At 43.2% G+C, this 137,799-nt stretch overlaps 10 protein-coding genes across 10 annotated transcripts in view; 8 read left to right on the top strand and 2 right to left on the bottom strand.

Annotated features, from left to right (window-relative positions):
- The window catches only part of LOC306743398 (myelin transcription factor 1-like), a gene marked incomplete at both ends in the record, with an annotated part of 134,798 nt that extends 119,155 nt beyond the window's left edge, over positions 1 to 15,643 (bottom strand). The window contains 2 exon segments of the mRNA XM_079225901.1: positions 15,539 to 15,592; positions 15,595 to 15,643. Of these exon segments, the coding sequence (XP_079082027.1) occupies positions 15,539 to 15,592; positions 15,595 to 15,643 (103 nt within the window).
- A 4,581-nt stretch (positions 15,644 to 20,224) lies between these two features.
- On the top strand, positions 20,225 to 30,778 carry tbc1d22b (TBC1 domain family, member 22B; the record flags this gene model as incomplete). Its single annotated transcript, XM_079225563.1, has 14 exons — positions 20,225 to 20,280; positions 23,288 to 23,344; positions 23,681 to 23,870; positions 23,965 to 24,124; positions 25,055 to 25,222; positions 25,307 to 25,377; positions 25,558 to 25,686; positions 26,228 to 26,293; positions 28,358 to 28,472; positions 28,687 to 28,793; positions 28,908 to 28,983; positions 29,572 to 29,699; positions 29,830 to 29,925; positions 30,650 to 30,778. 14 exons carry the CDS (start codon positions 20,225 to 20,227, stop codon positions 30,776 to 30,778), a joined length of 1,548 nt encoding a protein of 515 aa, XP_079081689.1.
- A 2,696-nt stretch (positions 30,779 to 33,474) lies between these two features.
- LOC306743120 (uncharacterized protein) lies at positions 33,475 to 35,511 on the top strand (the record flags this gene model as incomplete). Its single annotated transcript, XM_079225603.1, has 1 exon — positions 33,475 to 35,511. One exon carries the CDS (start codon positions 33,475 to 33,477, stop codon positions 34,912 to 34,914), a length of 1,440 nt encoding a protein of 479 aa, XP_079081729.1. The 3' UTR covers positions 34,915 to 35,511.
- Positions 35,512 to 36,922: 1,411 nt separating this feature from the next.
- snrpg (small nuclear ribonucleoprotein polypeptide G) lies at positions 36,923 to 39,746 on the top strand. Its single transcript, XM_079226353.1, has 4 exons — positions 36,923 to 37,057; positions 37,216 to 37,238; positions 37,601 to 37,725; positions 39,517 to 39,746. Exons 1-4 carry the CDS (start codon positions 37,026 to 37,028, stop codon positions 39,565 to 39,567), a joined length of 231 nt encoding a protein of 76 aa, XP_079082479.1. The 5' UTR covers positions 36,923 to 37,025; the 3' UTR covers positions 39,568 to 39,746.
- A 1,827-nt stretch (positions 39,747 to 41,573) lies between these two features.
- plpbp (pyridoxal phosphate binding protein) lies at positions 41,574 to 49,477 on the top strand. The gene is made up of 8 exons (XM_079226012.1): positions 41,574 to 41,687; positions 44,258 to 44,365; positions 44,474 to 44,509; positions 44,599 to 44,674; positions 46,701 to 46,841; positions 46,923 to 47,065; positions 47,610 to 47,708; positions 48,181 to 49,477. Exons 1-8 carry the CDS (start codon positions 41,598 to 41,600, stop codon positions 48,358 to 48,360), a joined length of 873 nt encoding a protein of 290 aa, XP_079082138.1. The 5' UTR covers positions 41,574 to 41,597; the 3' UTR covers positions 48,361 to 49,477.
- Positions 49,478 to 51,342: 1,865 nt separating this feature from the next.
- Positions 51,343 to 63,655, bottom strand: tmed4 (transmembrane p24 trafficking protein 4; the record flags this gene model as incomplete). The annotated part of the gene is made up of 5 exons (XM_079225572.1): positions 63,514 to 63,655; positions 60,369 to 60,469; positions 60,155 to 60,280; positions 55,332 to 55,478; positions 51,343 to 51,492 (listed from the first exon to the last, which is right to left on the bottom strand). The coding sequence occupies exons 1-5, from the start codon at positions 63,650 to 63,652 to the stop codon at positions 51,343 to 51,345; spliced, it is 663 nt and encodes a 220-aa protein (XP_079081698.1). The 5' UTR covers positions 63,653 to 63,655.
- Positions 63,656 to 65,094: 1,439 nt separating this feature from the next.
- ikbkg (inhibitor of nuclear factor kappa B kinase regulatory subunit gamma) lies at positions 65,095 to 88,163 on the top strand (the record flags this gene model as incomplete). Its single annotated transcript, XM_079225779.1, has 14 exons — positions 65,095 to 65,233; positions 65,488 to 65,759; positions 69,416 to 69,490; positions 69,583 to 69,681; positions 70,191 to 70,370; positions 71,018 to 71,079; positions 73,617 to 73,719; positions 74,783 to 74,898; positions 74,995 to 75,147; positions 75,388 to 75,460; positions 75,552 to 75,686; positions 85,088 to 85,224; positions 85,602 to 85,678; positions 87,141 to 88,163. The coding sequence occupies 14 exons, from the start codon at positions 65,095 to 65,097 to the stop codon at positions 87,311 to 87,313; spliced, it is 1,794 nt and encodes a 597-aa protein (XP_079081905.1). The 3' UTR covers positions 87,314 to 88,163.
- A 970-nt stretch (positions 88,164 to 89,133) lies between these two features.
- On the top strand, positions 89,134 to 96,237 carry sephs3 (selenophosphate synthetase 3). Its single transcript, XM_079226573.1, has 8 exons — positions 89,134 to 89,438; positions 89,950 to 90,053; positions 90,719 to 90,826; positions 91,050 to 91,204; positions 92,562 to 92,652; positions 92,783 to 92,882; positions 93,003 to 93,215; positions 95,238 to 96,237. Exons 1-8 carry the CDS (start codon positions 89,168 to 89,170, stop codon positions 95,477 to 95,479), a joined length of 1,284 nt encoding a protein of 427 aa, XP_079082699.1. The 5' UTR covers positions 89,134 to 89,167; the 3' UTR covers positions 95,480 to 96,237.
- Positions 96,238 to 96,937: 700 nt separating this feature from the next.
- Positions 96,938 to 117,967, top strand: ap4b1 (adaptor related protein complex 4 subunit beta 1). The gene is made up of 13 exons (XM_079226252.1): positions 96,938 to 97,128; positions 97,665 to 97,889; positions 97,972 to 98,102; positions 99,921 to 100,068; positions 103,905 to 104,190; positions 106,199 to 106,297; positions 109,706 to 109,817; positions 110,119 to 110,202; positions 110,307 to 110,410; positions 110,783 to 110,990; positions 111,415 to 111,729; positions 116,260 to 116,394; positions 116,632 to 117,967. The coding sequence occupies exons 1-13, from the start codon at positions 97,016 to 97,018 to the stop codon at positions 117,084 to 117,086; spliced, it is 2,415 nt and encodes an 804-aa protein (XP_079082378.1). The 5' UTR covers positions 96,938 to 97,015; the 3' UTR covers positions 117,087 to 117,967.
- Positions 117,968 to 124,272: 6,305 nt separating this feature from the next.
- LOC306743399 (alpha-1,3-mannosyl-glycoprotein 4-beta-N-acetylglucosaminyltransferase C-like) lies at positions 124,273 to 128,507 on the top strand (the record flags this gene model as incomplete). Its single annotated transcript, XM_079225902.1, has 2 exons — positions 124,273 to 124,328; positions 127,667 to 128,507. The coding sequence occupies 2 exons, from the start codon at positions 124,273 to 124,275 to the stop codon at positions 128,505 to 128,507; spliced, it is 897 nt and encodes a 298-aa protein (XP_079082028.1).
- Between the last annotated feature and the right edge of the window lie 9,292 nt (positions 128,508 to 137,799).

Below are 137,799 nucleotides of genomic sequence, written 5' to 3' on the forward strand. Positions count from 1 at the left end.
GGAATTTGTTGCACAGACTGAAGTATCAGAGTCTCCTCAGGAAGAACAGTGAGCCGTGTCTCATCTGTGTTAGGAGTCAAGTCCATTTTGTATTGATTTGAACCCCAAGACACTTGTGTCCACCCTCTCTACCTCCTCTCCCTGGACGATCACCGGGACAGAGGCCTCCTGTTCTTTCGTAGTCCACCTCCAGCCCTTTGGTCTTGCTGATACTGAGCTTCGGGTGATATGATGTTGTTGCACCAAGTGATGAAGCAAGTACAGTGAAGCCATGTGGACGTAGAGGGAGGGCACAGTGGGAAGTACTGGAATTAAAGGAGTTGCTTTGATGAGCAGCGCAGCAACACATGGTTCATGACTCAGAATGTCCTAAGGTGATGACCAAAGGCCTGAACTTACAAGACATGGGGCTGATGTCATAGTCACCTGACTTGTTTGTGTCAGCAAGAGTGATGCAGGATGTCCAAATCGGGAATAATAATAATAATAATAATAATAATAGGTGCTGCACAATGCTTTGTTGCTCTGAGAAGATTAACAGATATTTTCCATCTGAAGAACTTCTACTTGAGAACAACAACTAGTCCCCAAAACAGAGAGGAGCTGAAGCATAGTTCAACCCTCGAAAAGAGATGCTGTCGCTCACTTTGGAGATTTTTGGACTTTTAGCCCTGTTCTTCATATCCAAGGAGGTTGTGAGCAGAGCAGCAATAAGGACATAAGATAGGACAGAATATTATGTATGATTGCATTTATAGCATCTGATTGACATACTTAAATTAAAATAAAGTAATCTGCAGTTTAAACAAATGTTTCTTTGTATTCCTTCTAATCTATTGAGGTTTTTCTTAAAGGGTCAAGTAGCTCTCCTCCATGATTGTGTGGTCCAGTCAGATTCATTAATTAATCTCTTATCGGTTGGTCCAGACTCAAAAAGTTACTTTTCCAAAACGGCAGAAGTATACTTCTCTGCCGGCCTAAATCACAAAGTTTAAATTTAATTTTGTGTATTTTTATAATTAAAGGTTATAGCTATTTTATTAATATAAATGTTTTTCACAAATACACTACATGTACTATATACGGCATTGGTAAGCTACACTTCTTAGCGTGTAAATAATCGAGGAGTTACGGTCATTTTAGTTGTTGCATCCTGTTTGCATGTTACTTCTTGTCGCCGGCGACTAGAAGGGTTCAACAGCAGCGTAGCTACAAAATCCACGGCCCGCCACTGCCTACATCATTCATCGGACCCACAACAACGGTACTATTTTGGAAGGGAGCTTTCTTCTATAAGTGTTTTCACCAAGTATCTTTGACCTCAAGTGGAACGGCAGCGGGGGGCTTCAGGGGGACGAAGGTCATATCTCCATCGCACCACTCTATTTTGATTAGAAAGCTGTTCTACACCGTATTACACCATAATATACTAATTTGACCACTTTAATGTAAGGACTAGACTGAACTCTTTTTTTAAATCATATTTTTTTAAGTGTACAGCATGGCAGTATCATTGTCTTGAAGGAAAGGTATGTGGCATAAATGATGAGTAAACCCTGGATATGCCTGCTCGGCCCTGCAGTTGCAACAAGGCTAATTAGTCCTTGAGGGAGAAAATCCCATTTTGAGGAGAAAATGAATGATGCTAACACAATGCAGTGATAACAGGGAGGGAAAAGCTAGAGTGAAATGATCAAAACAACAAAAGATTGATGCAACAGCAGTTAATGCACTTCAGAGAGCGAAAGAAAATCCAGTTATTTACAGTAACTGCAAAGTCCTCTTCATCTGCTCCATGTGTCTGCAGACAGACATCTTTACGTCAGAGAGAACCAGATGCAGAGAAACTAGAGAGGGAATCAATACCTGGAGAGGGGCTGACTCACACACACACACACACACACACACACTGAGACACACACACACACACACACACACACAAACACACACTGAGACACACACACACACACACACTCATACACACAGATACATAGACACACACACAAGACACATACACACACACTAACACACACAGAGACACACACACAGACAGACACACTCACACACACTCACACAGACAGACACACACACACAGACTCACTCACACACACACACACACACGCACACACACACACATTTATTAAAAGCGTACTACCCAGAAGTTGTCATTATTCAGGAATATGAATGGTGAGTGCAGAGACTTGATGAGCCAGACAGGTTGCTGGAAGTGAGCCGTCTTCACTTCTGCCTGTGGACCTGAACGGACCCCCATATGTGATCCAGTCCTTTGGTGATTAAAGCAGGACCAGAAGAACCAGGAACCAGAGCGGCAACAAAAAGAAGCCGAGGTGTGTGTGTCTGGGTAAAGAAGTACTCTCCACTTCTGAGAACTGATGCTTTTGCAGCATCCCCGGTAACCTCTCTATCATCACACACACCTAAGCCACGCCCCCTTGCGACCAGAGATCCTCACAGGACTCTGATTGGTCCGTTCTCCGGCTTACGGAACACAAACACATTACTTGCATCCTGATCAGATGAATTTCTGTTTCATATGTGATCTATTCTAGACATTGCAAGAACCCAGCTGCAGTGCAAGATATAAACACCTATATTTCACAGGTGTGCATATGTTTGTGTATGTGCAAAAACATTTAAAAAGAAAATATATTTATTCATATTCATCCATGAATCAATCAGAAACCTTTAGCAACAAGAGAGCTGCAGAGCCCCAGTCCTCTGGAGCTTGTATCAAACTACACCCTGAGCCCGCCCACTTTCTAGTGGCCCAATCAAATGAGAAGGATTTGATTTCAATCTCTCTCGTAACTGGACACCACTCAAATATTCCATTGGACTGTGAGGCTCTAACTTCCGTTTCATTGGGACTTTAAATGGATGAATGCAGCGCGATGGTCTAACACAAATGAGCATGAAGACAAATGCAGACAAACTTTTTAAAATCCATATAAGACCCTCACAATGTTTCTGTAGGTTTGACAACACGATCCAAGTTGTTTTATTTGGCTCACTGAGGCCTCTGTGTATTATCATATGTGATAATGGGATTCATTGCTTCCCCTCCCTCTTCTCCCTCTTCTCCTCTCCCTTCTCGTGTCCTGCACGCCATCCATTTGAAAAGGAAGGCATCACATTTAAATTACGCAAGCAGTTTACTGTAAGAGTCCACCAGGGAAATCGAAGAAGAGACAGAAAGAGAAAAGGGGAGAAGGAGGGGGGATGTAAAACAGAGTTATGGGAAATCGTGTAGGATGGAAGGCAAAGTGCACAGAAAGATGTGAAGATAGAGACAGGATGGTGGGAAGACGTGGAAGAGAGGGAGGCCTGGAAGCTCCCTGTCTGTCCTTTGTCCTTGATCTGTGTGCTTTGTTGTTGCAACTGGAGAACCCATTTGCAATCTCTCTCTCTCTCTCTCTCTCTCTCTCTCTCTCAACCATGCTGACCACCGACCTGACTGACCTCCTCTGCACTGATGGGTGACAAACAAGCCCAGGCAATCCCGCAATGCTCTTTGTCATTCCTGCAGCAGAGGACTGGTACGTTTGACTATTTGCATGCAAATAGAGCCCCGCCCCCTCTCCATGCCACACACATACACACACACATACATACACACACACACACACATACACACACACACGCACACGCACACACGTACACACACATACCTTCCATCACCCTCCTCTCTACGCTCATTCATTTTGTCCGGAATTGTGTTCACGTTATTTCAGAGGAGTACTTACTGAAGTGTGTGTTGTTGGGGGCCACATTATACAGCACTGCATGATATGCCAACCCATAGTCACTGCATTTAAGATATGTATAACCATACTTTCAGTGGCTTTGGAGAGTATTCCATTGTGCATGGAAAGTACTTTTGTGGTATAGATGTAATTCTAAATGGATCAAATTGACTTCTATATAACCCCTAATGGAAAAGCAATGGCAGTTTTGTATAATTGCAAATTTATCAAATAGCAAAAATGTAATATTCACATTAATTCGGTGGTTTGTAGTCGAGGTCGTCTGAAATGTGGGACCCGACCCAAAACAGACCCGGAATATAATTAGACCCGATCCAGTGTGGACGACCCCATAGACCCTGATAGAGATTGAGCATCAACACCTACAGCCTCCTGATGCACTGTCAATAAACACGCAGAAATATATAACACGTCGTTAAAGTGAAGTCACAAAACAAAATTCATTCGGTTTTTATTGTTCAAATACTAGTCTATAGAAATGATTTCCAATATAACATCTGGTAATCAAATTCCAAAAAGTAATTTAATAACATAAATGAAGATAAACAGCTAGCCCATTGACATTGATGAACAGCGTTACTTGAAACGGTTACAGTGGCATAAAGAAGGGGTCTATTTCTTGCCAGATAACTGCCACAACTTACCTCCTGTTACCATTTCAATCATCATCTGATAACACATTCTCACCAATAAAGTTGTCGCCTTACGATACAGCTGAAACGGTTGCATCAGGTACAAAAAAATAGTTTATTATTATCATATTATCATATCATTCATCAGATCATTTACACTGCACAGGAACGACAACACTTGTCAATCACTTGATCCGTATCCTGCCGGATCCGCCTACTGCTCATGTGCAGTACTACACACAGTGGCGGGCCGTGGATTTTCTACCTGCGCGAACTGTTCGCGGCGCGCTGGCCAGAAGCAGACAGACAAGGCAGGAGGAACAGACAAGACAGGAGCTGGTCAATGAGAAAATAAGATAATAGGGAAAAATAGTTATTATACATGTAGTGTATTTGTGAAAAACAATTAAATTATAAAATAGATATAACTTTTAAAATTTAAAAATGTGATAATGCTACATTGCTAACAACAAATCTATGTTGAAATTAGCCACCGGAGAGCTAGTTAAAGTTAGCTGATAGCAGCTAGGCGGAGCTAACAACAATTAACAACTAATTGTTGGTTTTGATGCAAATAACCACTATACATAATAGTGATAATAAAGTAAAGGATAACATTCATAATTATTGACAGTTAATACTGACTTCCGGAACGTTTTGTGACGTTTTGTGACGGTTCCGGGGGGATGGTGGAAAAAGTGAGTCTGTATCGGTCAATGACATGACATGCATATTTTTGTGTCCGAATCCATTGTTTCCTTTAATTAATGTTTGATCAATTCATGACATATATAATTTAATTATATAAAACCTCTTCAGTTTAAATATATTTTCAGTTTCAGTATTCATAATAACATATATGTAAGACATTTCACGATATGAATCGTTATCTGACGCTTAAGATTATTTATTCCATTTTTCAAATGTGTAACAGTGTTAAGTTAAAAATATTATACACGTTCAAACCATTTTCATGATAATATTGAATATTATTTAACTATTTAAGATGCCACTGTCAAGTCAAGAGAAATCAGCGCTACACAGGGAGATAACATTGTCAGGCGGCACAACTGATAAACGTCAGGTGAGGCAGTCAGATACAACTGTAATTTAAAGCAATAAATAATAGGTTAAAGTGAATAAATGGTTGCTGAATATGATGTCAAGAACTATTGTATTGAATGTATTCATTGCTATATTTGTATTATTATGCTTCTCTATTTAATTGTAAAGTGGTTGTGTCACTTGACAAGTTTTAGCCTGTAAAGTTAAAAAATACAAAACAAAAACAACAACTGAGACTTGTTTAAGCACAATGTTCCAGATCCAAAAATATCCATTACATCAATTTTGAATTTTCCTTAAAAATTTACCTTTTTAGAAGCCTTATTCGTCATTGACCCGTATATTTGTGTTTAACGCCCTGGTAGATATAGATAGAAAAAAGTGGTATTGCACCGTCTCCCCTCATCAGCACCCTTTTCTCCTTTATGTTTTCCTCTTATGCACAGATGACTGTTGTATTGCAGATATAAAAATGACCACATCAAAAGGGGGTCCCTTCTCAGTCAGTCAGTCAGTAATGCAAAAATACGTATAAACAAATGTTTCCACATGTCACTGTATCAGTGTGCTGTCAATATTCTCATCCAACTCTCCGGGAGAAAGTGAATGCATATTTTTACAAGTGTCAAACTATTCCAGTAAAGCTGCTGAAATATCTACACATGCAGATAGAAACACCAGTAAGCGGGTTCCTCTTCACTGAGGACTCCTTCCTCGCCTGCGCCTCAAACATTACTGGAGCACAAACCGGCCATTGTGCCAGACGGGCCGCCATGACTCTCTCTCTCTCTCTCTCTCTCTCTCTCTCTCTCTCTCTCTCTCTCTCTCTCTCTCTCTCTCTCTCTCTCTCTCTCTCTCTCTCTCTCTCTCTCTCTCTCTCTCTCATACAGTCACACAGCTTCCTCTCCCTGTGAATGAAAGAGGAAGTGCAGAGGAGACTGAAGTGTAAAGAGTCCTCTGTCTCCTCCGTCTCACTCAGACAGGAGTGACTCCACAGCCGACAACAACAACAACAACAACAACAACAACAGTGACAAGCGGTGCTGCCGAATTATTCATGAGGGCTGAAGAACGCAACCGCAAAGGAGCTCAGTGTCTACAAAACGACTCAGTCGGCAGCCTGTGTGTTTTCAAAGTCATCCGTTCATGAGTTACAACCCCAAACTTACAGCCTCCAAGAGGAGATTTCCCTCTCAATGGCGCCCACCTGGTCTGAGAAAGGAAGGCAGCTAACTAAAGATCCCAGTATCAAAGTGCCTATTCTCCAACTTGGTTGAAAAGTTTGCAGTTCGTCACAAGTAAGGCTCTGTTTCAAAACAAGACAACGTTGTGTGACACCTGAGCGCACACAAAGCCGCAGTTAAAGCTGCGAGCTGCTGGAGACGCGCTTCACATCCGCAACGAGGACATCAACACATTTTGTCTCAAGTCTTTGCCTGAGACTCGGAAAGTTCGGCAACAACACTTTTTTCCCAGAAACAGCATTTCACAAAGAGACTGCTCCTACAAACACCCATTATGTCTCTCATTTATAGACAACTGGATGTCCTTGTTACTGCTCTCGTTTTGCTTCAGTCATTTATATTTGTTTGTTAAAGAATGGCTTCTGTGTGTAGCTGACTGGGATTTTAAAAGCAGGCTCTCTATTGCTGGCACTTTAGAAAAATAAGTTTGTTTTGCATAAACACCTTTAAACCTAAACTGTCCCCACTGCAAACTATCTAATATGTATATTATATATATAATCTTAATATTATCAGTCAAGTCATTACTTGTGTTTAAATGCGAACTGTTGCAGACAGTAACTCGCCCATATATTCATCAAAATATATATTCATGGTTCCTAGAGGATGAATCCTTGAAGAAACTATCATATTTGCAAAATAAAGATAAAGTTAAGGGACAGACTCAAACTGTTGTGTAATTCTGCTTCAGCAAGGAAACTGTTCTGGAGCTGAACTGGAAGATTTAATCTATTTCTTCTTTACAGTGAAAAATATGTTTTCTTACTGTGCTGTTTTTTTATCTTCCTTTATTTGGCCATAATACTCCATTCATTTAGTCAACAAGTTTTTCTCAAAAGAACTTAGAGCTCCTCTGCCAAGTCATCATGAGTAACATTAAGCAAACTGACTTTTTACCAAGTTAGCTAGCTAGCAAACAATGTGGTACTTTTCTTAAGGAATTTAGGTTGACTCACGGCCCCGACAGCAAGTACATTTACATCTTTAGGCATTATATTTTGGGTAAGCTAGCATTAGAGTGACAAGTGACTTCAACCAGAAAGTGAAAGTTTCTATTTCAAGTACTAGCTTTAGTGGTCTGTGGACGTTGCCTTTAGTGCCATCATGAGGTTGATGTTTGTGGTTTTGAGTTATTGAAATGTCTCAACAACTATTGGAAATTAATTACTTTGTGTTCATTGCTAATATTAGCATGCTACTGCTTGAAACTACTATGGTGCACGTGGTAAACATACATGCCTGCTAAAAATTAGCATGTTAGCACTGTGAGCATGTTAGCATGCTGATGTTAGCATTAAGCTTAAAGCCTAGTTTATTGTTTTCTTCACTCAGTGAAGCTGGCACAAGGCCAGAGGAGGACGTAACCACAGCCAGCGCTAGTTGTCTGATATAAGCAGTTTACATGTCTAAGGATTCAACAAAGAAGGACCATTTGTTTTGAGATGCTTTTGAAACAGGTCTTAAAAATCTTCATTTGAGTAAATATTTTGCTGCCAAATCAAATAGTTTACAAGATATTCAACCCCGTTTCCTTATAATGCATCTCATCTTTAACTTCTTTCTTTATAGATCTTGACCAAAGGTAATAATAGAGGCCATGAATATGAGATATGACTTTACAGATAATGACATGCCCTCCTCGGCATTGTGGAGGTTGGATTATGACGCTGTTACACCTCCAGTCTATGTTCCTATCTCTGGGTTACACTCGCTGTCTTTTCCATTCTTCACAGTTGGTTTCGTTTGTCCGCCCTCTAGGGTTTCGGGGAGTAATGCAACGCAGAGAGCAGAACCGGCTCCGGTCATCCTCTTCCAGCAGCTTTGTCCAACTCACACGCTCAGTGTCAGCTTAACTTCTGCTGAACTTGGAATTTGTTTTGGACCGTGGTCTCCGTCCCACATCTTTTATGTTGGAATCACATCAGTAAGATGTTTATCATGGGGAACGTGGCCAGGAGGAACTATAACAACGACCAAAAACAGATTCCATGTACATTGGTATGTGAGTATTGTCTTACGATAGACTTTAAACATCGAGAGAGTCCGTCCAGAGCTCAAACTGAGCGTGTTCCTGTGGACGGAAGCACCGGGGTTCAGGGGCTGCATATCTTTGAATCCCTGCCACGGAGCACTGTGCCGGGGGCAGGACTCCCCTGAAGCTCCCTGGAGGCCCCACAGGGTTGGCTCTGATGAATGTGGGTCACAGGGAGCTCCCTCTGTAAGTGTGTGTACGACAGTGTGTGTGTGTGTGTGTGTGTGTGTGTGTGTGTGTGTTTGAGACAGTCCCCACTCAGACAGCCTTTGGGGTAATAATGAGGAATGGACTTATTTCTCAAAGCAGGCAGCGGAGCGTAAAGAGGACACACACAAACACCAGACCACACATGCGCATGAAACAGGCAGTCACACAGACACGTGCACATGTGTAACAGTGTATTAATATACATCCATAACAAAAAAAGAGAGAAAAACTGAATCAGAATTCTCAAATGTGAAAATGGAAAACACTCTTTGGGAAAGGAAGCTGTTCCACTGCATATTGTGCAACAGCAACAGAGACCTGCTGAGCCTGCAGCACACTTCACCGTGCTCCTGCGTCCTGCCTCGTGGACCTGGGACTGAGCATGAATACTGCATGCTTCCCTGAAAGCACAGGGCCCTGTGGAAGTAGCAGGCGGAGTGTGTGGGTTCCTCTGCGGGTCACTGTGCCACAGTGTCTCCGCTCTATATTTACTCCAGGGGAACCTGACTGTGTGTGTGTGTGTGTGTGTGGATCGGGTGAGAGAGTCGGTGGAAGACTGTTTATGTTTGTATGCAGGAGGTGATGTGTGTATGAGCGTGTGTATGCGCATATTTATGTGTTCATGTGAGGATCTGCGTGTGCGTATGTTTATGTGAATATGGGGGTGTGGAATCACACGAGCATGGAAAGTGTTTGTGTGCACATGAAGGTGAACGTGCATGCAAGCACTTATAGATGTGTTTTATGGTTGTTTTATGAACCTGGGGATTCAGCTCTGTGTGTGTGTGTGTGTGTGTGTGTGTGTGTGTGTGTGTGTGTGTGTGCGTGTGTGTGTGTGTGTTGGAGGTGAAATAATACTCCTTTCCTGGTAACGTCACATGTTTGCCTGCACGGACAAATGCTCAGACTGCATGGAGAATGTATTCAGTGTACCAGAAGAATCATGATGTCTCACACTGGGCAAGGGTGGGGGAAGGGTGTGTGTGTGTGTGTGTGTACATGTGATGAAGACAAAGATGACCAAACACTAGCTACAGACAATATGTGTGCCACATTTCCCATTTCCCTGTTGTTAAGGGAGGCTGCAGCTCTTTCAGTGATAATAGCAGGGAACGCAGACAATGGCGAAGGTGATTCAATAAACAACCCAGATGCTTCATTCTGAAACAGAAGACACATACACACACATATTCATGGGCACACACACACATGCAATATAGGTGCACAATGAAAACCTCCTTTGCAGAACTTGACATATGGCGCATACAATTTCCCTCTCAATTTCAGATCCAACTCCCACAGACATACAGTACTTGCACGCTGGCAAATTGCCCCCCACCTCCTCCTCGTCCACCTCCTCCTCTTTCCCCATCTCCCCATCACCCCGCCCCCACCTCCTCCCAATTCACTCCTCTTTCTGAAAGTCATCTGCTCACTAAGCAGTAAGCAACATCGCGGACCGCTTGCAGAAATGAGAGTATACAAATGATTTGTGGCACAGGCGTCCCCACTGGCGCCGGCCTAGATGGCTGAAAGGAGGAGGGTGGGGGTCCGCCGGGGGGTGGGGGAATGTCACTTTCACCTTGTGTTTCTCTAGCAGGCCCATGATGATAATTTTTTCCCATTTTCATTGCAAATTTGTTTCGGGAAAGGGCTAGCGAGGAAAGAGAGAGAGGGGGGACATGAGGGAGAGATGGAGGCGGAGAGAGAGAAAGAAGGAAGAGGGGGTAAACAAGAGAGTAAGGGGAGGAGGGCCAATATAAGGGGTATGGAGCAAAGAGGAGAGAGGTGGGGGGCGCATCTGCACGGTGACCTTTTTCTGATCCAATCTCACTGATGAATCCTAATGAAGGATTTAATAAAATCACAGTTTACAATCTGTCTCTACATCAAAGCGTGCAATCCAATTCAAAACAGAGGCCCATCTACATTTCCAATATTGTTGCAAACCCATCAACCCCACCAGGCCCACCCCTGAAAAATAAGTGGGCACACATCTGTGAGTGTGTGTGTGTGTGTGTGTGTGTGTGTGTGTGTGTGTGTGTGTGTGTGTGTGTGTGTGTGTGAGAACTGGAGAGAGAGGGAAATTGGCCAGGCTGGAGAGTGAGCGGCTGGCACATTTGTTCCAGCTGTAGCTAATGTCACAACTCGTCATATTCATTTGGCTTCTAATGAGCAGAAAGTCAACAAGGTGCAGCAGACGTGCTCACGACTAAACAAGCAGAGAGAGGAGAGAAGAGAAAGAAAGACAGAGGAAACGATATGAGAGGGAGCATCACATGCTCAACCATTTCCAACTTGATCATGTTCACGGCAGTGAGTCTCTCTATCTCTCTCTCTATCTCTCTTCATACACATCGTCATAAGAAATGAAAAGGGCACACCTGTTACACTGTCAGTAAGCTGTGAGTCTGCAGAGTAAACAAGACAGATGGCTGGATCAATGCAACCGCTGGAGAGGAGAGGAGAGGAGAGGAGAGGAGAGGAGAGGAGAGGAGAGGGATGACGGAAAGAAAAAACGCTGAAAGCACACAGTGTAAAAGTCAGTAAATACTCTGCAACAGTGTCATCTGCTGGTGAGAAGTTACAACAACAACACACAGCGTTTAGCAGGGACACACAGCAGAAGCAAACTAACAATTCTACCAAACATGTTAAAAGTATCATAATCTAGCTGATGTAGAATAGGTCTCCAGCATTACACTATGAAGTTGTCAAGTTCACAGCAAAATATTAACAATAACAGATTTTCACAAGAGGTATCACCGGGTAGGCGATACGGCCAAAAATCTTCTATGACGGTATGTAATTTGATATCACTAAGTCACTCTACAGACATTGTTCTGTAGTCAGTGAAGAAAAGCTTTAAAAGAGCCACATCGGACTTCATCCCATTTGTTTATTTTCTGCGATAAAAACTAAACCAACACTTGAGTTTCAAAACAAAAGACTAAAAAAAGGTCAAACATAAATTCTTTCAAAATGAAAGCTTTCAGGATCCTGAGAACAATTATTACAACGGGTGGAGATAAATACCAGTCTGACTTCAGTCAATACAACAAAAACACCTCACGAATGGGTCTTTTGGAGGATACCCAAAGAAAACAAAAGGATTTGCTCATCCTTCATTTCAAAAGTAATCGGCAGTGTAAAAACATCACTGATGAGTTCTTCCTCCTCTTGCTCTGTATCTGGCTTCACTCTCCCCGTCTGCCCACATCACCCTGGAAGGCAGCCAACCATACAGTCTGTGAACACAGTGTCAGACTTTAGGATAACAAGCTTTTCCTTTGCAAGCAGTATCTGTGTAATCCATCTCATTACATAAACATTACAAAAAACACATAAATCAGTGCATTTCCTGAATGCCGATGTCGTTTCACAAAGTATGAATTACCTCACAGCTAGCTGACTTTTACTTTACTCATAGCTCTTCTACTCTTACTTGGTTTCAGTTTGTATCTCCCGATAGAACAACACCATCAGCCTGCAGGCATGTTTAAAAAAACTGTGTTTTGCTAACATTGGTAGAGGAGTCACCCCCTGGTGGTCAGGAGAGAGAATGCAGCTTTAACACATGAAGCATAGACTTCTATACAACCAGAGGAGTCACCCCCTGGTGGTCAGGAGAGAGAATGCAGCTTTAACACATGAAGCATAGACTTCTATACAACCAGAGGAGTCACCCCCTGGTGGTCAGGAGAGAGAATGCAGCTTTAACACATGAAGCATAGACTTCTATACAACCAGAGGAGTCACCCCCTGGTGGTCAGGAGAGAGAATGCAGCTTTAACACATGAAGCATAGACTTCTATACAACCAGAGGAGTCACCCCCTGGTGGTCAGGAGAGAGAATGCAGCTTTAACACATGAAGCATAGACTTCTATACAACCAGAGGAGTCACCCCCTGGTGGTCAGGAGAGAGAATGCAGCTTTAACACATGAAGCATAGACTTCTATACAACCAGAGGAGTCACCCCCTGGTGGTCAGGAGAGAGAATGCAGCTTTAACACATGAAGCATAGACTTCTATACAACCAGAGGAGTCACCCCCTGGTGGTCAGGAGATAGATGCAGCTTTCAGACCAGAGGTTGCCACCTGCTGCTAGAGGCCCTCGCTACATCACTGGTCAAACACTCAAGACAAGTAAACCTTTGCTATGTTATTCCCTGTCTCAAATTACAGCTGTTAACACCGTCCTGACCAACGGCGTCGTCGTAGAAGCATAGCACCCCCCTCTGGCTCCTCTGGCTCCTCTGGCTCCTCTGGCTCCTCTGGCTCCTCCTCAGGCAAACACTGTTGGTGTCTGTTGGACCATTTGTGTAGTTTGTGTTGGCACCATCAATAAGCTACCGGCTCAGGAGTTGCCATGTTGAGAGCCATTGAGAGGAAATAGAAATGCTCCCAATCTTGTGCCTTTAAAGCCGTCATAAATCTGGCTAGCTTGATCCCATAAGACAGAGAACATGCTCCATCGCCGGATATAGAACACACAACCAATCAGAATCAGAAGCAGGATCCTCTTCATTTGCCAGGAATGCTTGCATATACAAGGAATGAATGTACTTACACATAAATGAACTGTCACTGTTGAGATATTGTATTGATCCCCGCAGTCCCAGTACCTCAGGGTGTATCATGGAATAATTGGTTCTTTGGTTGTGGAGGAACTCACAACATCCGCCCCGACTAGAGCCTCCCTCCTACATCTGCACAGTGTGTTCATGGAAAACAGAACTCCACCTGCACTGGCTCCACAGCCACTCTACCAACTCCACGTTAAAGATCAGTGGTCTCTGAGGAATAGGTGCATTGGTTGGATATGTGATCTTGTGTCTGACTGCTGCCTGCATCTGAACAGCTGTGATTTCTCTCTGACCAGACTTCAAATTGCAATTACCTTCTGTATCGACGACACATGTTAATGAGAGTGTTTGTGCCAGAATCCCATCTACAGGAACTGCACTGTGAGCATATACGCTTTAATACGGAGGTTTAGATGAGGGCTATGGGGCGGAATAGTGTGTGTGTGTGTGTGTGTGTGTGTGTGTGCGTGCGTGTGTGTCCAGAAGGCCTGAGTTGATCAGAGTGAGGAGCGACAGCTGTGCTACAAATCAGAGCCCATTTACTGGTGACAGAGTCATTAAAGCCGGCTCATCACATAAAACACAATGCACTTGGTCAAATACCATTCACTCTATTCACGCTCATAACTCAGCCTACTGGGCACACACACACACACACACCAACTCACACACCCAATCTCTCCCAAAGCTAAACCAAGTATGTCGATTGGAATGACTATAGGGGGTGGTCTCCTGTGTGTGTGTGTGTGTGTGTGTGTGTGTGTGTGTGTGTGTGTGTGTGTGTGCGTGCGTGTGTCGTTTGTGAATCCATAATAAGTAGGGTGATAACGACACTGAGGTAAAGATGGTACTCGCTAAAAGCACAGCAGCAGTAACACTGCCTCGCTTTGTCCCAGGGTTGTTTTATGATAAGTGCAGACCACAAAACACGCACTATATCTCTTCTTCTTCTTCCCCTCAGAGTTCTACGCCGTGTTAAAACGTGCTATCTGAGCGTTAGCGTGCAACAGGAAGCAGCACTCGTGACAGTGACCTTTGACCTCCCCACGCTAACACATTCACCCTTGAGTTCAAGTGGACTTCTGTGCTACATTTGAAGAGGCGTTCCTAAGAAACCGCGTTCCCCAGATGAGACGAACAGACTGACGGACAACGTCGCTGGAGAGCCATGAAAACATTTATATGGAGTATACTTTAGTTTATTCACAAATATGTCTTTCTATCCACCATGACAGTATAAATAAAGATCTGCACACTGTGGCTCCCTTAATTTACTAGCGCATTTACAAGTGACGTTTCCAGCAAATGCTCTTTTTCCCTCAGTCTCTTCATCTTCTCTCCATTTTCTTCTTGTTTTTGTCTTTTCGATCATTTGTACAGCACTTTGAACTGCATTTGATTTGTGTGAAAGGTAACATATTAATACAACTCGATTCATTGTTTGAACTAGACCTAGTAGTCACCAATAAGGAGGACCAAATATTGAGTGAAGGCGTCCAGATGAATTTCACTGTGCCACTCCCATAGTGAGACCAGGCCCTGAATCTGTTTTTTGTGGAAGTATTTGGCACAACTCCTCAAACTTGTCTCCATAATGTTGCAGGTTATCGATCCCCTTACAAGATGAGCCTGACCCACCATGAGTTTACTAGTCCAGTATGCAGTACAGCATGTGAGCTCATCTACACACACAGTGTCATCGAGGTATAGATCTTGAAAGCATTCAACAGCTGCACTCTGCAGTCTTTGTCTGGTCGTCGTACACGAACAGCAGTTTCCTGTTCCCAGAAAGCTCACCACACCGTGTAACTAGTGGGGAAATCTACAAGTGCTTGATGAAGCGTAGGAATCCTTACACCGTACTCTACATATGGTGTTGTATGAAGGTCCAAAAGGTAAGAGGAGAGGAGTAAACACACACACACACACACACACACACACACACACACACACACACACACACAGTGAGATGTGTGTCTTACCTTTCTCAGAGAATTCCCCTTCCTTCATGGCCTGTTGAGAGCGAGGGAGCACAGTGTTGATGACCCATTGACCTTGAGATGAAGAGTCCGGCTGTACATCACCATGTGCCTGAAGGGCAAACTCAGAAAAATCAAGTTTTGTTGTATAGTCCACAGTGTAGACATGTTATTGACCGCCTAAATGACATTTCTCTAGTTGTGTCATTATAGTAAGTCCTCAGCTTGGAAAACATATGTTGTTGTTTTTGATTTATACACAATGTTTTCACGTGAATAATGTAACTTTCACGGGGAACAAAGGAAGAAGCCTTCAGGAGAGCAACAGAGGAGGATCCCTCTCCCCGGATGGACAGAAGCAATAGATGTCATGTGACCAGAACGAACAACGTAACAGAGTTACAACACATTACATGAATATGACAGAAATTATTCATATAATGAGGAGTAGGCATGATGAAAAAGTTACAGCTACCAAAAATAACAGCAACAGTGGATATATTAGAATCATAATGATGATAATAGCAGGCGATGTCGGGCAGGACCAGGGTCCAGATAAAGCCAGGACCAGGGTCCAGATAAAGCCAGGACCAGGGTCCAGATAAAGCCAGGACCAGGGTCCAGATAAAACCAGGACCAGGGTCCAGATAAAACCAGGACCAGGGTCCAGATAAAGCCAGGACCAGGGTCCAGATAAAACCAGGACCAGGGTCCAGATAAAGCCAGGACCAGAGTCCAGATAAAGCCAGGACCAGGGTCCAGATAAAGCCAGGACCAGGGTCCAGATAAAGCCAGGACCAGGGTCCAGATAAAGCCAGGATCCATACATTACATACAAATGTTAACTAAAGGTTTATAACACAATATAATGCATTGACATGTGTAAGTGTTTATTAATGCATCTGTAAACAGATCTCGCTCCCCATGACTGTATTCCACAGATACTGAAGGACAATAAAGTAAAAGACAGTTGTAATGTGAGTAATGTAACATGTCTTCATAGGAGAAGTTATAACTCTTGACAAATGATGTACATTAATGCACAATTAAAAATGTCCTTGTATCTGCTTATGATTTCCTTATAGTGTGTTCAAAACATTGACTAAATATCTTAAGGGACTTCAAGTAAAGCGTTACAGAAGTATAGTGTTTACATAAGTGACGTGAAGAAAACACACTTACCTCTTCTGACAAAAGCTTTGAATAAAGTCCTGCTTTAAAGTTAAAAAATGATCTGTGCAACTTTTCTTCAAAGACTTTTTTCCTCTTTTAGCTGGAAGTCATAAAAAAGTTCCTCTTTTCTCAAAGAATGACACTTCAGGAAGAGAAAACAAATCACAATGCTATCCTTCAGGGTGAGAGGGCGAGAGAGACACACCGAACTACAGCCGGGGGCCTAAACCCCACTGAGCATGAGCCACACAAAGCACATCGTACATTCATTTAGACAAATATAAGTTATCATCTGTCTTCTGACATAGACCTAGCAATAAAGGGTTTAGGGTTCAAAGTAAAAAAAATAAAAAGCACAGCACAGACTTAGTTTATAGCAAAAGAAGAAATGTCACCCATCTAAAATAAATGTATGGCAGGAAAAAGTTCAAAGTAAACTAAGCCAACTGTTGGGCCTCGGGCGACTCCAGCAGTCCCACACAGTTCTGCATTGTCCCGCCGTGTGACTCCATTGGTGTGTCTCCTCTCACTCCACTGAGGGCCCCAGGGCGCCGGTCAAACCAAAAGCAACACGCTGGCACAAAGTCACAAGGCAAAGGTTCAGAATCTCTCTCTCAAAGAGAAGTCCTTACAAATGGATAATCCCAGAGATGTGTGAATGAGCTATCCTGCACTCACAAGGCAGTATATCCACTGCCTGTAAAAACAGTTGTACAGCAAGTAACCCAAATATAAACTCCCACCTGGATGTTGTCGGTTGCAGTCTGTTGGCCGCTGCCGGTGAGGACAGGTGGGAGCGACAGGGATTTCCATAAACAAACAGTCAGGAGAGCACCTGCAAGTCAAATGCACGCCAGCTCGGAAAGGAAACTCGGCCGAGCCTCCAAATCCTCCATTTGCCTGCATTTGAATAAGACAAAGGGACTTCTACATATTCTGTGCAGGTCAGTGGGGCCCTGAATCTCATGAACAATGATGGAAATAAAATGACTTTGTTGGTCAACAAATGATGATTCAGTTGTTTTGGTTTCACTGGCTTCACATCCTCCAGGCCACACACGGCCGTGAGGCTGTCGGCTGCCTGTCTGAACTCACTTTAAACATTTACAGTAAACAGGAGGCCGTTCAACTGGTTTCATTTCCACCAAAGATTCGCCATTGTAGAAGAAAATGTCTTTGTCTGCCCTCGTGTGGACAGAGGATCTAGATGCAGCATATAATAAGAAACAGGGGTTCGAATGGAGAGGAATGGTGTGTATAGCTTATTAATAACTACCAAATGAACACGGTCAGGCAGTACCGTGCTTAAATCATCTATCTGGCTGATTAGCCCGCTGGATGTCTGGGTTTCTCCAGTGAAGTGGTGGAATGAGCTCCTCATTGGCATCAGGACAGCAAAAGTCTCTACATTTTCCGTCGCAAACTAAAAACACATCTTTTTCCACTACACCTTGAATAAGGAAGGCAGCACCGTAGTAGCACTTTAGTAGCACTTAAATGCAGTGTTGGGGGTAACGAGTTACAAAGTAACGGATTACAGTAACGTAATTACTTTTATAGGTAACGAAGTAAAGTCACGCATTACACTCAAAATATTGTAACTACACTACTTTACTAGACCTCAGTAACGCGCGTTCCTGCGTTACTCAAGACATGTGTACCAGTCCGAAAAGTTCTCTTTTAGCGGCGCGCGAGTCACACGACACTTCCTGATGAACAGCCAATCACAGAACTCCATCTGAGTGATCTGAGTGACGTAGCTGCTGGTGCGTAGAGGGAGGGAAGCGGGGAATGGAGGAGACGGAGACGGAGAGCCCGGATCCACCTGGGAGGTTCTCTCCAGGTTCCCTAGGATTAAGGATATTGCAAAGCAATACAACACTCAATACCATCAAGTGCACCTGTCTGTAATGACGTGGAGCTTCTAATGAGGACAAGACACGTCTGTATGAACGGAATCCCTCTACTGGTGAACTGCAGTATTACAACTGTTAAAGCATTGAGAACGCGCTCTTGCACCAGACATGTATATATTTTCCACACGTAACATCAATATTAGTTAGCGTCAACAAGCACGTATCACTGTACTTCATGCCTTCAAAGTAAAAGCACTTCCTGTTTACATGCTCTTCACAATAAGAGTAAATCATGTAATAAAACAAGTTACAACACTGTGGAAAGGCTTTCAGCCTGGGCAGTATTGTTCTGACCCCAAGGAGGAACAGGCTGTCGGATAAAAGATAAAGAGGCTTTTACTCATGCGATACAATCGCTATTTTGAAGGGTTAGGGAATAGAGAAAAATGATAAACTTCATAGGATATAGTGCACTTTCTGTTTATTTAGGCAATGATGAAGTGGATTTTCTGTTTATTTAATTGCATTTTCAGTTTCTATTTTTTGGGTTAAGTGCATTTCTGTTTCTATTTTATGGGGGAAAGTGCCATTCATTTTTCTATTTTTCTTAAACCACTACAATGATTCCTATAACAAGCTGGTTTTGTTCTTAAACATTTGGTTTAGTGGGGTCTCATGTTTCCAAAAGCCTGTTTTCAATGTGTTATGCTGTTTGACCTGAATGTCCCCACCATACACAGCCTCTTGGATCCTGTTGTTTGTGGATTCTAAAGTGAGGCATATTTCTTTGGTCAGACAGTGTGAACAGGGTTAATGTTCGTTCAAGTTAATGGCTGAGTTTTATATGCCATTTTGTTTTACATGTTTACAATTACAATACACTATGTGGAAAGGCTAAGAGATGCCCTTTATTGAACATTGAAAATAAAGTGATGAAAGGGCCATGATGTTTGTCCATGTATCTTTGCGGTTAATTTGGACATTTGCTTAAAAAAATGGAAAGTAAAGTAACTAGTAGTGAAGTTACTTTTCAAATGCAGTACCTAGTAAAGTAATAATAATATAATGTAATGTAATAGCTATCAAAATACAGTGGCTGCAGATAACAGTTATTTTTAATAAACAAATAGTTTTCAGATATTTTTTCGATTAATCATCAATTAATCCCAAACTTTCCAGGAGGTTTAACCCATGTTTAACCCATGTTTAACCCATGTTGGCCTGTCGTGGGAGTGGCACCACGTGACAACATGTCCGCGCGCTCTCCCATTGACCGGAAGCTTCCTCACAACAACAACACAGGTCCCTCCCGGCCAGCAAGCGTCCCGCGTAGCTTCGCCCCAACCAGCAAGCGTCCCTGACGTCACGGCATGTCCTCATCCTATTGGCCGCTCTCGCTGCACCTGCTCGACTCACCCGCCAATCACGCGCTTCGGTCGGTGTGCTCCAAGATGGCGGCTTCCAGTGCTCCGTTTCAGACATCATAGCATATGGAAGCCAAATAGCAAAACTGCCGGTCGTCTGAACTTCCGAACAGTCCCACCAGAAGAGGCCCACCGGGCTGAAGGGCTCCAGAGAAACGCGGAAACGGGTTCCCGATGGTTTATTGGCGCGGGGAGCCGGTGTCGGTGTCGGTCTGAGGGGGTTGTGTTATCCGAGTATGGCCACCGAGAACAGGATACATTTTTGGAGGAGAAACGCAAAGGTTCCCGGAAGGTGGGTTTCTGTTCCTCTCCTTTAACCTCCTAAACGAAGCGGACTCCCGTTCCGCCTGCGCTCCTGTTCCATGTTGAAAGAACATGCACGGTCACTCACTATTATGTAACACAACTCGCTAATGTCACATTGTTGCTTGAATGAACTCATGATTAAGTGGGCTTTATATGGGGAGGCGAACGGGTCGTTTAGCCGGCCGTGACGTGTCCAGCGTCACTGTAAGTGTCTCTAGGAGGGCCATGAGGGGACATTACTGCAGGACTGCCTCCATGGAGGGAGACCACCTTTGCTGGTCCTCTCACGCCGAGCAGTGGAGGGGTCGCGCCCGCCACCTGCCCCGGTCTGTGGGACAGGGTGCCTCGATGTCAGCTAGCCTTTAGGAGAGGGAGCCGGCTCTGCCTCCTCAAATCTCTTCTTTAGGCATCTCAGCGGGGTTTGATGAGTCATAGGGGAAGAAGTTAAATGAAACACATCCTCTTTTTGTGGCAGTTTGATGAGATGACCACAAGAACAGTGATTGACCAGGTCCTAGTTTGCCTTTGTTTTACAGGGGACGCGTATTACAATGTACAGACTACTGTGTGGTATGGGGACACGATAACAGTACCTTCTGGAGTGGGAGGAATCATGTGGACCACGTGTTTTATTTAGGTCCCAGCTTGTAGAGCTTGTTCAATCACCATGGTGATGGGTTGTCGTGGACACGGAGGACCTGCAGGTGTCCTTCTCACCCTGCACACTTGTGGAAAAGGAAATATTTACAGATATTCATACATATGTTTATTTACAGTATCTGTATGCTATAGACTCTGAGTGTGCAGTGTGTTTGGGTAATCCTAGAGGAGAGGCTCTCTAAGGACACACACACACACACACACACACACACACAGATCTCTCTCTAACTGTTGTGGGTGGAAAGCTGTAAAAACAGGAAAGTGAGCCGCAGGTCCCGCTCCCTGCCCTCGAGCCTGTCCTGATAAAACAAGTCTGAGGCCGATAAACCAGAGAATCTGCAGGCCCAGTTCTCAGCCACCAGGCTTTCTGTCAGTTTGTTCATGCAAACGAGGTGAAATAGGTTGACATGGGTTAGCTAGGCATGGGGAGCCACATTTGAGAGTCCTCAATACTCATATTTGTTGCTCTGTGACTTTCACACAAAAGCCTCTGAGCTACTTTGAATGTAGTGCTTATCAATAGTGAAATTTCTGCAACCCGGACAGACAGCATTTTGGATGAACCGTCATATTAGACTTGGTGTTCGACCACCACTCTGGTGAAAGAGAAAGAAACATTATTAACAAATTCCTTTGTTCCCCAATCTGTGATCAGAATCCTGATCTAAAAGAAGACCTCAGTCACTTCCCCAAAAGCTTCCCTCGGTCAACAAACAGTCAAATAATAATGAATTGTTTACGACACTAACTAATATCTGATTTATGATGAAGACACAGATATGCCCGTTTGCCTTAAATCCCACGCTATGTCATAACAATTATAACTGAAGTTTGACTGCTTATGCATTAAAATCCCTTTTTAGAAAAGCCTAAACGTTTGCTTAGGGTGGAGGAGGCGGCTTTCTACAAAAATAAATGAGTGTAGAGGGTCTGGCCCAGATCCCTTCCTGGGACTCGTGGCTGTCTGCTTTGGTTCGTTTAGATAGAAGCTGAGCTGAGGAAGAAGATTCTCTCATCCGTTGAACATAATGGCCACCACAGGGTGGAGAGGAACACGGGCTGTGCCAGCTGTCCCCTCGTTCGGTTCCACACACACTGCAGACAGTACAATCCAAATGAGACGGGGTTAGTTATTTAATCAAAAGGAAGAACTGAGCGAAGGCAGAATGGCTCTATGCTTCACAAAATATTCCTCACTGGGTTTCAAGCTTCACTAAATCATCCAAAACACTGGCACGTCACAGAGACACGTCCCAAATGAAAACACTGTTTCAGCGATCCTCCAAAACCGGACTTGAAGCAGTCCATCAACCTCAAACTGATGTGTCCATTCTCAGATAGCATCACTCTCCCAGCAGGAGACCCTTGTGGTCTGAGCTCCACCCAGAAGTCCCTCAGCCTCCTCCAGGCTGCAGCAGACCTCAGCACGGGGTGAAGCCTCACAATGTAACACCTGCATAATGTATTCATGAAGTAATACAAGCTCATATTATAATAATTAGGGCATAATGTAATAATAGTTTGTGAATAATATAGAAAGTTATTACATAAAGATCAAATTATGACATTGAAACTAAGCAAAACATTTGTATATAATATATTAAGATACATATATAAATGCAAAGTACTATCCTTGTCTTCTTAAATCATAGAAACCCTTCAGTTTATATGTTAAATGTATAACTTTATTTGCATAGCATAAAAAAATATTCTTACTACATGAAAACGACTCTTAAGTTATGCGCTTGTGGTGTTCTTACATTATGTGCAAAATTCTGACATTATGAGCTTTTGCTTACATCTATATGATTACATTAAAGAAAACACTTGCATATAGAAACATTTTGGATATCTATAAGTGAATGAGAAGATGTACTTCAAAATCTTTCTTACGAAAACAATACATATAAAATTACATTTATTTGACCCCCCTATGACCTCAATATGTCAAACCGAGACTACTTAATGATTTGTTTCTTTTCACATTACCTCTGTATTGCACAGATTCTCTTTTTATAAATATGTAATGCAAAAAATACCCCATTAATTTGTATCACATACAATATATTGAGTTGTCCTTTGTTGTCTGTATTGATTTGTGCTCACATGCTTGACAACGACCTTGTAGGTCAAAACATTGCATCAATACACTGATATTTATTTCCATATATACATTATACATGCACTAGGAGACCAGGGCAAGCTATTCACAAAGAGCATTATTCAATGGATGAGTAGATCAGCTGACTATTAGCATTAGCTGGGTGAAAGACTGGGAGGCTACATGTGTGTCTATTCAGAGGTGACAGCGCTTCACATGTCATCTCCTACAGCGTACAGCCAGTTTATGGAGCGCAGCATCCTCCTCTCGACCCACGGTTGCGACGCACGTAAGTGCTGAACCTCACCGGACTGCATGGCGTCACGTTACCCACACGGATGCATTTTATTTGTGTCTGTTATTTGTGTCTCCCATTTTCAAGCTTGTTTTGCAGCTCATTGTTCCATGCTTCAAGTGCTTGAACTTGTGTGGATTGCATGCACCAGTATGTGCTAGTTTGACTTGCATTGTTCAACCTATTTGATTTTTATTGGATTTGCTGTTTAGGTTTTTTGAGTTCCTTTGGGTGATATCGTCTCTTAAATCTCTGCCTATATATGAATGAGACCCTTTTCTGCCTGTCTCTCTTTCTTTCTGTTTGATCTCTCAATCTGTCCCTCTGCAGGTATCCCAAAGACACAAAGCCCAAGTTCAACAATCTCAAGTCTAAAAAGGCCTCTAGCTTCCACGAGTTCGCCCGCAGTACCAATGACGCCTGGGACATCGACGAAGAGGAGGACGAGGATTTCCTCGGGACCCCAGCCCAAACTTCATCCCTTCCATCAGGCCTCCACTCTTCGTCACCACAGGACCAGGTAGCTACAAGTAATCCCGTTTGTCCCTGAGCCGTTCTTGGGCATTACGTCGGTGTGACTTAAGGAGATGTTCTGATGGGTTTCCTCTCTGCAGCAGCAGAATCAGGTCGGGGACGCAGAAACCAGGCTGTCCCACAGTCCCGGGACAGAGCATCAAGACCTCCAGGATGTGTGGGAGGAGGACGAGGAGTGCGAGCACGTCAACGGGAAGGTTGTCAAGTCTAGCAGTGACCTCCACCTCGACACGTCCTCAGGTATGTGGGCAATACACTGCAGAGCTCCATTTCGCATTAAGAGCTTATCGGGGGATTCCTAGTGAAGCTCCTTACAGACGTTGACATTGCAGGTGGGATTATATCCGGCCTGTAGCATGCGCCCGGCTCAACATTTCAGTGCTGAGAAAGTTTCTCCAAATGCTCTGATCACCAATGTGTTTCTAGTGACAGACAATGAATAACTAACATGAACACCTACATTCATGTAATGTGCTGTAACTCCGTTACGTTATTCATTTGGTCACATGACATCTATTCTTCTGTCCATCCTGAGAGGGATCCTCCTCTGTTGCTCTCCTGAAGGGTTCTTCCTGTTTTCCCTGTGAAAGGGTTTTTTCTATCTTTATTTAGGGAGTTTTTCCTGATCCGATGTGAGGTCCTGGGACAGGATCTCATGTGTACAGATTGTAAAGCCCTCTGAGGCAAATTCTAATTAGTGATTTTGGGCTATACAAAACAAACTGAATTGAATTGAATCACAGTACTGTTCACTAATAGTGTATCTTTAAGCAGGGTTCCTACACATCCTGGGAAACAGTTTTCCAGTCAATACAAACACCTAGTAAATGAGAGAAGAAGTCAAATGTCTTGGAAGATCTTCTGTCCTAGATATTCTCCAAAAAACTACTAGTTTATGGATCAAAACTCCCCAAAACAGATAGCATTACCATCTGAAAGGTATGTCCAGGATCATATTAACATGGAGATGGAAGTCTATGAAGTATTTTAAATATGCTGCTCTCTGTTATGTGGTGTACTGTATGTATACACACATTTTATTTTGGCCTCACTCTGTGTTAAGTTGAACATCATGTCTCATTTGGTTGCATTTACTGGTTGTGGACTGTCTCACAAGTTGTTATGACTATATTATTAGATGTTGTGTTTTCTCTTGTGTACACTCTACAGTTCGCTCCACACTGCAGAAGCAGCAGTCTCTCCCAGTTCGCCCCATCATCCCGCTGGTGGCCCGCATGTCGGACCAGAATGCGTCGGGAGCCCCGCCCATGACAGTGAGGGAGAAGAGCCGGCTGGACAAATTCAAGCAGCTACTGGCTAGTCCCAACACGAACCTGGGTAGGAGAGCTAGATAAGAGGGCATATTGGCTCCAGGCCAACACTCCACATCCACTGTCTTTATCTTGCTCTGTGCTCTTACAGAGGAACTGCGGAAGCACAGCTGGTCAGGCATACCAAGAGAAGTCCGGCCAATCACGTGGAGGCTTCTCTCTGTGAGTGTCGTGACCTTCCTGTATTTTGGCTTGTTGCACAGCATTTGGTCTCAAGGCCTGTTCCAGAGTCCAAGTTACATTCTTCCTCATGTCTGTGTGAGCCTGTTGCATTCTTTTGTAGGAAATGTTCCCATAATAGCAAAAGCCTTATCTTATCTGAAGCCCCTCCTCCTCTGACAGGGCTACCTGCCAGCCAACAAGGAGCGCAGAGAGCTGGTGCTGAAGAGGAAGCGAGAAGAATACTTTGGCTTCATCGAGCAGTATTACCATTCCAGAACCGACGAGCACTATAAAGACACGTACAGACAGGTAATACTACAGTAATACTACTACTGCGGATGTCCAGTCAGTGTGGATGGTGACTGTAGTGGAATTCCTCAGTGTGGTACATTGACCCCAAAAGAGTTCTGCTGCAAAATCTTTGGTACTTCCTGGATCCAGCGCCTTCATTTGGGTGCCAGTGAGTAGTTGGAGGTAGGAGGAACTGCAGGCTGTTTCCGATGGATTCCTCGGCTCCTCGCCTGGGGAGCTATAAGGCAAGCTGTAGATGCTGCTCAAAACAGAACTTTCTGAACCTGTTGTAAGTTCCATTGTGTAAATAAAGTTCAAAACAAGTGTTCTCTTTGCTTATATTGCAAATTGCTTTGACTCAGATATTCAGCCGTATCAATTGGAGCCAGCGACTACGAGAGAGAATATGGTCCGAGTATAATAAAGCACAGAGGAGTGTATTGCATTTACCATCGACAATGATTGGACTTACACATAAAAAGTGGCAAATGTTACCTTTAACAAATGGATCTGCTTTGATTTAGTGAAGTAACACCTCCATCATGTTTCTTCCTGTCAGATCCACATCGACATTCCAAGAACCAACCCTCTGATTCCCTTGTTCCAGCAGCCCGTCGTACAAGAGGTAAGAGCCGAATGCTAAAGAGCGCATCGTGGGTTTGTAGAGCAGGAGGCTGCTTCATGAAGGGGGAGCCAGTCGGCCCACTTTTATCGTCACACAAGCAGTGCAGAGGAATGTCGACGGATCAATAGAATCATGACTCTCGTATCAGAGAAAAGCACCATGTGTCCAAACGGGTTGAAATAAGGTTTCAATAGTTTACCATACCAACAACCTCATGAATGGTGACTTGTGGCTGTAGTTTCTTTAACACTCTTACTCTGTCGACTTTGTGAGTGTTAAGTCTGCTTAGACCCAATGAGATGATGATGATGATGATGAGTGGAAATAAAAGGTTTAATCTCTGTCGTCTTTTATTAGAGAAGAAAGATCCACGCACTTTTCTTTCGGTTCATAGGTCAGACGTCCCTTTCTGACCATTTGTGTAGTTTTCAAGCCTTGATTTTAGGTGTCATTGCTTTGTAATTCTGAAATCCTTCACACATGCTCATCGTGGATTAGAAACCTGCGTTAAATGGAAACCAGCTGTGTGAGTGGTGTTGGGGTCCTAAACACAGAGCCAGACTCGGTAGGCGTAGTACCGGGGTGCAGGCCTCAGGCCTTCATTGTAAAAAACACACCTTTGCTTTGACTCAAGCCAAGCAGAGACCAATGAGATCGGACCCTCTTTCGGTCCAGGTGGATGTGTATCACAGCCTCCCAGGAGCACACTGGCTGCAAACAGGAACTCACTTGTCCTTAAATGTGGCACTGTGATGGTTTTGTGTCCATGGAGCAGAAACCTGGGACTGGGTTTAATCACAGCCTCATTAGGGCAGTTTTGTTTTATGCATGTGAAGATGTTGTAACTCATAACGCAGACGATGGGTTATTAAATTAAATACCGGTTGTATACATTTGCATATACAATAGATGCATTAATCTCAAGACATTGATTTCCACTATGCCCGGCCTGAAGCACAATTCATACCGCACATATTTTTGCACTTAATCTATTTCACTCAGCCGTTATGAGTTTCAGTTCAAGATCTCTGAACACAAAATGTTGTGAAAATCTCTCACTGCACACAAATTCAAAACAACTTTCAGATTACAATATACATCACACTCTAGGTTTATCACAACATCAAGACATTTAAACCTGCAAGTGAGTCGGGATTTAGGGAACTGTATTATCAGAAATGGAATATGATATTCATAACTATGTTTTTATTTGTGTTATATCACCTGAAACTAAGAATATTCTTCCCCATGAGCTTAGAATGAGTTCTTCATCTCTCCATGTGATCCTCTGATTCTGCATTCATATGCAGAGGATGTAGCTGTTTATCATTTGTTTGTTGTGAACAATCCACTCGTACTCCAGTCTCACTGTAAGCCGTGAGCAGCTGCACTGGAAGATGAATGTGATTATGAAATGACTGTTACAGGGACAGTTTTGCCAGAGCTTCGAGTAATAATGAGATGACGAAGAACGGAGCGAGGTCAGATTCATAAAGTCCAGAAAATAGCAGAAACGGTTGTTGTTCTGTCAGAATTCGAGTCAGCTGTTGGAGCATTGGTTCTAACTAGCAGACATTATGATGCTGTAAACGGTTTTAATTAAATGTGTAAAGCGTGATGACTCGGCATAACGACAACATGTGCACCCATGTCTACTGTAAAAGAGTCGACTGGACTGGATACTTCCAATTTGACAGTTTAAAAGATGTCATTTGTGGAAATGTAGGATCCATTTGTTTTTGGACCTTGACCCATATTAGAAATTTAACTTCCTTGTTATCTCTGACTTATGCAGCTTCAACACTAAATGGAGTAATCTTTAATAATATGTACAGTAATGCTTCAAGGCAAATAACATCAGACACTCCTAGCTAACATTCATACACTGATGGAGGAGCTACCATGAAGGTACCTCATACATCATAGGAACAACTACGGGTGCAATTTGGGGTTAAGTGTCTTGTCCAAGGACACATGGACTAGCGGAGCCAGGGATCAAACCGCCGGACGACCCTGATCCACAGTCATTAATCAACTGTTTTGTTGCTCTCTTTCTTTCCACAGGTGTTTGAGCGGATCCTTTTTATCTGGGCCATCCGTCACCCAGCCAGCGGTTACGTCCAGGGAATCAATGATCTGGTCACGCCCTTCTTTGTGGTCTTCCTCTCTGAGTTTGTCAGTAAGTTGCTCTTGTAAAATGTCCCGCATAAAGACCTGTTCTATTGACACTGGACCAAAGTGACTCATGTCAGCCTTTGTTTTCGCCTTTCACACTTTTTGGTCTGTTTCATGTACCTGTTGTTGCTCGGGCTGATGCTACGTCACATCCCAGGTCTGAATAGGAGTGTGAGTCAGGCCATTTCTGTTTCATTCAGTGCTATGTGTTGCTCCAGCAGAGGATGTGGAGAACTTTGAGGTGGCAGCGCTGCCTCTGGACACCCAGAGGAACATCGAAGCTGACAGCTTCTGGTGCATGAGCAAGCTGCTGGATGGAATACAGGTTTGGTCGCACACACACACATACAGACTCTCACTCCCACATACCACACCACACCACACACCCCTCAATGAACACTAGTTTAAAGCTGCAAAAATGTTTACTGAATCCTTTCAGGACAACTACACCTTTGCTCAGCCTGGAATCCAGAACAAAGTGAAAGCTCTGGAGGAGCTGGTCAGAAGGATAGATGGTAAGTGGACTCTTGTCAGTGAGTCAGGAATGTTGTGTGTCACGCCGCTCTCATGCTGCGTTCACACCAAACGCGGCGCGAATTATTGCGCCGCGTTTGGGGGTGTGGCTTATCTCCGTTACTTGTCTCCGTAAAAAGAGCTTTCATTTCCGCTATCGACCAATAAATAACCATTATTTCTGCGTTATACTTGTTGTGGAAGTTCCAAACACGTCGGGACATGAAACGGCGTCATGTTTGGGTTCATAACATCATCCATAGCCGCACACAGCTCGGTGAATTACCAATTACACAATTTTTTCCGAATTCGTCCTGTGTCAAACGTGCTATTCGCGCCGCCTCAAATGCGTCATTTGCGCCGCCCGCTTTTTCGCAACCTATCGCGTCTGTGCATTGACTTTGCATGTGATCAACACGGCAAATTCGCGCCGCGTTTGGTGTGAACGCAGCATTAGGGCTTGTTTAAAATGTATGCATGTAGAAAGTGATAGAAGGCTACAGGTACAAGCTATTATTGTGTGTGTGTGTGTGTGTGTGTGTGTGTGTGTGTGTTTGTGTGTGTGTCTCTCTCTCTCCCTCCCCCCACAGAGGACATTCACAATCACTTCAAGAGGTATGAGGTGGAGTATCTGCAGTTTGCGTTCCGGTGGATGAACAATCTGCTCATGAGGGAGCTGCCGCTTCGCTGCACTATTCGTCTCTGGGACACCTACCAGGTAGAGCGGAGTACACCACCTTCCCAATAGAAAGTAACCCAATACAACAGCAGCACAAACTGCTGCCTGAAAAAGCTCCTTTAGAATTCTCTTGTTCATCCACTCAATCATACAGTATTTGTTTCTGCAGGCTGAAGCGGAGGGTTTCTCCCACTTCCATCTGTATGTCTGTTCTGCTTTCCTCATCGAGTGGCGCAAAGAAATCCTCTCCATGGTTGACTTTCAGGTACGAATCTGTCCTCTTTGTAGTCACGCACACTTCACTGAGAACGTAACCACTAAATATTGATTGAAGTACTAACGGATGGTAACAAGACTCACTGTAAAGACAGGTTCATGTAAGCAAAGAAAAAGGATGTGATAAATTCGATATTAAAAGCAAAATTACAAATTACAATTATTGATTTCAGATTTACAAAATGTAAATGCCCCTTTTTAGTGGTTAGATTTGAAACTAGAGATTGAGACACAAACTCATGTTTACAATGTTTACTGAGGGAATAGATCAAGAGAAGTAGAGTCATTTATATAGACTTCTATACAACCAGAGGAGTCGCCCCCTGGTGGTCAGTGTAGAGAATGCAGCTTTAACACATGAAACATATACTTCTATACAACCAGAGGAGTCGCCCCCTGGTGGTCAGGAGAGAGAATGCAGCTTTAACACATGAAGCATAGACTTCTATACAACCAGAGGAGTCGCCCCCTGGTGGTCAGTGTAGATAATGCAGCTTTAACACATGAAGCATAGACTTCTATACAACCAGAGGAGTCGCCCCCTGGTGGTCAGTGTAGAGAATGCAGCTTTAACACATGAAACATAGACTTCTATACAACCAGAGGAGTCGCCCCCTGATGGTCGCTAGAGAGAATGCAGGTTAAACAACTGTTATCAACCACTGCCTTACAAAATAGTTTCCATGTAAATGGAGATGTCTGTTTCTCTTCAGGGCCTCCTCATGCTACTGCAGAACCTTCCCACAATCCATTGGGGCAACGAAGAAGTGGGTCTCCTGCTGGCTGAAGCTTATAGACTGAAGTACATGTTCGCAGACGCACCCAGCCACTACAAGAGATAGGCCCGAGGCGCAGTCCCCACTAAGACCAGACCAGACTGTGACTGGATGGACCCCCAGTGTTCAGACACTCCAGGTGTCCATGTGTTGACTTTGAGGTGACCTGGAAGAGACTGACAAAGCCACAAAACTTCTCTTGTGAAAATGAAGTCCAGCGACTGTCACATTGGATTTGGGTTAATGGCGCTCCCACAGAGCTCAGTGAATATGACACTATTTGCAGTGGATGGACTGCACTGTATCAATGGTCTGTAACGGTATCATAACCACAGAGATGCCACCTTGGTTTACTTCTACTGGTTTGGGTCATGCAACATTAATTGTCTCATGTGAAACGTACACTCAGAAGAACACGCTGTGATACCAAGGGGATGATGCTTTTAGTGAAAGATTGTATCCACAGATTCTATTTTCTTGTTTTGAAGATATGTTTTGGTATTTGTTTTAAAACTCCTATATGTAAACTGGGCAAATACTTTATTTTCTCTTTTAATATCTATTTAGTCTGACACTGTCAAGCTGTTATGAATATGATGGACCGTCTCTTATGTTTTGGTTCAGGGTTACCAAATTTGCACTGTACAATCAACTTATAAAAGTCCTTATTTGGGACCAGTACAGATATTCTAAATTGTATTAGGTATTAGACCTAAGAGTAGCAAATATTAAATACTATGTTTTACTTCAAGTTGGGTTTGGTTTTACAAGTGGAGAAACTGATTCTGTATCAGTTGGCCTTGGTTATCATAATTCAGCGTCTTCAACCACCATGAGGCTTTTGGGTATAATATTTATATCACCAGTGGTACAATTAGAATTTGACTGCCTCTAAATAGACAAGGAACGATGGAGACCTTCTGGTTAATGTAGCTTTGAAATTCCTTGCTGAATTATTTTATGTTGGAAGTGACTGAGATAGTTGAAAATTGTATTTTATTTTTGACAGAATACATTTTTAGTTTGAAATTGTGGCACAAACTGAGATCAGTAACAACTGGTCTGTTTTCACCTGAGCCTTTTCAAACTCCTTTCTTATTGCATAAAGATGTAAATGGTGGTATAATCCTCAAGTATCTCATTAGATACCTGTGGTTACGGTAAAACCTGCATATACATAGAGGTAGTCCACAATGTTTGAGATCCTCAGTTGAGGGTAACTTTAGTAATTGTTTATGGGGTTGGAGATATGTTTTTGAATGGAGGAGATGCCTTGTGGAAGCTCGTTCAGTACTGAAGGCGTCCCATGAGACATCCTGTGACACAGTGCAGCTCACATTATATGAAGATGCCTTTGTGCTGAGCATCTGTAATGTCCTCCTGTCTTTTAGAGTGTACAGTAACGCAGACAAATGCTTTGTTATCAGTAATGCTTGTGTTTTATATTTGTCTACGGTTCGGGTTAGGTTAGGCCAGATACAAATCTGTGGCCATTCTTGGTGTGGGGTGTGAATATGTGTGTTACTATCTACCTTCATTACCAGTGATACTTATATCACAACGTATGTTCCAGAGATATGACAATCATTATCCTGAGCTACTATGATTTCTCCTCCATAAGTTTTTTTTCTTGTCATTTTCAAAGCACATGCTTTGTGAACTGTAGTCACGTTTAACATCTAGATTTCCTGTGCACTTGATTCCTGGAGATTGTATTCTACAACAAATTGAATAGCACGAGTCTTAATTCATATTCAGGAATTATTGATTCTGTTTTATAATATCTAATTATTGATATTATTGGTCTCCTGTGGTCACCACGGTACTGAGTCTGTGAAAGGGATCCTTTTATTGCTGGAAAAACCTAACACTGTTGTCTACTTATTTATGGTTTATTTATGACCAGTTTTTGCTTACAGCCAGCTATAATCTTGTGTTCATCAACCTTGTTTGACCCAAAACATGTTGAATGTTTTTGTGTGTTGTTGTTGAATGTATGCCTTTAGCCTTAAAGTAGTTTGTTTTTTCATTCAGGAGCACCAACTGATTGTTCACTCCATGCTGTTGTTATCTGAAGGTCATGCTGTCCTCACCACGTGATGTTGAACTCAATAAAGCCTTGGTTTCTCAGCTGTAATATGACACCTCTGCGCTGGGCTGTGAATGAAGACATAAAACAGCGACAGTGAGCTGCTGGGCTCACTTTGTCTTCATGTTGTGTTCGTTCCTGTCGACGCGCCAACGGGGTCTTAACATGGTCACGTGACACGCCGGAAGTGATGCTGACAACTCCGAGAAGCGCCGTGAACGAAGCATAAACTTCGTTTTCACTTTTGCAGCCATGGCGGCGTTGTTTTCGGCTCCGAAACCTGAGGCTAACGCGACGTGCGACACGAGCGTAACCCGTGGGCCCGCTTCAGAGTGAGGTCCGGGTCGGATTTTTCTGCGTTCATGACTTGTTAGTGCAGCTCGCAACAAGCTAACGTCCGCAAACACGACGCAGCCCAGTGAGTAGCCTCGCTTCTTCCCTCCGGGGTCCTCTCGCTGCCATGTTGGGAGGCGACGGAGCTTCTGTGTTTCTCCTGTGAGCAGCTAGCCGCGAGTTAGCGGGTAAGAGAGGCGAGCTAACCGCTAGCCCGCCGACAGTTGGCGAAAGTTAGCTGCTGAATCCCGTCGCCTTGTGTTGTGGCTCTTGTTTATATGTGACTTCCAAGCTAATGACTCACACGTGTACTGTCTCCTGCAGAGACGCTCGGTGGAGGATGGATGGTGTCAGCTGGAGCACCACCAGGGCCCAGGAGTCGTTCAGCCGCTCCAAGACGGCCGCAGACACGCTGTCGAGGCTGGCCAGCTTCATTGCACGGGCTGACCCCAAACAGCCCGCACAGAGCCAGACACCACAACCGCCCCACCTGGACACGCATGTGTGTCCAGAATGTGGTAAGGGCTTCCCTTATGCCACAGATCTGTTGCGTCACCAGGAAGTGAAACACGCATTACCCAAGCCTCATAGGTGTCGGTCCTGTGGGCAGGGGTTCTCCCTGAAGTCGTCCCTACAACTACACAAGTGCAAGTCTGACTCTTCCCCGTGTGAGCGTTGTCCTGGAGAGTCACATCGTGGTTCTCCGTGCCCCTCATGCACGACCTCAGATCCCGGTGCCCTTTGTGGGAGAGGCTTCAGCCAGAAGCAGTCTCTGCTGCACCATCAGCACGCTGGTTGTAGTGGACCACCATCCCCGTCAGATATAGTTGATGCAAGTAGCCTTCCAGATGATTCTCCGCCAGTTTCTGAGGGAGATTCGACCCGCTCGGATTGCTCCGACACCCCAGAGCCCAGCAGCAGAGCTGTCGCTGTGTGCCGGGTCTGTTCCACAACGTTCCGCACAGAGGCTGGGCTGCAACGCCACAAGCGGACTCACCATGCAGAACGGGGGCAGAAGACCAAAGGAGAAAGTACTAGTAGGGAAGCCAAGAAAGGGCGGAATACCAAGGTGAACAGAGATCTAATTAAAATGCCAAAATCCAAAACAAAGCTTCTGGACTGTCGCTCTTGTGACATGGTTTTCAGGAGCACCTCTAAGCTGTACATGCACAGAAAAGAGAAGCACAGCAGAGAGAAAAACATTCTGAGAGAACCATGGCCGGTCGTAATCAAGCGCAGGAGAGTAAGCACGTATCCATGTCAGGTCTGCAGCAAAGTCTTCTTGCATCATTTGTCACTTCGGGCACATTACAGACAGCACACCGCCTCAACCTTCACCAAAGACTCAGAGTTATCAGGAAATGGATCAAATAAAGTCAAACCCATCATAGCCGAAGACCAGCCTGTGAAGGCTGGTCCAGGGAGGCCCAGGAAAGTGGCCCGAGTAGAGGAGGAGGAGACGGAGGAGGAGGATGAACTGGAGAGGGAGTTCCCATGCCCCTCCTGTGCGGAGGTTTTCTCTCTGCGGGCGCAGCTCCGGGAGCACGTGGAGCTCCACCAGTCCTCCGTGAAGAGGAGACAGTGCAGCGTGTGCACAAGCGAGATGGACACCTGTAAATGGCCGAGCTCGAAGAGGCAGAGGCTGTACCACTGTGTGCCTTGCCAGCAGGGTTTTTCAGCACTGGACTCTTTCCTAGAACACTGTCAGGAGCACCTGCGAGTCAGGGTGGAGGAGGACAGCATCACAGAGGGCTACACCCACCAGGCCAGCAAAGCCTGAGATCCAGTTTTAATGTCGTCAGCGATTGCCTTTTTGCCTTGAGGAGTTAGAAAATTATGAGATCTCTTATGATGCTCATGTTGATTTACCAGTTCACTGACCTGCGCAGATGCTTTGAGGTTCTCCATCCCAACATAACATGGTTTGAATAGAATGACTTGTTAAAGGACCATACCTGGCTTTTTGCATGTTTTATTTAGGCGTTTCACTATAAAACACAAAGTTCACTGCCAACCATATTCTAAAACATACCATAGTTATTTTAAGATATTCAACAGTGTTCTAGATTCTTTGCATTACAGCTGTAAATCAGCTGGTGTGAAATCATTACAGTGACCATTTAGGCAGAGGCTGCCTTTCAAAAAAGACCATGTGTAAGAATCCAGTAATGAACACTTTAAAATCAATCTCAGCTTTATTACAGCAAAGATTTGTTTGAGTAAACATAAACCAAAGATTCACTGTGGTGGATCACGCATTCTGGTGTCCCTGCCAGTTGTTTTTCATACTTGAAATGCATTGAAACCTTTAACAGCCTTACAAGTAGATAAAAAACATGCAAAAATACCAGTCTAGTTCTTTCATAGAAATCGAACATCCACGCCACGGTTTGTACACATCAGGACCTGTTTTCCCAAACACGTCTTGAGGCTAGGATGGTCTTAGCCTGAAGGCGCTGTTTGGGAAACCAGGCCGTCTGCCGTCATGGTACGTTCTAGCACAGTACCGCCAGAGTTATCGTTTGTCAGAGTCTATATTTACACCAGATATCTGGAGTGCTTTTGCTAAGTAAGGTCACATGTCTTCTGCTGTATTTTAGTTATTTTTCTTACACATTTGGCAATAATTAGTCACAGATTGGTGGGAACTCTGGCATGCCATTGTTGCGTGTTGTCAGGGTATTAGAAAGTGTGCTGCTTTGGTACAAGACTGCAAAGTGTTAGCACTTGCTGCCCCAAGGTGTGAATGAAATCACAAAGTATGACATGTTGACGTGTTTTGTGCTGTTTCAGGGCTCCAACATGTGGTAGTTATCGTCATAGAGGGATCAAACTTTGAATGGCTGTCGTGGGTGTTCTATCCAGTACGTCTTCATTAGGCCGGGATGAGATTACCCAGCTATGCAAGCAGACAGCCTGCTGGCAGCCCTTCAGTTTGTCTGGGAGGCTTGAAAGGTGAGCTTTGGTAAATTAACAAGGTTCAACATGAGGTTGTTTTGGGGTTATTTTTTCAGGATTTTCCATTAATGTTGTCAAAGTTCTACTGTGAAAAAGTAAACGATGATTTAATAGGTTTGATGCCTCCCTTTTTCTTTTTTCAAGGTATTTCTTAAATTAGTTTCTGGCTCTTTATAGATAAACATAATTAAAACAATTCTCATTAAATGTTTTGTCTGGATTCTTGAAACTGATTTTGGGAATAGTTTTTTTCACACGACATCAAGTATTTGTGTCCATTTTTTTTCAAACAAATGTTAAGCTGTAAAATACACTGACACATAAACTGTAGGCTTTCTCTGTGTTGCAAACATATTTTTGTATTAAATTGTTTGATCTGCCTGCCTAGAATATCTACAGTATTAAAGGGAGTCAAATCTTTAATTTTCTAGAAAATGTGTTTGGTTAAAAAAGAAAATCAGCTATGTAGATGATACCGTAGTTTGTTATTGATTTATATTTCATGTCCTTGTGGTCCCCTTAAGTATTCAAAGTACTTTAAGTATTTACCCTGATGCATTAACCTTAGGGCCAGGAAAAGTACCGCAATATCTGAAAGAAACAGGATTGAGTGGAAGGATTTAGGGCACCGGGGATAGATAACTCTGTCCACACTCCAATGCAGTAGGTAGCGGTAATGCACCTTTTGTTGGATGTCATCCGCCATAAAACAAGAAGAAGAAGAAGCCTTTCCACTGAACCAGATACACCGGTGGCCGACAGGGCCACCTCCTGGCCTCGTGGGGGCGCTGTGCAGAAAGAGCAGCAAGACCATGGCCGCTATGGGGGTTTGCTGGTGAACTTCCGGTCCTGCCGTGCACGTTTATCTTCCGTGGGTTTTGCGAGGCGGCAAACATCTGAGCAACTGTGTCGGCTTCAAGTAACTAAGACAAAATGAGCAAAGCACATCCACCGGAGTTGAAGAAGTAAGTTGTCGAGCTGGTTTAAATAAAGCTGTGCTGTGTATTTCAATCCTGCTTTTTGTTGTAGAAAACACAGCAGCGCCATTGTTCTTATCGGAAACGAGCTAACGTTAGCTAGCCTCTGTCTCTGAGCTGTACTCTAACGCTGTGGTTTCCTCTAGGTTCATGGACAAGAAGCTGTCACGTGAGTAGAACCGGGCCGACGTCCAGGCCTTCTGTTTGTTTCTGTCTCTACGGCTTCCTGCAGCTTCATGCCGCTTGTTAAAGGCGAGCTGTGCTAAATGCAGTAGTGGGGTGCTCCAGAAATGTATTCTCATAATGTTTTTAACGTCATGTTCTACAGACTAAAGGAGGCATTTTCCCGCTAAAATCACATACATATTTAATGTATTTTCAATGAAAAGTAAAGTATATCGTAATTGCAAAAATAATCACTGTTAAGCTATTTGTTCAGCCCTACAGGGGTTAACAGTTTGAACTGGATCAGGGAATATCAGTGTTTGAGAAAGAACAGCGATGAACCGGGGACTTCTTGTGTCCTTTCAGTGAAGCTGAATGGAGGCAGACACGTGCAGGGCATCCTGCGGGGGTTCGACCCCTTCATGAACCTGGTGGTGGACGACTCTCTGGAGATGGGCCCAGGAGGACAGCAGAACACCATTGGCATGGTGGTCAGTACCTTGACTGGTTTCTTTTCTTATATAAATAGTTATAAATAGTTGACTGTGTCCAAAATCACATGTCGTGCTGTGTAATACACTAACCTCTGCCATTTAATGTGGTGGTCCACATTCTAAGCTAAACACCACAATGATTTTTACAGTATGTGTCACTATAGAGTGAAGCATTTGCTGTCAGTCAAGGCCTGTTTGGGTCCTAATTACAAAAAAAAATGGCTGCAGTGAACACCAGAGACACTCACTGCCTTCTCAATCACCTCACCCAGCACATCTTGACCCCCTACAGATAGCCCTCTCTATTGATAGCTGCCAGTTTCAAGCAGTTTCAGCTCATGCGGCTACAGAGAGAGACGGTGGCCTTTGTTAACTAAGAAATAATAATCAATGGGTTAAATGATTGTTCCCTGCTCCTGACTCGGCGTAAGATTTACACCCTGTCTTAGCAAGAAGAAGGCTTCAGCAGAAATGCTGCCACAGGCCTAACTGTTGCATGGCTTTAGAGCAGGGGTGTCCAAACTACGGGTCAACTGCGGCCCCTTTTTTATTGGCCCGCAGCAGATTCTAAAAATATAATGGAGAGAAAGTCAAGCAAACAGCAACTAGCCTGCTTGCTCAACAATCGTATTTTTGCCGTCCGAACAAAACACAAGAAAATGCCCCACTAACAGCTACGAGATCGCTCAGCTCACAGCGCGGCACTGAAACCTCTCAGACGAGACTTCATAACACAGAGCACGAAGACTTGTCTGCTAGCTTAAAGTGGAGCTGAACACGGACCTCCTCGCTCGCTCTGAGGTGTGCTGCTGCTCCAGTGCAACTCAGAGCTGCAGTGGTTTTATTCCCTCAGTCTGACCTCAGGGAATAAAACTACTGCAGCGCTGAGCTGACCAGTTTTTGAAAGAGAAGGACCGCTTCATGAGCTGAGTGACACCAGACCTTTTCTCTAGTTGATCTTATCATCTCACACTGAACAAGAGCCTGCAAGGCAAAGAGCAGGTACCAAACCTCACGGACACATGAACACTTTCTGTGTGACGCTCCGTCTCCGAGACACAACTACGTAACATCAACGCTGCGCTCTTCCCCACGCTGTCTGAAATCAAAGTAGCGTTTCCAGAGGTCAACCTTTCTGCTAAAATGGGGAAATGTGTCTGTCATCACATCTCATGACAGAACTCAGTCTGCGCTTCCAAGATCTTTCTGCATTGTGAAATAAATGAAGTTGTTCTCGACTCCCTTCCTGATGATGCAGAAGAAGTGAAGAGGGCCTGAACTAGAACTGATGGAGATGCAGTGATGAATCTCTGAAGAACCAGCTTCAGCTTCTCTCCCTACCGGTTTCCTCTGTGATTATTTTTTTTTAATATAGATATAAAAAAGCATAATTGACCTCATTTGATTAATTTTGCGATATACCTCACCTGAGTGGCCCAGACCTTTCCTATATTTTTCTGTTTGTGACCCTCGGTGAAAAAAGTTGGGACACCCCTGCTTTAAAGCAATGGGTACGACCACCTTAGCTGAAGACTGTAAGCTGTTGGTACAACCAGCCCCAGGGGGGCTTTGAATCAAAGGGCATCGGTTCCTTCAGGTGAGACGGGGGGAAAAGGAGGCTGAAACTCCTCCCATGTGAACGTTAACGATGAGCCAGCATGCCCAGTCGGGCCGGGTGATACCAGGGGGCTGTTCTCTGTGGCTTGTAAAGGTGATCTAAATGTAACAGTGAAACCTGCAAGAAGTCTTCAGTGCAGTGTGTTAATACCTCTGGTCTCTTTGTCATAGGTGATCAGGGGAAACAGCATCATCATGTTGGAGGCCTTGGAGAGAGTATGACAGCAGACGGCTGCACACAATGATCCACACCTTCTTTTTTTACTTTCTGTTATCCTTTCACAAAGGGGTAAACCTTTAATGTCTCTGAATTGTAACATGTCTATCTGATCAGTGTCAGTGATGTTTTGTTTGGACATATTTTTGAATTTTGTAATCTTGTGAATAAATCACTTTCATTGCATTGTTTCACTGTCCAGTGTATAACAGGTTACTGCCTGAAGTCTCTGACATGTCTGCATGTGTTGGTGGAGCACCTTGTTTCAGAACAAATAATAGAGTTGAGTGTTAGGTATGGTATGAAATGTCAACAGAGTTGAATTTTGGAATCATAGATCATACATAATGAATAAATGTACAAAATATCATGTACTTATGAGATACATGGAGGCATTACTGCATACTGATTTAGTTTAAACGTGCGATGATACATTTTTCAACCGTCGGATAAAATGCCGAACCATTTCTACAGTGTACTCTATCTACTCTTATAATTCATAATAGTTACCTTGGGTTGCGATGGGAGATATTACAAACTAATAACCAGGACTTCTTCAGAGCAATATTTGAGGCATCAATGTGACGCTGTATTTCATTTGCTGGGTTAGCCAATAACAAATATGCCCATCTGGAAATTCTATTCTGTTTTTCAGAAAATGTACCATATACCTTTATCATTGTAAAATCACATAAACATTGATTGAGGATTTAATCCATATCCCCACTCCTTCCTACTGCGTTGACTAGGTTGTCTCTGAGTTGATGCATCTGTTTGAACATGCTGTGAGGAAACACTCCAATGTGCTGTCAAAGAATGTTTACACTTCCAGAACCCTCGTCTCAAAGTCAGTGGGGCTTTAATACAAATATAGCAGCATTTGATAAACAATTCTATTTTTTTAATTATTTTTTTTACAAACTGGCATTTAAACAAGTATTCAACGTATATCAACATAATCCAGTAATTGTCACCTCCTTTAAAGAGTCCTTTATTTCCTTTTATTGTGAAAGGTTTATATCCACACTTCAAGCTGAAAGTAGACACACTTGTGAAAACAAGTTCAACCTAATGTTTAGTTCTGCTTTAGTGTCTCCAAATGGAAGGCTCGTTCCCACCTTTGTTCAGTTGTCATTAGTGAAGCAAGTTCAGGTTGAACGTTGGACCTCTAGACTTCTTCTCATGTACCGCTAACGACCACATGATGTGAGTTCAACTGATCCAACCAAAGAGAGGAAAAGACCCTCCATTATAATGTTAGTAGAACCTCTGGACAATATGAACCCCAATGCATGCTGGGATGTGTGCTCCCCAGCTAACATGCTTTCTGAATAACTTGTTTGATGAGTTCAGAGGTCAAAGTTCTGAAATGGTTCCAAAGTAAAAAGTATTTTCTCACTTTGTTCTGAGAAAAGTATATGATGCAGGAAATTGTGTTTACATCATATCAATATCACGGAATTTGTTTCATTCAAATTTGTATGGTCTCAAAGGATCTTGTGGCTGCAGAGATTAACTTTATTGAGAAGAGCAGGAGTTGGTGGTGGACATGGAGGATGAGGATGATGAAGAAGCATCAAAATTAGAAGGGAACATTCATTCATTATGTTAATACACTTCTAAAACCTCAAAATATGTTTTTATTTTTTGAAGTTCATGTTCACAAAATGTAAATGACAATGCAACTGAAATTGAAATAGCAAAAGATCAAAGTGAAATGCTCACAGTGCCTTTCACTTTGAGCATTTCACTTTGATCTTTTGCTATTTCTATTTCAGTTTCATGATAAATGCTTTGCCATGTCTGATCAGTAATCAGGGGAACAGAGGAGCAGACATGCTTCGGCATATTTAGATCCTTTACTTATTGTAGATAGCAACTTCCAGTAGAGTAGAAGAAGGACTGAAGCAGGACCAGCAGAGGGCGCTCTATCTGAAGGGCGCACTTCCTCCTCAGGTGGACTTTTATTTTGAAAGGCCATTGTCGTCACCGCGGACACGTTCCTTTACGTTTTGTGTCGTAGCCGTTTGACCGTATGTGGAAAGTAGCAATGTCGGAGGAGGTTGGGAAGGCGCTACAGACGGTAGTGGAGCGGGTGAACCAGGCGGCGGCACGGCGGCCCAAGGTAACTGCCGCCCGGGGGCCTCTGCTCCGTCGCTCCGCGCTCGCGCTGCGGCAGCACGACTCGTTACGTAAGGCTGCCGAGCACCTCGCGCTCTGGAGGGCTCGCGCAGCTCTTCCGTAACAGCGCGCATGGTTACTGGTGGAGCTCCATGGTTACTGGTGGAGCTCCATGGTTACTGGTGGAGCTCCATGGTTACTGGTGGAGCTCCATGGTTACTGGTGGAGCTCCATGGTTACTGGTGGAGCTCCATGGTTACTGGTGGAGCTCCATGGTTACTGGTGGAGCTTATGCTTACTGGTGGAGCTCCATGGTTACTGGTGGCAGCTCATGGTTACTGGTGGAGCTCCATGGTTACTGGTGGAGCTCCATGGTTACTGGTGGCAGCTCATGGTTACTGGTGGAGATCCATGGTTACTGGTGGCAGCTCCATAGTTACTGGTGGAGATCCATGGTTACTGGTGGCAGCTCATGGTTACTGGTGGAGCTCCATGGTTACTGGTGGAGCTCCATGGTTACTGGTGGAGATCCATGGTTACTGGTGGCAGCTCATGGTTACTGGTGGAGCTCCATGGTTACTGGTGGAGCTCCATGGTTACTGGTGGAGCTCCATGGTTACTGGTGGAGCTCCATGGTTACTGGTGGAGCTCCATGGTTACTGGTGGCAGCTCATGGTTACTGGTGGAGCTCCATGGTTACTGGTGGAGCTCCATGGTTACTGGTGGCAGCTCATGGTTACTGGTGGAGCTCCATGGTTACTGGTGGCAGCTCCATGGTTACTGGTGGAGATCCATGGTTACTGGTGGCAGCTCATGGTTACTGGTGGAGCTCATGGTTACTGGTGGAGCTCCATGGTTACTGGTGGAGATCCATGGTTACTGGTGGCAGCTCATGGTTACTGGTGGAGCTCCATGGTTACTGGTGGAGCTCCATGGTTACTGGTGGAGCTCCATGGTTACTGGTGGAGCTCCATGGTTACTGGTGGAGCTTATGGTTACTGGTGGAGCTCCATGGTTACTGGTGGCAGCTCATGGTTACTGGTGGAGCTCCATGGTTACTGGTGGCAGCTCATGGTTACTGGTGGCAGCTCCATGGTTACTGGTGGAGATCCATGGTTACTGGTGGCAGCTCATGGTTACTGGTGGAGCTCATGGTTACTGGTGGAGCTCCATGGTTACTGGTGGAGATCCATGGTTACTGGTGGCAGCTCATGGTTACTGGTGGAGCTCCATGGTTACTGGTGGCAGCTCATGGTTACTGGTGGAGCTCCATGGTTACTGGTGGAGCTCCATGGTTACTGGTGGAGCTCCATGGTTACTGGTGGCAGCTCATGGTTACTGGTGGCAGCTCATGGTTACTGGTGGCAGCTCATGGTTACTGGTGGAGCTCCATGGTTACTGGTGGAGCTCCATGGTTACTGGTGGCAGCTCATGGTTACTGGTGGCAGCTCATGGTTACTGGTGGAGCTCATGGTTACTGGTGGAGCTCCATGGTTACTGGTGGAGCTCCATGGTTACTGGTGGAGCTCCATGGTTACTGGTGGCAGCTCATGGTTACTGGTGGAGCTCATGGTTACTGGTGGAGCTCCATGGTTACTGGTGGAGATCCATGGTTACTGGTGGCAGCTCATGGTTACTGGTGGCAGCTCATGGTTACTGGTGGAGCTCCATGGTTACTGGTGGCAGCTCATGGTTACTGGTGGAGCTCCATGGTTACTGGTGGCAGCTCATGGTTACTGGTGGAGCTCATGGTTACTGGTGGAGCTCCATGGTTACTGGTGGAGCTCCATGGTTACTGGTGGAGCTCCATGGTTACTGGTGGCAGCTCATGGTTACTGGTGGCAGCTCATGGTTACTGGTGGAGCTCCATGGTTACTGGTGGAGCTCCATGGTTACTGGTGGAGCTCCATGGTTACTGGTGGCAGCTCATGGTTACTGGTGGCAGCTCATGGTTACTGGTGGAGCTCATGGTTACTGGTGGAGCTCCATGCGTGAGGACAGGATGTGACTTCCTCCAGCTGCCTGTATCAGGCCAGTGTGTGTGCAGACCACCACAGCTCTGTGGAAGATCACATGCTCACGATGCTCCCTTAGAGGAGCATCACGGTTGATATCTAGGTCAACGCATGTGGGAGAATGCTCAGCATCTTCCCAGCACCGCCCAGAGGCCTCTGCGTGGGTTTGCTCAGAATCAGAATCAGAACCATTTATTGCCTTGTATGTTTTCACATGCAAGGAATTTGTCCTGGCGGGAGGTACATAACATTGAACATTTAACAATAAACAGAGTGCAATAAGTGGGAGCATGAATACTTACACTTGAATCTACAGTAGAATATAACGTGCATGGAATGCAAGTGTATGATAAAGTGGCAAATGTATTTAAATATGAGGTGTGGAGGGATGTGCAGGGGAGTGACCCAGTCAGTCAGTGGGTTTGCTACTAATGATCTCAAGAATGTGTAGAGCCGGCTGCATGACGTGGACCAGCCAGAAACCAGTAGTTCCACCAGTGTTCCCAGGACCCTGAGCGCATGCTGCATCACACACTGAGCTTGTGCCGTCCTCCCTCAGGCGCTGCCCGCCGTGCCGCCCCGCCTCGTCGCCGTCAGCAAGACCAAGCCCCCCGAGATGGTGGTGGAGGCCTACCGGCAAGGGCAGCGCGACTTTGGAGAGAACTATGTGAGTGTGAAGCTGCTGGCGGGGATCACTCCAAACTCCCCCATGGCACAGGGGAATTAAAGTGTGAATTACGTAGAAAATGAACCTCGTTCTTTATTTCCACTCCAGGTCAACGAACTGGTGGACAAAGCTTCAGATCCTCTGGTAAGGTTACATATGTCAAGTAGAATGGACCTTTTTCTCCACTGCAGTCTGTGACAGATTCATACAGCGTTTCTTTTGTCCCCTTCAAGATTCTAGACTCGTGTCCAGACATCAAATGGCACTTTATCGGCCATCTGCAGAAGAATAACGTCAACAAGCTTCTGGGTGAGTGTGCGTCTCCTCTCTGCTCCGCTGCTTGTTAACCTGTTGAAAACTGTCCAACCCCACCCAGGGTGTCAAACTCCTCTTCCCCCGGGCCACGTCAGCATCATGGGCGTCCTCAAAGTAACACTATAAATGTAACTACTACCGAACATATTGTTAAATAACTGTCTTTGTATTTGATTATTGTTGATTCAAGTGTACAAATATTGTACATGCATTTATATAAATGTACAAATATGTGTAAGCAAATTTCTCTGTTACTATGACATACATCCATTTAATTTAGGGTTAAGAAACCCACATTACTCCAACTAAACCTTTTAAGCCCCAAGGCATTTTTTAGGATTCTGCTCGAAATAACAAACCCAAACTAAAAAGGGTGTATCTCTGCAACCACAAGGGCTATTTGAATAATTCTGGTGTTATAATAAAGGCAACCCTTGTGAGCTTTTGGTCAGATGTGTAAATATTAGTATATATGTTGCTGGCTAAGAGTAAATAAAGATTGAAACACAGAACAAATAGAAGTTCCAGGTCCGCCTATAGAAAAAAGCACTTTCAGGATGATTATCTCCTTGAAATGATGCTTCACTAAGAAGAAGAAGAAGAAGAAGAAGAAGAAGAAGCCCTGAGGCTCTCCCACATCATAGCACAATATAGGAACAGTCTCTCTGCACTGTTTTCACTTGAAAAAGTGAAGCAGAACAAAGTCAGATTGGGTGAAGTACAGAGAGAATTCAGGCGAGGTTTCCAAAATTTGCATTTCGGCACATTTGCGCATATTTTCGCGCATCTGTGACATTTTAATTTTTTCATGTAGCAAACCTTATATTTCACTTTCATATGACTTATCGTGTTCAATAAACTTGTATCAGTGTGTATTTACTGGGGGAAATGCATTTTCTCATAGCACCAAGCTACGGGCTGCTAGTTCCGGAAACATGCAGAGTGGGCTGACTCGTGACAAAATTATAACTATTTTATTTTAATAATTATTTTAGTTGGTGTTTGAGTCGTGTTGAAATGGCTGACTAATTATTGTAGCCCATGGTCTCTTGTTTAATTTGATGTGTAGCATCAATATATTTGTTCATGATTATTGTAATGTTTTACACAGTTTAATTAAAATTTAAAAAAAGGACCTATATAGGTCCATTCGGGGCTTGAAATAACAAAGACAAAGCATGTTATTAACTTTGTTCAAAGTCTGAAAAACTGGTCCAACAAATAATTGAGAGCAAATAAAGACATGCATGTGGTCTGGGGCAGTGGTTGAACTGGTCTGGGGCAGTGGTTGAACTGGTCTGGCTGCTGATCCACCATCACCCTGAATGACCCGCTAAGATCCAATGCGAGGAACATTTTCAACTTCTCAATTTGATTTAATGACAATATGGTGCAGTTTGAACCTGAGAAAGTACACAATATCACAGTATGCAACACAAAAAGCCCAAAAGACACAAAGTAATAAACACACACAATCATTTTATAACTTCAGCCTTTTTTAACAGACTCAGTGCTTTCATGCACAAACATTTAAAAAAGGTTGGGAATTGGGCCTTGAGTTTGACCTGTGCCTTAGGGCGTCTAGACCTCTTTTCCCCTGGGTTTGAGTTTTCGTAGGAACCCCAAATTGATTCCAATACTTGTGTTTATTGTATGTATTTCAGCAAGCAAAGTCTTGGGGAAAAAATTATATCTGCAAAAAAAATCACTTTTAAAAGATATTTTGATCATAACTATAAACATCCAGCATGAGTATGAGCGAGGTTTATCAAAAAGGACTCCTCGAGAGCTCCCGAGTAAAAAAAAAAAAAAAGGTATTGTTGGGTGCCGTAACAACAACCCACAGACTAATAGTGCACCTTTTTAGAAAGATTAAGACCTAAAGCATCGACATCTGCAACAATAAAACATCCAGGAAAGCATTGGCTTGTTAGGAAGCCATTTCAGGCCTTCTGCAGTGGGCGTCTCCTCCCGCTCCGCTGCTTCAGCTCGGCACTGAGCCTCTGCTTCTGTTCCTCAGGCGTGCCCAACCTGTTCCTCGTGGAGACGGTCGACTCGGCCAAACTGGCCGACAAGGTCAACAGCTCGTGGCAGCGTGCCAGAGGAGCCGGCACGCAGAGGTTAAAGGTCATGGTGCAGCTCAACACCAGCGGAGAGCAGAGTGAGCGCTGATCCCCCGGCTTTGTACCTTCCGCCTGTCCCAAAGGAACCGGCGCCCGCTCACGTGTCACGTGTGTTGTAGGTAAACACGGGCTGCCGCCGGAGCAGACGGTGGACACGGTGAGGCACATCCGGTCCCAGTGCTCCGCCCTGCACTTCTCAGGACTCATGACCATCGGGCGCTATGGCTACGACCTCGCCCTGGGCCCCAACCCAGACTTCCAGGTATTGTGAGAAGATGGCGTGCACGTTGTGTGTTTTTAATTACAAGTAAACTATATATTAGAGCAGTGCTATAGCTTAAACAGCAATTTAAAATGTGAGAGTTATGATCTGGTTTAAGGATTTAAAGTGGAAAATAATATTAATATATACGTTTGTGGCCACCAGAGCAACTTGTCAAAGAGAGGCACACAGGTCCACATATAATACCAAACCCTTCCCCAATATTTAGATTTAATTTAACATATGATACAAATGTGTTCTTTCTTAACTGACTTTCAACTCGTGTCAAACACTGTACGTACAAAACTATCACACAAACACGTAAATCTAATTTGAAAACTGTTAAACAGAAATAGGAAAAAACATTCTAAAAATATGTGCATCTGGAAGTATCTCCCAAAGCAGAGTAGAAAAATCGACCCGACAGAAACATCAGTATTAGTGTTCCTATCGGCTTATCAAGAAAAAGAAATGGTAAATTAAGTTGGAGGTCGTTAAGAAACAGAGTTTTTTTTAAACTTTAAAATGCCCACGTGTGTCTTAGATGCTGCTGAGTCGGAGGCAGGAGGTGTGCGACGGCCTGAAGCTGCCTCTGGAGGAGGTGGAGCTCAGCATGGGCATGTCCACGGACTTTGAACACGCGGTGAGTATCAGCATTTAGTAGCTCTATTTCGCATAAATATGGAAGTCAGGATGAAAATGTCTTTCCCCACAGCGCTGTGGGCCAGACGTGTTGTTTTTAAATATGCTCTATAGATCAGATCATCTTGAAACCTGAGTTGCACATGCTCAGTGCTGACCGGACCCTCATGAGTCGGTAAAGATAAAGTCTACGAGCTGAAGCCAGCAGGTCACGTCCCTGGAAACAGACATTCAGTTGGTGGCGTTGGGGAGGATGTACCCAAACAAGCCTAGTGGTTATTGCATAACTAATAAATGAAACGACTTGTATAGGGCAAGTTAATATTGACTTTGGCTAATACCTAAGAAACATGAATAAATATTCAGCTAAGGAAAAGGAATGGAGGAGGCTCACTATCGTACTCAATGAGACTGTCTAATGTATTAACGGAAGCTCTTCCCTGCTCCTCCGTTCCTGTACTCGCGTATTGAAGATCGAGGTGGGCGCCACCAACGTGCGCGTGGGCAGCGTCATATTCGGCAACAGGGAGTACCCCAACAGTGCAGCCAACACCCCGAACCCCAGCCCGGCACCCAGCCCCGAGAAAACCAGCAACAAGGTGTCCGAAGAGGCCGCCAAGAAGATGCAGCACCTCACGGTGTCTGAACACTAAGAGAGCGTGTCCCTTCCTCGGAAACGAGCTTCATGAAAAAGAAAACGCTCTCACGTGCAAACTGAATAGAGCAGGGAAGCAGATCATCTCCACAGAGCCATGTGGGGCTAGGATTGCACAATTGTTGCATCATTTGAAAGTGTGATTGCCTAATCCTCTTCACTTTTGTTCTGTGCCCTTCTTGCTCTTTTAAGCATCAACAAGTGGCATTCAGTGCAGACGTAGTTGTACCTTTTTTAAAAGTAGTGTGTTACTAACCTTTAGCGCTCCGACTTCCTCCCCATGGAACGCTCTCCTACAACATCGCCGGCTACAAGGCCGCTGTACGACCACGGGACTGGGCGACGGGGGAAACGGTTTCACGGGAGTTACCAGATAGATTTGTTGTGCTGACGTGACATTTTCTACCTTTCCAACCCCAACGTGTGACAGCGCCGTTGTGTCCCAGAGATCAGGAAACCACCTTTTTGTTGTACAGATGAAACTGAAGACTTGATTTAATAAATGATTTATCCCTTTATAAGGACATGATATTGTTTCTTATGTCGTGTCAGATCTCTATTCTTGATGTGAACAAGAGTAAAGCTGAAGAAAAGGTGTCCATGTTGAGGTGCGGGGCGGTGAACCTATGCCACGTTGGTTCTCACGCTGCAGCTCGCATGGCACTGCTTTCTCAAACCATGTCACAAGGTCGCTGGTTCTTCTGTCTCCGTGAGAAGTGCTTTTCACAGGTTTGTACGGTCATGGAAAACCTGGAAAAGTCCTTGAAAAAAAATTCAATCCCAAAAGGTTTGGAAAAGTCATGGAAATTTGTTATATTCATATGTTCATGAATTTCGTTTACGCAGAGTTTGAAATTATAATATGCTTTTAAAAGAAAGACTCTTAGAATATAAGCAGGCATACGCTCTCATTCTCATTGTTAGTTTAAATACATTCTCACTTTTTCATGTTTACACCGAGATTTCACAAAATGTTTGGTCATGGAAATCCATTGTTCAACATGTGTATGAACCCTGTTTTAATGTCAGTGATGTTTAGAAAGAGATGGACTGAGGTGTGTCACTGAGGCGCTTCAGCACCGTTTGGTTTGGAATCTGAAGCCAAACAATAAATGGTTTTGTTGAAAGGTTCTGCACTGGCCGTGTATTTCTTGTAATGGGCTAAAGTGGCACAAATGACAGTAGTTTGTCCAAAATGTCTTTATTAAGCACATGGAGGTGACATCTGGACCACAATGAAAATAAGTGAGTCTTAGAGTGATAATTTAACAACTTGGAAAAATGACGTAATGCCTGAAAAACCCACCCACTCACTATATTCCCTTCCAATGACTCATTGTGAATCTGAATTAGCAGAATTTTCAAAAGTATCAAAGTGCTGTCCGGCGTTGATAAATGGAACCCAAAAGAGTTCTCGATAAAGACGGTAAACTTGTTTAAGCTCTGCAATAAAACACAACGGCTCAATAAATACGTTCTATTTGAGGAAACAAAACCTGGGGACACAACTGGAAACACGGCAGACAGTCAATCGGTAAAAGGCATTAGAAAACAGTCAAAAGAGTTATTTACAACAGGGACTAAGACAGACTATCTACACACACAGTTCTGCAACTCAAGCTAGAAACTATATACAGTCAGCAGGAGGAAGGAAGCACTTCACTATGCATTTACAAGCATTTCATGAACAGGAGCTAGAAGGACACTGTTTATTAATGTCAACCATTAGAACTGCTCCTTTGAGCATTTGTGACTGATGTGTAAAGAATGAGTGACAAATCAAACGTGAAGTATTTCATTATAATGAGTGTATTAACTATGTTTTGCTGTATTCATTAAAGAATGTACTTAAATCTTCTTCGGCCCATTCCATGAGCGGCTGAGACTGAAAGCTCTGGAAGAAAAGCTAGTAAGTGGACCTTAAGTCCAGAACTCTGTCAAACTGCTGGTTCTGAAATGAAGAATGAACCGTGAAGCTCAGCACGTCTTCATGAGATTAGAACTCATTTCGAAACAATCGGTGGATCTTTATAAAAAGTGAATACATGTTTCATTACACTTCAGATTTGTTACACTGTGTTATTAATGACTAATTCATCATTTAAGGTTATAATGGTTCACAAATATATTAACACTTTAAAAATGTCTTCAACGCTGATCACAACTGTATTACTGTGTGTAATAAACCGTTTATTAAGGGTCCATAGTATGCATGCTAAATATGAGCGTTTAAGTAAAGTGTTATCAAATTGACATGTATGGAATCAAGGCCAGTATAATATTTGCTCGATGAACACAGAGCCTTCAGTCAACAGATGGATCAGCCTCTCTCATAAGGTGAGAAACCAAATATAGAATATCTATATCTATAGCAGCATCGAACATCCATTCTGTGAAGTCTGAGGACGACAAATTCCAACTATATCTACATATATTATGGAACATTTTTAACAATTTGGGTGGCAGGAGTGAAGTTGAGATAGTTGAACAACAATTCTATAAAAAAAAGGCTCTACAAGATGATGTTTTTCCCAAATGATGAAAAGATGTTTAGGCTGATACATGCTTTCATGCATTTTCAGATAATACGTCTGAAAATGCATGAAAGTATGTATCAGTAAAGCACTGGGTCACTACGGTAACAACTTAACACCCAGCAGTCATTCACTGCTGTCTCACCTACAAACAATCAGTTCACTAAAGTCTGCTTCTTCTTGAGCAGAGGACGGAACACGTGTGCAGTGTTGTCAGGAGAACGACAAACACAGCGGAAACAAAAAGGCTATTGGAATGTTGTGCCACAGTGTTGTGTAATAATAATAGCATAAAACGTGTGTGAGGTAAAAGTCATGACTGGGTTGATCTGTGCCTGTGTGGATTTGCTCGTACCATCTAGTGCTGACATCAGGAGCGTCTCTCCGTCCCGGTCCGTGGACTCGCGTTGTCGTCGTTCCCCAACGGGGCTGCCACCAGATACACGTTACACCAGCTTCTTGGCCTCAAAGAAGCTTTTCAGGTGCTTCATCTGCCAAATGCCGGTGATGAGGAGGATGAGTGTCTGAGCGATGGACCACCAGAGCACACGCTGGTTGGTGCTCTCGCTCGTCGTGCGGAACCGCTCCTCGCGATACTGCAGAAGACGCCAAGGAAGTGACAGGAGACGTCATCAGCATCTCACGTCACCTCATTTCACCTCATGTCATTTCACCTCATGTCACCTCATCTCATCTCACCTCACGTCATCTCACCTCATGTCACCTCATGTCACCTCACCTCATGTCACCTCACCTCATCTCACCTCATGTCACCTCACCTCACCTCATCTCACCTCATGTCACCTCACCTCATTTCACGTCACCTCATGTCACCTCATGTCACCTCATCTCATGTCACCTCATCTCATCTCACCTCATCTCATGTCACCTCATCTCACGTCACCTCATTTCATTTCACCTCATGTCACCTCATCTCATCTCACCTCACCTCATCTCACCTCATGTCACCTCACCTCACCTCATCTCACCTCACGTCACCTCATCTCACCTCATGTCACCTCACCTCATTTCACGTCACCTCATGTCACCTCATGTCACGTCACCTCATGTCACCTCATCTCATGTCACCTCATCTCATGTCACCTCATCTCATGTCATCTCACCTCATGTCACCTCATCTCATGTCATCTCACCTCATGTCACCTCGCCTCACCTCCTCTCACCTCACCTCATCTCATGTCACCTCACCTCCTCTCACTTCATCTCACCTCACCTCATGTCACCTCGCCTCACCTCACTTCATGTCACCTCACCTCATCTCATCTCACCTCACGTCATTTCACGTCACCTCACCTCATATCACCTCACCTCATGTCACCTCGCCTCACCTCCTCTCACCTCACCTCATCTCATGTCACCTCACCTCCTCTCACTTCATCTCACCTCACCTCATGTCACCTCACCTCATGTCACCTCGCCTCACCTCACTTCATGTCACCTCACCTCATCTCATCTCACCTCACGTCACCTCACCTCACGTCACCTCACATCATGTCACCTCACCTCATGTCATCTCACCTCATGTCATCTCACCTCATGTCACCTCACCTCATCTCATGTCACCTCATCTCACCTCATGTCACCTCATCTCATCTCGCCTCATGTCACCTCACCTCATGTCACCTCACCTCATGTCACCTCACCTCATTCATCTCACCTCATGTCATCTCACCTCATGTCACCTCACCTCATGTCACCTCATCTCATGTCATCTCACCTCATGTCACCTCACCTCATGTCACCTCACCTCATGTCACCTCACGTCACCTCACCTCATCTCATATCATCTCACCTCATGTCACCTCACGTCACGTCACGTCACCTCATCTCACCTCACCTCCTCTCACCTCACCTCATCTCATGTCACCTCACCTCCTCTCACCTCATCTCATGTCACCTCATGTCACCTCGCCTCACCTCACTTCATGTCACCTCACCTCACCTCATCTCATCTCACCTCACGTCACCTCACATAATGTCACCTCACCTCATGTCATCTCACCTCATGTCATCTCACCTCATGTCACCTCACCTCATCTCATGTCACCTCATCTCACGTCACCTCATCTCACCTCATCTCATCTCGCCTCATGTCACCTCACCTCATCTCACCTCATGTCATCTCACCTCATGTCACCTCATCTCATCTCACCTCATGTCACCTCATCTCATGTCACCTCATCTCATGTCACCTCATCTCACCTCATGTCACCTCATCTCATGTCACCTCACCTCATTTCACGTCACCTCATCTCACCTCATGTCACCTCACCTCATGTCACCTCACCTCATGTCATCTCACCTCATGTCACCTCATCTCATGTCACCTCATCTCATGTCATCTCACCTCATGTCACCTCACCTCATGTCATCTCACCTCATGTCACCTCATCTCATGTCACCTCATCTCATGTCACCTCATCTCATGTCATCTCACCTCATGTCACCTCATCTCATGTCACCTCATCTCATGTCACCTCATCTCATGTCACCTAATCTCATGTCATCTCACCTCATGTCACCTCACCTCATGTCACCTCACCTCACGTCATTTCACGTCACCTCACCTCATATCACCTCACCTCATGTCACCTCGCCTCACCTCCTCTCACCTCACTTCATCTCATGTCACCTCACCTCCTCTCACCTCATCTCACCTCACCTCATGTCACCTCATGTCACCTCGCCTCACCTCACTTCATGTCACCTCACCTCATCTCATCTCACCTCACGTCACCTCACCTCACGTCACCTCATGTCACCTCACCTCATGTCACCTCACCTCATGTCATCTCACCTCATGTCACCTCACCTCATGTCACCTCATCTCATGTCATGTCATCTCACCTCATCTCACCTCACGTCACCTCACCTCATGTCACCTCACCTCATGTCACCTCACCTCATGTCACCTCACGTCACCTCACGTCACCTCATCTCATGTCATCTCACCTCATGTCACCTCACGTCACCTCATCTCACCTCACCTCCTCTCACCTCACCTCATCTCATGTCACCTCACCTCCTCTCACCTCATCTCATGTCACCTCATGTCACCTCGCCTCACCTCACTTCATGTCACCTCACCTCATCTCATCTCACGTCACCTCACCTCATCTCATCTCACGTCACCTCACCTCATCTCACCTCATGTCACCTCACCTCATGTCACCTCATCTCATGTCACCTCATGTCACCTCACCTCATGTCACCTCACCTCATCTCATGTCACCTCACCTCATCTCACCTCATGCCACCTCATCTCATCTCATGCCACCTCATCTCATCTCACCTCACGTCACCTCATCTCACCTCACCTCACGTCATGTCACCTCATATCATGTCACGTCATGTCACGTCATCTCATGTCACCTCATCTCATGTCACCTAACCTCATCTCACGTCACGTCACCTCACACGTTACCGAATCTCATCTCATCTCACCTCATGTCACCTCACCTCACCTCATCTCACGTCACCTCGTCACCAAACCTCATCTCACGTCACGTCACCTCACACGTTACCGAATCTCATCTCATCTCACCTCATGTCACCTCACCTCACCTCATCTCACGTCACCTCGTCACCAAACCTCATCTCACGTCACGTCACCTCACACGTTACCGAGGATGGCTGCCTTTTCCAGATACTCTGAGCTAAATAATCAAGTTCCCAGAGGAAAGTTAAGGGACAGACTCCTAAACCAAAAGACAGTCTTTTATATCTTTACAGTGAAAAAAGTATTTGTCTCATTGTGCTGTTAAATCAGACACGTTCATCTCAAAGGAGGAGAAATTAGATCTTTTCTGCTGAGTCATCATTCAATTCAATTCAGTTTATTTTATATAGCCCAACATCACAAATACAAGTTTGCCTCGGAGGGCTTTACAATCTGTCCACATGACATCCCTATCCCGGGACCTCACATCGGATCAGGAAAAACTCCCCCAATAAAGATAGTAAAAACCCTTTCACAGGGAAGAAACCTGAGGGAGAGCAACAGAGGAGGATCCCTCTCCCCGGATGGACAGAAGCAATAGATGTCATGTGACCAGAATGAATAACGTAACTGAGTTACAGCACATTCAATGAATGTGACAGAAACTATTCATATAATGAGTAGTAGGTATGAGTAGCGTAAGGCTAACGTGTGGTTAGCAGCCCCCTCTTGATGCTACTTCCTCGGTCCTGACTGCACACGCATGCATTCATTTTCATTTGGGTAAGCAAGCATCACATTCATTCAACTCTATTTGATTTGGGTTTAAACTTGGATTTAGGAAACAGAGATTCATTTTAATGTTGCAACAGGATCAATCTGGACTCACATTAAAGCGTGTCTTGTTGAGCTCTGCTTAGAACTAATCCTAAATTAAATGAACCCTCATTGGTGTACTTGTATTTGTTGACTGACCCTCTGGTAGTTCTGCTCCTTCTGGATCTGCTCCACTTGGTCCAGCAGCTGTCGCACTCGCAGCTGCAGCTCTGTGAGTTTGTCCTTAGCGGCAATTTCAGGGTAGTTGTTGGTGTGTTCTCCGACTTGAATATCCAGATGCACTCTCTGCAACATTGAAAAACACATGAATGGAAATCAACAGGAACAGAAACTAGAAAATTTCACAAGAAATTTTGAAAGTGTGGCTACTACTGCCGTAAGACGTCGCAATATATATACATTACCGGTAGTGAGATGTGTTATTGAGGTACATTATATATATATGTATATATATATATATATATATATATATATATATATATATATATATATATATATATATATATATGCCAACATTAGCTATGAGGGCTTGATGGTGTAAATATGAATAGGACAGCACTTTGCTGCAACATATCACGTGATTACATATGAATACCAGCCCCTATTGTCCTTGATCTCTAAAGAATCAATAACTCCTTGACTTAATAATATTTTTTTTTTTTGCATAAATATGATCAAGAGTCTGAGTGCACGCGACAGTATTACCACGTGCACTGCCGTTCGCGCGTATGTGTGGATTGGATATATATATATATATATATATATATATATATATATATATATATATATATATATATATATATATATATATATATATATATGCCAACATTAGCTGTGAGGGCTTGATGGTGTAAATAACGCTGTGGGAGAAGATACGCGCCAAAGTTTTTGTGGGACTATGATTATTATTATTATTAAGCCCGAGCAATACTATGAAGTGCGCTTTGCTGCAGGGGTCTATGACCCTGCAGCTGAAGCCACACTTAATAATAATAAGTTGAATAAAGAAGACAATAACAATAGTTGGACTGCTGAAGCATTCCAACTAATAACTTGAACTAGAAATTGCATTTCCTGCTGAAAATGCGTTGGAATGCAAAAAGCTGAAGCTTAAAGCTTAAATATGTGAAAATATGGCAGAATATAGCTGAAAATAGCTAAATATAGCTGAACATAGCTGAATACAGCTGAATTTAGCTGAAAATAGCTGAAAAGTGTTGAAGCCCAAAAGCGTTGAACTGAACTGCTGAACATCCTTAATGTTTAAATGGAAAAGTTGGAAGCAAAACTGCAACATCTAAATAATCCAAGAGATAAATTAAAAGTAGTAGTTGTATTAGTATAAATAACAGTAGCATGAGTGAAAGCAGTAGTTGTAGTCGCAGAAGTAGTAGTTATAGTATATACTACTGTATAAATAACAGTAGTATGAGTAGAAGTAGTGGTTGTAGTAGTATTTGAAATTACAGTAGTAGTAGTAGTTGAAGAACGGTAGTATGAGTAGTAGTAGTTGAAGTAGTAGTAGTAGTTGAAATAACAGTAGTATGAGTAGAAGTAGTAGTAGTTGAAGTAGTAGTAGTAGCAGTTGAAATAACAGTAGTATGAGTAGAAGTAGAAGTAGTAGAAGTAACAGTAGAAGTAGTAGTTGAAGTAACAGTAGTAGTTGAAGTAGTAGTTGAAATAACAGTAGTAGTAGTAGTAGTATTCATAGTAGTAGCAGTAGAAGTAGTCATATTAATAGCTGTAGTAGTAATTAGTAATAGTTATAGCAGTAGTAGTATTAGTAGCAGGAGTAGCAGTAGTAGTAATAGTCCAAATATTAGCAGCAGTAGTCAAAGTATTAGTCTGCACATTAAGTATTTAATACAAAAATCCTCATTTGAGCTTCATGTTATGATACAGTTAATTCATGGGGCTTTTATTTTGAAAGGGACGACAGACAGACAGACAGACAGACAGACAGGAGGCTTTACAATGCCTTTGACTGAATATCTGCATGAATATCTTTCTGGAGTTGAAATAGCTCCACTGAGGCTCACGTTCACACACACACACACACACGACTAGGGATGGGTATCGTTTGGGTTTTTTTTTTTTTTTCGATACCGGTGCTAAACCGATACTTTTAAAACGATACCGGTGCCTAAACGGTGCCTGAACCGATACTTTTTTATTGCCAAGGCAATTTTTTTCTTCAAATTGAACAATATTATTAACTGTTTTAAGTATACTATAGATATAAATAAATAAGTACATACAAAACACACTTCAAACTACAGCTTCAAACCTTTTAACTTAACGTGGCCTGATGGGACCGTGTGCAACAGAACTCAGACTCTGTTGGATTCTACAAACTGCTGCTTTATGGACTACACGTCATCATTAATATCAACTGGAGAGATTTGTTCCATCAAGCCGAGGACGGACGTTCAAAAGCTCGTGCTCGTGTCTCCAGCGATCTCTGTGTGCGCGCACTGTGTGTGTGAGCGCTGGAAGCCCCGCCCCCTCGAGCCCCGCCCCCTCGAGCCCCGCTCTGCATGCAGGCAGACAGAGAGCAGAGCAGCAGTGTGCTCTGATCCGCTATTTTAATAATCGTTTTTAGCGTGCGGGCACCGCGCTACCTTTTTAGTATCTATATACCGTGCAACTTTACAGAGTAGTGTAAAAAAAAAAAAGTATTTAAATCGGCTCAGGCACCGGAAGGAAGCACCGAAATCTGAGTTGCTTTTCGGTCCAGTAGGTACCGGACGTGTTCTCGGTACCCAACCCTACACACCACAGTGCGCGCGACCGTACACACGCGGACATAGACACACAGTCAGTGAGCATAGCAAACTTCATGCTAGTGATCAAATTCCCTTCCTCTCCACCGACAGCCTGCAGCTGTTTTCTCTGTGTGTGTGTGTGTGTGTGTGTCCCCACAATGATGATGGTGATTAGTTCAAACTGAAAACACCTGTGACATGAATGAGAGACTGAGTTGTTTGATCCCCATAGGTTTCAGTGCATTATTTGTTTCCATAAAAAGCTTTATATCTCAAGAACTTCAAAGGCAAGACACCAAAATAATAATTTTTTCTGAGAGATAAGACTCTTGCGAACGCGTCGATGTTGTTTGTGGGTCTCTAGGCTACACGATGTGTCTCTAGTCGCAATTTATAAATCAGGTACGGTCGTCAGAGAAAGACATTTTTGAGGCAGATTTAACATGGGAGGGAATGGAAGAAGAAGGAGGCCACCTCTCACATATCGTCTGATTTCAACACGTCTGAATCTGTTGGATTCAAATCGACCCAAGTTTACAAAGTAAGACAAGATTTCCTACGTTTTGATGTATAAATTATGCCCAAAGACTTAGTATTGTGGAGGAGATGGCAAAAAGTAAAAATAAAATCTAACTAATCCTCCAGGGGAACTACACTCAAGCTGTGACATCACGCGCTCTAAGCGGCGCAATACACACCCATGTTAAAAGGCAGAAATGGTCGGAAAAAAGCATGAAATGAAAACGCTGACAGTTAAAAAACTATAAAAGATATCAGAAATCTGATTATATAGAATAATAGCTGAAGGTTCTGTCAACATTTTACCAGTTTAAATGGTGTCTTTAGCTGAACGTATGCAGAACCTGTCAGCGTTTGAAGTTGAAGAGGATTTGAGGATTTTCCCCCATCCGCTCCCATTCATTTTAATTTTCATAAAAAGCTTAATAATTTAAAGAGTTTAATAGTTAAAAATATGAAGAGATCATTACAACTAATAAAGAAGAGGATAACATTAGTTGGACTGCTGAAGCATTCCAACTAATTAAGCCCGAGCAATACTATGAAGTGCGCTTTGCTGCAGGGGTCTATGACCCTGCAGCTGAAGCCACACTTAATGAATGGATCTCCACTGGTGTTCCATGAACACCATTTTTGGTATTGCCCCAAGCATTCAGACTTCTCTGGAGATAATGTAATGTTGGGTATTATTATTCGTGTTTGTTTCACTTCCTGTATTTTTGGAGATATGCCAAAAGGTTATTGCAAAGTTATGATAAATGCCTCCTTAAAACCTTTTTGGCTGCAAATACTGGCTTCAGAAGCAGAAATGTCTGTAGATGTGTATCTGTCTGATCAGCTGATGACCCATCCTAGCCCTCGGGTTCGTGGCTGATCCTTGACATTATGGACCGACCCGACCAATTATCTGGAAACCTTTCCATCAGGAGTATTTGGCTACTTGGTTAGTAGATGTGACATAACGGCCTCCACAATAGTATTTGCACTATTACGGTTCTGGGTGTTTCTTTCATTCCATTTAAAACACATTTAACAGGTGTTTATCACTTTGCATGATTAGACCATAGCCCCATACTTTATACTACAACTGTGCTATACTCTGGTTTGCTCTGACATCAACACTGCATTTATTATTACTATTCTTGCATTTTTGCACACATCATAGATCCCATTTTCAGCATTATTATTTGTATTGTTGTTATATATTGTGGTATACATAATTTACATATTTCTATTCAGATTTTTCCATATATATTGTTCTTGTACTGTAAAATAATGCATGTTTTTACATACTTATAATTTATTTGTGATATACATTTCTGTTTTAGAATAGGAGCAACTGTAACAAAACCCAATTACCCCTGTGGATCGACAAAGCATTTCTGATTCTGATGTATTAATAGTGTCCTTGTCGGAGAGAGGGAAGTTCATCCTAAAGCTTGTCACTGTATTTAAAACCTAGTATACTAAAAGAAGGCGGCTTTATTCAGTTGTGAGTGTACCCCTTGATCCCTCACTGGTACATTAAGTCAACTGACCTCAGAGCATAGCTGTGCCTACTCAGAAGATCTCATCTCAGCCAGAATAACTGGAAACACCTGTGTTGGGTGCCGGATTATAAAGAAAAAGGCTACTTACTAGCTTACTACCACATCAAAGCAGTGACTATGTTCATACCAGTTGTCCTCCTGCAAACAGAGCCATCTTGGTGGAGTTGGAGTGCAAACAAATCTGATGTTCTCCAGGAGTGTGGGAGGTGAAGGTAAACCGTCCATCTGACCCATATTGACGAGAGAGGATTATCTGGGAGGGTTGTAAAAGATAGTGTTTTAGATTCTGTTTATGTATGTGGGTATGTTTTCTGTCCTTACCTTCGGTTTCCTGTCCTTACCTTTGTCTCTGGATCCTTGATCTCCACATGCATCCCAAGGCCAGGCGTGGCTGGCAGAAAGGAACTAGTCTGTTTGTCCCACAGTTGAGTCCTGTACTTTCCTGTCAGACAGACAAAGCAACATTTAAACATTGAACAAAACATTGAACATTGAAATTAGTGTTTGGTAGATTATTTCTCTGTAACAATGCTTCTTGGCAATAACTTTTATACCGTTGGAAAGCCCGTTTACTTTCTTTAACACGGTGCCCCATTTGTGAGAAACATGCGTTTCTGGGATGAGAGCACAGATGAGTATGTGGGCTGCGCCCATGACAAATGTGCCAAACCTTCTCTGCCCATGCCAAACAGCTGATTCTGCTGTTGCTATTGACTCTTGTTTGGTGGATTGATGATTACAGTCTATCAGTAACCAGGAAAAAACAAGACATATTGGCAATTTTACAATGTATTGATTTAATAAACAGTCAGTAGCCTCAGTATCATGTGAAGAACCATCCACAGCCACAACAGCCTGGCTCCGCCTACTCATGGTCACCAGTCTGGTGAACACTGCTGTGGGACGGTCTTCCACTCCTCAATCAGGATCTGTTTCAAGTCAGCAGCTGGTGGTGTTGGTCACTCTAGTGTGAACGGCACCGCCAAGCTGATCAACCATGTTCAGCTGGTTGAGGTCAGGACTGCTGGAGGCCGTTCCAGTCTCTCCTCCCAGACTCTGCAGGTCTCTGATGAACCCGCTCTGTGGGGGCGAGCGCTCACATCTTGGAGGATGGAGTTCAGTCCCAGACTGGGAGCAATGGGATTGCTGCTGGTTGCAGAAACTCATCTCGATATCTCTGCATTGAGATTGTCTCCAATGAAGCACCTGTGTGGTCCAGAAGCTCAAAACAAGAGTCAATAGCAACAGCTGAATCAGCTGTACAACCCAGTGGTGTCCCTATACCAGGGTTTATCTCATAGTAAACTACACCAAGGAGTTTATCTCATAGTAAACTACACCAAGGAGTTTATCTCATAGTAAACTACACCAAGGTTTATCTCATAGTAAACTATACCAAGGAGTTTATCTCATAGTAAACTACACCAAGGAGTTTATCTCATAGTAAACTATACCAAGGAGTTTATCTCATAGTAAACTATACCAAGGAGTTTATCTCATAGTAAACTACACCAAGGAGTTTATCTCATAGTAAACTATACCAAGGAGTTTATCTCATAGTAAACTACACCAAGGAGTTTATCTCATATAAACTATACCAAGGAGTTTATCTCATAGTAAACTATACCAAGGAGTTTATCTCATAGTAAACTATACCAAGGAGTTTATCTCATAGTAAACTATACCAAGGAGTTTATCTCATAGTAAACTACACCAAGGAGTTTATCTCATAGTAAACTACACCAAGGAGTTTATCTCATATAAACTATACCAAGGAGTTTATCTCATAGTAAACTATACCAAGGAGATTATCTCATAGTAAACTACACCAAGGAGTTTATCTCATAGTAAACTATACCGAGGAGTTTATCTCATAGTAAACTACACCAAGGAGTTTATCTCATATAAACTATACCAAGGAGATTATCTCATAGTAAACTACACCAAAGAGTTTATCTCATAGTAAACTATACCAAGGAGTTTATCTCATATAAACTATACCAAGGAGATTATCTCATAGTAAACTACACCAAGGAGTTTATCTCATAGTAAACTATACCAAGGAGTTTATCTCATATAAACTATACCAAGGAGATTATCTCATAGTAAACTACACCAAAGAGTTTATCTCATAGTAAACTATACCAAGGAGTTTATCTCATATAAACTACACCAAGGAGTACCATCATACAATATTTATCATTCGATAATTGTACTTGATGTACTTGAAATGTGTTTTTATTTTAGTTTTTTTTACTATTGAATGGTATATTTGACACTGAACTTGTTCATCTTTATCTCAGTGATAATTAGTTAATTAATTAGTGTCTAAATTAGCATAAAATATCACTGGTTTGTAAAAACTAGACAGACAACAAAATGTAAATTTTGATCAAAATCTGATTCCCTTCTGCTCAAAATAAAACAAGTAAACAACTCAAAAGTTGACACTGTCAGGTTCGTTCTCCATGCATTGGATTTGGGAGTGACGTGGATATCAAAGCTAGTTTATCCGTCTTTCCTTTACAAGCAGGAAAGTATTTCTCTCTCCTTATTTGAGAAAAGTTCATATTTGTGTTCACTATGACCCTGACATTCTGTCTCTTCTGTTATCATATACTGAATGAATGCAAAACTACAGAGCAAAATCACACTCTTTCTGATTGAACCAATCTATGAACTGTCTGAAACAATGGATATCCGGCGCCCCAAATGGGCCCCAAAAGGGCCCCAAAAAAAATTGCCGGTTCTCTAGGGGCTAAGCCCCCTTTCCTTGAATCTTAGAAACGCCCCTGATACAACCCACATACTCATCTTAGCTGCTCATCCCACAAATGGGGCACCGTGTTAAAGGGGAATGAACAGACTGCTTTCCAACAGTATAAAAGTTACTGCCAATGAGCATTGTTACAATAGAGAAATAATCTACCAAACACTAATTTCCGAACTTTTTGTTTAATGTACATACATATACACACACACACACACACACACACACACACACACACACACACACATATATATATATATATATATATATATATATATATATATATATATATATATATATATATATATATATATATATATATATATATCTCACAATGATGAGATATTATCTCATAAGGACCAGCTCTCAGAAAGCCTGAGAGCTGGTCCTCTCCGCTGGGCATAGAGGAGGATGCAGCCTCACTGCTCTGCTCCAGTGGAGGTATGGAGGCGATGGTTCCCGGTGGGTTCATTACAGAGGCGCAGTAGTTGGACATGTTCCTCTGCAGTACCTCGAGCAGGCTGAGTCCGCTACAGATCTCATTGGGGCAAAATGACATATTTGATTGTGAATGTAAAACATCCACTGTGGTGTGAAAGGGGTCCTCTATCGCTGACTGAGGGGCCACAGCAGCCAGGACCCGGCAGTGAGGACTACACTACGGGTCTGCTGTCTGCTGCCATGTTCGATGCAGCAGCGTTGCTGCAGCCGCTTACCGATCACCATGGTCTCGTCCGGAATCTCTTCAATAAAGCATTTCTTCTCCGTCTCTCCGATGTGGAAGTAGAGCGCGTGGCTCGGGTGAATCCACGCTAACAGGACCAGAACCCCAGCAGCCGGGGCGGAGAGCATCATGGAGCTCCTCGCGCATCAGCACAGGAAGCTGTGAGGCTGCAGCCCGCTGACGTCATCGACCACTGCGGAACAAGGAAGGGGATTTCCAGCCGGGGGTCTGAGCCCTGAGTACTGCCTCTCAGGCAGCACTCCCTTCTTAACTGTAGACCCTCCACACACCCAAAGAGACAGGCAAGTGTATTCTGGCACCGATGATTTGAATGAACGAGCTAAGGACAGTGCGTTCATAGTGTTAAGATAAGGTCACACGTTTAGGCTACTGCTGAACAACTGTGAGAGAGATAAATAGCAAATGAAACTCAAGAAAAGAGTAAGTTGTCAATGGCACTGTTGTATAGGCATAGTTTGTGTCATGAAGGTTTAAAATAAAATGCCACTACATTGAAGAAAGGAAAGCTGTTGTTTGTCGCTTGAACGGAAGTGTTGCCTGAGAGGCCTCGCTCAGGGCACTTAACCCTCTCGTGCTCCTGAGCTAACAACAGTCGCCTCTGCTTTGACAGATAACCTCAACCAGCTCAACCCAACAGATACCCCCCCACACACACACACACACACACACACAGGATAACGCTACAGAACGGGGCCAAATGACTTCCGGAAGACACGCACTTCGTTGATGTGGGTCGTTGTTTGTGTCAACACGCGCCTCGCAGACCGGGCGAGCTCACGAGCTAACGTTCCGGCAAGCTATCGATCTAGCATCGGCCAGCCAGCTAACGGGCTCACGGCACACACCGGACAGCTCACCGGACAGCTCTCTGACACGTTGGCCTGCTCGCCTGTCATTCCGGACGCCAGCAGTGAGAAAGAGGAGCGGGTAAGAGGAGATCCACCTGTACCTGTCACCCGATAGGACCCGTCTTGGTGCGGGGAGGGAACCCACATCGTTGTAGACTGTCACAAACATGGGATACACCTGGGAGTAATGATATGCACGCGGTAATAACACCAGATGAACTACACTTCTGTTCACATGGTGGCTAAAACAATATGTCCAAGGTGTTCCTCGTGGTATTGCGAATGACGTCATGTTTTCCTCCTGTTCGCGTGATACGGCACATGGAGGAGACACCGCGTCCTACCAGCAGGCCACGGCCTCCTCAGGCCTGGACCAGGTCAGGACGCGAGATCAAAGTGAAAGGGAAACCTCAGGTCTGCCATGTGTCAGGACATGACGTCACTGCGGGTTCAGGTCCAACTCTGTTTCCGTCCCGTTCTCGTGACGGTTATGTTCTGGTTAGTGTGCGCAGAGATAACGGACCAGGGTTAGTTTGATGTTCAGCTTCTCAGGAAACGACTGGCTAGGGTTAAGGGTTAAGGGTCAAGGGTTAAGTGAATGCACATCGACCTGAAACACAACACAGGCGTTGTTATTTATGCAATGATCTTCCACAGATAGCAGTTTAATGTGTGTGTGTGTGTGTGTGTGTGTGTGTGTAGGGATGGTGCAGCCCCAACCTGATGGCCCAATGCAGTGGGAGATGTCAGGAGAAGAGAGTGGCGGGACCCTCAGGGTCCCACCAGAGCTGGCGTCCAATGAAGTGGTGACCAGGTTGCTGGGTGACAACCAGCAGCTCAGAGGTAGGATGCTTTCCCATGATTAAATAAGAATTGAATGGTAATTAAAAGAAATATAATATATAATATATAAAAGCAATATATTTACTGGCATATCATTTTACCAAAAGGTGGGTACAGAACATACATGGCAATCCTGGTTCAACTCAAAGTGCTGTATAAATATGCATTTTGTTCTCCCTGTTGTTGACATCGTTTCTCTGGGTGCGACTATCACTCTCCTCCTCTCCTTTTACCTTCATCCTTCGTTCCTCCAGAGGCCTTGCGGCGGAGCAACATAGCCTTACGTCAGCGCTGTGAGGAGATGGAGGGATGGCAGCAGAGGACGAGAGATGAACGGGAGTTTCTCAGCTGTCGCTTCCAGGAGGCCAGGGCCCTGGTGGAGAGACTGGCCCAGGAAAACCAGTCCTTACAGGGCTTGGTGAACGGACCAGCCTCGACCCTCTCCTCCAACCACTGCTGCAGCTCCAGCCAGACTGAAGACCTGCAGGGGCGCCCGGCGAGGAGCAGGCCGCTGGATGGACCACAGGTCAGCTCGCCGAGATTCACACCTCTCCTTCCTCAGTCACACATCGTCAGGGGATTTTACATTTGAACCAATTAGTTTCACTGCAGCATAGCTTCCACTGTTCTATTTCATAATATAACCATGTTGGTATGTGGATGCAGTAGGGCTGCAACTAACGATTATTATTCAAATAATCGTTAGTTGCAGAAAGTACACAAACCGGTTGCTCCTTGAACGTCCCTGAGCTGTTAAAGTAACAATAAAACATACACATGCTTTACAGCTGCCAAATATATAGGCTTTTCTTAAATGAAGTGCACAAAAAGATGTATGTTTTTGTTCAAAGGGACCTGAGCTGTCAGAACAATAAATAATTTATAAAAAATAAAGAAATACAAATCAGAAAACTTAACAGAATTTGTTTGGACGTCAGAACTTGTTCTCTACACTACGCTCACAGACGCACACACGCTCACAGACGCACACACGCTCACAGACGCACACGCTCACAGACGCACACGCTCACAGACGCACACGCTCACAGACGCACACGCTCACAGACGCACACGCTCACAGACGCACACGCTCACAGACGCACACGCGCTCACAGACGCGCACACGCTCACAGACGCGCACACGCTCACAGACGCGCACACGCTCACAGACGCACACGCTCACAGACGCACACACGCTCACAGACGCACACGCTCACAGACGCACACGCTCACAGACGCACACGCTCACAGACGCACACGCTCACAGACGCACACGCTCACAGACGCACACGCGCTCACAGACGCACACGCTCACAGACGCACACGCTCACAGACGCACACGCTCACAGACGCACACGCGCTCACAGACGCGCACACGCTCACAGACGCACACGCTCACAGACGCACACGCTCACAGACGCACGCGCTCACAGACGCACGCGCTCACAGACGCGCACACGCTCACAGACGCGCACACGCTCACAGACGCACACACGCTCACAGACGCACACGCTCACAGACGCACGCGCTCACAGACGCACACGCGCTCACAGACGCACACACGCTCACAGACGCACACACGCTCACAAACGCACAGACGCACACACGCTCACAGACGCACACACGCTCACAGACGCACAGACGCACACACGCTCACAGACGCACACGCTCACAGACGCACACACGCTCACAGACGCACACGCTCACAGACGCACGCGCTCACAGACGCACGCGCTCACAGACGCACACGCGCTCACAGACGCACACGCTCACAGACGCACGCGCTCACAGACGCACACACGCTCACAGACGCACAGACGCACACACACTCACAGACGCACACGCGCTCACAGACGCACGCGCTCACAGACGCACACACACTCACAGACGCACACACGCTCACAGACGCACACGCTCACAGACGCACACGCTCACAGACGCACGCGCTCACAGACGCACACGCGCTCACAGACGCACACACGCTCACAGACGCACACACGCTCACAGACGCACAGACGCACACACGCTCACAGACGCACACACGCTCACAGACGCACACACGCTCACAGACGCACAGACGCACACACGCTCACAGACGCACACACGCTCACAGACGCACACACGCTCACAGACGCACACGCTCACAGACGCACGCGCTCACAGACGCACACGCGCTCACAGACGCACACACGCTCACAGACGCACACACGCTCACAGACGCACAGACGCACACACGCTCACAGACGCACACACGCTCACAGACGCACACACGCTCACAGACGCACGCGCTCACAGACGCACACACGCTCACAGACGCACACACGCTCACAGACGCACACGCTCACAGACGCACAGACGCACACACTCACACACGCTCACAGACGCACACACGCTCACAGACGCACACGCGCTCACAGACGCACACACGCTCACAGACGCACACGCTCACAGACGCACAGACGCACACACTCACACACGCTCACAGACGCACACACGCTCACAGACGCACACGCTCACAGACGCACACACGCTCACAGACGCACACGCTCACAGACGCACAGACGCACACACTCACACACGCTCACAGACGCACACACGCTCACAGACGCACACACGCTCACAGACGCACACACGCTCACAGACGCACACGCTCACAGACGCACAGACTCACAGACGCACACGCTCACAGACGCACACGCTCACAGACGCACACGCTCACAGACGCACACGCTCACAGACGCACAGACTCACAGACGCACACACTCACACTCTCACAGACGCACACACTCACAGACGCACACACTCACAGACGCACACACTCACAGACGCACAGACGCACACACTCACACACGCTCACAGACGCACACACGCTCACAGACGCACACACGCTCACAGACGCACACACGCTCACAGACGCACACGCTCACAGACGCACAGACGCACACACTCACACACGCTCACAGACGCACACACGCTCACAGACGCACACACGCTCACAGACGCACACACGCTCACAGACGCACAGACTCACAGACGCACACGCTCACAGACGCACACGCTCACAGACGCACAGACTCACAGACGCACACACTCACAGACGCACACACTCACAGACGCACACACTCACAGACGCACACACTCACAGACGCACACACTCACAGACGCACAGACTCACACACTCACAGACGCACACACTCACAGACTCACAGACGCACAGACGCACAGACGCACACGCTCACAGACGCACACGCTCACAGACGCACACGCTCACAGACTCACAGACGCACACACTCACAGACTCACAGACGCACAGACGCACACGCTCACAGACGCACACGCTCACAGACGCACACGCTCACAGACGCACACGCTCACAGACGCACACGCTCACAGACGCACACGCTCACAGAGTGAAGGGTTATTGCACAGGCTACTGAACATGTTGCCAGATGGCTTTTCACTCTTCTCCACGCTGGAGCACGTTGATCATCAGGAACAAAAACTGTGTAACCACTCAATGTGTCAACGGATAACTTACAGACTGCCTAAAACAAAGTTATCAATTAGATATCGAACCTCAATTCCAAGCAACAATGACTCTGCATGTCATGAAGCCACATAATACGGGACTTTCTGTACCTCAGAGGCTATATTTACACATTGCTTCTTTTGAAGTATTTTAAAACGAAGAAACGTGGTTTCAATAAGTCGTTATCTAACCCAACAGCGCGGCTCAAACATGGGGATGAATGAATAGTTAGCGAGCTAACGACAACAGTTAGCCTAGCTGCTAAGTTATTGTAGCAAGCATTGACATACGAAAGAATACAACGGGCTGCACCAGAACCTTCTGTCCGCTCTGCGCTGATCCGCGCTCAACTCAACTGTTTATCTCAAATCATCAAACATCTCTGCGACTTATGAGTGGCGTAATAGTCGCGCGACACAACGAATCGATAATGAAATTCGTTGCCAACTCTTTTAATAATCAAATTGATCGATTTTTATCGATTCGTTGTTGCAGCCCTAGTATGCAGATTAATTCACCTCTTTTTCACTGCTTTCTTTTATTGCTCTTGATATTTACATTAGCTGTGTGCTCATATTCCATAGAGGAATGAATTTATATTTAATGATGTTGTTTTTTGCTGTTCCTGTCGGTATTGGAACCCCTCGTTTCAGACACTAGATCAGCGGGAGAAGAAAAGAGTTGAAGAGGCGGATCGACACACACAGACCACGCCGCCTCGCAGCCTGGTGAGACGTGTGGCGCTGCTGGCGCCGTGCTGTGATTTCACTTTCGACGTATTGGTCTGTTTTTCATCTAACTGGTATGTCCGTGTGTCTAGGGAGACGCCAGTGTGCGTAGCTCCTTGAGTAGCGCCCTCCCCTCTCCCTCCACCTCCCTATCAGACGTATGGGGGGAGGTGGGCAGGGAAAATGGCCAGGTGAGCTTCCCAACTTTACCACAATCAAATCCATGACACTTACTCTGGGGCTGCTTCACTGGTTAGAAATCCTGACTTCATATTTGGAAAAATAACATTGAATGACCTGTGAGGTTCTAACTGTAGATACAAAACCTGGCACTAATCACCATGCAGCATTAAAACATATGTTATGATAAACCAGCATGTTATGCGAAACAGTTTTTTTGTTTTGTTTTTTTTACATATAATTCAACAATATAATTCTTGAGATCATCCATGTTTTGTCCTTGTATTTTTGAGCAAGAGCACTGGATTGAATGGTAGCATTAACACACAGCGCCAATGCATCCCTATTTAAAATCCCTCTATGTCTCTGTTTGCGTTCTCTCACATCTTGGTGTAGTGCTACTGTTTGCTTTGTATCAGTCCTCTGGCTCAGGGTGAACGTGTCTGTCTCTGTCCAAGCCCCTGCTGTCATCAATTTCTCCCTGCATCCACGGTTCTCTCGCTTTCATTTCTCTTCGCAGCCTTTGGAAAGTGCAAACGAGTTCCTCCACCTGCTGAAGAGCCAAAAAGAAAAGCTGGAGGAAGGGCTGAGAGAGCTTAAGAGGAAGAATGACGAGCTGGAGAGGGAGAGGGACGAGGGAGAGAAAGAGAGAGAGAGAATGCGGCGCTGCATTGACCAGCTACGGGCCAAACTGGCACAGGTACCACCGGGATGCAAGCACGTTTAAGTTCTGCCTCAGGAACCACTGCAGCAAATACGTTCTACAGATGAGCAGGATAGAATTCATGAGAGGACATCAATAACAACAGACAAACCTGGGGATTGTCCCAGAAAACATCAATCCAGATTATGTTCACTGCTCCACCTGCTGTCAAACAGCCAACAGGAGCTGAAGCCGTTATATCATCTATGATCTCTTCAATGCCACCAGGAGTTGCTGATCTCGTGCTGCGCCAGTCAGTCAGTCAGTTAGTTAGTGTTATAGTTTGACTTGGGTGTTTTAAAGGGTTAGTTCAGATTCACCAAAGTCCCACAATAACACAATCAAACTAACCAATCAAGGCAGCGATAGACCAGCAACTCCTGTGACTATGACCAAGTGGTCCTTTTCACAAGGTTCTTTGTATGTTCAACTATGAGACTAACAATTGTTATTTATTCATACAGCGCTTTTTAAAAGAAAGTAGCAAAGTTCTTGATATGGTTGAATCATTAAAACAGTTCAGGACTGGAATGAGGCAGACGGTCAGAAACAGCACGATGTCTTCATGTACAATAGCGATGATATGGACCAACAACCCGCTGCCTTCCCTCTGATCTCATCCACGTGTATGCATACTTTTACAGGCAAGCAGCGCTACTGAGGAGGTTGTTCAGCACCGCTCTGAGGCACAGCACTCCTCTGACTGGTATGTCACGTTTCCCCTCCCGCTACAAAATACTTTAGTGCAATGTTTGAAACTCTAAATGGACTTTCTGTGTTTAACTAGTGGTCATTGGAAGCTTTTGCACATAACGATAGTGTATAGCTGCAGACAAGAATGAATGGCATAAGGACACTAGCATGCTGTTTTTATTTACTTCCTCCTAATACATTTGAGATGTCTTCCTCCTCCTCCCTCTCTTTCTGTTCCCTTCTCCAGCTCTAGCCTGGCTAAACTCACAGAGCAGCTTCAGGCCACACAGGGCAGGTGAGCCCACAGCTCTGTGTGGCTTTCTTTTTCTCACTGTGTGCATGCCTTCTCTCTACAGTTCGGTCTCTTCACCGCTGTGTGATGTTACTTGTGCCACCTGCCAGTCCCTTGTTTTCAAGCTCAGTTTGTTTCCTGTATGTTTCTTTTGTATCTGTTGTTTACGTCCAAATAAGGCATGCTTTAGTTTTGTTTCACATCATTTTAGATTGTCATGTTGTATTATTTTTATATATATATATATATATATATATATATATATATATATATATATATATATATATATATATATATATATATAATGTATTATTCATTCAGTGATCAAAGCATTTTCATTATCTTCAAAAGTGTCGTTCCTGTCTTTCATTAGATGGTTAAAAGTTGCCTTTTGTTTACTTACTTTTTAACATTCTACTTACAAACCCAACTGGAGTTGGGGTGATTGTGGCGCGGTGGTGAGTAGGTTTGTCCTCCAATCAGAGGATCGGCGGTTCAATCGGTGGTTCGATCCCCGGCTCCGCTAGTCCATGTCGATGTGTCCTTGGGCAATACACCCCAAATTGCTCCCGTAGCTGTGTCTGCAGTGTGTGGATGAGTCAGCTAAATGTAATGTAAAAAATAGTTTCCAAAATATTGTAGAGTGGGATGATTTGAGTGCAGTATTTATTTGGGCCTTTACTGACCAATATTGCAATTCCGATCTAGGTTACAACATTTTTTTTTTTATATTTGAGAGGCCTGTATTTCAATTCATCCATCCATCCACCTAGTCCGGGGTCGGGTCGTGGTGATGCAGGCTTCCCTCTCACCCGCAACATTTTCCAGCTCATTCTGGGGGATCCTGAGGCGTTCAGGCCAGCCGGGAGATATAATCCCTCCATCTTGTTCTGGGTCTTCCCCGGGGTCTCCTACCAGTTGGACGTGCCTGGAAAACCTTCAGTGGGAGGCGTCCAGGAGGCATCCTGACTAGACGCCTAAACCACCTCAGCTGACTCCTTTCAACACAAAGGAGCAGCGACTCGACTCCAAGCTCCCTCCTGATGTCCGAGCTCCTTACCCTATCTCTAAGGCTGAGCCCTACAGAGGAAACTCATATCCCACTAGTACTCATTACCCCACTAGTGGTAACTCTAGTCGGTAATATGGTACTATAAGTTCTCTAGTGGGGTAATATGGTACTATACGTTCTCTAGTGGGTAATATGGTACTATGAGCTCTCTAGTGGGTAATATGGTACTATGAGCTCTCTAGTGGGTAATATGGTACTATGATCACTCTAGTGGGGTAATATGGTACTATGAGCTCTCTAGTGGGGTAATATGGTACTATGAGCTCTCTAGTGGGGTAATATGGTACTATGATCACTCTAGTGGGTAATATGGTACTATGAGCTCTCTAGTGGGGTAATATGGTACTATACGTTCTCTAGTGGGTAATATGGTACTATGAGCTCTCTAGTGGGTAATATGGTACTATGAGCTCTCTAGTGGGTAATATGGTACTATGAGCTCTCTAGTGGGGTAATATGGTACTATACGTTCTCTAGTGGGTAATATGGTACTATGAGCTCTCTAGTGGGTAATATGGTACTATGAGCTCTCTAGTGGGTAATATGGTACTATGATCACTCTAGTGGGGTAATATGGTACTATGAGCTCTCTAGTGGGGTAATATGGTACTATGAGCTCTCTAGTGGGGTAATATGGTACTATGATCACTCTAGTGGGGTAATATGGTACTATGAGCTCTCTAGTGGGGTAATATGGTACTATGAGCTCTCTAGTGGGGTAATATGGTACTATGAACTCTCTAGTGGGGTAATATGGTACTATGAGCTCCTTAAGATATGATGGTGCATCACCAATTAAGGTTTTGTAGGTGAGGAGAAGGATTTTAAATGTGATTCTTCATTTTACACAGAGCCGGTGCAGAGATGCTAATGAATGCCTACATTGTATTAACCCTCACTAGGGACATGGTTGGCTTAATTCTTAATTAATTTCGGTTGTGTTCATGCATATGTATAAATGTTTCCATGGAAATCCATTAAAACCACAATGTTGGGTTCCACGAACATTACAGAATATAATTACAAAATATAAATCAGAGCCCTGGCTTCAAAATGGTATTGTTAACTATTCTCCACCAGATTTAATCATTTTCTCATGTTTGTCATATATATATATATATATATATATATATATATATATATTGGTGTTTACCCCTGTTTAGTTATGGATCTGTTGTGTCTGTAGGTATCGTGAGTTGGAGGAGAAGCTTGATTACCTGCAGAAGAGTTCAGCTCAGCGGGACAGAACTGAAGCTCTGCTCAAACAGAAGGACAAGGACTGTGCCCAGGTATGAACATTACATTTAGCTGACACTTTTATCCAAAGCGACTTCGTGCATTCAACCATTTAAGAAAGCCAAACTACAAAGTGCTATAAGTAAGTGCCATCTAAGTGCTACTAACGTGCTACTTAGATGTAGAGACTTTCTGCTGGAGCCAGGACACAAACAGTCGTGACTGCAGAGCGGAGTGAACGGGCTGGGGTGTGAGGTGTTACCATGTCCTGGGTGTAGACTGACCCAATCTGTTCGTAGCACGGTACGCAAGTACCAATGTTACAGTCGTCAAGGCGCGAGATGACCGAGCTTGTTCCAGAACCTGTGCCGCCTTCTGAGTCAGACCTTCTGAGCATGGACCTACAGGATGTAGTGTAGCATGGACCTACAGGATGTAGTGTAGCATGGCCCTACAGGATGTAGTGTAGCATGGACCTACAGGATGTAGTGTAGCATGGCCCTACAGGATGTAGTGTAGCATGGACCTACAGGATGTAGTGTAGCATGGCCCTACAGGATGTAGTGTAGCATGGACCTACAGGATGTAGTGTAGCATGGCCCTACAGGATGTAGTGTAGCATGGCCCTACAGGATGTAGTGTAGCATGGACCTACAGGATGTAGTGTAGCATGGACCTACAGGATGTAGTGTAGCATGGACCTACAGGATGTAGTGTAGCATGGACCTACAGGATGTAGTGTAGCATGGCCCTACAGGATGTAGTGTAGCATGGACCTACAGGATGTAGTGTAGCATGGCCCTACAGGATGTAGTGTAGCATGGACCTACAGGATGTAGTGTAGCATGGCCCTACAGGATGTAGTGTAGCATGGACCTACAGGATGTAGTGTAGCATGGACCTACAGGAGTGTGTTGTTGCAGTAATGTTGGCAGTCAAGGAGAGTTGACTGTCGAGTGTCACACCGAGATTCCTAGCAGTTGTAAACAGCTTTGGGTTTTATTCCACAATCCAAAATGTTTATTTCTCCCTACCACTAGATGATGGCGCTTTAGCAAGCATCCTTAAATTTGTAACTGCAACCCCGATAACTTAAAGCTTTTCATATTTTTACAGCTGGCCAAGGACTGCGAGGCTCTGAAAGCTCAAGCAACTTCCCTTTTAGGAGAGCTGAACGAGAGACAGAGCTGCCTGGAGAAAAGCGAGCATGAACGCAAAGTGTTGGATGAAAAGTAAGCTGTCATGTCAGCATAGGTGAATATAGAAGGTTCTCTGTGTTCACCTGTAGGTGTGCATGTGTGCTGACGTTGTTTCCTCTCTACTGTCAGGCTGTGCTGTAAGATGAAGGCCCTGCAGGTAGCAGAGCGGGAACTGGAGCAGCAGAGGAAGCAGCATCATGTGGCCATGGACAAGCTGCTGCTGCAGACCCAGAGCATGGAGCAGGCCCTGAAGACAGAGAGACACGTGGTCACAGAGGAGAAGTGGGTCCAACAGACAAATGAGTCAGATCATTATTATGTTCAAGCCTTCAGGGTGTCTGTAACAATGCAACACAGTTATGATGCTCAATTTACGTTCTAGAAATGTGATGTTGAATGCTTCACTGTGGTAATAAATACGTCTTGGTTTAGTTAAATTCTTCAATACTGTTAGCACCACAACATTGGATATTTGATAACAATACTGTATTGAAAAAAGTTGTTTCCTTTTTTACCACTCAGGAAAAAACTGACCCAGTTGCAACATGCCTACACGTGTCTCTTTAGAGACTATGACTCTAAACTGAAGAGTGAGGTAAAAACCCATCCAAACATTTTTGCTATTATTTAGCTTCTGGATTCATGTAGTCCCATCCGTCTGTGTTTCATGTGTGTTTGTCTTCCAGGGAGGAGATCTGTGCAGCCGCCTGGAGGAGGCGGAGCGAGCGTTGGCCCTGAAGCAGGACCTGATTGATAAACTGAAGGAGGAGGTGGAGCAACAGAGAGGCTCGCTGGAGACTGTTCCGGTCCTCACTGCACAGGTACAGTCACACAGCTGCTGAGTACACCTGCAACCCACTCACCTGCTTCGTTGAGACTTCAGTGTGTCGTCACAGACGGTGTAGTTTGGGGCCTTTTTCTGGTTTTACCTGCGACGTTCAGCTGTAAACAGCCACCTATCTGCTAGACGGCTATCACACCGTATGTTTTGGTGGCACCAGTAAATATCGTTTTGAGTGAATTGCGAAAACATTGCAACTAAAAGATATCACCATGGAACTTACACAGGTGACTACTGACATTAGGCCTTAATTTTTTGAATATGTATATGTAAAGGAGGCATTATCTGTGCTCATTTGCATACATACCCAGAACAGAAATGTGAACATTGAAGCCAGGTTCAAACTTCTTTATATATATTTATTTTGATTTTACAACTTTACAAGAGAAAACTTGTAAGCGAAAGATGGAACATGTAGGGGAACCGAGGCCAAGCCTGCCCCTCAGCAGTGGCGTACAACGCCAGTGTTTCCCCTACCGTTATATTAGGGGGGCGGGCGCCCCCCTGAAGAACCCCTCCGCCCCCCTGTAATTTTCTCAATAGCTCCAGATCACAAGTCGTCATTTAAGTTTCTGTTTCCTATAGAACGGGTCTGCACCTTGTTCTGTTATTAAACAAACTAAACGGCCGTATTTTATTGATCTTATCCACACGACAGCTTGTCATTTCTGTCTCTTCTGTCTCTACATGTTAATACTTCTCCTCTGCTCTCTGTATCGCGCACGGCGGAGTTCCGCCACGATGCGCACAGACACGTGCGCACACACACACACACACACACACACACACACACACACAGGTGAGCACTGAACACAGACACAGCAGCGGACAGAGCGTGTCGATAAATATGTCGCGTGAAAAGCAGAGCGCTATATCTGCGTTTTAAACGCTCCCAGGGTGAAGATGCAACAGCAGCTCTCTGAACCCAGAGCAGCTCTCTGAACCCGGAGCAGCTCTCTGAACCCGGAGCAGCTCTCTGAACCCGGAGCAGCTCTCTGAACCCGGAGCAGCTCTCTGAACCCAGAGCAGCTCTCTGAACCCGGAGCAGCTCTCTGAACCCGGAGCGGCTCTCTGAACCCGGAGCGGCTCTCTGAACCCGGAGCGGCTCTCTGAACACAGAGCAGCTCTCTGAACCCAGAGCGGCTCTCTGAACCCGGAGCGGCTCTCTGAACCCGGAGCGGCTCTCTGAACCCGGAGCAGCTCTCTGAACACAGAGCGGCTCTCTGAACACGGAGCGGCTCTCTGAACCCGGAGCGGCTCTCTGAACCCGGAGCAGCTCTCTGAACCCAGAGCAGCTCTCTGAACCCAGAGCAGCTCTCTGAACACAGAGCAGCTCTCTGAACCCAGAGCAGCTCTCTGAACCCGGAGCAGCTCTCTGAACCCGGAGCGGCTCTCTGAACCCAGAGCAGCTCTCTGAACACAGAGCAGCTCTCTGAACCCAGAGCAGCTCTCTGAACCCGGAGCAGCTCTCCTGCTCCAGGTGAAAGAGACAAAGTGCTCGTGTCTTCTACCAACAATGAGCTGCTGGCTTCACATATTACAAAAGTACAAAGTACACAGGCATAAAACTAAGTCGTTAATAAATACATGGACAGATGCCTGTACTTTCGGGTAAATGGTTACATTGCGCCGTTAACAGGTTTCCCATGCGCGACGCAGCGATGTTTGGCTCTTTGCCAGAAGTCTCCGGGAGGTCCTTTCTGCTGCCGTGCGTCTCAAAACAGAAAACAAATCTCAGCTCAACATTGAGCATGAATTCAAATCAAATCTACAACCCTGTTTTATAAAGATGTGTCGAGGAAAGCAGCTCACTGCTCCACTAATACTGATACAACCTGATGCTCACATATCTGCACTCATTCTGTTTTGTTTGGCAAAAAAATTAAATAGCATATTGTTTTCCATAATGAGCTATTTAGTAGTAGCTAAATATTTAGTTATTTTTTGCACAGATATAACTTTATTTTCATTGTTCTAAGTGATTGCAATTTAAAAAAAAATAAAAAATTGGCTGAAGGAACAATCTGATTTACTTGAAAGTGATTGCAATTTTCTTTATTCTGTTATTTATAAAAGCACAGATGGAGTCAAAATGAAGTGATTTACAGAAAAAGTTTGAGAACCACAGCTTTAAGTGTTTGTGTCGGAGTCGGGGGGGGGGGGGGCTGAAGCTGTAAACCTAGGGGAAACACTGAATGCAGTCTATGTAGTATTTCAAATTGTCTTTCTGTATCTGTGCTACAGCTCAGAATGTTAAGTGTGTTATCCATAATTGATGTCCTCTATCTCTATCTATCCCAAAGATTTTTGCTCTTCTTCTGATAGTGTAGGTAATTTAATTTTAGAAAAGAATTTGTCAAGTTCCTCTTCAGTGTTGTTATTATCATTGTTATATCATGCTTTCTAAAATGATACAAAAACAGAGTTGATATTTTTCTTATCGAAATGTGTTTTCCCTCCTGGATCTCTGATTGCTGCTAAGTTGTAATTTTGTTTCTGGTTAAGTAGGCGGGCCAAATATTTACTAGCTTTGTTTTCATATTCATACAGTCGTTGCTTTTGATAGAATAAGGATCAAGATGCTTTCTCATTCAGAATTGAATTTAGTGCCGCCCTGATACTTTGCACTTTAATGAGATTAGTTTTGGTCAGCTAGACTTATGCGTCAGCCGTCTGTAAGGCTTTTTTCCAGTGTGACTTACAGTGCATCCAGAAAGTATTCACAGCGCTTCACTTTTACCTCATTTTGTTATGTTACAGCCTTATTCCAAAATGGTTTAAATTCATTTTTTCCTCAACATTCTACACACAACACACCATAATGAAAAAGGGTTTTGGGAATTTTTTTGCAAATCTATTAAAAATAAATAACGAAAATATAACATGTACATAAATATTCACAGCCTTTGCCATGACAATCAAAAATGTAGCTCAGGTGCATCCTGTTTCCACTGTTCATCCTCGAGATGTTTCTACAACTTGAACTTACCTTGGAGTGTTACAATAGCCAGCATCATTTTATTTATGTGTCCATCCAGGCAAATTGGTGGAGCCAAATGTTATTTAAAAAAAACATATATTATGTGATTTCTCTGTCATCGTCCAAAATAATGTTAAGTGTATGGGTATATTTCCAAGTAAGCCACTGATACGTGCGATGCATTGAGTCGCCAGTGGGCCGGTCTGACAGTAACCCCCGGGTCACGTTTCCCCCCAGTCCGCCCCTGCCTGCAGTGAAGCATGGTGGTGGCAGCATCCTGCTGTTGGGATGTTTTTCAGCGGGAGGAACTGGGAGACTAGTCAGGATCGAGGGAAAGATGAATGCAGCAATGTACAGAGACATCCTCGATGAAAACCTGCTCCAGAGCGCTCTGGACCTCAGACTGGGGCGACGGTTCATCTTCCAACAGGACAACGACCTGAAGCACACAGCCAAGACAACAAAGGAGTGTCTTCGAGAAAACTCGGTGAATGTCCTTCATGGCCCAGCCAGAGCCCTGACTTGAACCCGATTGAATATCTCTGGAGAGATCTGAAAATGGCTGTGCACCGACGCTCCCCATCCAACCTGATGGAATTTGAGAGGTTCTGCAAGAAGAATGGGAGAAACTGCCCAAAAATAGGTTTGCCAAGCTTGTAGCATCACACTCAAGAAGACTTGAGGCTGTAATTGCTATTGAAGCAAAGTATTGAGCAAAGGCTGTGAATACTTATGTATGTGTTGTATTTTTGTTCATTATTTTTAATAGATTTGCAAAAATTTCCCAAAACCCTTTTTCACTTTGTCATTATGGGGTGTTGTGTGTAGAATCTTGAGGAAAAAAATGAATTTAATCCATTTTGGAATAAGGCTGTAAAATTACAAAATGTGGAAAAATTGAAGCGCTGTGAATACTTTCCGGATGCACTATATATGAGATAGTGAATCCTCTAATATAGGCTTTTGCAGATTCTCAGAAAATAAATCTAACTCAGCCTCCATCTTTTTTTAATTTTATTCCTTGTCAGTGAGGAGATATGATGGGAAGCGCCATCTCTGTGTGCTAGAAATAGCTTCACTCAGTCATTTCCAGGTATACTGGGGCATGATCACTGATATGTATAGATTCTATACTGCATGATTTTACTTCATCTGCGGCGGGGCAAAACATTCTCTCACTGATGGGTTTAGGTTCCTCCATACATGTATCAGATTTATGTCGTAACGTGAAGCGCCTGCGCCTGTTCTTCTATTTGTGTCTGCTGGAGACCTGTCTAATTTGTTATCAAGGCAACAATTAAAGTCACCACCTAGGACTGTAAAAGGAGATCTGTGTTCCTCTATTTCTGCTGCTAATGTAGTCCAAAATGACGGGGCTGGCGAATTAGGTGCGTAAATATTAATCAAAGTGACCGGTGTGCCATACGTTGTGCCGTGAACAAGGATGTATCTGCCCTCAGAGTCGCTTCTACATGTACAGAGTACGAATGGGGTAGCTTTCTGTATTAAGATAGCGGCTCCTCTGCTATCGGAGGAAAAGGATGAGTAGTAAGCCTGGCCTACCCAGTCTCGCTTAAGTTTAATGTGCTCCTTATCCACCAAGTGAGTTTCTTGTCAGAAAGCTATTTGTATCTTGTCTTTTTTGAGGAAGCTTAATATTTTCTTCCGCTTAATTGGATGATGGATCCCCTTTACATTAAATGTACAAAGTTTGATGCTATTTATCCCTGACATTTCCTACTTCGTTCTTTGCCACAGAGCGATGCTGTCCTCTTAGAGACCTCCTGGAGGCCCTCTGAAGATGTGTTAACTGACCTTTGCTGACCTAGTTCAGATGGATATTCCTTTCCGGTGGTGTGGTACAGAACATAACATTTACGAACACGGAATGAAAAACACAAACTCAAAAACATGAATTGAAACTTGAACTTATTGAAAGGGCACATGTGATGCCTCCTGCTCACTATCAATTTCCCTGACATCAAAACAAACTAGTAGGATAGAGCAGAGATTCCCAGACTCCCTTTTATAAAGAAGCAGTTTTCAGGTATAGCAATAACCTTGAAGTTTCTTTACATTCTTAATCAAGCTTGATCAATCGGTGCAGTCACAATATATGATGTATAATAACTTTGGGTTCCTTTTCTAAAACAGTAATATACATAAGCAGACCACCTTGTTCCACTGAGTTTCAACATGGAGCGGAAAAAAAGAAAAGAAAGGTGTTGCGCACTTGAACTATGCAGACGCCGGGTGGCTGCATTTGTTGTGTCTGTTAACTTTCTTTGTGGGTTATTTCATCAGCACGACAGCGCGAGTATACAGTATATACTGCCCACTTATTTCCAGATTGCATTGCATTTGTCCATTATATTTAGTCTTTCTTCCTCTCCTCCACATACCTCTGTGCCTCATCCGCGGATCTGAAGTTTCGGACTCCCCTGTCATGTGTAACGCACAGCACGGCTGGATACATCATCTGTGTTGTTAGTGGCCACAGTGCTGAAACCTAGGGTTGTTCTTATTTGTCTCTATTATTGATGTGTAATCAATAGGAGTAGTAGGCTCCTCTGGCATTACGGAGGGCCTTCTTATATGTTCTCAGACTATCCGCCAAACCAACCGGGACTCCTCCAGACCGTTGGAACGCCATATGCCCTCAAGCTTCCTGATGCTTGCTTCAATATGCGGGTCTGAGGGTTGTACCATGGAGCGAGCCTCCTTTGCTTCATGATGCTCTTTCTTAGAGGGTCTATCGAGTCCAGTGTCACTCTCAGTGAGCCGGTAGCACCATCGACGAGCTGATCAATTGAATCCAACAATGAGATAAATGCAGCACTATGGCTGTCATTGCCGACATCCACATGAATATTAAAATTGCCTACAATAATAATCCTATCAGTTTTAAGAGCTTGATAGAAACTCAGAATACAGACCAGGTACCCGGTACACTATAACAAATACAGTCGGCTGTACTGTTTTCCAGGTTGGATGGGAAAGACTAAGAACAAGGCTTTCAAATGAGTTGTAGTTTAATTTAAGTTTAGGACCCATTAACAGACCCGAGTCAAAGATGGCAGCTACTCCACCTCCTCGGCCGGTGCCTCGAGGAATGTGAGTATTAACATGAGGAGTAGATTCATTGAGGCTGACATATTCCTCATGTCTCAGCCAGGTTTCAGTTTCATTTTTGTTTGCAGAACGGAGGTTGAATGAGGAGGTCTGGGGGTGAGCAGTTCTTTTAGGTATTGGGGGGCATGTCCGTGAATGCACTGATGAGTGAGGAGGGAGAGCTTATACTCAATTCTGTGCGGGATGGGGAGCCAGTGTAGTGATTTCAGAACGGGGGTGATGTGGTCGTATTTGCGGACTCTTAGCAGGATCCTGGCAGCGCTGTTTTGAATATGTTGTAGTCTCTGCATGTTCCTGTGAGAGATTCCGGTGAGGAGAGCATTACAGTAATCCAGCCTGGACGATACAAAGGCGTGGACAAGTGTCTCTGCATCTGTCAGGGTGAGTGTTGGACGGAGTTTGGCGATGTTTCTGAGGTGATTGAAAGCTGTCTTGCAGAGGTGTTTGATGTGGGTGTCAAAAGTGAGATTGGGGTCCATTTTAACTCCAAGGTTGGTGACAGATGTGGAGAGAGGGACGTTTTGATCCGAGAAGGTGATACAGGTGATGGTGGAAGAGTGGAGCTGATGTGGTGTGCCAACTAGGATGGCTTCTGTTTTTGAACTGTTTAGCTGAAGAAAATTGAGTTTCATCCACGTCTCTATGTCCTCCAGGCAGGTGGTGAGTGTGGACATAGAGTAGGAATCAGAAGAAGTGGGGGTTGTCCTCATATAGAGCTGTGTGTCATCAGCATAGCAGTGATAGGATACCCCATGCCTGCTGATTATATTACCCAGGGGAAGCAGATAGAGGTTGAAGAGAGTGGGGCCCAGCACTGAGCCCTGGGGCACACCACAGGTGAAGTTGTGGGTGTATGATTTTGCTTTTCCCAGGGTAACGTATTCCGTTCTGTCGGATAGATATGAGGTGAACCAGTTATGTATTTTATCAGAGAGTCCAATAGTGTATTTCAGACAATGAAGGAGGATGTTGTGGTCAATTGTATCAAAAGCAGCTGTTAGGTCAAGGAGGATGAGTAGAGATGGGGAACCTGTATCTGCTGCCATCATGAGGTCATTTGTGACCCTGACCAAGGCTGTTTCAGTGCTATGGCCAGGGCGGAAACCAGACTGAAACTTCTCAAAAAGGTTATTGTCTTTGAGGTGATCGTGAAGTTGTGCTGCAACTGCCTTTTCCAGAACTTTGGACAGAAATGGAAGATTTGAAATGGGCCTGTAGTTGGAGAAAACTTCTGGATCCAGGGTGGGTTTTTTCAGTAGTGGTCTGATGACAGCAGTTTTTAACGCAGATGGAATATGGCCGGCCAGGAGGGAGTGGTTTATGATCATGGTGATTAGTGGAGAGATGGCAGAGGTGATTGTTTTTAACAGAGCTGATGGGAAAGGATCCAGAGCACAGGTGGTTGGCTTTGTGTTTTTGATCATATCCTCCACTTCCTCCTGTGTGACATTTGAGAAGGAGCAAAGAGGCTGCACAAACTCAGATAGTGGGTCGGTGGTTGTAAGAGGCAGGACAGCAGTGGCGGAGAGGTGTGAGCGGATGTTTTCAACTTTTTGTCGGAAAAAAGTGATGTGCATATTGCACCTATCCTCAGTGGCCTCAGGATGGACAAGTGAAAGTGGTTTGAGAAGATGATTTACAGTAGAGAAAAGTTGTTTAGAGTTACCAGGGCTGTTGTTGATAATGGTGGAATAAAACTTGGACTGTGCATCTCTCAGAGCTTCTGCATAGGCCTTCCTGTGTTCTCTATATGCCTGTTTGTGAACAGTCAGTCCAGAAGCCTTGAGCCGCCGCTCGATGACAATAACAAGATAATGAGAAAACAACCTTTCAAACTATTGTATTTGACAGACAACCGTGGATCCCATCGCAAAAATAACGCAATCATGAGAAGCACAAGACTTCTGAGAACGTTTCCGTCTACTTAAATATTTGTAAGCATTTAGAAATGAGAGCGTAACTTCAGTTTATAAAGTGCTCACGTTTCCGTCATGAGAGAAAATTATGGTCCGATTTAACATGGAGGTTGATGGAGCAGTTGGCCGGTCTTCATGTCGCTTTCAGGCTTGCTGACAAAACAGTATACATTTGTTGGATTCCACGACGCATGTGTACCACAAGCACAATATTTCCGACGTTTTCATATATAAATTATGCCTCAAAAGTCAATATTGTGGAGTGAATAGAAAAATACAAATACAGGGGTTAGTATAAAGCTCCTCCGTGCTCTAGCGATGAGATCACAGCTCTAACCTGCCCCATACACACCCATTGTAAACTCTGAAATGGTTCCCACATTTTCCTAAACTTGAACAATAATTACATAAAAACTATCAAAAAATGCCCAATTAGGCAAATAAACTTCAGACTTTTGTCAACGTTTTAAACTTCAAATAATTTCTCTACCTTAAATTATGGCGAGTCACTGTGGGTACAAAGATGAGTGTTTTTTTGCCCTCTTCACGGCGAAACCCCATTCAAGTCATTGGGACAATTTCTCTGCGTTTTTTCGGGAAAACGGCAGGTCGAATCTCTAGAAAGGTCATAGCACACGATTCCCGATCAGGCCGCACGTTTTGATGTATTTTGACGCATGTGCTGGCAACGCTGCGGGAGGAGATACGCGCCAAGGTTTTTGTGGGACTATGATTAATATTATTATTATTATTAAGCCCGCAGGAGAACATGAAGTGCGCTTGCTGCAGGGGTTTATGACCCCTTGCAGCTGAGCCACACTTAATGACCAAAAATGTACAGAATTGTATTGTGGGTTCATGCAGTTATGCAAGGTACGCCAATATTGTAAATAGAAAGTATACTCTGTATATTTATACATTCATAATGCTATATATATATATATGTGTGTGTGTGTGTGTGTGTGTATGTATGTATGTGTGTATATATATATATATATATATATATATATATATATATATATATATATATATATATATATAATCTATCTCTCGGATCACAACTTACATAACACCTTTCAAAACAGAGTTTACAAAGTTCTCCACAGAAGCAAAGCACAGACGAAGCCAAAACAAGAAGAGCACAAAATGCAGAAAGCAGAACGTCAATACAGACAAGCATAAAGAAAACATTGAGATTTAGAGAAAGTGAATTATACACTTGAAGTAAACACTTGGAAACCTGTCCGATGAGTCACGCCCACATTTTAACGCGCTTATAAAGCACAGGTACATTGAACTGGAACTAAATCTCTGTGTCTCCCGCCCTCTCTTGCTGTCTTTGTGTTCGCTCAGGCTGAGATCTACAAGGCAGATTTCCTAGCAGAGCGAGAAGCCAGAGAGAAGCTGAACCAGAAGAAGGAGGAGCTGCAGGATCAGCTGACTCAGGCCGTGGCTGAGATTGACAGGCTCAAACAGGCAGCTACATCAAAGTAAAAGAAAAACGAAACAAAGTTATCTGCAAAAAGCGCAAAGCAGGTTCTTTGCATTGTGCTAATTATTTGCATCGTGAATGTGAGCATGTGGATGTTTATGCAAAGGTCAGCCAGCTGATAGCTCCGCCTTTGTTGATGTCATTTCTGATGTGTGCTGAATTCCTCCCATACCTTCCAATCAGCATTTCGAGGTGACTTTAGCTTTACTGCGGCTATCATCTAAGACTGTTGGCACATCCTCAGACTGACCCTTCATATCTGAAGTCAGAGTTGTAGCTAGAACATTCTTCTGCATATGAAGAAATATTGATATTTCTGGACATTCTTTAAAGTGTGATGACACATGCCAGTTGTATTGTCCACCACTGTTTCAGGGAACGTATGGAGAAAATGAAGCTGAGACATTTGGAAGACTTCCCGACACGGGCTCCACACATTCCCCCTCCGCAAGGTACATGACCACCAGCACATCCAAATAACACGCACATACATGTCAAGTCTTTGTATATTTGTTTGTGTGTTTTATTCAGACAATCATTACAATACAAGAAGTAAAGCCACAATTTTATATACAAAAACAGAAAGACTGAAAAGGTATAGGTAGAAGCATAATGCTTATATATTCCTATCCTAAATTATTATCAATTAAATCAGATAATTAATTTGATATAAAGGAAAAAAAGAAAAAGAAATGAATAACTTAACCCTGGTGTTGATCTTTATGAGGTTATTTTCTATAACTCTACTTTTACTTTTGATTTAATGGCCGCGGGTAAGACACGATCATGGATGTGGCAACGAAGATTGCCTATTCGAGCGAGAGCTCTTCAAAGACGGCTGTTCCGTGCGCATCTGGAGAAGTCTGACTGCAGTAACCCTCAAAAGTTGTTTTATAAACAATCCTTTTGAAAAACAGAAATGAGTTGACCATTCTTACGTTCATGTTAGCGTTGTTACATAACTGAATTCCTACAATAGAAATACATCTTCTTTTAACCCTTTTTTAGCTTTTTGTACATTCTTACAAACATCTCTCAAATCATATTTACACTCATGTATTGAAAACAACCTGTGTACACAGTATTTGTACACAGTATGTGTACACAGTCTGGCAGTGACTTTGCTTTAGCTCTGCACATTGTCTGCATTATTTTACAATATACCAATCATTAAAGTTCATAACATGCGATCTGACAAACAATGGATTTGTGTGCTCATAGCTCATCTTTCATGCATGCATTGTAATATGTCAGGAAATCCTTTTCAAGCAAATGTTTCCAACATGTTTTGTTAATAGATTATTTAGTTAAACATGATTGTACTGATGATTGTGAGCTCTACTTTCACTACTGCAAAAAACTAAGATGAGGACTCGCGGGTGGACACGTGAACATTTTGAAGTATAACTGCATTGTATCTTAATTGATATAAGCTGACTACAAATGACAGCCATATTTGTAGTTTTGACAACCAAAAGGTGATGCCCACAAGTTGGTGTTGAGCCCCAATCCTTTTGTTTGGGTGAATTCTTTATTGAATACATTTACTGATTTGAAAAAACTGATTCAGCTTATTAATTGAGTTTTTCTGTTTTTTTGTGGCCTTCTTTTTTTTAGTTTGGGGGAAAAATAGTTTTTTTGTATACAGATATTTGTATTAATTATCCCAAAAGTGTGTTGTAATTTATTTATTTTAATACATACAGGTAAATTGATGTACTGGTACTTCTCACCACTGAGTCTTGTGAACTGGCTGTTATGCAGCTTATCAACAAAACCCATGCTTATTCAAGAAAATGTCTCTTTCTGGTTGACTGTCGACAAAAAAAGGGAAATGGAATTATTCAATGGATTCCTCAAGGTGTTTATTTCTGGTAGGAAATTTTTTTAACATGCTTTCTTTCCCCACTGCAGCTTTCAACACGGTGCCCCCTGCCCCCTCGTTCAGAAACCAGGGGTTGGTACCAGTCGGGGATCAAGGGGCAGCCGGAGCGGAGGAGCTGCCAGATTTATGTTGTCCTAAGTGCCACTACCAGGCTCCCGATATGGACACGCTGCAGATACACGTCATGGACTGTATACAGTAACAAGAGCATAGTTCAGCACGCCAACGTACACACACACACATATATATATATATATATATATACATACATACTGTAGCTCTTACCATTTTAAAAATCACATATGTTGGAATGAAGACGAGCAACAATCAGATGTGAATATGAACAGAGAAAAGAATGACAGATAATCAGCATCAGATGTGCTCCGTGGATTCTAAATCTGCTGTAGCTTTTCCGTTTCTGCACCCGTCCTTTTTTCGTCATGCTTATTCCTTTGTATCCCCCCATGCCATGCCTGTTACATGGCACATTGATCTACATGTCCATCCGTATGTGTTTATGATCCCTGATGTATCGTTCCAACTTCATACTGTGGAATAAGTGTGTTTGAACGCATCATCCGTGTTATACACATTAATAATCCTTGGGCATAAGGTGAAATAAGTGACCATTCAGAACGGTCATTTCCCCTCCAGATGAGAGAACACATGACAATGTGAATAACCTAGTGAGCTTTAGATAATATAGAATATTCAAATATGTTTTGGTCATACATGTTGCTGTCTACATTGCCTCAAAACATGTATTATTATGTATTTGAGATGGATTTACTCTTACTGAAAAAAAGTAGACATTCTCTGTGTTCTGTACCTGTCTAGACCACCTCTTTATCTCTGATCCAGACCTGACCTTTGACCCAACATGGCTCTGTTTGTGCCCCTTGTTCTGTCTTATCTTTACCTGTGCCACTTAGCTATTTATCTAGCACAATGAGGGGCTTTTCAACTTTGTGTGAATATTGTCAGTAATTATAGATAATTTGGTGCAAACAATCTTGTTTCAAAACTGGTGAAGATTTACGAAATAAAATAATAAGGAATCAGTTTTGTCGTGGACACAATGTGCCAAATACCCGGTGGTCCAAGAAGGGGGACAAGGTCCTGCTTTAATCAGGTTCTCAAGGGCCCCACTGGATCCAGGTTCTCAAGGGCCCCACTGGATCCAGGTTCTCAAGGGACCCACTGGATCCAGGTTCTCAAGGGCCCCACTGGATCCAGGTTCTCAAGGGACCCACTGGATCCAGGTTCTCAAGGGCCCCACTGGATCTCAAGGCCCCCACTGGATCCAATGTGTGCACAGATTGGTTCAGATCCACAAAGAAGACGTGAGGACAGGCTCGCTTCGCCTCTGGCTGGCTGTCATGTAACGTTACAGCAAGTTGGACAATAACTGTGGTTTTAGAGACGCCCTCTACATGCTGCAGTTAAGTCTCTCGGGGTCTGAAAGGCAATCAAGCGGTTGGGCTGCTCCCTCTGGGCGTTTAGACGATTTGGTGAAAATCATAATTGTTCTATAGAAACTAATTATATAAACTTCACCTCAACGGCAATTTTGTATATAGTTCTCAAGTGAATATTCCAGAACACCGTATAAATGTCAAAGGTATAATGTACTGTGAGCGAGGGCAGGGCCGACGTAATGTTAACGACCGTTAATAGTCGTTAACAGCGAGACACAGAAAGGCACCGGAAATGATCACGGCCGCCTTCAAAGTAAGACGTTTACGCCGATATCTCATGACGACTGTGCCGTCACTATGGCTTTAAATAGCCCTCTCCTAATGTAGTAAGTCAGCTCCACAGTAAAATGAATTATATGGTATACATGTGCCGTATAGGATCCATGAGACCTACATGTAAGCACTCTATTGATCCTACATTGTGAAGGTTCTGACAGGAAGTCGCATTGGTCCGATTTAAAGTGACACTCGTCTCTTGATTCAACCAGAGCTCGCGGACACACGCTCATTCATCCTCGCGTCTTTAGTTGCCGGTGTACGCGGCTGGCGTTGTGTGTTTGAAGAGGTCTTTAGCCAGCATGTCAGGCTCAACTTCCCCGCCTCCCTCGGCAGAGGCTGTGGCAACCGAGGGGTGTTTCCCCCCCGGATACAAGCCTTTCAAACCCGAGGAACACGGCCTGGAGCGCGGGTTCCGTCTCACAGCCTTCTCGGACCTGAAAGGATGAGGCTGCAAGGTCCCGCAGGAGGCTCTGCTCAAACTCCTGGCGGGACTGGAGGCGGACCGGGCCGACGGGACGGGGAAGGCCGGAGACCAAGCATCAGAGTTCGGCCAACAATTGCCTCGCCTCGGTAAGATACACATTCTGAATTAGCAGAGCTAGCTTTCATACCAGGAACCCTGGTGGTTACCGTCCGTAATGTAGCCTAACTGTTGCTAACCGAGTTAGCGCGTGTTCGGTCATATGACAGATGGCAGCTATTGGCTTTCACAGTCTGTTAGCATATAACTTAAATACAGTCGTGAGATTTTAACGAGCTACACCGTAAACCATGAAATAGTAATCTAGCTAGCAATCGAGCTGAGAGGACACAAGTTCCGCGAGTTGTCAAATAAGCAGAAGATGAGTCAGCAGAAAGACGTTGAGTGCAAAGGTCCACATTGACGTGTGTGTGTGTGTGTGTGTGTGTGTGTGTGTGTGTGTGTGTGTGTGTGTGTGTGTGTACACACACGAAAACTCCAATTTCATATACAGTCATGTAAACTAAAGAATACTACCTTCAGTATTCTCACGCTGAACAAACATCATAACTCATTACTAACAATGATAGTTGGCATTTCATTGCCCACCCTTGTTTCCAGGTGTGGGGATGGACTGCTGTGTGATTCCACTGAGGCATGGAGGGCTCTCATTGGTCCAGACCACGGACTTCTTCTACCCTCTGGTGGAGGATCCCTACATGATGGTGAGTTTCTGCTGTGTTCTCCTCATGTGTCACCCCATCCAGGAAGTAGATCTGTCCAAGCACTGTGGCACCCTAACCAGGAACTAGATCTGTCCAAGCACTGTGGCACCCTAACCAGGAACTAGATCTGTCCAAGCACTGTGGCACCCTAACCAGGAACTAGATCTGTCCAAGCACACTTGTATTTGTGGGGACATACTCTGCGTCCACAAAATTGTTGCAGCTTTACTATTTTGTGTTTTTCTTTATGGCCTTCCCCCCCTCGCCCTAAAAGCACTGCACTCTTTGGCAATGTCTGTTGAATATGTACAGTATAGCGCCAGTAAACTGCTGCACAATGTGCACCGCATTTGTGCGTAAATCATCTGCACTTTGAGTTTGCTTTACCGTTAGCAATATGTATTTTAATGTTTTCATGCCTCTGCGCGTTGCCCCGCCGTGGCTGAAGGCACGATGTTCAGGCTTGTCTGTATGTCCCGTTCTCGTGAACGCAATATCGCAGCAACACCGGAAGGGATATTTTTAAATGTAGCACTGCTGGACTCGAGGATGAACTGATTAGAATTTGAAGGTTAAAGGTCATGTTCACTGTGACCCACCCCCCAGTGGTATCTTATGAACACCTTGCCTGTTTTGACTGGTTTTCTGCACTCCGTCTGTCTCAGGGCAGGATAGCGTGCGCTAACGTCCTCAGTGATCTCTACGCCATGGGCATCACGGAGTGTGACAACATGCTGATGCTACTGAGTGTCAGCCAGAAGATGAACGACAAGGTAGCGTTGTGTGTTCCTGGGTGGACACCAAGGTGTTGACTTTGCTTTTATTCATTGATTTTGTGTCTACTCTACTCGTTTGTACACTTTTCAATGAGTGCATTATATAATTGGAAGGGACTTTTGACTTGTGGATTCTACACATGTATGTGTTGGTTTCTTTAAGGTTAACAGGGTGTCCTAGCATGATTCATGACCGTCTGTGTGTGCATGTATGACACAGGACCGTGAGCGGGTGATGCCGCTGATGATCCAAGGGTTTCGTGATGCAGCAGAGGAGGGCGGGACTTCTGTGACCGGTGGCCAGACCGTGATCAATCCCTGGATCATCGTGGGAGGAGTAGCATCTGTCGTCTGCCAGCCTAATGAGTTCATCATGTGAGTCAGACAAACGGTTTGGACTGTTGGAAATATAATTCATTTTGAATATGTCACTTTGGGCCCCTTAGAAATTATACTCACTATTTGTTGATTATTCTATAATTACATTTTTGTTAGTTGCAGCCCTAAAATACACCACCCAACAACATAAACCCAGGGGGCTAGGGTTCATTATCAGAAGCTGGTCAATCACAATAAAGCATTTTGGGTCGATCTTTCTGTTTGCAGGTTGTCTGTCAATACAACACTAATCATTTTCATTGTTTGAAGGAAGCCTGTTTTTACAACTAGCATGTCATTGATCATTCCTGTGAAAACCTTTGAAAACTATGACTGTCAAGGTCATTGTGGGGTAAAAACGCAGCTTGCCGTGTATTATTCCAGCAGTGGATGATCAAATTATACTTTGTAACTGGATTCAGCAAAAAGGAAATTCTTGTGATTTTTTTTGCCCAGAATCAACACATTATCATAAGATTTTTTCATTTACTTGAATCTGAAGGAATACATTCCAGGGTTCTTACGGTCATGGAAAACCTGGAAGTCATGGAATTTTAAAATGGTTATTTCCAGGCCTGGAAAAGTCCTTGAAAAAAAAAATCTATATAAATGTTTATTCTTTGAGTCAAACTATTGTCTCATTCATTTGTGTCATTTAAGGCAGTGATTTTCAACCACTGTGCCGTGAGAGATCGTCAGGTGTGCTGTGGGAAAATGTGACATTAATAATCATTACCTACATATATGCTGTATTATGCTACAATGTGACATTAATAATCATTACCTACATATATGCTGTATTATGCTACAATGTGACATTAATAATCATTACCTACATATATGCTGTATTATGCTACAATGTGACATTAATAATCATTACCTACATATATGCTGTATTATGCTACAATGTGACATTTTGTAACTTTTTTTGGTTGTTGGTGTGCCGTGGGATTTTTTTTTTTTATTGTAGAAAATGTGCCGCGGCTCAAAAGGTTGAAAAACACTGATTTAAGGTTTACTGTATGCTTTGGAATTCTCATTGTTTGTTTAAATACTACATTTTCTAATTTTTTCATGTTTACACTGAGATTTCACAATGTTTGGTCATGGACATTTGGTGAAAAGTCATGGAAATCCATTGGTCTAAATGTGTATGAACTCTGATATTCAGAACAAATATTTTAGTATATTATAGAATCCCCCTCTCACCCTGCATTTCCATTCTGTGTGTCTACTATCACGCTGTAATGGTGGCAAAATGCCCAAAAAACATCTCAAAGAAAAGCTCTTACTGCACCTCTTTATTAATCGGGGCTCAAAGTTCATGTGCAATGTTCTCCATCTGGTTCCTCAGGCCGGATGGGGCTGTACCGGGGGACGTCCTGGTTCTAACCAAGCCTCTGGGGACGCAGGTGGCTGTGAACGCTCACCAGTGGCTGGATCAGGTCAGCCACGACTCCACTCGCAAGAACTGTACTGTGCTCTATTGTTTCTACTTTTAGTTGGGTTGTCATTATATTGACGTCTTTCTTTGCTCACTCCTCGCCTTCGGTCTCTGTTTTTACATCTCACCAGACCGAAAGGTGGAACAAGATCAAGTTAGTCGTCACAAAAGAGGAAGTCAAAGAGGCCTATCAGGAAGCCATGTTCTCCATGGCAACGCTTAACCGCACAGGTACACTACACCTGGTCACGGATATGCATTGACTCTTTCAGTAACAGCTGAGGGATGCTTTAACGGCTGGTCCTATGTGGATCTGCATTAATGTCTTAATGTCTGCATTAATGTCTCCAGCGGCAGGCCTAATGCACAAGTTCCAGGCTCACGCCGCAACAGACGTGACTGGGTTTGGGTTGTTGGGACACGCAAACAACCTGGCAGCACAGCAACGCAACGAGGTGGCCTTCGTGATCCACAACCTACCAATCATAGCCAAGATGGCTGCCATCAGTAAAGCCTGTGGAAACCTGTTCAACCTAATTCAGGGCACGTCAGCGGAGACGTCTGGTATGAACACTGTGTGTGTGTGTGTGTGTGTGTGTGTGTGTGTGTGTGTTAACGCAGCAATTCATTAACGCCGACAATTATTTTATCATTTTTTTGCATCGGGAGGGGCTTAACGTTACACAGCATTGATGCAGCCACCAGCGTCCTTAGAATCCAAGGAATGACGGCGCGTATGAAGTTGTATGAAACGGTGTTACAACGAGCAGCAGCTGTTGCTCTCACTGAGACTACTGGACATCCTGTAACCACAGTTATCTCAGAGTTACAGTTCGTAGTGTACCCCTCCGACAGATGGTATTTAAAGACCGTAGCTTTAGCCGTTAAACGGCGCACTATGCGTTTTCCGTTTTAACTCAGTTTTTCGCCTTCAAAATAAAAGCACCTTATCTCAAAACAGGAAACCAGATACATTTTGCTTACTGCAGACAAAAAACATGCAACAAAAACAACAAAATTGACTGACAAACCGTTTCTATCTTTATAATACACACGTACATTGATTTACTTACACAGTTCATTATATTGATGAACTGTGGGTGCTGCTTCACAAGCTTTGACTGTTTCTGAATTATTTATTTTTTTGCATTGGGAGGGGCTTAATGCTGCCACACACAGGTGCTGCACTTTAAATCTCTCCCAGATGGCGTAGTTCAGACCTGGGCATCTTACGGCTCTCCCAGTCCGGCCCGCGTGAGGCCAATCAAAAAAGAAAGAAAGAAAGAAAGAAAGAAAGAAAGAAATAGATTGAAAAGGAATCCTCCTCGCCAGGATATTCCTCGAGTCTTCAAGAATTGACAGAACAGGTTATATTACAGTTAAGGTTATTTAGCAATTACACACATACATGAAATGCATACCTACAAGGCCTTGGACTCAGCTCCCCTGATGGTCTGCTCTGCATACAGTCTGCACACCCCCAGAATGAGAGTGGGCCTCCTTCTCCAAGAACAATGCATATGTATCCCATTTCTGTGAGACTCCCCCTTATCTGACTTTTATATTTGTCTCAGTCTTAGTAGTGAAAAAGGGAGCTGAGTCCGTCTGTAATTCAGACATCTAAAGGTCACAAGGGTGAGCCACACTGAGCACAAAGGCGGAACCTCCCACACACGACAGGAGCCAGACAACCGTCCCTGTGCCAGACCGATAACGGCCAAAAGCAAGCTTTATGTGTTAATATGCGGTAGCAAGGCATATGAGGCCACAGCGGCCTCTTTCTCTGTCCTTCACATCTCCACCTCATCCAACCAGACTTCAGTGCTCTTGTTCAAGACAACACAGACTGGACTTTTCTCACTGAGTAAGAACTACTGAACTGAACAAGATCAAAATCACTGATTGCTTTTGTATAAAGTTAATCAATTAACTGATCTTTAACATACATCTTTAAGGTAAGCAACAAACTGAATATGACAAAAGGAGTGGCTTGTCCCTCACAGGGACCCTTACTACTGAACATGACAAAAGAAGGAGGGGCTTGTCCCTCACAGGGACCCTTACTACTGAACATGACAAAAGAAGGAGGGGCTTGTCCCTCACAGGGACCCTTACTACTGAACATGACAAAAGAAGGAGGGGCTTGTCCCTCACAGGGACCCTTACTACTGAACATGACAAAAGAAGGAGGGGCTTGTCCCTCACAGGGACCCTTACTACTGAACAGACTGTTTATGTTGTTCCCTGATAAAAGACAAATGTTTCTTCTTCAGCATGATATTAAGCTGTTTTACATTAGAATAAAATAGTCTATAACATCTGAAAATAAATACAATATTTAATTGAATGGCCAGTCATATAGAAGCATTAAAAAAAATAAAATACATCTTTTTTCTTCCCTATCATATTTTAGATTTATATACTGTTGTTAACTTGCTGTGCTTGTTATATTGTTCTGATAACATTACTTTAAAATAAAAGGTGTGTGTGTGTGTGTGTGTGTGTGTGTGTGTGTGTGTGTGTGTGTGTGTGTGTGTGTGTGTGTGTGTGTTGACCTGAAATCCTTCCTCCTCTCTTTCCCTGCAGGCGGGCTGCTGGTGTGTCTCCCCAGAGAGCAGGCTGCCAAGTTTTGCTCTGAGATGAAGAGCCAGAGCTCAGCAGCTGGAGGTCAGGGGGCGACCGGTGGAGCGTGGATAATCGGGATTGTAGAGAAAGGCGACCGCCGCGCTCGCATTATTGACAAGCCCCGCATTATCGAGGTTCCACCACGAGGAAGCCAGGCAGCCAATCAGGACAACAGCGCCGCTCCCAGCCCCAATCTGTCATAGACTGTGTGTGTGTGTGTGTGTGTGTGTGTGTTGATATTGCTGTCATTCTCATCCCATCAAAATGCTGATGGCACACAGACCAAAATCAGTGTCATCTTTTCCAGCGGGAGAGGGAATAGACAGCATACACTATTATTTAGCCCTCTTTGGAAAGAGCCTGGCCTTCCTTTCACCATTTTGGAATTAAATGTAAATTCAGGGTAGTGTGCCACGTTATATTTAGTTCTGCCTTTCCATAATCCAAATAGATGACTCATTTATGTAACTCATCTTAAATGACGTTCCATTCTAAATAGTATTCCAAATCAATAATGAAAATGGTGTGTAAATGTGTGTATGTTTGAGTATTTTATCATGTGACTGGGGAGCTTTGCTGTGGAACAGATTGTTTCGTCTATATTTTTTGAAGTGGATGATGTTAATGGTCATTCATGTTGGTGAATGTATCGTGTGGATAATAAATGGTGTATCGGTTCTGCAGCTGGCTGTGCCCACATGGCCCAGAGGAAGATGAGCAGCTTCCTTTGGACCAGCTAGGTGGCGTTCGGAACGCCTGTCTGTCAGCTGATTGGCTCTCCAGCACCAAGTCCCTCCCACCCCTCCTTTTTTATGAAGCTCTGCCTTTAAACCCCAGCCAATGGGGGCAGGTGGAGTGGATGTTTGCCTTTGGATTGGGGTCGGTCTCAGGCTGCTGGAGGTCCGGAGCTGTCTGTTTGTAGAATTACTGATTTTCACAATCAATAAAACATCAACTCGCACTGAAATACTGTTTGTGTGTTATGTGAGTAAAGTGGACACATTTAGATATTATTTTTGTCAGGGCTGGGCTAAAGATTGATACAAAAATACATTGGGCCCTTCCATCGTAACCCAGGCAACACTGTCTCTCAGCAGGAAGAGCACTTGTGTAACATAGAGCATCAACGCTTCAGTTTGAGTGTCTGAGTCAGACGTGCAGGTGAGGAAGCTTGCGCCGCATCTTCAGTTCAGTTAACACCCAGCATCGTTAGCAGCAGGCCTCCTGCCGGCAGCATACTGATAACGTGAAGAACCCTGGATACTGGATCAGCCCTTTGCAGGGTTCTCACGGTCATGGGAAACCTGGAAAAGTCATGGAATTTTAAAATGGTTATTTCCAGGCCTGGAAAAGTCCTGAAAAAAACATTTTTTGGAAAAGTCATGGAAATTCATATGTTCATGACGTTCATTTACGCTGAGTTTGAAAGAAAAGTCATGGAAATCCATTGGTCACAATGTGTATGAACCCGGCCTTTGGCCATCATCATCATCATTCATCATAATTTTCCTCCAGGTCCCGGCACTGAATTGCCTGTTATGTTAAATGGTAGAGTGCAGTTCCCACCCCAACCAGCAGAGCGCCATACTATGAAGCAACCTAAATGTAGAAGAAGAAACGCGGAAGTGTGCATTGTGTAAACAACAGTCATCGAGAAGAAGGAACCGCTCCGTTTTTAAAGTATGAAGTGCGCGTGAAGAACGGTGATACTCTGAATATAACGTCTGCGTGTGTCCGCCATGCCGTATCTGGGCAGCGAGGACGCGGTGAGGGAGCTGAGGAGAGCGCTGTCCAACCCGCACGTCCAGTCCGACCCGCTGCGCTACCGGAGCAGCGTGCTGAGAGCGGTCCGGTGAGTCCAGACCCGGTCCTGCCGTCTGTAGGGACCCGCGTTTTTGTTCTGTTCTTTTTAGAATCCTTTATTAATCCCACTTTGGGGAAATTATTCTCTGCATTTTAGCCATCCTTAGTACTTAAGGAGCAGTGAGCTGCTGTGAAGCTCTGGGGCTTCAGAGTCTTGCTCAAGGACACTTCAACATGTAACTATGGAGACCAGGGATGAACCGCTACCTTGTGGTTTCAGGACGACCTCTCTCCATGAACATGATAACTTTACATAGTACAAAAGTTCACGGATATAAAACGTCCTTAATAAATACATGGCCAAATGCCTCTACTTTCGTAGAAATGTTTACGTTACACCGTTAACAGTTTACGCTTGCGCATGCGCGGCGGCCAAGAACAAAAACGGCAGAAAAGCTCACGGAGATCGGCTTTTTGTTGGGGTGGTGGGGCATGAACATTTTTCTTCGTCCAAAGTGGGGCGTGACAAAAAAAAGTTTGAGAACCACTGAGCTAACAGGAGGCTGGTTTCCCTCTCTATCCCAGGGCCATGTCACAGGGTGTGGATGTGTCAGACCTGTTCAGTGAGATGGTGAAAGCCTGTGCCACAGTGGACGTAGTCCAGAAGAAGCTGGTCTACGTCTTCCTGTGTTCCTATGCCACTTTGAACCCAGAACTGTCTCTGCTGGTCATCAACACCCTGAGGAAAGACTGCCAGGACCCAAACCCCATGGTGCGCAGCCTGGCCCTGAGGAACATGACCAACCTCAGGTGAGGCCGACGCACGTCGACGTCTTGGGCACACGCCATCACCTCGCCCGTGACCGCTATAAGGTCTGGTCTTGTTTCCCAGGTTACCCAGTCTGGTGGAGTATGTGGAGCAGCCTCTGACGGCAGGACTGAGGGACAGAGCCGCTTGTGTACGACGGGTGGCTGTCCTCGGCTGGGCCAAACTACACCATCTCCAGCCCCACCCTGAGATAGGTAGGGTAATGGCTTTCCTGCTTCTATGTTTGTTCCCGTTGTCTCAACACACACACAAAGATGTTTAAGGTCGTCATTGTGAGATGCATGTGCACGCAGAAAACCAGATGAGGAGAACAACACAAGGAGGTGTGTGTGTACCTTTTTAAAGTCTTTCAGTTCTGATATTGAATATCAATCAGATACCAGTGTTTAATAATAAGATGGATGCCTCTCTGTAATGGGACTGTACTTGTGTCGCACTTTTCTAGTCCTATGACCACGCATAGTTTAACACTACATGTCGCCATGCACCCATTCATACACTGATGACAGGGGCTACATGTGAGGTGCCTCCTGCACATCAGAATAATCAATTCATTCATACCCATACATACAATTGTCCTCTGCAGGAACAGCCTGCATTTGGGATTAAGGGTCTTGCCCAAAGACACATTGACATGCACCAGTGGAGCCGGGGATCCTTCTTTTATGTGTCCGGAAATATATAACACAGGGAACGCTGGAGAGCTAGGTTAAAAAACACAAGACAATCTGGCAGGGGACAAGTGAGGGGACATAAGTAGTGAAGACTAATGAGGGAATGTGCTGCAGGTGAGACGGGCATGGACCAGGTGAAGGGAATGAGGAGGGCGTGGAGCAGGATCTGAAATGACAGGACAGTTAGTAAACAGGCAGACAGGATGAAAACAACTAGTTAGTGGAATGTGTGGAGCTGAACCGTGACACAGTCAGGAATGATCAGCCTCACGTGACTGAATGAAAGTACGATACATGTTGTAAAAAGTGTTTCCGCTCTGATTTGAATTATGTACATAATAAAAGTTATTGAGGGAAACAACAGATCAAGAAAAGACAAGTATTTTTATAAATGAAGAAAGTTGTTTGTGGTCCTTTTGTTGTTCAGACCTACAATGAACATATATTTTAACCAGATTGTGAATAAGAAAATAAATCTAATATATATATGAGTTTAATCTGTGATCGTCTCTGGTATGAAACTCCAGCGATCAGTCCGCTCAGCTGCAGCGTCCAATCAAATAACTGATGAACAATGAGGGGGCGTGTCGAGCGATAAAACACTTCTCAGGGCTCCTCGATCATGGCTCCCGAGGATCGAGGAGGGTGGACGATCCTCGGAGTAGAATAAGAGCTTTGGGACAGCCGTCAATATGGCGACGCAGAACCACTGCCGGTTCAATCGGGGAGCGAGGAAACCACAATTTAGAGACTTGGGATGTACCCATAGACTTCTATGCAACCACAGGAGTCGTCCCCTGGTGGTCAGGAGAGAGAATGCAGCTTTAACACATGTGTTAGCATAGACTTAGCATAGACTTCTATACAACCAGAGGGAGACTCCTCTGGTGTACACTAGAAAGAATGCAGGTTAATTAAAGGAACTTCAGCATTGGCTTCACTTTTCAGAAACGTTGGGCCTGAAGACTTGGAGTTTGAAAATGTAATGTAGTTGGAAAGAAGCGGGCTCACCAGACCTCTGTAGCCCTCTGATCATCCCTGCTTACATACTTTTGAATCACTGACAATACTGTCGGCGATCAAATTGAATTGTGGTTAATAAAGGCACCAGGAAGAAGAATATTTGAAAAATATTTGGTTTTATTTCATCGATTTTCGTCCCTTTTTAAGAACTCTCCCTTGTTAGTCCAACAATGTCATCAGAGTGCATTGATAAATATATCGGTGGACTGTGAGTAATATTTGAATCGCACCTCTACAAACAGTTAAGTTATTGAAGGGTCCATCACTAAATATTTTTTCATGCTCTTTGTATATGCATCCTCACGATTCTTCCAGATGCTGCAGTGGTGAACGAGCTGTACGGCCTGCTGAGGGACCCAGACCCGGTGGTGATGGTGAACTGCCTTCGAGCTCTGGAGGAGATCCTGAAGGAGGAGGGAGGAGTGGCTATTAATAAGCCGATCACCCATCATCTCCTCAACAGGTTAGAATGATAGAGAACCAGGCCCTAAATGAAAAGTGTTGAACCAGGTTAGTCTTTATCAGGTACATGTATGTATGAGTAATGCGTTTGGACAGCATTGAGGTTTTGGTGACGATGCTGTGCCAAATGGATGGAGGCAGCTGAAGCCCTTCTTTTTCAGCCAAATCTCAGCAGTAACAATCTTGTACCTTTTAAATTATTTTGCTAGGTATCTTTTATTTACCCGACAAATCTGAGGTGCAGTAGATATGTGACAGTTATACTATGTGCAAATATGGTGGTATAACTTCTTACTATACAGATGCAGTCAGGTAGGTCGACAGACAGGTGATACATAGGAAGGTAGTCGACAGACACGTAGGTAGGGCGATAGACAGGTAGATACATAGGTAGTTAGACGGGTGGGTAGGTAGGTAGGTAGATACATACATACATACATACATACATACATACCTACATACATACGTATGTATGTATGTAGGTAGGTAGATACATATGTATGTAGGTAGGTAGGTAGATACATATGTATGTATATAGGTAGGTAGATACATATGTATGTATGTAGGTAGGTAGATACATACGTATGTAGGTAGGTAGATACATACGTATGTAGGTAGGTAGATACATACGTATGTATGTAGGTAGGTAGATACATACGTATGTATGTAGGTAGGTAGATACATACGTATGTATGTAGGTAGGTAGATACATACGTATGTATGTAGGTAGGTAGATACATACGTATGTAGGTAGGTAGGTAGATACATACGTATGTATGTAGGTAGGTAGATACATACATACATATGTATGTAGGTAGGTAGATACATACATACATATGTAGGTAGGTAGATACATACATATGTAGGTAGGTAGATACATACATACATATGTATGTAGGTAGGTAGATACATACATACATACATACATACATACATACATACATACATACATACATACATACATAGGTAGGTAGATACATACATATGTAGGTAGGTAGATACATACATACATATGTATGTAGGTAGGTAGATACATACATACATACATACATACATACATACATACATACATACATAGGTAGGTAGATACATACATACATACATACATACATACATACATACATACATACATACATACATACATATGTATGTAGGTAGGTAGATACATATGTATGTAGGTAGGTAGATACATATGTATGTAGGTAGGTAGATACATATGTATGTAGGTAGGTAGATACATATGTATGTAGGTAGGTAGATACATACGTATGTAGGTAGGTAGATACATACATATGTAGGTAGGTAGATACATACATATGTAGGTAGGTAGATACATACATATGTAGGTAGGTAGGTAGGTAGATACATACATACATACATAGGTAGGTAGATACATACATATGTAGGTAGGTAGGTAGATACATACATACATCCATATGTATGTAGGTAGGTAGATACATACATATGTAGGTAGGTAGGTAGGTAGATACATACATATGTATGTAGGTAGATACATACATACATACATACATACATACATACATACATACATACATACATACATACATACATATGTATGTATGTATGTATGTATGTATGTAGGTAGGTAGGTAGATACATACATATGTAGGTAGGTAGATACATACATACATACATATGTATGTAGGTAGATACATACATATGTAGGTAGGTAGATACATACATATGTAGGTAGGTAGGTAGGTAGATACATACATATGTAGGTAGGTAGATACATACATACATACATACATATGTATGTAGGTAGGTAGATACATACATATGTAGGTAGGTAGATACATACATACATACATACATACATACATATGTATGTAGGTAGGTAGATACATACATATGTATGTATGTATCTACCTACCTACATACATACATATGTATGTAGGTAGGTAGATACATACATAGGTAGGTAGGTAGGTAGATACATACATATGTAGGTAGGTAGATACATACATATGTAGGTAGGTAGGTAGATACATACATATGTATGTAGGTAGGTAGGTAGATACATACATATGTAGGTAGGTAGATACATACATACATACATATGTATGTAGGTAGGTAGATACATACATATGTAGGTAGGTAGGTAGATACATACATACATATGTATGTAGGTAGGTAGATACATACATACATACATACATATGTATGTAGGTAGGTAGATACATACATATGTATGTATGTATCTACCTACCTACATACGTATGTATGTAGGTAGGTAGATACATACATAGGTAGGTAGGTAGATACATACATATGTATGTAGGTAGGTAGATACATACATATGTATGTAGGTAGATACATACGTATGTATGTATGTATGTATGTATGTAGGTAGGTCGATACATACATAGGTAGGTAGGTAGATACATACATATGTATGTATGTATGTATGTATGTAGGTAGATACATACATATGTAGGTAGGTAGGTCGATACATACATATGTAGGTAGGTAGGTAGATACATACATATGTATGTATGTATGTAGGTAGATACATACATATGTAGGTAGGTAGGTCGATACATATGTATGTATGTATGTATGTATGTATGTATGTATGTATGTAGGTAGATACATACATATGTAGGTAGGTAGATACATACATATGTAGGTAGGTAGGTAGATACATACATATGTATGTAGGTAGGTAGGTAGATACATACATATGTAGGTAGGTAGATACATACATACATACATATGTATGTAGGTAGGTAGATACATACATATGTAGGTAGGTAGGTAGATACATACATACATATGTATGTAGGTAGGTAGATACATACATACATACATACATACATACATATGTATGTAGGTAGGTAGATACATACATATGTATGTATGTATCTACCTACCTACATACGTATGTATGTAGGTAGGTAGATACATACATAGGTAGGTAGGTAGATACATACATATGTATGTAGGTAGGTAGATACATACATATGTATGTAGGTAGGTAGATACATACATATGTATGTAGGTAGATACATACGTATGTATGTATGTATGTATGTATGTATGTATGTATGTATGTATGTATGTAGGTAGGTCGATACATACATAGGTAGGTAGGTAGATACATACATATGTATGTATGTATGTATGTATGTAGGTAGATACATACATATGTAGGTAGGTAGGTCGATACATACATATGTAGGTAGGTAGGTAGATACATACATATGTATGTATGTATGTATGTATGTATGTAGGTAGATACATACATATGTAGGTAGGTAGGTCGATACATACATATGTATGTATGTATGTATGTATGTATGTATGTATGTAGGTAGATACATACATATGTAGGTAGGTAGGTCGATACATACATATGTATGTATGTATGTATGTATGTATGTATGTATGTAGGTAGATACATACATATGTAGGTAGGTAGGTAGATACATACATATGTAGGTAGGTAGGTAGATACATACATATGTATGTATGTATGTATGTATGTATGTATGTATGTAGGTAGGTAGATACATACATATGTAGGTAGGTAGACCCTAGTGAGTATTGCCATCAGCAGGACAGAGTATGTGGGATTGGGTTAAAGTAAACCACTGTGTGTTCAGCTCTAAGGTACAGATAAATAAGATCTATAAGGCATTGGATATACTCGCACTCCTCATATTTATACAAGTTTACAACATTTAGCACCAGCCATCCAACAGTTTTGCAGTTTATTATTTATACTTTTAGCCCATGTTCCCACTGACAGAATGAGCAGGTACTGGTGGTCAGCATCATACATGTCTACATCTCTGTGTTTATCGGTCCTCCTAGGTTGAAGGAGTCTGATGTTTGGGGTCAGTGTGAGGTGCTGAGGATCCTCCAGCGTTACCATCCCCAATCAGAGGACGAGCTGTTTGACATCCTGTCCCTGCTGGACGCCTCTCTGGTCAGCCCCCACGCCCCTGTCATGGCGGCTACCCTCAGCCTCTTCCTCGGACTCTGCTCCGGCCTGCCCGCTGTCAGCCTGGCGGCCCTGGAGCGAGTACGTGGGCCGCTGCTCGCCGCCTGCGGGAGCGTGTCCAGAGAGACAAGGTTCACGGCCCTCTGCCACATACAGGTCAGCGCTAAACCCAAGTTATGTTTAGGGTGCGAAAGTATTCCACTATGTGCTCTTGGCGGTAATGCAGACTTCATACTGTAGACTTCCACTGTGTCATGAAATGGCACACAAAAAAATGAACCAATCTATTGATTCAACAAAATAAATCAATGAGATGTGGAGACACGGAGGAGCTGAGAGGGAGAGCGAGGCAGACTGAACTTCATGGGCTCATCAGCCTGTAAGCTAAAGCTGAACATTGGAGATACAGAATACTTTATACAATAAAGAGTAATAAGACTGGAAACAAACAGGTGAGAAAGTAAGCGGTAACGTTGAATGTTGATGTATGAGACGATTTATGTTAGTATTTAGTTAATTTATTCATAAGTAGTATTGTTGAATTATTCTAGATGTTTGCTTATTTGGGTTAGATTTAGGTTAGATTTGTAGATGTATTAGGATAGCTTTTTCGTTGTAGTTTTTTGTTTAATTATTTGTTGTCTAGGTATAGTTGGAGATACGTAGACAAATATAGTATGGAGAGCGTCCTTACCAGCTCCATCACAGTGTGGTATGGAAGCTGCACTGCAGGACAGGAAGGCACTCCAGCGTGTGATTAAAAAAACTGCACAGTTCATCTCAGGAGCAGCCTTCCCCTCTTCAAGACATTTACTCCGCCAGAGTAACCAGGAGAACACATCACATCATCAGGGACACAACACACCCCCAGCACAGACTCTTCTGGCTCCTGCCATCAGGCAGACGCTACAGGAGTCTGAAGTCCAGAACCACAAGACTGACGAACAATTTTCTACCCGCAGGCCATCAGACTGGTGAACAATTCTGTGTGTTAGGAGGACCCAGCAAAATAAGCTTTTCATTGTACAGAATAACTGTCTATCTGTGCATATGACAGTAACATCTTGAATCTCTTGAATAGTTAGTCGATTGGTTGTTCATTTGGTAACGCTGTGGGCATATATATATATATATATATATATATATATATATATATATATATATATATATATATATATATGAGTAGGCAAGTACAGGACCAGCATGCACGTGGGTAGGCCTATGTTTTTTACCAGAGCAGGAGAGGCAGCATTAGGAGTTACTTTTGTTTGTTTGTTTGCTAGAATCCTGTATGGAAAATGCATTCTTTTGACTGAGTAAACCACAAACCTATGGTACGTCAGTGGCCCTTTGATTTATGTTTGTTTTTAATTTACTGGACAAATGGACACTACAGCGCTTATATATAATATATACAGTAAATATATAATGTTTAGCTGATAGGACTGCAAGAATATAGGCCCCCTCCTCAACAACATGGTAGGAACGCTGCTTTGTGGAGTCAGCATCACCTTCAGCTCATTTACACTTGTAGTGGTTCAAAAGAGAAAGCAAAGCTTTCGGTGCCAAGTTTTATGGTCTACAATCCGTCGTACACGTACTGTGAGCAGCGCACGGAAAAGGAAGTGTGGATATCCGCGGGCTACTGAACCCCAGAAATATAACCTCCGTCCCGGAAGGTTTATCTACCGTCAGACCGATAGCCTATGGGTTCTGAGGTTGCTACCACACTAACACAGAGAGCACGGTGCACACACACCTGAATTAAAGGACAAGGTCGCACAAGCAAGATAGGGCTTCAGCAGCTTGAGTAGTTTATCTTACGTATGATTGGAAAGAGGCAAAACACTTCCTATTTCCATGGCCACATGCAAACTATATGCAATTCTAGATATCCAGAACAACATAGCTTGCACAAGCATTCTGTTTCCAAGCCCTTTTCAAATAGAACAGAAGGACAGAGCAAATGGCATTGCTCTTAATTCTTACCATCAGTAAGAATCATGGCTAGCGTGTGTGTGCTGAGGGGATAGAGGCACAACGTCTTATTACCTGCAGAATAATTTTCATTAGTTGATTGGTTTCTTTGTCAGTGGAAATCTCTTGTCAGATGGATGTCTGGACACATTTTGAGGAATGAAATGGTGCCTGTGTCTTTCTCCAGCTGTTGTTGCGTTCTCTCCCTGGCCTGATGGGGGCGCACTACAAGCGTTTCTTCTGCAGCTACGCTGAGCCAGCCTACATCAAGCAAAGGAAGATGCAGGTGATTCAATGTTGTTGTTTTTCTACTCTTACCACAGCTATTCTGCTATTTACTGTTTTGTGAATAAAGCTACATTGTCCAACTGAAACTAGAGTTAAAACACCTCACACCCATTTAAAATAAAAACAAAAGCAGCTTTGAAAGAGGGAAGCTAGATTGATTTTGCCAGAAAGAACGTACCTTCAAGATGACTCAACTAATACCATTCCTCTCATGGTTCAGAGAGTGGTTATTAACTGGTCTGGGACCCACTAACACCCCTTAATGACAAACCCAAATCGAGGAACATTTTCAACTTCTCAAAGGAATTGTCTTGAGGGGCAGCTTTTATCCACAAACTCACAATAAAGTGCAATTCAAAAAGATTTTCTTCTGATTATCTCATCGGTGGGTAAATACTTAAAAAACATTTTTTAAAGCATTGATTATGTCATGTTGTTCCCCCATTAATCACAATGTGATTCTTAATCATCACGTGATTCTTAATGATCTCATTATAATCCAGTTCAGCCTTCAAATTATAGCAAATTCTTACGCTAGGATAGCCCTGTGCTAAGAGTTGACCCTGGGATAACTCTTTCACACACACATTGCTAACCCAGGGTCAACCTAAGACCAGGGGCTATACTCACACTGCACTTCTAATGTTTCCATTCTAGAAAGACTACTCTTAAACCGATTGGACAACAAAAACATTTCATTGTTTACTTTAGCCCTGTTTGTGAGGTAGATTTTCAGGGGAGTCCCCCCTTAACAAAACACAGACAGCGGTTGGCCTACTGTGTTAGGAATGTGTCAGTGAGAAAACCTTCTTTGCATCAAGCTAACAGCTCACTTAGCCTGGGGTCCAGGGCGGGGGAAAGGCCTTTGCATCATGTTCCATGTGGTTCATTCAAAGTCATATCTCTGACATGTCATTAGGGCTGGGCAGTATGGCCAAAAATTCATATCATGGTATTCCCCCCCCCCCCCAAGTAAACGCATTCATTCATTGACCCCAGAAGGACCGCCGGCCAACTGAACAGCTGTTCTCCGCTAGTTGTTCTCCGCTAGTTGTTCTCCGCTAGTTGTTTTCCGTGAGTGGTGAGCAGCTGTTTGTACGTTGGTACATAGAGGCTGTTAGGAAGCTAAACACGGAGGGACTTAGGACCCAGGGGAATGTAGGTGAAAAATAGCACCGCTAAAACATGGAGACAGACAGATTTTTTTTTTTTTTTATGTAGCGACAGAGTTTCTTCTTGTTGTGATAGTGGGCGAGCTGTACCCAGCATGCAGTTCGGACTGTTGTGTCATGGTGTTTTACCTGTTAAAGAGTGTTAGTTGTGGGTTATTAATTGTTGTATTAATTAATTGGTGCATTTAGAAAGAAAACCGTATCATATCTTAGGATAGGAATTTACGTATTTCCCAAATTAGGACATTTAATTTTGGATGGCATAGACCAGGGGTTCTTAACCTTTTTGACCTCGGGGCCCAACTTTTCAAGTACAAAGTTCTACAAAAACAAGGGAGACTTTGAAATTTGATAAATAATATGTGGTAATAAAATAAATACTCTGCACAATTATTAGGAAAGTAGTTTGTTTGAGGATTAATTGTATTATTGAACAACTACAGTGCTCTCGGTTAATCCAACATGTTAATAAACCTTAAATGTTTAAGACAGTAGAAGTAAAGTTTTTACTTTCTTTGGAGAATATCTGTTCACAATTATTGGGCAACTATTAGTGTGCAGACAAGTGTGCACACAATTCAAAATAATAATTTTCAAATTAAATAAACTGTAAATAACATTTAAATAAAGTGCAAATTAAAATATAGCCTTATGATGTGAATGATATGCTTCAGCAGGCTTCATGTCTTCTGCAGAACCAGAAGTTTGTCTTCATATCTGTGACAGCTGGCTTTCAGCACATTGGAGTTGCCAGTCAGTGACAGACCTTTTCTCCATCTGTAGTACATCGTCTTTTATCTGGAAAAATCCCACCGGCTTTCCCACGAGCGTTGGATGTTTGGTTTCTAGATACCGCTTTAGCTTTGAAGCCTTCAGTGCTGCGTTAGCTAGCGAGGCTAGCGTTAGCTAGCGTTAGCCCTCACTCCACACAGGCTCGGGGCTCCGCCTCGTTACCTCCGTTCACAAAGCCCTACTTCGTGAATTCAGGATCATACTTCACAAACATTTAGACGTTTGGGTGTTCAGCAGCACTTTAGTCTTCATGTTTTCGTTTTAAATACTTCTCTATAACTTTTGCTACAGGCTAGCTGCTGGCTGAGTTTCTTCTTCAGCATATTATAGCTTGCTAAACAACTGACTGACGCATTACCAAGTGGTGGGAAGCTGTACTGTAACTGAGTGTCTCGCGGATAACAGTAATATGTCTTCAATTCATTACCTATGCGGTCCCGCGGCCCACAGGTGAAAACGGAAAGGTTTTGGCGGCCCTCTAGGTGGCGCTCGCGGACCAATGGGGGGGCCCTATGGTTAAGAATCACTGGCGTAGACAATGTCCTAAATTCTATATAACTACCAAAAATGACAGTAAATAATAGCGAAGATGGGGAACAACAGGAACCGAAATGCAAAGAATGAAAAGCTACTCAAACCGTATGATTATGCTTTACATTTTCTGGACCACGTATTAATGCTATACTGTATATTGACTGCCAATATGAATTTGATCAACATGCTCCATCTTTTAGCCAGTGACCAGTGAGAGCCGATGACATTACGACTCGTCCATCTCGAGTATCGTACCAGTACATTCTAAACATAGATACAGGCATGACAGGACGAGTGCCAGTTGAGAAATCAAGTTTTAGTTAAGATTGTAGTTTTAGCCATACATCTCAGACTCTGAGATGTATGGTTAAAAACTACAAGAAACCCTCTGAAACTCAGAGGGTTTCTCTGGGATCAAGGAGCAATCTTAATACCACTGTATACAAGAACACAAGTGCAACGCAAACATTCCTGAGATGTGTGGAGTGCAAGTTCAAATAGGGTCGGACACAGCCAGTTTAGGAATTGCTTCTGTAAAAGGAAGAGAGTATTTCAGCTATCTTTAAAACTTCCCCACACACACTCTCACTAATGGGAACTCAAACTTCTAGCAAAGTGGTGTTCCTGTACAACCTGTCGAGCCACTTGTTCGGAAATAAAGTTTTTTCGAACTGGAACTGTAGTGTAAAGTACATTGCTGGAGTTCCCCCTACTGCCCTGAGTTGCCAGTCGCAGAACAAGCAGTCATAAAAAGCTGTAAATTATCATAATTATTAGAGGAAATTATGGGGGCATTTTTGCCCCTCTCCTAGTGATATCAGGGGTAAAAATATATTTCTTTGGGGCAGTTTTGTCCTTTGCCCTCGTATATTTCCGACGCTGTTAACATAACCCTGTTGTGTTTGCAGGTACTGGTTGAGCTGGTTAATGATGAAAATGTAGCAATGTTACTGGACGAGCTGAAAGGATACTGCACTGATGTCAACCCGGAAACTGCCCAGGCTGCAATCTCAGCTATAGGTAAACACACAGTCATACTATTATGTGGGAGCATAATGCATGATGCAATGTTGTCTTCTTAACCATGTCTTTATTACGAGATACTTTTTCAGAACTTCTTTTCTTCTCGCTCACAGTAACACACCCTTATGTCGTGTTCACACCGGAAGCGGCGCGAAAAGTCAAGTCTATGTATTTTAGGATGTTAAAAACATATTGATTTAAGGACAGGATATGAATATTTGTTTATTATTTAATTTATTAAATCTCATCCAGTGGTGGGGCGGTGATAGACTTTCTAAAGTCTCTTGATTGGATGCAGGTCGTATTGGACGGAGCTACAGCGACCGATGTCTGGAGATCCTTACTGGACTGCTTGGGCTCAAACAGGAGCACATCACTTCTGGTAGAACTCAGATGACACATGCACACTGCATGCATACTGTCGAGAAGAAGCAGTCGATGCTGTCACACCTGTTTTTGTCTGTCTCTGTCCACCCCTCTCCTCAGCGGTGCTGCAGACGATGTGTGACCTGGTCTGGGTGTGTCCTCAGTGCAGCGACACTGTGTGTCTGGCTCTAGAGGGCTGTGATGGAATGCTGCAGGATAGCCAGGTCAGACAGTGACGCTTTGCAGCTTAATCCAACAACATTGCTATTGTTAGTTAAAACCATTTTTACAAGTTGGAGGGGAAGAGAGGCTCTCTCACTCCTGTCCCCGCAAATACTTTACTAAATATTTTCATGTCAAACATTATTTTTTTATTTTATAGAAAAAGATATAAAGAAATGAAAAATATTTTTTAAATAAAGCAATTAGGAAAGTAGTACCCTGTATCACGTCATCACACACACACTAATGGTACTCCACACGCCTGCGAATGTGAGCAGATATCTGATCACCCACAGTAACGCAAAACATATCAGTGGGTGTCGAGGGCGTTTAATAGTCTAAATTCTGTATTGATTCTCCTCATCCTCGTTTAGGGCAGACAAGCCTTGCTGTGGTTGCTGGCCGTGTACGGGGAGCGAGTGTCCAGCGCCCCATACACGTTGGAAGTGTTCATTGACGGAGTGAGGAGCGAGGCCTCTCTGGGAGTCAAGATGGAGCTGCTGACGACCACCATGAAGCTATTTTTGTGCCGGCCTTCTGAGACACAAGACATGCTCGGAAGACTGCTGCACTACTGCATAGGTGTGTGCGTACTTGTACATCTATCTTTGTTAGAATCCAATTTGAGTTTTAGACGTTGAGGGTGAGGAAAAAAGTGAGGACATTTTGGCCTGTCACAGGAGCTGTGCAATAAGAAAATATAATATATGTAGTGTATTTGTGAAAACCAATACAATTATAAAATAGCTATACATTTTACTTACTAAAATTTTTTAAATTTAAACTTTGTGATTGTGTTTAGGCCAGCAGAGAAGGCTTAGCAGGCTCTGACGACCCGCCACTGGGTTTAGGTTGGGGTAAGGGTTGTGGTTTGGCATTTAGTTGTGATGGTTAAGATTAGGGTTATTGGCTCGGGAATACCTGATGTCATGTACAGGGTTTTGTGTGTGGCGTAAAAGAGAGGTGTAGCCAAAGAGATGACATTGTCTCACTTTGTGGTTTCCAGAGGAGGAGATGGACATGTGCGTGCGTGACCAGGCACTTCTCTACTACCGCCTGTTGCATTGTGGGATAGAAGAGACACGGAAGGTCCTCCAGGGTCGGAGGTCAGACCCTTCTCTGGGCGTTCTGATTGGCCGCCCCGCCGAGCCCATCAGCCAGTGGGCATCCAGCTTTAACACTCTAGAGCCTCTGAGGCAGGGTGGCGTAGCGACAGAGCCAGCCAGCAGAGGAAGCCCTGAACATGTGACCTTTGACCCCAAGCCAAACACGGACCTCTCGGACACACTGAACTGTAGCCAAATTGAGAAAGTTAATTTGGGTGAGTAAAGACACTAAAATATTTCTGTCGAGTATCTTGTACAGTGTCAAGGCAACAGCGACTCATAACCGTGTGAGGACAAATTAAATCAGAATTTCTCTTCAGCTGTTGCTACGTGCTAATGGAAAGCTCTAGTCCTCGACCAAGGCCTTCAAAACTTAGATTGAATATACAGTATATGTGCAAATATGTATATTTGCTGCGTTAACGCGTTTTAAAAACACGTTAACGCAGCAAACTATTAACGGCGTTAATTATTTGATCGTATTTAATTATTTTACATTGGGAGGGGCTTAATGCTGCCACACACGGGTGCTGCACTTTAAATCTCTCCCAGATGGCGTAGTTCAGACCTGGGCATCTTACGGCTCTCCCAGTCCGGCGGTGAGGTCAATCAAAAAAGGAGAGATGAAATGAATGCAATACAACGGCACTGCTTTTACTTTGAAGGTAATTTACGTGTGCGCGCACGCTTCCACAGCCTCAGTGACCGGCTTGTTGCCAAGAGACTGAAGCACGTATTGTTCTGTAGTTTCTGTGCTCAGCGAGCAGCGGGTGCTGCCGCGAGCCGCTCCGCCTCACAGAACATTAATCGCGCAAAGCCGCCACTGAGATACAGCTGTCTTTCACATCTCCACCTCATCCAACCAGACTTCAGTGCTCTTGTTCAAGACAACACAGACTGGACTTTTCTCACTGAGTAAGAACTACTGAACTGAACAAGATCAAAATCACTGATTGCTTTTGTATAAAGTTAATCAATTGCTGGTCTTTAACATACATCTTTAAGGTAAGCAACAAACTGAACATGACAAAAGGAGGAGTGGCTTGTCCCTCACAGGGACCCTTACTACTGAACATGACAAAAGAAGGAGGGGCTTGTCCCTCACAGGGACCCTTACTACTGAACATGACAAAAGAAGGAGTGGCTTGTCCCTCACAGGGACCCTTACTACTGAACATGACAAAAGAAGGAGTGGCTTGTCCCTCACAGGGACCCTTACTACTGAACATGACAAAAGAAGGAGGGGCTTGTCCCTCACAGGGACCCTTACTACTGAACAGACTGTTTATGTTGTTTCCTGATAAAAGACAAATGTTTCTTCTTCAGCATGATATTAAGCTGTTTTACATTAGAATAAAATAGTCTATAACATCTGAAAATAAATACAATATTTAATGGAATGACCAGTCATATAGAAGCATTACAAAAATTAAATACATAATTTTTTTCTTCCCTAGCATATATTTTAGATTTATATACTGTTGTTAACTTGCTGTTGCTCCAGAGGACCTGTTATATTGTTCTGATAACATTACTTTAAAATAATAGCTCGCAATACACTAGTTTTTACTTCATTATTGAATTTGGCGCAGTATGTGATTATATCACAGAAGAATCATTAATCAGTTAAATTTTGTCAACTTTGCCCAGCCCTAATGCCGTGTTCACACCGGACGCGACGCGAATTTGCGGCGCGACCAGTTTACATGTAAAGTCAATCCACAGACGCGCTGCGGCGCAAATTTGCGGCGAGATAGACGCGTTGGAGGCGGAGCGAACAGAACGTTTGACCTGGGGCGAACAAAGCGAAGGACGCGGCGCGAATTCGCGTGAGTTGAATTCTCCCAACTCTGGCGGAGAAATCGCGTGACGCAAAGTTGCGGCAGCCAATCAGCGTTGAGAATCAGCGTTGAGAATCAGCGTTGAGAAGCTGCGCCCGTCACCACCGCCTCTCCCCGTTTCTGAATGAAACTGCTGCTGCTCCGCCTGAACCAGCGCTGACAGCGGCTTCATTGAGACGCTGTTGTGGGACTACGGGTAATATTATGAACCCAGACACCATGGAGTTTGATGTTCCGACATATGTGGAGTTTACACAACAAGTATAAAGCAGAACTGGTGGTTATTTCCATGCTGGTTGGCATAATCGGTATCGTTTTACGGAGATACGCGAGACGCTGTTCCTGGAGGAGTCGGTGAAATTCACCGAGCTGTGTGCGGCTACGGATGATGTTATGAACCCAAACACGAGGGCGTTTCATGTTCCCACATGTTTGGGACTTCCACAACAAGTATAAAGCAGAACTAGTGGTTATTCATTCCATGGTCGATAGCGGAAATGAAAGCTTCGTCGCTTGTCTCTCACAGAGGCAAGCGACAGAGCTAAGCCACGCCCCTTTGGTCGCGCCGCAAATTCGCGTTTGGTGTGAACGCCCTCTTTCTACTCGCGCGAGTAAACTTCCGCGGTGGACGCGGCGCCGCAAATTCGCGTCGCGTCCGGTGTGAACACGGCATAAAATATATATATATACAGCGTCGGAAATACACGAGGGCAAAACTGCCCCTAAGAAATATAATTTTACCCCTGATATCACTAGGAGAGGGGCAAAAATGCCCCCATAATTTCCTCTAATAATTATGATAATTTAATGAATTTAGAAATGAGAAATGCGCCGTCCGCGGTTAAATCAACCGTCACTCGTAGCGCCGCTGCTCACACAGCTGTTGCACGAAACACAGGACAACATGGTGACACAGCGCTGCTCAAAGACGTTAAAAAAAAGCATAAATCAAACTGGCTACGGGTCCTGGAGCAGCGCTGGAAGATGTCGTCATTCAGACGCACTTCCTCGCGTGAAATCCACCGAGCTGTGTGCAGCTACGGATAATATGATAAACCCAGACATGATGGTGTTTGATGCCCATACGTTTTGGAGGTTTTCACAACAAGTATAAAGCAGAACGAGTGGTTATTTCCATGGTGAATGGCGGAAATGAAAACTGCTTGCACAGAGATAAGCCCCGCCCTCTCTCCGGCGCATTCCAGTTCAAATGAGGTGACTATGTAGACCATATATGTCAAACTCAAGGCCCGCGGGCCGAATACGGCCCGCCGCGTCATTTTATGTGGCCCGCGACGGCTTCACGGACCCGTTTTGAATTGCGAACCTTTGCATGGGCTTTTATTTTGAAGGGGATTTTTAATGTGCTTTTATTTTGAAGGGGATTTTTTATGCAGCGGAGCGCCATCTATTCACACTCCTCAATGCTGCGTCAAGCTTTACTTGCGTGAGTTTACACGTTGGACTATTTGTGATAGATACTTTTTTATTCCATGTTTGTGCATGAAAACACTGAGTCTGTTAAAAAAGGCTGAAGTTATAAAAATATTATGTGTGTTGTATTACCTCATGTCCTTAAGATGCACTTTGGGGTTTTTAATTGAGTGTAAGAGGGAATATTTCAAATTTAAAAAAAATATTTTTTTTGTGTTGGCATACTGTGATATTGTGTACTTTCTCAGGTTCAAACTGCACCATATCATTAAATTAATTTGAGAAGTTAAAAATGTTCCTCGCATTGGATCTCAGCTTTGTCATTAAGGGGTCAAGGTGGGTCCTGCAGCCAGACCAGTAGAACCACTGCCCCAGACCAGTAGAACCACTGCCCCAGACCAGTAGAACCACTGCCCCAGACCAGTAGAACCACTGCCCCAGACCAGTTGAACCACTGCCCCAGACCACATGCATGTCTTTATTTGCTCACAATTATTTGTTGGACCAGTTATGTCCTGTGACAAAAAAGCTTTGAAGAAAGTTAATATAATAACATGCGTTTGATCTTTGTCTTTGTTATTTTCTTCTGTTTTAAGTTTGATCTTTTATAATTGTATATTTATTATAATTTAGCAATGTGGGTTTCTTTACCCTAAATTAAATGGATTTCTGTCATAGTAACAGACAAATTTGCTTACATACATTTTTACATTTATATAAATGCATGTACACTATTTTTACACTTGAATGAACAATAATCTAATACAAAGACAGTTAACATGATGTTCGGGAGGAGTTAAATGTATACAGTGTTACAGTTACAACCGGCCCTTTGAGGACGACCACGATGCTGATGTGGCCCGGGGTGAAAATGAGTTTGACACCCCTGCTGTAGACTGTAATGATTAAGTGACTATTCAGACTGTAATGCAAACAGTTCCGTTTTAGTCAGTTTGTCTGCTTGACAATCACATTTTGCTGCAATAAAAAGTATTGAAGTGAGATGAGCAGACTGAAAACGTTATCTTCTTAGATACAATATGTGGACAACGTTTTCCTTTGGAGACAATTTGCGGTGGAAAAAAGGGAATAAATCGCAATACTCAATATATCGCAGTTTCGTGATAGTATCTAATCGGGACCCAAGTATTGTGATAAAATCGAATCGTGGGACCTCTGGTGATTCCCACCCTTAGAAGTTACAACGTGATTAAGGTAACAAAAAAATCAATAAATATAATTTTTAATTATAAAAAAAGAAAGAAAAAAGTTGTAATTGTTAATAGTTGTTTAGAAAATGTAATAACAATAAATTACCACAAAGAAATAAGAATACAATTGAATATGATTGTCTGATTTATGTGTTCTGTCTAACAAGCAAAACATGCTGCAGCCTTGTTAATCAGACCTCTGCCCCCCGTCCTAACTTTCCCTCTCCTGGATCTCTTTGTGGTCCCATCTCTTCTCCAGACTCAGACGGTGCCAGTAGGTTCACCTACTCCTCTGCTAATGTCCCGGCTCGCAGTCTGTCCCTGTCCCCTGTTCTCAGCCCAGAGGCGTTTGAGCGTCTGTGGATGCAGCGACATGCTTCACACGCTGAGCAAGGTGATGGAACCAAAGGAGATCCTTTCATGCCAAAAGCTTCCTCTTCATGGGACGGGTATTGTGATTGACAGGAGCAAACATGCCTGCTCTAAAAACTTTAAAACCAGTGTGGAATGTATCTAAGTAAAGTTACTCAAGTACTGTTCTTAAGTACAGTTTTTTTTGTACCGCTTAATTCTTCTACTTCAGTTGGTCTGCTTGACATCAGTTTCTCTGACTTGTTTTGTTGCTTTTTAGGTGCTGAGAAGCTGGAAGAGGAGGAGGATTATGTGTGCTTGGAAGAACACATCCAATGCCCAGCCGTACCTTATTGCTCACCACAAAGCCTTCAGGCTGCCATGCAGCTGGTCAATATCCAGACTCTGGCCTTCACGCCGCCGCACACACTCCCCTGGAGGGTCTACCTGTACACACACACCCAGCACGCACACTCTGGCAGCACACTCATAGTCGGCGAGCTGCTGTACACTGGAGAGCCAAGTCGGAGGGTAGTAGCAGTAAAGAAATGCACGGAGGATGGGGATGTGGTGGAAGAAGAAGAGGAAGCTGGGATGCTGAGTGGGAGAGAGTTGGTGAAAAAAGACGAGGAAGAGGAGGAAATAAAAGTGACTCTCAAACAGCAACCAAGAGATGACAAAGCTCTGAAGGACTTTCTCTCCATCCTCACCACTGTGCTGCACACACACAATTAAATATGCACGACGCACACATACAAACACATTGTTCCTCCTCAAAAACGCTCGCTGACCACACTCATTCCCTAACCATGACTGCCCTAAGCAATGGCAAACATTGCAAGGCCCAAATTGGACTTCAGGAAACCACAGACAGAAGTATGATTTGTAAAACTATTTTCACTTTGTATTAGCTGAAATAATTGAAGTGAGAGTGGAGTCTTCACAGGTTTTAGATGTCATTTAACAATACCGCATTTAGTGAATCAACTTTAGGTTTTTCACAGACATAATAAATAGATCAGGTTCCTCATTCACAGGATGCCGAGCTGGACAACGGCCCTGGAACGGGAAGTTATTATGGCTTTAATTTGTTGTGTGTACACAGTGAGCTGTTGTCAGAGGCTCCCAGATGTCGAGACTTAACCTTAAATGTAGATCATATCTCACTGACCTTTGAGTGGGCTCTCATTATAACAGCTGGAGAGAGGTAAAGGTTAACTTAAACTCATAAAACATTTGGATTCCTCCTGCATTGTTGTTTGTCTGTTTGAATAAGTCAGTCTGTTGTGAGAGGCCAATGAGTAAACTCTGTGGGTTGTACAGTTTCATATACACATAAACGCAAAGGTTACCGGTCAAAAGTTACGACACCTGGATTAGATTAAGCACCTGCTGGTTTGTTCCACGGCCTCACAGCGGGCAGGCTGTGGGAGAAGCATGGGGAGTGGGTGCATACCAAGTCTCTAAATGTCATCCCCCCAGGTAGCCAAAATGACCTTTTGGCTACTGCTAACGCCCCCCTAAAATGTTTTTCAGCCCCCCCAAATAATTTGGTGATGTCATTAAATTAAACTATTGTTTCTCACATGGACAAGTTATTTATAACTAAAATGCTACATATGTGTGTGCGCGTTCTGGTTTGTATGTTTTCTCCCCCTTCAAATTACAATCCAATAGCCTATCATCATACTTAACTTTAGGGCACTAGGACCTTGAGGAGGCTGCTGCTCTGGCTTTCCCACTCTGCTAAGTAACGTCTCTCATCAACGACAACAGGATTATACCAAGGAGTTTATCTCATAGTAAACTACACCAAGGAGTTTATCTCATAGTAAACTATACCAAGGAGTTTATCTCATATAAACTATACCAAGGAGTTTATCTCATAGTAAACTACACCAAGGAGTTTATCTCATAGTAAACTATACCAAGGAGTTTATCTCATATAAACTATACCAAGGAGTTTATCTCATAGTAAACTACACCAAGGAGTTTATCTCATAGTAAACTATACCAAGGAGTTTATCTCATAGTAAACTACACCAAGGAGTTTATCTCATAGTAAACTATACCAAGGAGTTTATCTCATAGTAAACTACACCAAGGAGTTTATCTCATAGTAAACTACACCAAGGAGTTTATCTCATAGTAAACTACACCAAGGAGTTTATCTCATATAAACTACACCAAGGAGTTTATCTCATATAAACTACACCAAGGAGTTTATCTCATATAAACTATACCAAGGAGTTTATCTCATATAAACTATACCAAGGAGTTTATCTCATATAAACTATACCAAGGAGTTTATCTCATATAAACTATACCAAGGAGTTTATCTCATAGTAAACTATACCAAGGAGTTTATCTCATAGTAAACTATACCAAGGAGTTTATCTCATAGTAAACTATACCAAGGAGTTTATCTCATATAAACTATACCAAGGAGTTTATCTCATAGTAAACTATACCAAGGAGTTTATCTCATAGTAAACTATACCAAGGAGTTTATCTCATAGTAAACTACACCAAGGAGTTTATCTCATAGTAAACTACACCAAGGAGTTTATCTCATATAAACTATACCAAGGAGTTTATCTCATAGTAAACTACACCAAGGAGTTTATCTCATATAAACTATACCAAGGAGTTTATCTCATAGTAAACTACACCAAGGAGTTTATCTCATAGTAAACTATACCAATGAGTTTATCTCATATAAACTACACCAAGGAGTTTATCTCATAGTAAACTATACCAAGGAGTTTATCTCATAGTAAACTACACCAAGGAGTTTATCTCATATAAACTATACCAAGGAGTTTATCTCATAGTAAACTATACCAAGGAGTTTATCTCATATAAACTATACCAAGGAGTTTATCTCATAGTAAACTACACCAAGGAGTTTATCTCATATAAACTATACCAAGGAGTTTATCTCATAGTAAACTATACCAAGGAGTTTATCTCATTGTAAACTATACCAAGGAGTTTATCTCATAGTAAACTACACCAAGGAGTTTATCTCATATAAACTACACCAAGGAGTTTATCTCATATAAACTACACCAAGGAGTTTATCTCATAGTAAACTACACCAAGGAGTTTATCTCATATAAACTATACCAAGGAGTTTATCTCATAGTAAACTATACCAAGGAGTTTATCTCATAGTAAACTACACCAAGGAGTTTATCTCATATAAACTATACCAAGGAGTTTATCTCATAGTAAACTATACCAAGGAGTTTATCTCATATAAACTATACCAAGGAGTTTATCTCATAGTAAACTACACCAAGGAGTTTATCTCATAGTAAACTATACCAAGGAGTTTATCTCATAGTAAACTACACCAAGGAGTTTATCTCATAGTAAACTATACCAAGGAGTTTATCTCATAGTAAACTACACCAAGGAGTTTATCTCATAGTAAACTACACCAAGGAGTTTATCTCATATAAACTACACCAAGGAGTTTATCTCATATAAACTACACCAAGGAGTTTATCTCATATAAACTACACCAAGGAGTTTATCTCATATAAACTATACCAAGGAGTTTATCTCATATAAACTATACCAAGGAGTTTATCTCATATAAACTATACCAAGGAGTTTATCTCATATAAACTATACCAAGGAGTTTATCTCATAGTAAACTATACCAAGGAGTTTATCTCATAGTAAACTATACCAAGGAGTTTATCTCATATAAACTATACCAAGGAGTTTATCTCATAGTAAACTATACCAAGGAGTTTATCTCATAGTAAACTATACCAAGGAGTTTATCTCATAGTAAACTACACCAAGGAGTTTATCTCATAGTAAACTACACCAAGGAGTTTATCTCATAGTAAACTATACCAAGGAGTTTATCTCATATAAACTATACCAAGGAGTTTATCTCATAGTAAACTACACCAAGGAGTTTATCTCATATAAACTATACCAAGGAGTTTATCTCATAGTAAACTACACCAAGGAGTTTATCTCATAGTAAACTATACCAATGAGTTTATCTCATATAAACTACACCAAGGAGTTTATCTCATAGTAAACTATACCAAGGAGTTTATCTCATAGTAAACTACACCAAGGAGTTTATCTCATATAAACTATACCAAGGAGTTTATCTCATAGTAAACTATACCAAGGAGTTTATCTCATATAAACTATACCAAGGAGTTTATCTCATAGTAAACTACACCAAGGAGTTTATCTCATATAAACTATACCAAGGAGTTTATCTCATAGTAAACTATACCAAGGAGTTTATCTCATTGTAAACTATACCAAGGAGTTTATCTCATAGTAAACTACACCAAGGAGTTTATCTCATATAAACTACACCAAGGAGTTTATCTCATATAAACTACACCAAGGAGTTTATCTCATAGTAAACTACACCAAGGAGTTTATCTCATATAAACTATACCAAGGAGTTTATCTCATAGTAAACTATACCAAGGAGTTTATCTCATAGTAAACTACACCAAGGAGTTTATCTCATATAAACTATACCAAGGAGTTTATCTCATAGTAAACTATACCAAGGAGTTTATCTCATATAAACTATACCAAGGAGTTTATCTCATAGTAAACTATACCAAGGAGTTTATCTCATATAAACTATACCAAGGAGTTTATCTCATATAAACTATACCAAGGAGTTTATCTCATAGTAAACTATACCAAGGAGTTTATCTCATAGTAAACTATACCAAGGAGTTTATCTCATAGTAAACTATACCAAGGAGTTTATCTCATATAAACTATACCAAGGAGTTTATCTCATAGTAAACTATACCAAGGAGTTTATCTCATATAAACTATACCAAGGAGTTTATCTCATATAAACTATACCAAGGAGTTTATCTCATATAAACTATACCAAGGAGTTTATCTCATATAAACTATACCAAGGAGTTTATCTCATATAAACTATACCAAGGAGTTTATCTCATAGTATCATATACTGAATGAATGCAAAACTACAGAGCAAAATCACATTCTTTCTGATTGAACCAATCTATGAACTGTCTGAAACAATGGATATCCGCGGGCCCAAATTGGCCCCAAAAAAAATTAACGCGCGCACACATGCCGGTTCCCTAGGGGCCTTTTCTTGAATCCTAGAAACGCCCCTGCTGATTCGGCTGTGACTCGGCATGAATGACGCCCCAGAATCAGGCCGAATACACTGGCCCGATGCCGGCGGCCGGCACTGCTGTCACTGCCGTCACTGGCCCGTAATGGAAACTAAAGTTTAATTTATGGTTCTGCGTCACGACGTAGGTACGCCGTCGACCTGACGGAGAACCATAAATTAGGCTTAACCGGGGCCAGCATCGGCCCGAAGCCGGCACGCCAGAAGAAACACCGTTTGCCGATACATCTCATATTCATATTTTGTGCAAGTTATTAAAATAAACATTTTGTATTTTGGACGTTTTTGCAACCACAAGCAGTCCAACAAATGCCAAATAAGATACAATAAGATAACATTAAATATGATAAGGAAATATTGTTTATTATTATTTAACAATACAATCAAATAAGACATGTAGACCAAAATGTTACAGTACATTTTTATGAACTGAATGCACACAGTCAAATTAAATTAAATTCAAAATAGAACTCTAACTGAACACAAAAAGACCACCGGCACTCCGGCACTCTTCTCCCTGCTTCCCGGTCTGATGCCAGCTTCATGAAGCGCTCTGTTTCTCCATCACTTGCTTTTGCAGTTACAGAATTGCGACGGCCTGATTCTTTAAAAAGGAAGAGATACAACGATCACTGGGCATGTTCATTAAAAACTAGTTCAGTCAATCACATCAAAGTGCTATATGCTTTACATCAAAATATACCAAAAAGAGTTAAGGGAATGTAATAATACATTATAAATTCCATACATTATACATTCCATGTGAATATAATTACATGTTAACTATAAAAAGTGATGAACCTTGTTAAAGTTTGATATCTTAAATACCATATTTAGAGCTCCGACATGTTGAAAACTGGTAAAAAAAACTGTCAAAGTACAAATAATAAATTTCTAGTAATTAATTTCTTGGTGACACTTATTACTACTTTGTTCAAAGCTATGTAGCACTTTCTAATTGTGTAAAATGCATTGAAATAATCTTAATTTTATAAAAAGAAATGTTATTTATATAACTTAATGATGAGACCAGTAAGTGTTAAATATTCAGAATGAAAGAAACCAAGAAATACTTACTCAAATCAACATCTTTCAGAGCAAGGGACTCAAAGCCCGTTTTCCCATTCACCCCCTCCAATGAATCGTCTTTGCCAATGAGTTGGACATCATCTTGCTTAGGACCCTAGCGGGCTAACGTTAGCCTGGCCTGGCCTCCCCCTCGCCGCTGCTTGGTTCCGGAGGGCAATGCCAGTAAAAACGCTGCACTGTGCCGGCGCCTCCCGTTATTACAGCAGCCTCGTCGTAAGCTTGGGCGATAAGTTTGTCCGTATGGTGTTCAGCCTGTCCATAAGTGCTGTAGCGATGGTGTCCGTGGTCGCGTTCTGTATAGTGATGTTGACGTTACCGTTAGCATCGATGTAGCTTCCCTTTCACACGGTCTGTTGTCTTATTCAGGCGGTTGATCTGGGCCCAATTGTTTCAAGGTTCAAGGTTTTTTATTTAGCCATTTGTGCCTAGACCAACAGTCCAGACTTTTTCGCAGAGCTCTCCAAGTTAACAGTTTTGGAAGAAATAAAAATAAGAGAAGAAAACACACTATACAGGAAAGAGTCTCAGGTTGTACGTGCAGCAGTGTTTGTGTCTGAGCAGAGAGTGAGCTGCTGGAGTGAGTCTCTGATGAGTCTCTGATGAGTCCCTCTGCAGCGCTGTCGGAAATGTCCGACAGCGCTGCACATGGAGGGAAGTTTTGTCCCTGCAATCCTTTCTGCAGTCTTTATGACTCTTTGCAGAGTCTTCCTCTCTGCCCGTGTGGTGTTCCCATACCAGACAGTGATGCATGCAGTGAGGATTCTCTCTATCAGTCCTCTGTAGGCCAGGGTGAGAGGGCGATGCTTCAGACCAGCTTTCCTGAGCAGCCTGATGAAGTAAAGCCTTTGCTGGCCTTTTTTCACTGTGGCTGTGGTGTTATGAGTCCAGCTCAGGTCAGATGTAACTTGCAGTCCCAGGAGTCTGTAGCTGTCGGCCCTCTCCCGCTCAGTCCCTTTGATGTTAAGAGGCTGTAGAGGGGGAGGATTCTTCCTGAAGTCCAGGATTATTTCTTTGGTCTTGTCAGTGTTGAGGATGAGGTCATTCTCCTCTCCGTAGGTCAGAGTGTCGTTTATCAGGGTCCTGTACCCAGACTCGTCGTCCCCCTTTATGAGCCCCAGGATGGTGGTGTCATCTGCGTATTTGATGAGGATGGTGTAGTCTTGGGTGGAGACACAGTCATGGGTGTACAGGGTGAAGAGTTTTGGGCTCAGGCAGCAGCCCTGGGGGGATCCTGTGCTGACTGTGAGCTCAGCAGACACCCGTGTTCCCATTCTCACCACCTGTGGTCTTTCTGTCAGGAAGTCCAGAATTCAGTTGCAGGTGGGAGTTGGGACACCAAGGTCTGACAGCTTCTCGATCAGTTTGCCCGGGCGGATAGTGTTGAAGGCAGAACTGTAGTCCAGGAAAAGCATCTTGGCATTCGTTCTGCTGCTTTCCAGGTGTTGCAGAGTGTGGTGTAGAGCTATTGCTACCGCGTCGTCCACTGATCGGTTGGAGCGGTAGGCAAACTGGAGGGGGTCGACGTTGTCCGGGACGGTGTGGTTGATGTGTGTGAGGACTAGTTTTTCTAAGCACTTCATGGCGACTGGTGTGAGTGCCACTGGCCTGAAGTCATTCAGGGTGGGTGTGTCTGGTCTTTTGGGGACTGGTATGATGATGACGGATTTGAAGATACGGGGGACTACAGCCTGGGATAGTGACAGGTTGAAAAAGTCAGTATACACACCAGCTAGCTGTTCCCCACAGGCCTTCAGAACTTTGGGAGGAACTCCATCGGGTCCCACAGCCTTGTGAGGGTTCACCTTCTTCAAAGGCTTCAGTACCTGTGTGTGTCACCTGAAAGGCAATGTCCGTGGGGTCACAGGGGGCTTTTTAGGGTGTGTCTGTGTTCAGCCTGTCGAACCGTCGTAGTTTCGCAGCCGAAGTTCTTCTCTCAAACGGGTCTTGGAGGAGAGATTTGAGAGATTTGTAGTTTGGGTTTAGTTTTCTTGCAAGAGTAGCGCTCTTGCTGGGATGTTCCATTGTAATGTTGTGAAAATGGCGCCGCGAGAGACGCCAAGACGAGAACACGCAAGATGAGAAGAGAGATAGCCGTGAACGCGCACTATGGGGCCAACTGAGAATGGTCCCTCCCGCTGCACGGCGCAGCAGAGTTGCAGTAGCACAGTTGCACTAGCAGAGAAGACAAGCAGGGAAAGCATATATTTTGCGCAGATATCCTATTTTACAAATATTACTGGGTATATTCCATAGCTCAAAAACACAAATATTGACAATTTGTAAAATTTTCTATTTTGCCAGATTCGGCCCTGACTCAGATTCGGCCCTGACTCAGATTCGGCCTGACTCAGATTCGGCCTGACTCAGATTCGGCCCTGACTCAGATTCGGCCCTGACTCAGATTCGGCCCTCAAATTTTTTTTGGACTTGAAAAAATTCACACATGTCCGTCTCCACCTGTTCTACAAAAAAGCCTCTCAGACCCAAAAAGTCCGCCTTTAACTATTTTCCGCCATCTTGGATTTTGTGAAAAACACATTATTGTAGTTAATTCCTAAACGCTTGGTCCGTTTCATACCAAACTTGGTATTTATCATCAATGTGACTGGATCATCAATACTGCATTGGAATTTCTTTGATATCTCATTGCGTTGAGGAGATATCGACCAATCAACCTCTTAGGGGCGTGTCTTGTTTTTAAACACTCATAACATTAAAACTATTGGGACAAACAACTCCAAACTTGGGGTATATGTGCACATCGCATCCCCTAACTTGCAATAAATCAGGCGTCCGATTTGAACGATAGGGGGCGCTACAGTACTTCGGCCAATTTGCCATTTTCGGCCCATTTATGCTAATTTTAGCATATATTTGCATTTACGCCAAATACTACTCCTCCTACAAATTTCATACAATCGACTGAAATTCTATTTTAAAGTGATTTCAAGACCCTCAGGAGTATGGCTTGTGCTCTTTGCGCGTTTTCACTTTTGGGAATTGACGTTTACGGGGACGCAAAGACGCGCCTACTTTGAGCTAACTGCTATATGAGAGAAAGCTGTTGTAACTCCTCCATCCATGATGCTATTACCCCAATACTCCTCATGCATGATACTGGTCCATGCCTGAGGACATGTACATGACAAATGTTCAGATTGTCATAGCGCCACCTACTGGCAAAAGTAAATCAGCCAATCTGCATTCCATTTACAGGCAATTTAAATGACCTTGTATCCACTTCACATAGAGATGCATGTGTATGTTCACATTGGCAAACTCAAGGCCTGCATACATCATTGCTTCACTAAAGACAAGTGATTAAGTTGAATAAATAAATATTTATTTCATATATTTATAATACGGGTAGATGAAATCTACCATTCTCATTGGTTGAAAGTGAGTCATGGGGTGTACTGGTGGCTGAGTGCCATTTATCCTCCGCCCTGCTATAAACCGGCCTGATCAGTAAATCACAATATATTCATAGTAACCTACTAGCACCACCTACTGGCCAAACTAAATGTACCTCTTCACGTACAGAAACATGATGCACAGTATATGTTCACATTGTCGTAGCGCCACCTACTGGCCAAAGGAAACCAGCCAAACAGCATCGGATTTAAATAAAAATGACAGCGCCCAATTGCAAGCTGGGTAACGCTCGCGCACAAAACAAAACAGGAAGAGACAGACCGGAAGACACGCCACACAAACAGCTGTTCGCCGCCCAACGCTGAGACAGTCTTTCCCAGCATGCCTTTCGCCCGTGTAATTTGGAACCATGACGGATGCCAGTGACGCTGAAACCTAAGTAGCTCTACTGCGCTGCCAGGATTAAACTGTAAACATTAATTGCTGTCCCTGCTCTTGTTGAGAGCATGCATGGGTTAGGCCGGTTTCTTTCCGAGGCCAGTTGGCGACCTGCCGGCTGCCCCAAACGTGCCCCTGTTCACAGCTGCTCGCAGCTTTAATTCTGTTTTGAGGATCTAACGAGCAAGTTAGTTTAGTTTATTATTTACTCACAGTAACGTTACATCAGTTTGACGGAGGGAAAGGTTAAGATTCATAACTTAATGTTTTAATTGAACTCTTACTTTGAACTTAAGCGGTGTCTTTTTACCTTTGACCGAATTGATTGCAATATGTGTATCTATATAAATATATAAGTATATATATAAAATACATTTAAAAAATACATATTAATTAATTGTTACTTACTAAATTAATAATTGCATATTAATAAAATATTACATATAATATATATAAAGATAGATATATATATATATATATATATATATATATATTACATATAAAAAATTTAAAAATACATACTAATGAATTGATAAAGCAGGGTATGCTCCAAGGAGATCAATTGCATTAAAAAGGGCTCACATCCCCTCTCTTTACACTTAATAAAATTAAACTGCACCCCTTATATGCAATTATTCAGTGTCCTCCTTTTTGGTGTTATGGATATGGTCATCCTAGTACCAGACGCCATTAGGCTTGTTGGAGATGAGCCAGTTCTGCGCAGAATCGATCGGCAGTGATCGGCGCGCAATGCATGCCGGTTAGATTTGTGTCCGACTTGCTCTGACGTCATGCACACGTGGTCAACGATACTCTCACGAGATCAAGCCGGCAGTCGATTTCAGAGCCAAGCGCCGCAGTAGCTCTCCACCGGCTGCGTGGCCCAGTGCATGATGGGAAACGCCTGTCGCCACACCAGAGAGCTGATTGGCTCTTAGATCTGACAGCAAACACCACGTGTTGAAGAACATCCTTATTTTATGTGTAGTTGTAATACTTAACGCTGGATTGTTGACCATTAGTCTCATGTTTAATCTAAAACACATCTTCTGTGGTTGTTAATACAACATCTTATTTATACAACACACATCAAAACCAGTAGTAATGTATTTCACAGGCAGACATAAAAAGAACAAATGATGCAGCTACACACACATTTCTAAGTAGATAAAACTTCGGAACTAACAGGAAGTCATTTTTTCTGTGACTTCCTGTTCTTCCAGCTCTAACGAACGAGCCCCTTCCTGATGCACTACAGTGCCGGCCTTGGCAGATACTACCTCCAACTGGAGGATGACGTCTCTGCCGCAAAAAATTTCCTCTCCACCATCAGGAGGCACGTTGCGGACCAAGAAGCGAAGAAGGCCACCTGGGCAATGCTGGAGTTCTCAGTCCTTGGCTACATTGGTAAACTATACAAATCCGCCCATCTTCCTCTCTTGGCCTGCTTTCTCTCACTCTTTTACCAGGAAATGCCTTGCGACTGTTTAATGTCTCGTTTCCGAGAGTTGCTAACACAAAATGAACCAATAATTTTCAAACCCTCACTGTTCCAACACATGGGTACTTTCTCCTCGTTCGAAGGGACATACAACAAGCTAAAGGACAAGGACTTTGAGGAGAGGTTATACACCAATCCGTCAGCTGAGGTTTATTCGGATATGTCCACCTACAAGACGCATTACCCCAAACTAGCCTGGGATGTTGAGGGATTTTTCTGGGGACGCTCCCCAGAAAACGGATCTTATCTGACTGCAGTGTTCACGGACCCTGCAGTAGTGACGTGGATATTTCTAGAAACAGGATCAGAAGGCAAAGACCTTTTAGAGTCAGCTCAGGTGGAGATAGGCCGTGACGTGATTACCACAGAGAAAGGGGAGAAGAGTTGTAAAGAGTTCCAGTCAGTTGGGACGTTAGAGAATGGGAGGTTTGAGAAGCAAGAGATGGACAAAAGGTATATCTCTAGCTCTTCTTGTCTAAGGATAAAAGTCACAGCTGGGCAGAAGGAGTGGGTGATCATCAAGAAAATCAGGATCTCAACAAAGCCGAGTACAATTCCACACCAAACCGAGAAGTGAATCTTTTTCTCCCGGCCAGATGAATAATTTGTATTATTTGACCTGTTGGATCTTGTATGCAAGATGAACATGTGACTTTTGTGCCTAGTGAAACATTTTCACTGACGTATCAATAATCCAGTGCCTAGCGAAACTGTGTGAAGGTACTGTGGTACTGAGAAGAAAATGTTTGATTGCTCTTTGGTGAATGGACTGTACTTGTATTTCTCTTTTCTAGTCTTCTGACAACTCAAAGCTCCTTAACACTGCATGTCATCATTCACCCATTCGTACACTGATGGGAGGAGCTACCATGTGTGGCTACCGGACCAAAACGCAACGCAGATTTCGGTGTCTGTGCCGATTGAAATACTTTTTTTTACACTACTCTGATGACTCCGCCCTGGCAGCATTTAACGATAGCCTCTCGTTTGTATAGCTACAGTAGCTAGCTAGCCATCAACCTTTTAACAGAGAAAATACAGAAAGGTAAACGGTCAAAAGTGTGACTGTATTTTGCAAAAAAAGATTTGAACAACGCTCTGTGCAGGAAATGCAATAAAACAATTGCGTGTTAAGAAGAAGAGCCGAACTCCGAGAGAAACTCTCTGTTTCCTCCACCAAACCTCGTTAGAAACGTCTGTCCACCTGCTAGAAACGTCTGTGTCCCTGATGGAGTCAGAGCGGAGGATCCGCAGCTGACCAGCAAGAACACCGGCTTGGAGCTCTGCAGCAGAAACGCTCCTGCAGTGAGATTATTAGGAGACATGTTTGTTCCTCGGTTCATTTGGTGTTCCTCTGATTCAGAAAAGCTCTCCCAGTTGATATTAAAGATGACATGTAGTCCAGTAAAGCAGCAGAGTTTGTAGAATCCAACAGTTTCTGAGTGGAGTTCTGTTGCACACGGTTTTAAGGATCGGTTCAGGCACCGTGCTGTTACTTTTCTATATGTGCCTTGACCCAATAACAAGAACATATGTTATTCATGCTTGTGAATGGTAACCAGGAGTTCTGCTTTATAAGAGGAAATAAGTGAATCACAGAATCTTTTGGTGAGGAATTGTTGTCCAGATGTCTTCGTGAGAACTCGTGTACATGTCCTGCCCCGTGTTGGTCTTCCTGCAGACTGCACTGCACTCTGTATCGGCACAGAAAATAAAAGACTCTGAAGACTAGTTTTTATTTCTCAAAGTTTGTTATCTCAGTATTATAGGACTCACTATGCACTATATTACTTTGTTTTGCAACCAGTCCCTTCAAGCAATGTCAGAGCAGTCTATTACTAGACAGGCTTGGAAAATAGTGGCCCATTGTCCCTCTGGCTGTCATGGCCCTCGGGTTGGTTTAGTCTGTTCAGATTAATTTTGAAAGTTACTCTCCTTGTCATGTTTGGGAGAAGATTCCAAGTCTCCCAGAGCGGGCTGTACCTGTTTAAACATTCATTCCATGAGAGTCTCATTACCAACAGCTAATGTAGGATGTTGGCAAAGGGTGTTGTGTAATATTTCACCAATAACAGAATTCGTGTGTATATGCAAACTGTTGAGTTAGGTCATTTTAACTACTATGGAAACGCAGGACTGATGCCAGGATACATTTCTAAGCATATCTTATCTGTGTCTCCCTCGTGATCACCAGCTATTCCAAAATGTAATCTGTGTTGATCGGATGTGGCTAAAGTGCTTTCTTTGTTCTTGCACTCAGAGTTTATAGCATCCGTTATTTTTTTCTCCATTGAGTAGTTTTTGTTCCTCATTAGTGATTTCAGAACCGTTTTATCTGGCTTGATCAAATAAAATGCAATTTCCTTTCTCGATTTCACATACAGCGCTTTTGAGATTCATAAAGGAGGACCAGACATATGGATGGCATTTCTGTTTTATGCACTAATATAAATGCATAATGTATCAGGCTGACAGTTTAGGACACACTTATACTGGAGGTGGTTGTTTGTTTGGTCCATTGTTAAATGTGGAGTTGTGGAGGAGGAAATAACTGAAAGTCATGGGTGTTTTACAACACTGAACCTTCAGTGAGACCGACCTGGAGTCTCGCACTGCCAGGACTTTGGTCCTGCATCCACTTTGATTGTAAACTACAATTTTATTACACACAGGAAATGGGTTCAACTGTGCTCTCACAAAGTCCAGTCCCTGATGGTCAAATGCAGTACACACTTAAACTTACTTCCACAGAAAAATAGAAACGTTTACCTCCTTAACTTGTTGTAGAACACACTTTATACAAAATGGACAAACAAAATCAAACTCACCAAAAGTGTCTTGGTAAGTCTTTATACTATGCCGACAATCAGCAATTCTGGGTGATCGAAAGAAATACTTAATTCACAGATGTGAAAATATGACGGCTCCACACGCTGTTTGTCACCATAAAAGAGGTGGAAGCCACTAGCGGAGGAAGGCAGGCCTGGATACAGGCAGTGTCTACAGGTACAAGCTTTCATGCTTTTAACCAAGGCCACATGTTGACCAATCATTATTCGTGAGCAACAATCAGACATGCTAAAATAAGTCGACGCTGAGACGGCAGATTTTTGTAGGAATTAGTTTTCATCCACTAAGAATTCAATGTAGTTCCCGGCCTTGTTCCTCTTGGTGTCTCTTGGCTGACAGGCTGGCATCGTTCTGCTGTTCATCCCTGTTGGTCTGAAAGGAAAGATGAAGCCCAGAAGATTGTTCTCAAGAGAGGAAATTATGCTTTAGCGTAAGTTCAGACAGGAAGACAATCCCCTCACGCCAGGCTCGTATCACTCATACTGTCCCTCACCAGCAGCACAAATCCCATACCGGATGCTCTGTCAGAAGTGTCATAACGTCAGACTCTATCAGCTGTTCAGTAGTGCAGAGTCACGCCCTCTTCGCTAGCCTATCAGCTTGCTGCCGTCTCCTTTTAAATGTACTCTATCCCCGCCTCTAGTGTCCTGCTGCTGTCTCATGCGACGTACGTTAAATGAAAAAATCTTCAGACATCATCGATGCCGACTTGAACGACTCGGCTTCTTTTGCATCCACAAATCGGCGCAGCCCTCGGATCGCCACCCGTCAAGAGGAAACGGGCCCTGGAATACTTGAGTCGTTAATCTCCCAAGGCATCAACCCGGCTCCGGGTTTAGACGTCTCACAGCTTCAAAGCCTGGCTTATGACGTGGGCCTCGGATCACCAGCCCAGGGCGAGCCCACCACCGTAGCTAAACGTAAGGCCGTCACCCTCAGCTCATCACAACTCGACCAACCTCCGGCCCTCGCAACAACTCTCCAGCTGCTGGTAAATTCCATCCAGGCCATAGACGCACGCCTCCAGTCAATAGAAGAGAATCAAGAGTCATCTTCCGCATCAAGGGACAGGGCACAAAACCCGCAACACGACGAACCGGCACCCCAGCAAGTATATACGACCTAATCCTACCTCAACACTCCCTGGCCTCCGCCATTCCCAGGTAGGCAATATATACCATCATGAGTAAACGTTTCACCACGCTTGAGAGCAAAAATCCTGCAGATATAAACCTGATCACCCTCATATTGCCTTCCCCCGAGTGCGAAGGAAAAATCACCGCCGGGGAGCACTTCACCGCACTCATTAAAACCACCGACCCAAGATTGTCAAGAGAATTGTCCATTGGTGAATTCTTAGTCGCTTTCGGTATCTTTCGCGAGGTAATAAGCTCCGTCTACCCGGAACGCCGACAAGAACTAGACGGGTATTTAGCGCTGATCGGCAGCCTCCAGCTCAGGTACTGGAGAAACACATTCTATAAATACCACAAGGGGTTCTCCATCAAAGTCGCGGTTTACACAGCCCAATCTAACATCCGACTGGACTGGTCAGTCCTGGACACGGAACTGCTCGTCATGATCGTGGGCGTCTCGCAGCCAGCGTCCTGCCTAACTTGCGGTATCCTGGGCCACTCAGCACCCCTCTGCCCTACTGTAGCATTTCTCCCCAACGAGCACGCCGTTAAAGCCGAAACCAGATCTGAAGAACCTCCTCGGCCACTTAAATTATGCAATGTTACGCGTCACCATTACACTGAACGAAGGGTGCCGCTCCGACCTGCGTTTCTGGTCACGGTTGCTAAAGCATTGGAACGGGGTAATATTCTTTTATGACGACGTGGTTAATTCTTCCGAATCTCTAAAGTTTTTCACTGACGTCGCCCCGTCGGTGGGCTTCGGCGGGTACTTTCAAGGCCAATGGTTCGCCAGCAGGTGGCCTCATTCATTTCCAAAGCTTGATTTATCCTCCGCACTGTTCGAAATATATCCCATCGCAATAGCTTGCCACATCTGGGGAAAATTTTGGAGATGCAAACGCAGTGCAGTGCAACAACCAAGCAGTCATAGGCATTATTAACAATCTAGCCTCAACATCATGAAATGATGAAATGATAGGTGTGCATTCATTTGTTCATTCACTGCATGGAGGTGCGCCACTTAAAGCCTCTATAGAGGTCTGGTCGCCAGGATCCAGTTTAACGCCAGGTGCTTCGACCCCTCTTTCCCTAGCCTGTTTTCGAAGGAAGGTGTGCTGCTGGTGAGGGACAGTATGAGTGAGAGGCCTACGAGCCTGGCGACCCGCCGCCTCCCCAGCACCATCCGCCTTCTCAGATTCAGCACCCCTTGTGCATCTCCAGCAGCTCCAGCAGAACCTCCAGCCACCACCACCAGTGTCTGGACTCCTCGGGGGATCTACAGATTGCTGCCGCTCAGGGCAAACACAGCGCCATCTCAATATCCTCATGAGCACATCATCTGGCATAATAAACATTAACTACTAATCACTCAATGTCTCTCCTGATTGAAATAAAGAAATAAATAGGCAAGTAACACAATAAATAAGAGGTTTACACAGCTAGTATAAGAATAGAAGTAAAATATAAATACAAGAGCAATTAAAGACAAAATGAAACTAGACAAATCTAGGTTTGCTTTCAAATGAACATAAATTCTGATGCTCGTCACACCCTTGGAACACTCCCTGTGAAACCGGTATTACGGTTGGTTGGCTTTTGAAATCTACGTAGAACTCTTTGGAATGTTAGACAATAGAAGCATGGAATATAAATTCCGTTCCATTCTCCGAATCGCTTACCCTATTCAGGGCCGTGGGCTCCCAGCTGACATAATGATACTTCTATATTTCTGAAGAATCTGCCATGTGACAGGTGACCTGATGTTTTACCTCCCAAACAGTATATATTAGTGATGGCGAGATGAAGCTTCCTGAAGCATTGAAGCTTTCCATCCAATTGGTTCGCTCATGTGCCGAAGCTTCATGGGGCTTCATTTGCTCTACTGCGCCACCAAGTGGACAATACATGTAAAACAGGCAGTGATCATAACGACAACATGGCTTTGGTGTGTGAAGCTTTAAATAGAATAAATTATGTTTGTGATGCCAATACATCAATTATTAACTTATTAATATTGTGTCTATCTTTATGATATAATGGCGGGGTCAAAATCAAAACTCGAAACAAATTGGGAGAGGGTTGTGATGTGACTGTGGGTCAGTGGCTACAATATCCGACTTTCAGTCAGAGGATCGGTGTTTCGAGCCTCGGCTCCGTTAGTCCATGTTGATGTGTCCAATATTTTTTTAAATAAAAATAAGAACTTTTCCACAGTGCTGGGCTTTTTGAGACTATTTCGCCTGCTTTATAAAATACCCTTTCACAGATACAGATGAAGCTGGGTACAGAGAGGAAGGGGGGAATCCATTGAGTTTCGCTGCCCCTTATATTTCAAATCGCACGGCAAACCCACGAACCATTTTCTGAATCAGTCACGTGGTACGACCGGCTCGCGAGGCTTCGAACGTCACCGCATACGTCATCGACACAAGCCTCGATACGCGCTTCACCAAAATCTACCTGGATTACTCGACACGCGCATCGAAGCCTCGACACGAAAGGACACATCACTAGTATATATACATTAAGGTGCTGGTCGTACCTCTCTGCAGCACTTTGGCTCGCTCCAGTTCTGCAGCCTTTGCGGCTGGAAGGCGCCGTCATACTAAAGATGGAGGTCAGAGTGAAACAGCAGCAGAATTTGTAATGTTCCTAATTTGTATTTCTCAGGACGCACAAAGATCACCTGGTTTGCTGAGTACACAGACATGATGTCTGCATCCGTCTGCAGCTGCGTCTGTTTCTGTTGACTCGTCGCATAGCAACGCAATCTTGTTTCCGGCTCGTCTCGGTTAACGTCCATCCCGAGTCTCCTCCCTGACACCAATGAAGACAGTTATATCACTGTACTGATACAAATGAACACAGTTATATCACTGTACTGATACTAATGAACACAGTTATATCACTGTACTGATACTAATGAACACAGTTATATCACTGTACTGATACTAATGAACACAGTTATATCACTGTACTGATACTAATGAACACAGTTATATCACTGTACTAATACTAATGAACACAGTTATATCACTGTACTGATACTAATGAACACAGTTATATCACTGTATTAATACTAATACAGACAGTTATATCACTGTACTGATACTAATGAACACAGTTATATCACTGTACTGATACTAATGAAGACAGTTATATCACTGTACTAATACTAATGAACACAGTTATATCACTGTATTAATACTAATACAGACAGTTATATCACTGTACTAGTACTAATGAAGACAGTTATATCACTGTATTAATACTAATGAACACAGTTATATCACTGTACTGATACTAATGAACACAGTTATATCACTGTACTAATACTAATGAAGACAGTTATATCACTGTATTAATACTAATACAGACAGTTATATCACTGTACTGATACTAATGAAGACAGTTATATCACTGTATTAATACTAATGAACACAGTTATATCACTGTATTAATACTAATGAACACAGTTATATCACTGTACTGATACTAATGAACACAGTTATATCACTGTATTATTACTAATGAAGACAGTTATATCACTGTACTAATACTAATGAACACAGTTATATCACTGTACTGATACTAATGAACACAGTTATATCACTGTATTAATACTAATACAGACAGTTATATCACTGTACTGATACTAATGAACACAGTTATATCACTGTATTAATACTAATGAAGACAGTTATATCACTGTACTAATACTAATGAACACAGTTATATCACTGTACTAATACTAATGAACACAGTTATATCACTGTATTAATACTAATGAACACAGTTATATCACTGTACTAATACTAATGAACACAGTTATATCACTGTATTAATACTAATACAGACAGTTATATCACTGTACTGATACTAATGAACACAGTTATATCACTGTACTAATACTAATGAAGACAGTTATATCACTGTATTAATACTAATGAAGACAGTTATATCACTGTATTAATACTAATACAGACAGTTATATCACTGTATTAATACTAATAAACACAGTTATATCACTGTATTAATACTAATGAAGACAGTTATATCACTGTATTAATACTAATGAAGACAGTTATATCACTGTATTAATACTAATGAACACAGTTATATCACTGTATTAATACTAATGAACACAGTTATATCACTGTACTAATACTAATGAACACAGTTATATCACTGTATTAATACTAATACAGACAGTTATATCACTGTACTGACACTAATGAAGACAGTTATATCACTGTATTAATACTAATGAACACAGTTATATCACTGTACTGATACTAATGAACACAGTTATATCACTGTATTAATACTAATGAAGACAGTTATATCACTGTACTAATACTAATGAAGACAGTTATATCACTGTACTAATACTAATGAACACAGTTATATCACTGTACTAATACTAATGAAGACAGTTATATCACTGTATTAATACTAATGAACACAGTTATATCACTGTATTAATACTAATGAAGACAGTTATATCACTGTATTAATACTAATACAGACAGTTATATCACTGTATTAATACTAATGAACACAGTTATATCACTGTATTAATACTAATGAACACAGTTATATCACTGTATTAATACTAATGAAGACAGTTATATCACTGTATTAATACTAATGAACACAGTTATATCACTGTATTAATACTAATGAACACAGTTATATCACTGTATTAATACTAATGAAGACAGTTATATCACTGTATTAATACTAATACAGACAGTTATATCACTGTATTAATACTAATGAACACAGTTATATCACTGTATTAATACTAATGAAGACAGTTATATCACTGTATTAATACTAATACAGACAGTTATATCACTGTACTGATACTAATGAAGACAGTTATATCACTGTATTAATACTAATACAGACAGTTATATCACTGTATTAATACTAATAAACACAGTTATATCACTGTATTAACACTAATGAAGACAGTTATATCACTGTATTAATACTAATGAACACAGTTATATCACTGTATTAATACTAATGAAGACAGTTATATCACTGTATTAATACTAATGAAGACAGTTATATCACTGTACTGATACTAATGAAGACAGTTATATCACTGTATTAATACTAATGAACACAGTTATATCACTGTACTGATACTAATGAACACAGTTATATCACTGTATTAATACTAATGAAGACAGTTATATCACTGTACTAATACTAATGAAGACAGTTCTATCACTGTACTAATACTAATGAACACAGTTATATCACTGTACTAATACTAATGAAGACAGTTATATCACTGTATTAATACTAATGAACACAGTTATATCACTGTATTAATACTAATGAAGACAGTTATATCACTGTATTAATACTAATACAGACAGTTATATCACTGTATTAATACTAATGAACACAGTTATATCACTGTATTAATACTAATGAAGACAGTTATATCACTGTATTAATACTAATGAAGACAGTTATATCACTGTATTAATACTAATGAACACAGTTATATCACTGTATTAATACTAATGAAGACAGTTATATCACTGTATTAATACTAATAAACACAGTTATATCACTGTATTAATACTAATGAAGACAGTTATATCACTGTATTAATACTAATACAGACAGTTATATCACTGTACTGATACTAATGAAGACAGTTATATCACTGTATTAATACTAATACAGACAGTTATATCACTGTATTAATACTAATGAACACAGTTATATCACTGTATTAATACTAATACAGACAGTTATATCACTGTATTAATACTAATAAACACAGTTATATCACTGTATTAATACTAATGAAGACAGTTATATCACTGTACTGATACTAATGAACACAGTTAT

This window comes from Taurulus bubalis, assembly GCF_910589615.1.
Source record: "Taurulus bubalis genome assembly, chromosome: 11".
Taxonomy (NCBI): domain Eukaryota; kingdom Metazoa; phylum Chordata; class Actinopteri; order Perciformes; family Cottidae; genus Taurulus; species Taurulus bubalis.

What these genes read in the sequence shown, in the direction of transcription:
- snrpg (XM_079226353.1), top strand. Translation starts at nt 37,026, where the DNA reads ATGAGCAAAGCACATCCACCGGAGTTGAAGAA. An exon ending in CATCCACCGGAGTTGAAGAA is followed by an intron (nt 37,058 to 37,215) that starts GTAAGTTGTCGA and finishes GGTTTCCTCTAG; the next exon opens with GTTCATGGACAAGAAGCTGT. An exon ending in CATGGACAAGAAGCTGTCAC is followed by an intron (nt 37,239 to 37,600) that starts GTGAGTAGAACC and finishes GTGTCCTTTCAG; the next exon opens with TGAAGCTGAATGGAGGCAGA.
- plpbp (XM_079226012.1), top strand. Translation starts at nt 41,598, where the DNA reads ATGTGGAAAGTAGCAATGTCGGAGGAGGTTGGGAAGGCGCTACAGACG. An exon ending in CGGCGGCACGGCGGCCCAAG is followed by an intron (nt 41,688 to 44,257) that starts GTAACTGCCGCC and finishes GTCCTCCCTCAG; the next exon opens with GCGCTGCCCGCCGTGCCGCC. An exon ending in GCCCCAACCCAGACTTCCAG is followed by an intron (nt 47,066 to 47,609) that starts GTATTGTGAGAA and finishes CGTGTGTCTTAG; the next exon opens with ATGCTGCTGAGTCGGAGGCA.
- ap4b1 (XM_079226252.1), top strand. Translation starts at nt 97,016, where the DNA reads ATGCCGTATCTGGGCAGCGAGGACGCGGTGAGGGAGCTGAGGAGAGCG. An exon ending in ACCCATCATCTCCTCAACAG is followed by an intron (nt 100,069 to 103,904) that starts GTTAGAATGATA and finishes CGGTCCTCCTAG; the next exon opens with GTTGAAGGAGTCTGATGTTT. An exon ending in AATTGAGAAAGTTAATTTGG is followed by an intron (nt 111,730 to 116,259) that starts GTGAGTAAAGAC and finishes TCTCTTCTCCAG; the next exon opens with ACTCAGACGGTGCCAGTAGG.